This window comes from Anabrus simplex, chromosome 1 (assembly GCF_040414725.1).
Source record: "Anabrus simplex isolate iqAnaSimp1 chromosome 1, ASM4041472v1, whole genome shotgun sequence".
Taxonomy (NCBI): Eukaryota; Metazoa; Arthropoda; class Insecta; order Orthoptera; family Tettigoniidae; genus Anabrus; species Anabrus simplex.
In genome coordinates, this window is record NC_090265.1 from 808,479,550 (window position 1) to 808,588,364 (window position 108,815).

A 108,815-nucleotide genomic window follows, 5' to 3' on the forward strand; every position below is an offset into this window, starting at 1 on the left:
CTTGGATTTTGTATCGGTCAGGGTGGCTCTAATTAATGACAGCAGTTTCAAATCAACTCCAAAGATGTTTAGCAGGACTTCCCGGTCAATGGAGTCGTACGCTTTCTTAAAGTCCACAAAGACAGACACATACTGCTTGGACCTTAGTGTACAATATCTGATGATCGTTTTGAGATTTTGGATCTGTTCAGCTGTTGAGCGACCTTTTCTGAACCCTCCTTGGTATTCACCAATTTGATGTTCGACTTGTGCTTCCAAACGCTCCAGAATGGCAAGTGATAGAATTTTGTAAGTCACGGGTAGCAAAGATATTCCTCTGTAGTTGTTGATGTTCTTTATGCTGCCCTTTTTGTGTAATGGATGGATCAAAGCTATTTTCCAATCTTCGGGTAGGGTCTCCTTGTTCCAAATTTCTTCTATTTGCTTTTGCAAGATATCAAGTGATTCCTCTGGGGCATATTTCCACAGTTCTGCTACTACTGAGTCTTCCCCCGGCGCTTTGTTATTTTTGAGACGGTCAATGTGGCGCTTGATTTCATCTCTGTCGGGTGGTCTGGAATCTGGGTACCTGAGTAAGGGTTCCTTGGTCTCAATGGCGCTTTGCGGTTTAGAGCAATTAAGTAAGTTCTTGAAGTAATCTGCCAGAATGCTGCAATTTTCTTCATTTGACGTCGCCAGTGTGCTGTCCTTTCGCTCAAAGCCTCAAAGCATAGAGATGGTGGTTTATAGCCAGTGTGTTTGCGTTTGAAGGTTCTGTATTACTCTCTGCTTTCATTCTTCCTAAAGTTTTGTTCTATCTTTTCAATGAGAGATTTTTCGTATTTACGTTTCTCAGTTCTGAACACCCTAGCTGCTTGGGCACGTTGGGTTTTGTAGGTTTCCCAATCATTTTTTGATTTCGTAGAGTAGTACTGTTTCCACGCATTGAGTCTTTCTTGGAGGACTGATTCGCAGGTACTATTCCACCAGGCGTGCTTTTTGCTTCTCTTGATTTCTGCAACGCCTTTGGCGGCCTCAACAAGGAGACTTTTGGCGTTGTTAAAGTTACAGTCATTTGGTATAGCCTTCTCCTGGAACTCCTCGACCCTTTGCCGAAGTTTATCATTGTCGAAGTGTGTGATCTGTTTAGTTGTCTTCCTTGTGTTTGCGGGAATTGGTTTGAATTTGATAAGAGACATATAATGATCTGAGGCCACATTGATGTCTTTCTTTACCTTGACATTCATTATCTCAGGGCTGTTTCTCCTGGAGATTGCAACATGATCAATTTGGAACTCTCCGAGAGCTTGGACGGGAGAACGCCAAGTCATTTGCTTTCTGGGTAGATGGCGAAAGTGGGTCGACATGACCTGCAGGTTGTGATTTTCGCAAATGGACACCAGTTTTTGCCGTTGGGATTGGTTCTTTTGTGAGCAGGGTAATGTCCTATAACTTTCTTGTACTTCTGTTCACGACCTAGTTGGGCATTGAAGTCACCCAAAAGAAGCTTGACATGGTGTTTGGGAATTTTGTTTAATTTTTCATCCAGTAGGTCCCAGAAATTATCAACTTCGTCTGGATCAGACTTGTTCTTATCGTTTGTAGGAGCATGTGCGTTAACTAGGGCGTAGGTTTTGTTCGCGCATTTAATTGTGAGTATAGACAATCTGTCATTCACAGGTTCGAAATTTGCAACCGATTTAAGGATCTTGGTTCTAACAGCAAACGCGGTTCCAAGCATCACAGCTCCATTGAGAATTCCTCTTTGCGCTTTGCTATTGAAAAATCGGTAGTCTTCGGATTCAAAAATCTCTTCATCTGGGTACCTTGTTTCCTGCAGGGCCATTATGGATATCTGATTTTCGTAAAGAGCTTCGGTGAGGGTTTTCAGCTTGCCAGTTTGTGTAAGTGAATTTATGTTGAAAGTTGCTAGAAAGGTTTTAGATTTTGGCCTGAGTTTTTGACTCTTCGGGGTACACCGAGACGCTCCGACTCGTCTCTTGCATGATGTCGAGTCTCCCCCAGAATCCGAACGAGACTCGTGCGCCGTGGCGTTCACGATGAGGGATTTATCCGAATATCTACCCCCTGGGGTATGTTTCTTGAAATGTTGTGCCATCATGCTTTTTGACTTGACTTTGCTTTGGACGGGCACCCATCCTTTTACAACTAGGGTTGTTAGCCCTAGAGGTTGCCTCAAGATGTTTTCTGGCTTCTGGTCATTTACCAGTCTTCGCCGTAACCCTGGCAAGGGACCAGTTTTTTTCACGGTGGTATTTTATTTCCCTACTACCCTCTGACTCTGCTGGCGGCAGAGCCAGCGAGCTTCCCCAATTCCAACGGGACGCGCCCGATGGAGGTAACCGGTAAATCCCCACACGGGATTATTATTATTATTATTATTATTATTATTATTATTATTATTATTATTATTATTAGTATTATTATTGAAGACACTGTTATTTCTGCCAGACAATAATTATGTCAACAGGACACTTCAAATAAATATCAGTCACCACCTGTTACAATGGACAACCAGACATTGTGCCAAATTTTGAACAGTAAAACTTTTCCCGTTGCTGGCTAATATATTTTTAAATTGAGAAAATTACATTTCCCCTTCACATGAGGCCAGGGGGCTGTGTGTAAGAGCTGGGGTGAAACCTGGTGGTGGTGCTATGTTTTTCCCTTCGAGAACAACAGCAATGCCCATAGCATCATTCCAGCCGGGATTCCTCCTCATTATACTTGATTTTATCTCCTATCGCTCCATTAAGGTTAGCCATGATCACCTCCGCCTCACGAATAATCCCTATAGCCTCCTCACTTCCAGTTATTTTGGAAGGTAACTGTTCAAACTCGAAGAAATGTACGTGAGACCGCTGGAAATCTTGGAGTATGCCGGTGTAGGGTGCGGATTCAAGGCCAGCTCGCTCCAAGCAGAATCAGAGAACAGAAAGAACGCTATTGATCTGTAATCATATTTGAATGCCTGTGTTTGGTAGCTACCTGCAAAAATGCCTGCTCTCAGCAGCTTATTAAAAAACTAACAAAGCAGATATGGGTGGAAAAATACTATTTAAAAACTTAATATTCGTTTTAGGCACTTAACATGCAAATATCTTCCAGAGAGGCATTAATGCATGAAACAGGCATTTACCGGCACTACAAAACCCATGTATTTCCTCCACAAATCGACTGAAACAGATATTAGGCTTGTGAGCCTACAAATTTGGGTTAAGGATAAAAATAGGCATTTATGACGAAATCCTCACCTCCCCCCCCCCGATGGCGCTACAACTCGGAAGGGCCTTGGCCTACCAAGTGACCGCTGCTCAGCCCGAAGGTCTGCAGATTACAAGGTGTCGTGTGGTCAGCACGACGAATCCTCTCGGCCGTTGTTCTTGGCTTTCTAGACCGGGACCGCCATCTCAATGTCAGATAGCTCCTCAAATCTAATCACGTAGGTTGAGTGGACATAAAACCAGCCCGCAGATCCAGGTAAAAATCCCTGACATGGCCGGTAATCGAACCCGGGGCCTCCGTGTAAGAGGCAAACACGCTACCCCTATACCGTGGGGCCGGCTAAATCCTCGCCTTATTCATAACATATTGTGCTGATTCAGGGTGTGTACTAGCCCTTTAAATACATAGCATTCTCCATTCAAATGGTCGCTAAGGGCTTTAAAAATGGCAGAGCGACTTAATTGATACCATTATCTGATAGAGGATGGAATTAACTATATTTTTACGAATAAAACGAATACAATTTTCAAATCTGAGGTAAATCATGGCCCTCTACATTCTGAGCCTCTATACAGAAAGACTCTGCTTATATAAGCAGCAAAGCTAAGAGGTCATAAAGCTCCCAAAATATGCAACAAATACGCAGGCTTTGAACTTCTACCAGAAGCTGAGATCTTGTGAAGGTGTGCAGACTGAGGATGATGAAAAGCAAAACTTGCAATAATGTGGCGCTCCAATTCAGAAGAAACGAATATGCTCGATATGTTTAAAAATCAATGTTATTGAAGATCGTAGAACTTAAAAGATTAGTTTGAATAATATTGCAGGAAAGAAGATTATTTAAATTAGAGCCATAATTTGTTGTTTAGTGTTTCAGTTTTCTTAACATTATATTCCAGAAGAGGGGTTACCTGACCGAGGCGGTAGTGGCGTGCTCGGTTCACCGTCAGGAAGTCGTAAAATTTAAGAAACAGGATTTCTACTTTCAGAGGTGCACATGGCCCTGAGGTTCACTCGGCCTACACCAACAATGAGTACCAGGTTACTTTCTGGGGGCAAAGGCGGTCGGGCGTAGAGCTAACCACTCCATCCCGCCAAGTGCCGAGGTTACGGATGGTGGAAGCCCTTACCTTCCACCCTTCCAGGGGCCTTCAAGGCCTGTACAGAGATGACTTTGCTTTGATATTCCAGAAGAATCAGTTTATGAATATACTATGTAAGGATTCGATTTGCTTTCAGAATATATTCTGAACTGAATTTTCACTAAGGATTTGACTTAGTTGAAAAGTTGGATTGTAGACAAAGGGCCCAAATTTTTCATTTTAAAAATGTGATAGGTCCACTTTATAAAATGTAAGAAATATGAAAATAGTCTTAGTTCATCGGGAAAGTGCTATATTTCTAACTATAGTTAGTTTAATTTTGTATCACTGTTTGGTAATGATCTATTTTGTTTGTTTTTTTCTCTCCTGTAAACATATAAAACATCAACTTGGGCCCTTCTTTGAGTAACCGCTTCAATTGTTTTCGCTGTGATGCACCCGCGGGAGAGGGTTGCGATTAAGACCTAGTATATACTAGAATTTGTCCGCTTCTGTGGTGTAGTGGTTAGTGTGATTAGCTGCCATCCCCGAAGGCCCGGCTCTGTCACGAAATTTGAAACGTGGTATGAGGGCTGGAACGGAATTTACTCAGTCTCGGGAGGTCAACTGAGTAGAAAGAGTTTCGATTGCCTTCTCAGCCATCCTCAAAGTGGTTTTCCGTGGTTTCCCACTTCTCCTCCAGTAAAATGCTTGGATTGTACCTAAATTAAGGCCACGAACGTTTCCTTCTCTCTTCCCTGCCCATTCTTGCCAAACTCCCCAATCCTCGCAAGGTCCCTATTCGGCATAGGAGGTGAGGTTGCCTGGGCGAAGTACTGGTCCTCATACCCAGTTGTACCTCCCCGACCCAAAGTCTCACGCTCCAGGACACTGCCTTTGAGGCGGTAGAGGTGGGATCCCTCGCTGAGTCCGAATGAAAAACCAACCCTGGAAGATAAACAGATTAAGAAAGAAATATAGGTCTACTAGGATTTATGAGACACTTTTTTTTTTGTTTTGCTATTTACTTTACATCGCACCGACACAGATAGGTCTTATGGCGACGATGGGATAGGAAAGGCCTAGGAATTGGAAGGAAGCGGACGTGGCCTTAATTAAGGTACAGCCCCGGCATTTGCCTGGTGTGAAAATGGGAAACCACGGAAAACCATCTTCAGGGCTGCCGACAGTGGGACTCGAACCCACTATCTCCCGATTACTGGATACTGGCCGCACTTAAGCGACTGCAGCTATCGAGCTCGGTATATGAGACACGTACTGTAATTCATACCTGTTAAGCTCTTCATTCTTTCAATGCTAATTTTGAATAAATAAATAAACATATAAACTACCTGAAAAAGAAAACATATGGTAACAGAATTACATCTGAAAAATAAACAACTGAATTAAAAATAGAACAAAAGATTGAAATAGTATAGAAATTCAAATATCTCGGAGAATGGATTCGTTGGAAAGCTGTGGAATGCAAAGCAATGGAATCTAGGAGAAGTAAACTTGAACTGACCTTCCGAGTAACAAAAAAAAAATCATACAACAAGAAATCCCTTTCATGGGGGTCCAAAATTATAAAACGGTCATTAAACCAGAAGCACTATTCGCAACAGAAACATTAAACATTAATTTCAAAGGCCAATTAATTGAGAAACTCGAGCTGGAAGGAAGGAAAAATATAAGAAAGATCATAGGACCAAAATTTCAGAAAAATAAGAAAATTCACATCAAGAATGAAACACTGTACAAGAAAATTGAAAAACTCTCAGATACTATGCGAAATAGAAGGATACATTTTTACGGTCATCTTCTCAGAATGAACTCTAATAGATTAACCAAACAAATCTTTGACTTCTTCCGTAACCGCAAAACCAAACCCAACTGGTTTAAAGAAATTGAAAAAGACCTAGTAGAATTAAAAATTACAGAAAATTCACTATTCAATAGAACAGCTAAAGTAAAAATTAAAGACAAAAATATAATGTTCCAAGACAAATCTACATTAAAAGCCAAACATATTATCTCGGAAGACGAGAGAAAATGAAGATCAGAAAAAATGAAGAAATACTGGGCACTAAGAAAAGAGCAACACACAGAGAAGTTATTGATTGAAACGCTGGTAATTTCACGATTAAAAAAGCCTAAAAGAGCTTAAATGGCTTCTTTTTTACCATATGTTATCACGTAGTTTATAAATGTACAGGGACATTATTTTATCTATTCAGAGGATTTTCACTGCTGCTCGACGCCACAAGTTCCCCTCCTTTGCAGTCTGCTGAAAGCTTTGTCAGCATAAGGTTCAGTTTAGTCAAGTGTTCGCGTGTTTAGTGCTCAGTGTATTGTTCCAGTGTCATTTTCATTACGCGAGCGAGTGTATATACACAATACAGTATCTTCATAAAGTACAGGGAATCTTGTTTGAAAAAACTCAATGACTCAGTGCCAGGCGAGCGCTGACCGCATTACGGCAAAATGCTTGGCGGGAGATAGGCTCGCAGCGCAGGCGATCGGGAGAGTGACAATCTCCGTCATAGGTAAAATAATGTCCCTGTATTTAACAGAAGTTAGTTTTGTCAGACTGAAGAACCTAACAGTTATAAATAAGTCGAGTCGAAACTGAAAAGAGATGGCTTCAAAAACAAAAATGAAACAATTGCACACAAAAGACGTTAGTCACTCGAAAATTTCTGCTTGTCCTTACCAAGAATTATATTATTATAAACAATAAAAGATGGCACGAATATTGTTGTATTTAGTTTTAAAATTTGCAGACATTATAGGATGTTTGTACTGATGTCCCACACGTCCCTTATATTTTGCTGATTCTTTCTACTTAGCGTTTCACAGAGATGTACTTAGGCCACACCCGCACGTTCAAGCTGAGATCGATAGCGGGTTGTTAAATGGCACGAGTGTTGCTCTAATGAATGGCTAACGACTGGAATATATGACTTTTCCGATTTGACTCAAAGGCAGTTTTCACACCCTGATACGGCTACAGCCTTTGACGTTTCTTGTTTTGACCCCTTAATATTGCTCCGCCACTGTACCTTGTTTGGGATCACGGCTGTCTCTAAACCTACGAAGGGGTCTAAATAAAGTTGTGGCAACGTATTCCAGACCCTCGCAGGAGATCGGGCATGCGCAAATCATCAATCACTACTGATCTGCATTTAGCAGTCGCCCAGGTGGCAGATTCCCTATCTGTTGTTTTCCTAGCCTTTTCTTAAATGCAAAGAAATTGGAAATTTATTGAACATCTCCCTTGGTAAGTTATTCCAATCTCTAACTCTCCTTTCTACAAACGAATATTTGTCCAATTTGTCCTCTTGAATTCCAACTTTACCTTCATATTGCGATTTTTCCAACTTTTAAAGACATCGCTCAAACTTACAGTACCGTATTCGTCTGCTAATGCCATTCCACGCATCTCTCCACTGACAGCTCGGAACATACCACTTAGTCGAGCAGCTTCAAAAAAAGAAACAATTGTACACAAAAAACGTTAGTCACTCGAAAATTTTTGATTGTCCTTACCAAAAATCATATTATTATAAACAATAAAAGATGGCACGAATTTTGTATTTAGTTTTAAAGTTTGCAGAGATAATAGGATGTTTGTGTTGATGTCCCACACGTCTCTGATATTTTGCGTATTCTTTCTACTTCGCGGCCCTTTCTTCCAAGTATTCCCAGCCCAAACTTTGCAACATTTTTGTAACGATACTCCGTTGTCGGAAAACATCCAGAACAAATCGAGCTGCTTTCCTTTGGATTTTTTCTTTCCAGTTCTTGAATCAAGTAATCCTGGTGAGAGTCCCATACACAGGAACCATACTCTGGTTGGGGTGTTACCAGAGATTTATATGCCCTCTTCTCTACATCCTTACGAATGTATCCATATCCTTACGGATTTATCTATATGCATAGGATACGGCAGCGGTCAGGTAGCACTGTTGTCGATGTGTAGTAGCCTATGCATTTGACGCGCAGACACTTGGGAGTGTTGTATCTGTGTGGCGTTGAAGTGAAGAGTGTCGACATCACCGCTCTAAAGCATGTTTTTAAAAGGTGATCAGCGTTCGTGGATTAAAATGAAGGTTGCCCGTGACAAAAATGTATCAGAATGTGATCGAGCCTTGGCGAGAATGTATTACCGTATAGGACGGATGCACAATGGGTCAAGGCGTTTCGTGCGGTCGAAAAGAGGTCTTGGAACACACTCCGTACTCACCAGACATGAGTCCTTGTGACTTCGACATGTTTCCGAAGTTGAAAGAACCCGCCCGATGCCACCGATTTGCTGACGTAGCATTTGTATTCTGCACAGTAGAGCGCTCCGTCACTGTCATCAACAGAGAACGCCTTGCCAATGGTCCCCAACGGCTTCCCCACATTTAGCAAAATGTAATAGACCTTGCGAGTGACTACATTGAAGGAATGTAATGCAATTGTACTTGTTAGTTCATTAAATGTTGCGTTCCATCAGTATTGCCACTACATTACTTATAGCCCTCGTAAATACCGAAACCGACTTTCGAGGAATTATGTTAAGTCGTTTTCCCGTGATGTCGATACACAGACAGACAAAAATTGAAATGATCTTATTTTCAACTTGTGTGTATACAAAGCACAGCATGTGGCAATAGTTGGAATTGTAACAAAAAATTTAATTTATACCAAGAGACGGGACTAAGGGGTAGACAAATAATAATATCATTGATTTTACGTCCCGCTAACTACTTCTTTTACGGTCTTCGGAGACGCCGAAGTGTTGGAATTTTTGTCCCGGAGGGGTTCTTTTGCGCGCCAGTAAATCTAACGGCACGAGGCTAACGTACTTCAGCACCTTCAAATACCATAGAATAGGATCGAACCTGCAAAGTCGAGGTCAGCAGGCTAGCTCCTCAACCGTCTGAGCCACTCAACCCGACACAAAGAAAGAAAGAAAGAAAGAAAGAAACAGATCTATTCAATTCATTATGGCTTATCAAAAAGCCTCTCTGTCCACCTCTGTGGTACAGTGGTTAGTGTGATTAGCTGCCACCCCCGAAGGCCCGGGTTCGATTCCCGACACTGCCACGAAATTTGAAAAGTGGTATGAGGGCTGGAACGGGGTCCACTCAACCTCTGGAGGTCAACTAAGTAGAGGGGGGTTCGATTCCCTCCTCAGCCATCCTACAAGTGGTTTTCCGTGGTTTCCCTCTTCTCCTCCAGGCAAATGCCAGGATGGTACCTGACTTAAAACCACGGCCGCATCCTTCCTTCTTCCTTGTCCATTCCTTCCAATCTTCCCATCCTCCAACAAGGCTCCTGTTCAGCATAGCAGGTGAGGCCTCCTGGGCGAAGTACTGGTCATTCTCCCCAGTTGTATGCCAGACCCAAAGTCTCACGCTCCAGGACACTGCCCTTAAGACGATAGAGGTGGGATTCCTCGCTGAGTCGGAGGGAAAAACCAACCCTGGAGGGTAAACAGATTAAGGAGAAGAATAAAAAGCCTCTCTATTGGGATGAATAAATACCAAATATCAGTAAAAACTGCGATAATCTCTGCAGGACTGAAATAAATGTTAGATGTACTGCGATGACTAGTGAACAAGCCTCCCTGCAGGGTCAATGGAAACTAGCCCGCTAGGTTACCTCTCCCGCGGTCTGCCCCAACAAAGCCCACCGCTGTGTATTAGGGAGAACCTACACCGGTCGAGAAGAAAGAAGTACGTACCGCAGCTATTGAAAGCCAGCTGTTCTCAGGCTGGGCGTCTATTGTATCCTGGCATGCCATACACAGGGATAACAAGCAACCCTGCGTCTTTCTTAAGCTCCAAGGCCACAGGCTACTTGGGGTGAAGGGAACTTCATTTTTAGTGACCCGGGCTTGTTTTACAGCCTTCTATTTCCGCTGAAGCCCAGGCGTGTCCAGTGACAGAGCCTGCGTATTAAAATGCAGTTCATTGGTTCAAGTAACTGTTATTTCAAGAAGAGGAATGAGCTTCTAAATGTCTGCCTCCGTGGTGTAGTGGTTAGTGTGATTACCTGGCACCCTAGGAGAGCCAGGTTCGATTCCCGGCTTTGCCACGAAATTTGAAAAGTGGTACTAGGACTGGAACAAGGTCTACTGAGCCTCAGGAGGTCAACTGAGTAGAGGGCGGTTTCGATTCCCACCTCAGCCATCCTCGAAGTAGTTTTCCGTGGTTCTCCACTTCTCCTCCAGGCAAATGCTGGAATGGTACCTAACTTACGGCCACGGCCGCTTCCTTCCTCCTTGCCTATCCATTCAGATCATCTCATCACCCCCCCCCCCCACCACAAATCCCCTGTTCAGCATAGCAGGTGAGGCCACCTGAACGAGGTATTGGTCCTCCTACCCAGTTGTTCCTCCCCCCCCCCCCCCCCTTCCCAGATCCAAAGTCTCACGCTGCAGAACACTGCCCTTGAGGTGGTAGAGGTGGGATCCCTCGCAGAGTCGGAGAGAAAAACTAACCCTGGAAATAAATATATCTTTCTTTCCTTCTTTCTTTCTTTCTTTCTTAAACAAGTTGCTTTACGTCGCACCGACACAGATAGGTCTTATGCCAACTATGGAACAGGAAAGGGCTAGGAGTGGGAAGAAAGCGGTCCTGTCCTTAATTAAGGTACAGCCCTAGCATTTGCCTGGTGTGAAAATGGGAAACCACGTAAAACTATCTTTAAGGCTTCCGACAGTGGGGTTCGAACCCACTATCTCCTGAATACTGGATACTGGCCGCACTTTAGTGACTGCAGCTACCAAGCTCGGTTTTCCCATTTTTACACCAGGCAAATGTTTAGGCTGAACCTTAATTAAGGCCACGGCCGCCTCTTTCCCAATCCTAACACTTTTCTCTCCCATCGTCGCCATAAGATCTATCTGTGTCGGTGCGACGGAAGGCAAATGATAAAAAAGAATAAAAGCTCAGGTTGGCAAGTTCGATCCTGGCTCAGTCCGGTAGTATTTGAAGATGCTCAAATATGCCAGCTTCGTGTCGGTAAATGTGAAATAACTCTTGCGTGGCAAAAGTAGTTTGAGGGACGGCAAACTGATAATCTGAATCATCAAACGAGTGACAGTATCTGTACTCGCACGATGCCATTATTAATTGTGCAGGTATTTATTTAGAATTTTGTCCCAGAAGAGTCCTTTAAGATAGCCTACAGCACGGAATTGTCGGATTACCAAACCACACCGACCTCAGCTGGGATCGAACCTGCTATCTTGGGAACTGAAGGACAATGACTAAAAGACTTCGTCACTGAGGACGGTTCTTTCGAAAATCCTAGGATAAAGTTGATAGGTATTTTTATTTTAACAATTAGCTTGACGTCGCACCAACACAGATAGGTCTTATGGCGACGATGCGATAGGAAATGTCTAGGGGTGGGAAGGAAGTGGCCGTGTCCTTAATTAAGATACAGCCTCGGCATTTGCCTGGTGTGAAAATGGGAAAACACGGATAATCACCTTCAGGGCTGCCGACAGTGGGTTTCGAACCCACAATCTCCTGGATGCAAGCTCACAGCTAAGCGCTCCTAACAGCACGGTCAACTCGCCCGGTATTATTATTATTATTATTATTATTATTATTATTATTATTATTATTATTACCTTGAATATCACAATGCATTCTTTATCGTAAAATTTTGTCAAGAACAATAGAAAGTGGGTGGACAAATCAGACAACCCTGGTATTTATCACAGCTTCCCCCTTCTTTCACGTATTATATGCCTGAGATACAAGCCTGTTCACTTGGGAAGGTTTCCCAGCAGCAATCAGTAAAAAGAGAGGGCAATCACAAACATCTCACCTGAAACCACTAATCGAACTCATGAGCTGATTGCTGTGAATTAGACACGCGTTTAGTAGCATAATAGCCGAGCTCTCTTAAGAACTGGAGAGAGGAAAAAAGCTTAAAGAAGCAACAGACCAGAGAAGAGAGACGCTTTGAATAAAAACTGCGTGCAGTCTCTTCAAAAGGCCAAACGAATCGGAAAAGAGCAGTTCTGCTTCGTCCGTAGGCGAGGGACTGTAGTTAAAGAACCATTTAAGTCCCTCCAAAACTAAAGGACTGGCGTCAAAATTACTCCCGAGCTTAAGTATTCAGTCACGTCCTGGAAACCTGCTAGGTCCAGTGCAACACCTTGGCGAGACTGTAACGACCGTTCTGAAGATCGGTAGCTGCTGGCTCACACATGAAATAGAAAAGGAAAAACATGCAGTTTATTCTGTTGTTGCATGAAAGGGACTTGGTACATCTTGACAATAATTCCGTCTAACTAGCATGAGTGAAATTCCAATAATGATCTGCGGCTGTGTAGTGTCTAGACGAATAGGTTCGGAGACTTTCGTATCAGACACGTACTCTACTTTTAGTGTACCTGCCGAAATTGGATCTCGTTCCAACCCTCAGTCCAGGAATGAATTATCTGGACGAGTAAGGAATCAAGCTGATGATGTGGTGAATGGCAGACATTCAACCCCTACACTACCGATTGGCAATTTTAATTTTTCTAACTAGCTGCTGTAGCTGTCGTTGACAGGGTTAGTTTTTTTTATAAAATCGTAACAGTTTTGCCGTATGTTTCTCACCGGCTCGGCGATATTAGATACTAGGAAATACCCCCCCACCCCCCAACCTCAGTGCTTTAGCATTCCTCTTCCCTTCATTCTTCGAGTGCTCGTTCCCTCGTGTGCTTCTTCTCACGATAACAATTTTCATTATCTTTTCAATTAAAAGGGGCAGATGACCTGGCTGTTATGCATCTCCCAAATACAATCACGTCTACAACCACCAACGCTCTTCAAGACGACTTAGCAATATTTCTATGTCACCGTTGATGAAATCGTAATAAAACTTTGAATTAGAATATCTCCGTTAGGGATGGCTATAAAAATAAACAAATAAAAAACTGCCATAAAACAAAATGTTCAAAAATAAGATTTTTGAAACCTTTTTTAAATACATGTGACTGTTTTCAAAATATCAGCAAGAAACCACTTCAGTTCTTCTCCTCTGAAATTTTTAATGAGAGTTAGTCCACCATTTAAAGGTTGGTTCACACGAGGTCAGTATTTTTTTTTCTTTTTGCTTTACGTCGCACCGACACGGATAGGTCTTATGGCGACGATGAGGGAGGAATGGGCTAGGAGTGGGAAGGAAGCGGCCGTGGCCTTAATTAAGGTACAGCCCAAGCATTTGCCTGGTGTGAAAATGGGAAACCACGGAAAACCATCTTTAGGGCTGCCAACAATGGGGTTCAAACCCACGATCTCCCGAATACTGGATACTGACCGCACTTAAGCGACTGCAGCTATCGAGCTCGGTGGTCAGTAATTTAGTCCAGTGGTGAGTGATATAGTTACTAAACTTATTCACATAAAACTATTTACTCGAGTCTTCTTTATATCTTCAACCATACGTGGTTGGTGGGCAGGATTGCCATCTTCAAGATAAAGGTATTCTCTCCAGTGCTAATTTATTTACACCCGGTCGTCTATTCTTGATTTCTTCTTCTTCTACCGCTTTTCCCACACCTGTGGGTTCGCGGGTAGAAACTGTGTAGCACAAGTGGATTTGGCCCTGTTTTACGACCGGATGTCCTTCCTGACGCCAACCCTACATGGAGGGATGTAATCACTATTGCGTGTTTCTGTGGTATTTGGTAGTGTGGTTTGTTGTTTGAATATGAAGATGACCGTGTTGGGACACCCACAGTCACCAAGTCAGAATAATTAATCGGACGTGATTAAAATCTCCGGCCCGGCTAGGAATCGAACCCGGGACTCACTGAACCGAAGGCTTCAACGCTGTCCATTCAACCAGTGAGTCTTGTCAAGATGGCTTAGTAGGTGACCTACTTTCCAAACTTTTTACCAGCTGGTATGATTCGTTCAAACTTTTCAGCACTTCTTCACTGCTTACTCTACTGGTTTAGGGTATTTTTAGCGTGCGTCGCCACCACCATATATCGAAGGCGTAGATTTTGTTTCTATCCCTGTCCATGAGAGTCCAGCTTTCTGATCCGTACAGTCCAACACTCCGTGCAAATATTTTTTTTTTTTATGTATTTGTTGCGAATATCTACGCTAGTTGCCTTAGATGTCAGCAATGAACTGTTCATATAGAAGGCTTCCTTGGTTTGTGCTGTTTAGTAGAGTAGTTTAGTAAAATGGTTTAGTGGGCTCGATCCAGTATAATGGATAGTAGACGGACGAGTAGCATCTCCCACTCCACATCATTTACCAGTTGCCCGTTAATGGACAGGTTTGAACACCCTCTCTTTAATAGAGTTCATAAGTAGTTCGTTATCATCTACATCTCTCCGATCAGTAATCTGTGTTCCTTGTGCAGTGGCACGTTGGAGTGACGATACGATGGTTACGTGGAAAAGGAGTGTTTGTGGAATATTACATCTCTCCTGTACAAAAAATAAACCAGACAAGGCAGCTGCTATCTTTTTCTTAGTTTGTTTTACGTCACACCGACACATATAGGTCTTATGGCGACGATATAATAGAAAAGGATTAGTCGTGGTTGTAGTTGAGGACCAAAGATGGGAAAGTGTGAAAGTGTCAGACACATGTCTTCGAGTAAACGCCAATAATAGAGTTCCCGAGCACAATGGTACATTCATCCATCTCTACCAAAGGAGATCAGGAATTAATGATTACCCACGGCCTTTGAACTGCAAGTATACTACTTCATCCAATACATTTTATATAATTACATAACAATAGTTAGGTTCTATAAATATAATTTCCTTAATTAAGTGGCCCTGAAATGAGAAAATACATGAGTGATAGCACACTGAAACACAATGGACAGCACGGACGAATTGCAGTGCGAGACGCTGGCACATTCACCCTTCTGCACCAAACTCAGCTGGGCACATTGGATTGTGGCTCAACCTCTTGAACTTCCTACCAACTAAATTAATGACCTTAGGCACATGCACAAGTTACTACCATATGCGGCATTGCTAACAAGCCCCCTTATTATAAAAAAAAACCCACTTCTTTCATATTTCGACACTTTCACCCTTTTCCATCTTTGGTCCTCACCTGCAGAGTCCAGAGGGAAGAAATGGAAGGGGTCCAACCAGGGGCGTAAAAAGGGGGTTTACTGGCGGTTAGACCCCCCCCCCCACAACCATGCAACTTTTACAACAACAACAACAACAAAACTGACAATAAACAAGTGAAAGTGGACTCAGTGGGTTGGCTGTTTTGAATATTCATCTATAAATAAAATTGTAGGGGGTACGTTGTCTGTAATATCGTTTGTTTTGCCAATTTTTCAGATATTTATCCGTTTTAGGTCAATTCAAGACCGAATCGGTGGTTTTTATTTTTCGTGTCTGTTTGTTTGTTTGTTCCACCATCACGGCGAAACGGTCGGATAGATCTCGACTAAACGTCATATTTAGAGTATACTCATCCCGGGAAAGGTTTTGTTGTGCATATGATTTTAAAATCTTTGAACAGACAGGTGAACGTGAGGAGCCTGACACAAGTAAGTGGAAGCAATGTCAGGACTCAGCTAAAGGCTGACACACGCTCCCAAGTTAAGAGGTCTTGACCCCCCTTTTAGACCCCTCCTACGACAGGCAACAGATGCCGTGGATGTATTTAACCGTCCCCACACATAGGGGGTAGAAAAGGGCTAAGGCTATGAAGGAAGCGACCGTGGCCTTGAGGGCTGCCGATATTGAGGTTCGAACCCACAATCTCTCGAATGAAAGCTGACAACAACATGACCCAAACCACGCTCGGTGCAGCTACAATCGATGAGTTAGAAAAGGCAATGTGAATACGAAGGTTTCGTGCGAAAGTGATCAAACTACTTCTTCTTTATCTGTTTAACCTCCAGGGTCGGTTTTTCCCTCGGACTCAGCGAGGGATCCCACCTCTTCCACCTCAAGGGCAGTGTCTTGGAACTTCAGACTCTGGGTCGGGGGATACAACTGGGTAGGATGACCAGTACCTCACCCAGGTGGCCTCGCCTGCTATGCTGAACAGGGGCCTTGCGGGGAGATGGGAAGATTGGAAGGGATAGACAAGGAAGAGGGTAGGAAGCGGCCGTGGCCTTAAGTTAGATACCATCCCGGCATTTGCCTGCAGGAGAAGTAGGAAACCACAGAAAACCACTTCGAGGATTGCTGAGGTGGGAATCGAACCCACCTCTACTCAGTTGACCTCCCGAGGCCGAGTGGACCCCGTTCCAGCCCCCGTATCACTTTTCAAATTTTGTGGCAGAGCCGGGAATTGAAGCTGGGCCTCTGGGGGTGACTGCTAATCACGTTAACCACTACACCACAGAGGCGGACGAAAGTGATCAAACAAAAAACACACACACACACATCAGGTCAGTACTTTGTATTTCTTGTTACATTTGTAACATTTTAATAATTTTTCTTTTTTTCTCCACTTCTTCCAGGATAAACCAAATCAAACGAAACCCCATGGCGCAACAGCCCCGAAGGGCCATGGCCTACCAAGCGACTGCTGCTCAGCCCGAAGTCCTGCGGATAAAGAGGTGTCGTGTGGTCATCACGACGCATCCTCTCGGCCGTTATTCTTGGCTTTCTAGAGCGGGATCGCCATCTTGCCGACAGATAGCTCCTCAAAATTGTAATCTCGTAGGCTGAGTGGACCTCGAACCAGCCCTCAGATCCAGGTAAAAATCCCTGTCCTGGCCGGGAATTGAACCGGGGTCTCCAGTAAGAGGCAGGCACGTTACCCCTACACCGCGCGGCCGGCTTCCAGGATACGCATTCTGACGTTTATAGCTCGATTCGCCCTCGCTCTCCGTGTCATTTTGCAGTCCCCACTCCCACAGCAGGCACACTTGAACACTAACTAAACCTTGTCGGAATACACACTTCCCCACTTGCTGTTTTTTCGTTTAGTAGAGAATATAAATCACTCGCCACTGGACTAAATTACTGGCCTAGTGTGAACAGGCCTCAAGGCAGAGCTTCCTAAAGTGGGCGCTGCGAAACCCATGGGTGCCGTGTGGTAATGTCAAGAGTGCCATATGTGTGTATGTTTAGTCCTCAGCCCGAAGGCTGGTTGGATCCTCAACAGCTCCGCCATCAGCTGTCATAAATGGCCTAGGCATCACTGAAGAGGCGTACTAGGGAAATGGGGAGTGAGGTAGTTTCCCGTTGCTTTCCTCGCCGAGCAAGAAGTTGCTGTTACATATCAGTCTGCCAAGCCCACTGAAATGCATGCACCAACTGACCCTATGAGCAACATTTTCACACCATTCATAGCAGGGACTGGCTGCATAAGGAATGGCATTACTAGCATCACTCATACCTCAGTCACTTTCATCTTGTCAAAGCCAAGTATAAAGCTGAGACAGATCAATGAAAGTAACAATATTGCTCTAGCCAATACCAGAAGACATAGTGCACTGTAAACATTACGTCCTGCCAGCAAAGGCAAATAGTGTATGTAAAGCTAATAGCGATCTGCCTTGACTCTAGTAGTAGTATTCAAATGCAATCATTTTCTACCAATGAAAAATGAAATGGCGTATGGCTTTTAGTGCCGGGAATCTCCGAGGACATGTTCGGCCCGCCAGGTGCAGGTCTCTTCATTTGACCCCCGTACGCAACCTGCGCGTCGTGGTGAGGATGCAATTATGATGAAGACGACACATACACGCAGCCCCCGTGCCAGCAATATTAACCAAGGATGGTTAAAATTCCCAACCCTGCCGGGAATCGAACCCGGGACCCCTGCGACCAAAGGCCAATAAGCTAACCATTTAGCCACGGAGCTGGACATTTTCTACCAATAAATAGACTATACAGAGGGCGAGAAGATAGTCGTGTGTATGAACTCAAGGATGCAGTGTTGGAAATTTGAGTAAGAACATTTGCAGATACACTAAAAAGCGACCTATTGTGTTCAAAGCCAGCTTTTCTTGCGGATGTATTTGAAATCCTTAACATACCAAATACTAGTGTACAAAGTCACTGCGGAAAGCTTGTGACAGCTACAGTGAATATCAAAGCTTTTAACAGATAAAATAGACACATGGTTAAGAAGAGGGGAGGACAACAAATTATCGCTGTTTGAAAAAATGTCAAAATGTCCAATGAAAAACCGTATAAAATCGATTATTTGTGATCATTTAGCAAAGCAAAGTCATCTCCGTACAGTCCATGAAGGTAAAGACTTCCACAATCCGAAACCTCGGCACTTGATGGGGTAGAGTGGTTACCTCTACGCCAGGCCGCCTTTGCCCCCAGGAATTAACCCGGTACTCATTTCTTGGTGTAGACTGAGTGAGCCATTTGAGCCTTCGGAAGTGGAAATCTCGTTTCTTAAATTTTCGACTACTTGACGGGGAATCGACCCCTCGTCCTTCCGGGTGAACCGAGCACGCCTTTACGGCCTCGACCAGGCAGCCCTTTTGGTGATCCCACTGATCAGTTACTGCAATTGAAAGAGAAACCAAACCGATATTTTCCACAATTGAATAATGTCAATAGGAGTGGATAAGAAATAATGTCGCAACCTTCAACTTGCGAGCTTCAACTTATTTATGACCATCTGTACTATACAAGTGAAATTCCAAGAATTAGAATTAATCAGGTCCACCTCTGTGGTGTAGTAGTTAGTGTGATTAGCTGCCCCCCCCCCCTCCCCCAGAGGTGCCGTTTCGATTCCCGGCTCTGCCACAAAATTTGAAAAGTGGTACGAGGGCTGGAACGGGGTCCACTCAGCCTCTGGAGGTCAACTGAGTAGAGGTGGGTTCAATTCCCACTTCAGCCATCCTCGAAGTGGTTTTCCGTGGTTTCCCACATTTCCTCCAGGCAAATGCCAGGATAGTACCCAACTTAAGGCCAACTTAAGATTTGTCAGTTGGAGGAATTACGACTAGAGTTGTCTCCGTGTATTCACCATGTGAGGGTGCAGATGAAGATGAAGTTGGCAAGTTTTATGAAGAATAGTGCTAATGGGCGATTTCAATGCGAGATTTGGGAATAGAACTGAAGGATACGAAAGGGTGATTGGTAAATGTGGGGAAGATATGGAAGCTAATAGGAATGGGAAGCGTTTGCTAGACTTCCGTGCTAGTATTGGTTTAGCAGTTACGAATAGATTCTTCAAGCATAAGGCTATTCACCGCTACACATGCGAGGCTAGGGGTACCAGATCCATAATAGACTATATCTTAACCGACTTCGAATTCAAGAAATCTGTTAGGAATGTACGAGTTTTCCGGGGATTTTTCGATGATACAGACCACTATCTGATCTGTAGTGAACTAAGTATATCTAGGCCTAGGGTAGAGAAAGTGAAATCTGTCTGCAAACGAATAAGGGTAGAAAATCTCCAGGACGAGGAAATTAGACAGAAGTACATGGATATGATTAGTGAGAAGTTTCGAACAATAGACAGTAAGCAGGTTCAGGATATATAGAAAGTGAATGGGTGGCATACAGGGATGCTGTAGTCGAAACAGCAAGGGAATGCCTAAGAACAACTGTGTGTAAAGATGGGAAAAGGCGAACATCTTGGTGGAATGATGAAGTGAGAGCAGCTTGTAAACGTAAAAAGAAGGCTTATCAGAAATAGCTTCAAACAAGGGCCGAGGCAGACAGGGATATGTACGTAAATGAAAGAAACAGAGCGAAACAAACAGTTGTTGAATCCAAAAGGAAGTCGTGGGAAGATTTTGGTAATAACCTGGAAAGGCTAGGTCAAGCAGCAGGGAAACCTTTCTGGACTGTAATAAAGAATCTTAGGAAGGGAGGGAAAAAGGAAATGAACAGTGTTTTGAGTAATTCAGGTGAACTCATAATAGATCCCAGGGATTCATCGGAGAGGTGGAGGGAATATTTTGAACATCTTCTCAATGTAAAAGGAAATCATCCTGGTGGTGTTGCGAACGGCCAAGTAGGAAAACGTTGTTGGTGAAATTACGCTTGAGGAAGTGGAAAGGATGGTAAATAAACTCCGTTGTCATAAAGCAGCAGGAATAGATGAAATTAGACCTGAAATTGTGAAGTATGGTGGGAAGGCAGAGATGAAATGGCTTCACAGAGTAGTAAGATTAGCATGGAGTGTTGGTAAGGTACCATCATATTGGACAAACGCAGTAATTGCACCTATCTATAAGCAAGGGAACAGGAAGGATTGCAGCAACTATCGAGGTATCTCATTGATTAGTATACCAGGCAAAGTATTCACTGGCATTTTGGAAGGGAGGGTGCGATGAGTCGTTGAGAGGAAGTTGGATGAAAACCAGTTTGGTTTCAGACCACAAAGAGGCTGTCAGGATCAGATTTTCAGTATGCGACAGGTAATTGAAAAATGCTACGAGAGGAATAGGCAGTTGTGTTTATGTTTCGTAGATCTAGAGAAAGCATATGACAGGGTACCGAGGGAAAATATGTTCGCTATATTGGGGGACTATTGAATTAAAGGTAGATTATTAATATCAATCAAAGGCATTTATGATGACAATTGGGCCTCGGTGAGAATTTATGGTAGAATGAGTTCTTGGTTCAGGGTACTTACAGGGGTTAGACAAGGCTGTAATCTTTCACCTTTGCTGTTCGTAGTTTACATGGATCATCTGCTGAAAGGTATAGAATGGCAAGGAGGGATTCAGTTAGGTGGAAATGTAGTAAGCAGTCTGGCCCATGCTGACGACTTGGTCTTAATGGCAGATTGTGCCGAAAGCCTGCAGTCTAATATCTTGGAACTTGAAAATAGGTGCAATGAGTATGGTATGAGAATTAGCCTCTCGAAGACTAATGTCAGTAAAGCAAAGCAAAGTCACCTCCGTACAGGCCATGAAGGCCCTTCGAGGAGTGGAAGGTAAAGGCTTCCACCCTTGTTAACCTCGGCACGTGATGGGGTAGAGTGGTTAGCTCTACGCCCGGCCGCCTTTGCCCCCAGGAATTAGACTAATGTCAGTAGGTAAGAAATTCAACAGAATTGAATGTCAGATTGGTGATACAAAGCTAGAACAGGTCGATAATTTCAAGTATTTAGGTTGTGTGTTCTCCCAAGATGTTAATATAGTAATTGAGATTGAATCTAGATGTAGTAAAGCTAATGCAGTGAGCTCGCAGTTGCGATCAACGGTATTCTGTAAGAAGGAAGTCAGCCCCCAGACGAAACTATCTTTACATCGGTCTGTTTTCATACCAACTTTGCTTTACTGGAGCGAAAGCTGGGTGGACTCAGGATATCTTATTCATAAGTTAGAAGTAACAGACATGAAAGTAGCAAGAACGATTGCTGGTACAAACAGGTGGGAACAATGGCAAGAGGGTACTCGGAATGAGGAGATAAAAGGCTAATTTGGGAATGAACTCGATGGATGAAGCTGTACGCATAAACCGTTCGGTGGTGGGGTCATGTGAAGCGAATGGAGGAGGATAGGTTGCCTAGGAGAATAATGGACTCTGCTATGGAGGGTAAGAGAAGTAGAGGTAGACCAAGGTGACGATGGTTGGGCTCAGTTTCTAACGATTTAAAGATAAGAGGTATAGAACTAAATGAGGCCACAACAGACTGAAGAGGCTTACAGACTGAACGCTGAAAGGCATAACAGTCTATAATGGTAATGTATGTATACGGGTTAGGCGCTACCTCTATGCAAATTCTAATTTTTATGGAAAACCGTTCTGTTGAGCGTTCTGAAGGTATTTTCGGTTATCAAGTGTTCTGCGCCGTTATAGGTTAAGGGCCACCTGCATACCAACTTGTAGCTTTTTGTCCAGACAGAAGATAGAGAAACTGGCTATGAGATGATGATGATTATTATTATTATTAATATTATTCTATATGCTAATAAGCCCATTAGGACTACACAAAGTACTTACAGGCGTGAATTTGCCTTCCTTTGTGCCCATATTTCTTTCATTCTTTTGTTGTGGGTTTCTTTCTGTATTCAGACTAGGTCGTTCCAGTCTTCTTCTTTGGTCTTTCCTTTTGGTCAATTTGCCATTTGAGAAATTTTCACCTGCAGGTTACCCTGTTTTGGATCTGCTGGTGTAAGTCCTGCCGGTTTCAAATCGGTTTCGATTTCGCCAATTCATTTCATTGTGTCTGTTTTGGCTTCACTGCTGTTCTCGTAGAATTCAACAATTTCTTTTGTAAGTCTTTCTGCATGCATTCTTTTAGCATGTCCATAGAATCTTAACCTGCGTTTTCTAATGTCACTGTGAATAATTTGTATGTAGTTTTTTATTTCCTGTCTCACCGAGTGAGTTGGCCGTGCGGTTAGGGGAGCGCGGTTGTGAGTTTGCATTCGGGAGATATTGGGTTCGAACACCACTGTCGGCAGCCCTAAAGATGGTTTTCCGTGGTTTCCCCTTTTCACACCAGGCAAATGCTGGAGTTGTACCTTAATTAAGGTCACGACGGCTTCCTTCCCACTTCTAGCCCTTTCCTATTTCACCGTCGCCATTAGTCCTAGGTGTGTCGGTGCGTCGTAAAGCAACTTCAAAGAAGGAAAAAATCCTGTCTGCCTCTGAGTCGGTATTGTCTGACGGCGAGTTTATTATTATTATTATTATTATTATTATTATTATTATTATTATTATTATTATTATTATTATTATTATTATTATTATTATTAATTATTATTATTTCTTCGTTATGCCCAACTAAGGAGCGCGATTGAACTGTTTAGCTAATGTCGTTGCATTTTTCTTCTCACAAAATCTCTTCATCTTCTCGCTGTGGCTTTTCTTGCGATCTTCTGACCAGGTTTTGTTGGTTGTAATGCTTGGATGATGTTTAAAGCGGTGATTGTCGACTCATTTTCTGAACTTAGATCTAACACAACGTTATCTGTGATGCCTATTTCTGAAGATCTTTTCCAACTTCGAGCAGCCAATTGCTTTTTTTCTTTCATTGATAGTGCACGGTTCAGAATTCTTTTGGTCAGTCTCTGATTACTCATTCTGAGAATACTGTATGTCCATAAAATCTCAAACATCTTTTCCTAAATGTGTCTGAGATTTTCTCTAAGTGTTGATACAGTTCATGAGATTTCCTTATCATCCAAATTCCCCCTGTACAGTCTAGTCCAGAATTTTTCTTAAGATTTTTCTTTCTTGCTTTCTCCTTCTTCTTCCTCTTCTGCTGCCGCTTATTATTCATTCATTATCATTATAGACTGTTATGCCTTTCAGCGTTCAGTCTGCAAGCCTCTGTGTATTTACTAAACGTCGCCACAATCCTCGATTTGCAACTAGTGTTGTGGCCTCATTTAGTTCTATACCTCTTATCTTTAAATCGTTAGAAACCGAGTCTAACCATCGTCGTTTTGGTCTCACTCTACTTCTCTTACCCTTCATAGCAGAGTCCATTATTCTCCTAGGTAACCTGTCCTCCTCCATTCGCCTCACATGATCCCACCACCGAAGCCGGTTTATGAGTACAGCTTCATCCATCGAGTTCATTCCTAAATTAGCCTTTATTTCCTCATTCCGAGTACCCTCCTGCCATTGTTCCCACCTGTTTGTACCTGCAATAATTCTTGCTACTTTCATGTCTGTTACTTCTAACTTATGAATAAGATATCCTGAGTCCACCCAGCTTTCGCTCCCGTAAAGCAAAGTTGGTCTGAAAACAGACCGATGTAAAGATAGTTTCGTCTGGGAGCTGACTTCCTTCTTACAGAATACTGTTGATCGCAACTGCGAGCTCACTGCATTAGCTTTACGACACCTTGATTCAATCTCACTATATTACCATCCTGGGAGAACACACAACCTAAATAATTGAAATTATCGACCTGTTCTAGCTTTGTATCACCAATCTGACATTCAATTCTGTTGAATTTCTTACCTACTGACATCAATTTAGTCTTCGAGAGGCTAATTTTCATACCAGCTTATTATTATTATTATTATTATTATTATTATTATTATTATTATTATTATTATGCGATGGAACAAAGATCCATTAGGTGAATCGAAACGAGCCTCCCGTGTTATCTAATACTGTACAGCCCTAGCTGGTTCGGTCTTGAAGAAAGGAGAAGTTTGAAGCCCTGGCCCACGCCAGTGTTAATTTCCCCCACTGCCCTTTGTTCGCGGCGAGCCGACTCGGCTACATTCCGTCATGCGTGACAGCGCGAGTAGAGAGAACCTTGTCAGCCGGGCCGTGCCGAGCGAAGCCGCGCCGCTAGATGCTCACAACAAAACACAACCAGTGCCTGTTGGGACGCGGTGGGACGATGTTATCCCTGCTGCTCCTAGCAGTACTGGCCGGTGCCACATGGGGCCAGAAGTGCGAAAGGATTACAGTTCCAGTGTGCCATGACATCGGATATAACCTCACTTCTATGCCTAATCTTATGGGACATGAGGACCAGATACAAGCAGACAGAGGGGTAAGTGTATAAAGATAATAAACGAATATTGTCTGACTGTTCATAGGGTGGAAAGATGAACTGTGGTTATTTTGTTAATAAGGTGTGTATGTAGTTTTCAGCATATTCGATTTTTCGACAAGATTTCTGGTGTTTCTTATGGTGGTGTGATTAATAACAATATTAATAATGGGCAGAGCTCTGTTTGATTGTTATGGCGTGTTTGATAACAATGGTAAGTCCAGTACCGGTAAAGGCTTCAAAGTCTTTACAATTTGCTTTACGTCGCACAGACACATATACGTCTTATGGCAACGATGGGTTAGGAAAGGACTAGGAGTGGGAAGGAAGCGGCCGCGGTGTGAACATGGGAAACCACGGAAAACCGTCTTCAGGGCTGCCGACAGTGAAGTTCGAACCCACTATCTCGCGAATGCATGGAAGCTCTTGTTATAGACTTCTCGACGACGGTAATCTACGTTTGGCATTTGATTTGTGCGATCTTCTGTACTAAAATGTGATATATAATGCAAATTAGGACTAAGAATCTGAGCATTACCGCAGGATTCCGACATGTGCAGCGGGTGAGAGATAAAACTAATTAGAATGACGAAGTCTGCTATTCAGTCTGGATTTGAAGTACTGACATCGTTTACAGAGAACATAATTTATGCTGCGTTCTATAACCATTCCCGTGGTGTAGGGATAGCGTGCCTGCCACTTACCCGGATACATCGCTTTGGACTCCCGGCATGTCCAGGGATTTTAATTCTAGACTGAGGGCTGGAAAGGGATTCATTCATCCTCTGAAGACCAACTGAGAGTTGCCTGATACGAGAGACCCCGAAACGGGCCTAGAAATCCAAGCAATACGGCTGAGGATACCGTCACACTGTCCACCTGATTTAAGTCATCTTGCTGGGCAGCAGTCCTCTTGACAGCCAAGGTCTAATAGCACGTTGTGCCATGGTATTTCAATAGCTTCGATAACAGGCTTTCAATCTGACGCTTCCTCCCTGTATTATTATTATTATTATTATTCAGACGGTCTCGGGTTCGATTCCCGGCCGGGTTGGAGTTTTTAATCGTGTCTGATTAATTCTTCTGGCTCGGAGACTGGGTATTTGTGTTTGTCCCAGCACTCTCCTCTTCATATTCAGACAACACACCACACTACCAACCACCACAGAAATACGCAATAGTCAGTACATTCCTCCACATAGGGTTCGCGTCAGGAAGGGCATCTGGCAGTAAATGAGGGCCAAATCCACATGTGCAACGCAGTTCGCGCCCGCGATCCCACAGGTGTGGAAAAAGCGGCAGATTATTATTACTATTAAGTCTGCCTCCGTAACATAACGGTTAGTGCTATTAACTGCCATCCTCGAAGGCGCGGGTACGATTCCCGGTACTGCCAGAGATTTAAGAATAGTAGGAGGGTTGGCATGTGGTTGAGATGATGCATTCAGCTCACCTCCATTGGGGGATGTGCTCGAAAAAACCTGTGCCACCTCCGGATGAGGGCACGAGTTTGCTTTTATTATTATTATTATTATTATTATTATTATTATTATTATTATTATTATTATTATTACCGGTATTATAACAAATACAATGCGTTTGGGGGTGTTTGTCTAACTCCTTGGTTGAATGGTCAGCGTTGAGGCCTTCGGTTCAGAGGGTCTTGGGTTCGATTTCCGGACGGATCGGGGATTTTAATCGCGTCTGATTAATTCTTCTGGCTGCGGGACTGGGTGTTCGTGTTTGTCCCAACAATTTCCTCTTCATATTCAGACAACGCACTACACTATCAGCCATCACAGAAACACGCAGTAATGATTACATCCCTCCATATAGGGTTGGTGTCAGGAAGGGCATCTGGCCGTAAAACAGGACCAAATTCACAAGTACGACACGGTTCTAACCTGCGACTTCACAGGTGTAGGAAAGCTGCTAGAAGAAGAAGAAGAAGATTGCAGTTGGGAGGTTTCTCAATGGCAATGCCTGCTTACCGTGGTACGGCAGCGAAATTCCCTTTACCGCTGTGTCATGGCGGAGAGCATGTGGATAGGACAATAATAATAATAATAATAATAATAATAATAATAATAATAATAATAATAATAATAATAATAATAATACTTCAAATGATATAGATTTAAAGAGAAGCCGGATTGCTTGAATTTAGACACACAGGAGATCTTTGAGCTGTCAGAGGCTAACAACGCGGATTTGTTATTAATAAGTACCCTTAATTACTGCCGACCTCAGCCGGCGGGAATTCAACCCGGTATCACAGAAACAGGAGGACAACACCTAACCGACTGAACCACTAAGGTCTGTGGTAAGAAAAGACGACGGCTCTACATGAATAAATACAGAAGTGTCTTAGACTGTCATTTCATTTAGGAGTTTTACGGTCTAGGAAAGAGTTTTATGTGGTTCGTATTTCACGTAAAACCGGCCAAGCTATCTTGGTACAGTCCATACAATTCCTTGGAGATGTGGAAGACCGGACGAGTTGGCCGTGCGGTTAGAGGCGCGCGGCTGTGAGCTTGCATCCGGGAGATAGTGGGTTCGAATCCCACTGTCGGCAGCCCTGAAGATGGTTTTCCGTGGTTTCCCATTTTCACACCAGGCAAATGCTGAGGCTGTACCTTAATTAAGGCCACGGCCGCTTCCTTCCAACTCCTAGGCCTTTCCTATCCCATCGTCGCCATAAGACCTATCTGTGTCGGTGCGACGTAAAGCCACTAGCAAAAAAAAAAAAAAAAAAAAAAAGAGAGAGAGATGTGGAAGGTAAAGGCTTAAACCTCGACACTTGGTCAGTGGTTAGTTCTGTGTCCAGCCTTTGCCCCCTGGAATTTACTTCATACTCATTTTTGACATAGGATCGGTAAACCTCTGGACTATGTACTTCTGCAGAAGTGTAAATGACGTTCCTAAATTAATCAACTTCTCGAAGGAGAATCGAACTCACGTCCTTCCGAGTGAACCGAGCACGCCTTTACCGCCTATTATTGTATATCACAGCAGAATTTAAGCAGAATATAAGTAATGAACCTAGGTTTTCGTGGCCTTGCATTAAAATAAATAATGAAATATGATTATCTGTGGTGGTTGGGAGTGAAACACCGCCATAGCACAGCACGACGCACTCCGGAAACTATACACAGAGGGCAGTGAATCAGTAATGCACTACCACAGCACAGAGCGATAATACCTGAGTCCAGTTAGTGGGGGGGGGGGGGGGGGGGGGGGTGGATAATATGGTCGTGACTTCCACGTTCTTTGAAGAATTTCTATGGTCACTGTCAGAAGCAGACCTTCCATCCCCTGATGAAGGCGAATGTAATTTGGCGGAAAGCCCGGCTTTGTTTTAGTGGCCTTAATCCAGATAATCTTCTTTTCCTACCGCTTTTCCCACACGTGTGGGGTCACGGGTGCGAACTGAATTGCACATGTGGATTTGGCCGGATGCCCTTCCTGACACCAACCCTATATGGAGGGATGTAATCACTATTGTGTGTTCCTGTGGTGGTTGGTAGTGTAGTGTGTTGTGTGAATATGAAGAGGAGAATGTTGGGACGGACACAAACACCCAGCCCCAAAACCAGAAAAATCAGAAGCGATTAAAATTCCGACCCGGCCGAGAATCGAACCCGGGACCCTTTGAACCGAAGGCCAGTACACTGACCATTCAGCCAACGAGCCGGACTTAAACCAGATAATCATATTTAATTATTTATTATGAGTTCGTCTTCTTCAGCTGTTTACTCTCCAGGGTCGGTTTCTCCCTCGGACTCAGCGAGAGATCCCACATCTACCACCTCAAGGACAGTGTCCTGGAGGTTCAGACTCTGGGTCGGGGGATACAACTGGGGAGGATGGCCAATACCTCGCCCAGGCGGTCTCACCTGCTATGCTGAACGGGGTCTTTGTGGAGGGATGAGAAGATTGGAATGGATAGACAAGGAAGAGGGAAGGAAGCGGCCGTGGCCTTAAGCTAGGTACCATCTAGGCATTTGCCTGAAGGAGAAGTGGGAACCACGGAAAACCAATTCCAGGATGGCTGAGGAGGGAATCGAACCATCCTCTACTCATTTGACCTCTCGAGGCTGAGTGGACCCAGTTCCAGCCCTCGTACCACTTCTCAAATTTCGTGGCAGAGCCAGGAATCGAACACGAGCCTCCGGGGGTGGTAGCCAATCACTCTAACCACTACACCACAGAGGCGGACTATAATAAGTACTTTGAACGAAACACCGCGCTGTCTATCACTGTCATGGAACTGGGAGTGGTTATCCACAAGCTTGTACTTTTATTTGATTGTATTGTGTCCTCGAGTTTTGTATGGGATCCGAATCACAGGGATGTGATTCAAAAGTACTACGTGCATTGACTGACATTTGAAACACCCGCCTTGGTGAGAAGCCAACAACGACGTCGTTCGGCTAACACGCAACCCCCGGGATTTGGTCAATGAAACTCAGCAGGATTGTTTGCGAATAATGTTAAAATCACCGAAAGTAGGCAGACGATTTGTAGGATTTATAGGCAGTCACAATGGCACAATACTCCGGCTCTTTGGCTGAATTGTCAGCATAGTGGCCATCGGTTCAGATGACTCTGGGTTCGATTCCCGGCCGGAGCGGTGAATTTCACTGTGTATGGTTAATTCATTTGGCTCAGGAACTGGGTTCTTGTGTTTGTCTACATATGCATACAGCACACCCCACTACCAACCACTACAGGAGAATGCAGTAGTGCAAACGTTCCTTCACAAAGTGTTACGTCAGGAAGAGCATCCAGCCGCAAAACTGGGCTAATTTCTCACCAAGTATCAACCTCAATAAATTGGGGCAAAGGCGAGGAAGAAGAACGGCAATGTAGGTTAGCTGTCATCCTGCTGTTCCCAGTGTAGCGGCTTCGATTCCGGTTGAGGTCAGTGGCATTAGAAGTACACTAGCAGAAGAAAAATTATCCTAACAGCAAGACGGTGTTGTGCTAGATTAACGAACGTTGGTAGGCGTGTTTGAACATCTGGAAGATGACGTTGATTCAAATTTCCCGCAAATCGCATTAGCGTGGCGCTAGTAGCGGTCCCATAACCTTGCATATCAGGTTTGCATTAAATACGGGCTTACTGTGCGAGAGCGTTAGTTACCTGTGATATTGGACGGACTGGCTGTGAGTGGGTCAGGAATACCTTTACGACGACGAAGAGGCCAGTATCAACAGCTCACTGCGGTTGAACGAGGCCGTATAATAGGGCTACGTGAAGGTGGATTTTCCTTCCGCGCTATTGTAGACCGACTTGGCAGGAATGTCTCCACTGTGAATGCGTGCTGGCGGCAGTGGTCACGAGAAGGTACGATCGCAAGAAGACCGGGCTCCGGACCTCCCCGTGGCAACACCGGCAGTTGGCACCACAGAGACGCAACGAACTGTTCGAAATGGGTTACTTGAAGTACAGCTCCGAGCCAGACGCCCTGTGGCGTGCATTCCACTTACCCCAGACGACCGCCGTCTGTGATTTCAGTGGTATCAAGCGACAGCTCGTTGGAGGATGGATGTACAGTATACGTCCGTTGTGTTTTCCGATGAAAGCCTTGGTGCCAGTGATGGCCGTGTGTTGGTTAGAAGGAGGCCAGGTGAGCCTCTGCATTCCACCTGTCTGCGGCGTCGACACACTGGACTTACACCGGGAGTTCTGGTCTGGGGAGCAATTTCCTATGACAGCAGGAGCTCTCTCGTGGTTATCCCACGCACTCTGGCTACATATGTCGGTGGCAGATGTATAAGTCCGTCTGGTGATTCAACCTGTTGTGCTGCCATTCATGAACAGTATTCCCAGGGCGTTTTGCAACAGGATAACGCACGCCCCATGCCGCTGTTGTAACTCAACGTGCTCTACAGAGTGTCTACATGTTACCTTGGCCTTATCGATCCCCGATCTGTTCCCAGTCGAACAGGTGTGGGACATCATTAGACGACAACTCCAGCGCCATCCACAACCGGCATTAACCGTCCCTGTATTGACCGACCAAGTGTAACAAGCATGAAACTCCATCCCACAAGCTCACATCCGGTACCTCTACGACACAATGCATGCACGTTTGCACGCCTGCATTCAACAGTCAGGTGATTACACCGGTCATTAATGGACCAGCATGGCACATTGGCGATGGCTTTTCTTGCGCGGATATTAACCTGTAGTATTGTACCTTTAATCAATTAAATATGTTACCTCGACAAATATATTGCCAAAATTTCCGTATTCTATATTCCTTATTTCATGGTGTTTGGATATTTTTTCCCGCCAGTTTATATAAATCTGACAGTTAGGTGGCGTTAGATTCTGGCTAGTTAAATAATTCCTGGGGAACCACATCCTCACGTCTCGGCGTCATTTGGGACGTTGGTCAAATAACTTTATTATTATTATTATTATTATTATTATTATTATTATTATTATTATTATTATTATTATTATTATCATTATTATTATTATTTTGATTCTTTGGCTCAGGCGGCAGCGCGTTGACCTCATCCCGGTCACTCCATGTGAGATATAAGCTGGACAAGGCGGAGGAGGGACAGATTTTTCTCCGGGTACTCCGGTTTTCCCTGCCATCTATCATTCTCCTTTTTTGCTATTGGCTTTACGTCGCACCGATACAGGTATGTCTTATGGCGACGATGGGACAGGAAAGGGCTATGACTGGGAAGGAAGCGGCCGTGGCCTTAATTAAGGTACAGCCCCAGCATTTGCCTGGTGTGAACATGGGAAACCACGGAAAACCATCTTCAGGGCTACCGACAGTGGGGTTCGAACCTACTATCTCCCGAATACTGGATACTGGCTGCACTTAAGCGAATTTGTCATTCTAGCAACACGCTCGAATATAATTTCATTTCATCCGCCAGTCATTAATCATTGCCCCAGAGGAGTGCTTACAGGCTTCGGCAGTCGGGACAGTTCCTGTCCTCGCCGCTAGATGGGAGCTTCATTCATTCAATTCCTTACTCGGTTGAAACTGGAACCAGATTTGTATATTATTATTATTATTATTATTATTATTATTATTATTATTATTATTATTATTATTATTATTATTATTATTATTATTATTATTCATTCATTCATTCATTCAGCTTCGCTAATCGGCCAACTAGGGACCACGATAAGCCTCACTTTACATTCTGGCATTTGTTCATTTTTCGCTTGATCCACATCGTCTTTATTAGCTCACTGTGTTTAGCACGACATTCTTCTGTCCATTTCGCACCAGTTGCCTGTTTGTTTTTTTCGTCCCGGAAAGTCCCAAAAGTCTGATGGTATTTGACGGGGCTCAGATACGTCAGCCTCATGTCGGCAGATTTACTGACACGTAAAAGAACTCCTGCGGGACAAAATTCAGGCACCTCGGATCTCCGGAAACCAGACATGAAGTTAGTGGAACGTAAAACCATTATTATTATTATTATTATTATTATTATTATTATTATTATTATTATTATTATTATTGTTATTATTATTATTATTATTATTATTTTATGAATATACTTCCTGAAATGAGAAGTATTAATACCGAGCTCGATAGCTGCAGTCGCTTAAGTGCGGACAGTATCCAGTATTCGGGAGATCGTGGGTTCGAACCCCACTGTCGGCAGCCCTGAAGATGGTTTTCCATGGTTTCCCATTTTCACACCAGGCAACTGCTATAGCTGTACCTTAATTAAGGCCACGGCCGCTTTCTTTCAACTCCTAGCTCTTCCCTGTCCCATCGTCGCCATAAGATCTATCCGTGTCGGTGCGACGTAAAGCAACTAGCGAGAAGTATTGTTTGATTTTATTTATTTACTGATTGATTGATCGTTTTTATAGTTTAAAACGTTTAACTCCGACAAAAGACTGGATGAAAATTTTGTTTCTTCCGTTGATAAGCCGTTGTTTCATTTTAAGAGGTAGTCCCATCGTGGTTATCAGACATGCTCTTAGTGCTTATGGAGTCTGAGTGATAACTTGTGTGGATGTGGTGTTCAAAACTTGTGTCCAGTTTGTAATGGATTGGAGGTAGTTTGGTAAGAAAGCGTCAATGGCTTGTGCGTTCGGTTAACCATCTCACTATTCACCTAGAGTTATACTAGGAAACGGCTGAGACGAGGATTCGAACCAACTTCTCAGTTGTCTTCATAAGGTCGCATACACCGCATTCAAAGCGAGTTTTTGCCCAACCCCCAACGTAATTAAAAAATCGGACCCTAGTGAAGGGAGCATGAAGCTTCTGTGTACCGCGTTAAACCATTAGCAAAATTTTAAAAATATTTGGTGGGGACAAAATTCCTTCGCACTGAACAGCAATATGCAGCCTGGGAAGCCACAACCCGCTCTACACCAGCGATCACACAGATGTCCTTGCACTGGAATCGCTAGGAGTTAGGCCGGCAACTTGTCCGACCACTCTGTTAAGTGGCTATGGATATCATCCAGGCGTTCTAAATGGCGATACGAACGGACTTGATTATGATGATGATGATGATGATGATTACAACGACGACGATGATTATTATTATTATATTGTTTTATGTCCCACTAATTACTTTACGGTTTCGAAGACTAGTGCTAAAATTTTAACCCACAGGATTTATTTTATATGCCGGCAGATCTACCCACACGAGGCTATCGTATTTGAGCACCTGCAAATACCATTGCACTGAACGGGGATCGAATCCGATAACGCCGTGCGGTTAGAAGTGCGCAGCTGTTATCTTGCATTCGGGAGATAGTGGGTTCGAAACCCTGAAGATGGTTTTTCGTGCGTTTCCCATTTTCACATCAGGCAAATGCTGGGGCTGTACCTTAATTAAGGCCACGGCCGCTTCCTTCCCACTCCTACTCCTTTCCTATACTAACGTCGCCATAAGACCTATCTATGTTGGTGCGACGTAAATCAAATTTTAAAAGAAAAAGGAACCGATAACCTGGGCTCAGAAAACCAGCGTACCACTGTCTGAGTCACTCAGCTCGGAGGGAAAGAGTAAATAAAATAAATCATTCCTAGTAATGCCAGTCTGCACAGCCAAGGATTCAGTATGAATGTCCAAGCTTCATCATTTCTCAGTACTGAAGTTATGAAAGAGAGAGTGGAGATCCTAGTATGAGTAAACAGAAGGAGGTATTGCAACGTCCATCTGCGAGTCATGTGGTTTCCACCAGTTGTTTGGTTCCGCGACAAAGTGTGAAGACTCACAAGAAGCCAACCTTTGATATCAGATACCATTAGGTATTTTAATTCGTTTGTGATGCTCCATTGGGAGATGGTAAACATTACAATACCCAGAAGTACTGGCTCTAAAATTTCTCAGAAACTCGTAAGACCTAGAGCTATTTATTTTTGTAACCGGTCTGTGAAGAACATCCCCCGTACAATTTATTTGAATAACATTCGTTTATAAAGATTTTAATTTACGACTTATCTTCTTCGGTAGTAAAACGTCAACGATCGTGAGGCCATAGATTACGTTCAGGGTTCATAGAAATCAGTGCAAAGCAAAGCAAAGTCATTTCCTTACAGGCCGTGAAGGCCCTTGGAAGGATGGAAGGTAAAGGCTTCCACTATTCGTAACCTCGGCACGTGATGGGGTAGAGTGGTTAGCTCTACGCCCGGCCGCCTTTGCCCCCAGGAATTAACCTCGTACTTATTTTTAGTGTAGGCTGAGTGAACCGCAGGGCCATATGCATCTCCGGAAGTGAAAATCTCGTTTCTTAAATTTTACGACTTCGTGACGGGGAATCGAACCCACGTCCTTCCGCGCGAACCGACCACGCATTTACTGCCTCGGCTAGGCACATCGAAATCAGTACCGGTTTAAAATAATAATAATAATAATAATAATAATAATAATAATAATAATAATAATAATAATATCTTTGGGGCATCAATCTGAGACTTATTTGATGCAGTTCTGTTCTCTGCTAACCTTTTCCTTTCTACGTAACTGCTATATCCTGCATATACTTTTGTCTATTGGTCATGCCTTGGTCTACCCCGTGCACTTCTCCAGAAAACTAATTAACAAGGACTCAAGATTTCCCCCATCGATTTATCTCTTATTCTGGTAAAATGTTGACAAATCTTCTCCTCCCACCAAATGGATTCATTATCACCTCCTTTGTGGAACAACCACACCCTTCTCAGCATTCTTTTGCAACACCACATTTCAAAAGCTTCTATTCTGTTTCTGTCCGCATTATTTATTATCCATTTCACTTACATATAGGCCAAATAGAGCCTCTGTGGCTCAGACGGCAGCGCGTTGGCCTCTCACCGCTGGATACCGTGGTTCAAATCCAAATCACTCCATGTGTGATTTGTGCTGGACAAAGCGAAGGCGGGACAGTATTTTCTCCGGGTACTCCGGTTTTCCATGTCATCTTTCATTCTAGAAACACTCTCCATTCTCATTTCATGGCATCTATCAGTCATTAATAAATCACTTTGGGGAGTGGCTACCCCATCGTACTAATAGCCTATATATAATTCATTCATCACATCCCTGACCCGGCCAAAGACTGGAAAACAGGTTGTAGGTTTTCATTTTTCATAGGCCAACACAGAAGCATTTTTTTAATACACACATCTTTTTTTCTTTATTTTTACGATCTGCTTTACGTCGCACCGGCACAGATAGGATAGGAAAAGAAGTGGCCGTGGCGATAATGAAGGTACATTCCCAGTATTTGCCTGGGTGAAAATGGGAAACCACGGAAAATCATCTTCAGGGCCGCCGACAGTGGGATTCGAACCCACTATTTCCCGAATACAAGCTCACAGCTGCGCGGCCCCAACCGCATGGCCAACTCGCTCGGTCTACACTTGAAGTGGGCCATGGTTAGTTATTCTGCTACTCAAGTAACATTATTCATCTTCTGCTTTTAGGACTTAATTTTCCATAATAATAATAATAATAATAATAATAATAATAATAATAATAATAATAATAATAATAATCCTCTTATCCGGAGGCCCCGGGTTCGATTACCGGCCGGGTCAGGGTTTTCTACCTGGACTTGAGGGCTGGTTCGAGGTCCACTCAGCCTACATGATTAGAATTGAGGAGCTATCTGGGTGTGAGATAGCGGCCCCCATTTACAAAGCCAAGAATAATGGCCGAGAGGATTCGTTGTGCTGACCACGTGACACCTCGTAATCTGCAGGCTTTCAGATTGAGCAGCGGTCGCTTGGTAGGCCAAGGCCCTCAAGGGCTGTAGTGCCATGTGGTTTGGTTTTTTGGAATAATAATTGTTACCGTGTTTTAGCGGTAGGTAGAGGTGAAAGAAGGTGCGGGCGTGAACGGGTCTCAAACTACGGAATCAGAGTTAATGTAAAATTTAACAAGGTTATATTTTCTTTTCAAAAACAAAGAAATAACAAGCATGGCAGGTACAAAGTAGCAAGTCCAAAGGGTAGTTACAATATTTACAGGATTTGGGCTTCACGCCCTGACTTCAGCTCAGTTTTACCCCAAACACAAGTTTTAACGGAGGGGCAGAAAACCCCATTCATACCTAGGAGTCCTTGCTCCAAATTACACTGAAAAGCCTCCACGAGGCATACAACACTCAATTTTCAAAAGAGCCACACGCTCTCAACTTTAAGCCTCTCAAAGGCCACACCAAACTCCACCTTCGAGTTGTCCTCACTGGACATAGACACAGGGGTAAAATACCCAACCTACTGAGGTCTATTAAATGAAAAGGGGCAATTACATGACCTCTAAAATAACAATTTGAGAGGAGGCGATCTGCACTCCTAATACACTTGTTTTTAAAACCTAATCTGGCTCTGGGCCACTAATGCAAGGGCTAATTCCATACTACAGAGGTGACTTTAGAAAAGAGCGATTTGTTTTACATTAACGAAGAATAGGTTGAGAAAATAAGTTCACCTCAAAACAATGTGAGTGGGAGCTCGAGAGGGTTAGCACTCTCTATCCCAATATGCAGCTTTAAAAGAGAATAGATGAAAAGATTGGTTACATTTTAGGAAAAGGTTACATGGTGGAAACGCTTCGAACCCGCTCCGAGAGTTAAACTGCCGACCTAGCAAGAAAAGAAGTTATTAAGAGGCCATTACCTGGTGTTGAACAGCTGGAGAAGAAAGAGGCGCTTCCCGCCCCCTGCTATGTACTTTACACACTGAAAGATGGAACAGAAGTGGCCCGGAGACCCAAAAATCAGCAGTTTAAATACTCTCGCGGAAGGTTCTAGGCGTTTTAGGGAAGAGAACACCCGCCCACAATCACTTTATTGGCTAGGGTACAGAAACGTATCCAAGTTGGGGAAAGATACATCGGATTGGTCGGAAATTACTAAAAGAAATTCGGGATTGGATAAATCTAAAACAAGGGGAAAAAGAGGGGTATACAGCCAACTTAAACAATAACAGAAAGAAATTTAACAAGAAACAAACTTTTGAAATAAGAACTTCTCCAAAAAAAATAGTTCTTTCACTCCGCACTAGGGTGCACTATTGTTGATCTTCAGTAGTGTCCTCTAGAAGAGAAAGTTCACACTTCTTACTACAAGCAAAACAAAAATACGTCGAAAATGACACAGTTCAAAAACTCCAAAATTTCCAGGTAGAGACATCTTCTGAGAAACTTGAAAATTAATACTGTCCATAAAGTTCAGACTTCCTCCAGCAGAGGAGTTTCAACAGGCGCACATTTTAAATTAGCGGTGTGGAGGTGTACCGCCCGGTACAATAATAATACTAATACTACTACTACTAATAATAATGTGTTGATGTTTGCGTCGTCAGTCCATAGACTGGTTTGATGCAGTTTCCATCTCACCCTATCCTCTGCTAACCTTTTTCATTTCTACGTAACTACTACATCCTACAATTGCTCTAATCTGTTTATCACATACCTTGGTCTACCCCTACCGTTCTTGCTACCTATACTTCCCTAAAAATGTAACTGAACATATCCTGGGTGTCTTAAGAAGTGTTCTGTCATTCTCTGTCCTCTGGTCAAATTTTGCCAAATTATTCCCCTTTCGCCAGTTCTACTGAGTCTACGATGTGACAAGAAAGGGCTATTAGTGGGAAGGAAGCGGCCGTGGCGTTAATTAAGGTACATCCCCAGCATTTGCCTGATGTGGAAATAGGAAACCACGGAAAACCATCTTCAGTGCTACCGACAGTGGGGTTCGAACCCACTATCTCCCGAATACTAGATATTGGCCGCACTTAAGCATCTGCAGCTATCAAGCTCGGTCAATTTGGGTTTTGACCAGAGGTTTTGAGGCCGTGTGTTCCCGCAGACGCAGCGAGATTTTTCAGGATCCATGGGATTCGAACCAAGCCTGTCTGGATGGAGAAATATCTGCTAAGCCACTGCACAATTTACGTCTCTTGCTATGAAGTTTAAGAGGCACTGCAGTTTCAGAACCATTGTTTCACAGCAGTTCTTTTGTGCTGGTGGTGATTATTGTTTTAAGAGGAAGTACAACTGGGCAACCATCCTCTATTAACATTAATCAGAGGGGAAAAAGGTAGGGATCCAACACATCGATAAATGAAGGTATCGGCCAAAGAAAGACAAGGATCACGAAGGGCGTGAACATGAAAGACTCCTTATGACTCGCAACCTAATACCGTCGGACAAGAGTTGGACATAGGCCTAAATACATACCCCGACGAGGGTCTTTTCATTTTCACGTCAATCGTGACCCTTCCCTTCATTTTTTGAAGGGTCAGAAAAAAAAGCACCTCCATACAAGCCACGAAGGCCCTAGGAGGGGTGGAAGGTCAAGGCTTCCACTGTCCGTAACCTCGGCACTTGATGGAGTAGAGTGGCTAGCTCTACGGCCGGCCGCATTTGCCCCCAATAATTAACCTGGTACTCATTTTTTACGAAGGCTGAGTGAACCTCAGAGCAATTTGCACCTGTGGAATTGTAAATATCGCTTCTTAAATTTTACGATGGGGATTCAAATCCGTGTCCTTCCGGGTAAACTGGGCACACCTTTACCGCCTCGGCCAGGCAGCCCCTGATTACAGTTAACAAGCACTGCTCATTAACAGAATAGTCACCGAACCCCATTGCACTACAGCCCAGGTGGGCCTTGGCGAGGGCCTAACAAATGACTGCTGCTCATCCCGAAGCCCTGCAGATTCCGAGGTGATATGTGGTCAGCGCGACAAATCATCTCGGTCTTTAAGGCCATCATACACAGAAGGCTACGTTAGGCTGCGCGATGCCAAGCTATGTTGTGCTATGTCACGATAAAAAGTTAGGCTAAACTATGGTGGGTAGCCGCTTAAATTAGCCAAGCTATGTTGTGCTATGCCACGATAAAAAGTTAGGTTAAACTATGGTGGGTAGCCGCTTAAATTAGCCAAGCTGTATTGTGCCATGTCACGATAAAAAGTTTATTTAAACTATGGTGGGTAGTCGCTTAAATTAGCCAAGCTATATTGTGCCATGTCACGATAAAAAGTTAGGCTAAACTATGGTAGGTAGCGGCTTAAATTAGCCAAGCTATGTTGTGCTATGCCACGATAAAAAGTTAGGCTAAACTATGGTAGGTAGCCGCTTAAATATGGTGGATTAATTGAAGAGGAGGCTTTTTTATTGGCCCCTGTCTGGCTCCATGGCTAAACGGTTAGCGTGCTGGCCTTTGGTCACAGGAAGTCCCGGGTTCGAATCCTGGCAGGGTCGGGAATTTTGATCTTAATTGGTTAATTCCCCTGGCACGGGGGCTGAGTGCATGTGCCGTCTTCATCATCATTTCATCCTCATCGCGACGCGCAGGTCGCCTACGGGAGTCAAATCAAAATACCTGCACCAGGCCTCTCCAGAGGCCACATGCCATTATTATTGTTATTATTCTGGGGATTCTGTGGAACGCAGAGTTGTAAGAAGGTGCGGGCATAAATGGGCAGATGGAGAACAATTTTAATTTTAATTTAAAACTCTGAAATTTGAAATGTTATTTTTTCCTTTTCTCTCTCTCTTTACAGATTTTAAACTTTGTTAAACAACAATACATAATCAGGTACAATAAAGAGGGGAGTTAGGCAGCTGAAACGTTACACTGTTACCGAGAGCACTACTGCTCCAGTCAGTCACAAGTAAGGAGACGAGACTCCAACATTTATATGAGAAAGAGCGTCCTTGTTTCATACGACGACTTAGGAGACAATTCTCCAAAACTTACAACATACAAGCCTCTCAAGGGCACAGTTTAACTTTTACATTAGACAAAAGTACAACCAGATTCCACTGTCTTACTCGCTCGACAGTCTACATTACATTTATATAGCAAATTAAATGAGAATAGTTAACAGAGGCAGTAAGTGCCCATTCTACCCGGCCTAGTGAAAAAGAAAAAGGTTAAAGTTATTGGCCTGAAATCAAAATGTTAGTTGGCGAACACTTTCGCCTCTTTGAAATTCACATGAAAATATTTAAAGCCCTATGTAGGCTAATGAGCCGAAGTTACAGAGGCTAAGCCTATATTACGGAGGTGACTGGATGGGGAGAAAATTTTAAATTACAAAAGGAAGAGGTAAATTTTAAAGTTTACGAGCATAGTCACCTCAATACCAAGTAGAAGAGGAATACAAGAGGGTTCACACTCTTTATTCTCTTAGACTTGGTTGAAAATTTACATAGAAGATAGAATTTTACATTACGAAAGAATTTGAAACCTACACCTCAATTCAGCTTTCTGAGGCTATTACATGATTAAAACATGTCTGCCATTACCTTGAGCTGGCGAGCCTTCCGGAGATGGGCCAGGCTATCCCCCTGCCTCCTCTGCGAACACACTCTATTTCTTGACTAGACGGGAGCGATCGAAAAGCCAGCATGGCCCAAAAGGTCCCAGATATTTTAGCAGAGAGGAAGATTCCAGAACTCTCTGGAACGAAGCCCTGTCCACGCCCACAATTTTGATTGGTTACAAAATTAAATCCTGAAATTCCTTACTGGTCGAACATTTTGAAGAAGAAGGAAGGGGTAGCAATGCTAGCAACCTAAGAACACAAAACAAATTTACAACACTTCAGTTCCAAAAACCTCGAAGTTACAAATTTCTTTGAAAATTAATTGTTCATCTTCCCACCAGAGGAGGCACATGAGTAGACAGTAGAGACATCTGACGATAAATGTTCAAACTTCTAGTGCAAGAAAGTTCACTGGGTGTAATGCAGATGGCCTTCTAAAAGGCGCTCACTTTAAATGAACAGGATTGATGTACCTCCGGTACAATTATTATTGGCCGCTGATGTGGAAAATGAACGAAGAGAAAGAAACAGAAAGAGGAAAAGACTCTGTATGCATGAAATTTGAAAGAGAATAATTCACGACCAGGCGAGTTGGCCGTGAGGTTAGGAGCGCGCACCTGTGAGCTTGCATCCGGGAGATAGTGGGTTCGAACCCCACTGTCGGCAGCCCTGAAGATGGTTTTTACGTGGTTTCCCATTTTCACACCAGGCAAATGCTGGGGCTGTACCTTAATTAAGGCCGCGGCCGCTTCCTTCCCACTCCTAGCCCTTTCCTATACCATCGTCGCCATAAGACTTATATGTGTCGGTGCGACGTAAAGCAACTAGCAAAAAAAAAAAAAAAAAGAAAGAAAAAAAAAGAATTCGCGGTGAATTCCATCAAGCACTGCGTGAAAAATAATGGAGAATTAAAACATGCTTTCTTCCAAATCAGGAACAGTTTCATGAACTTCCCTCTATTACTGAGGATAATATTAAGAAAAAATGAATATGAAATACCCAAATGATAGCAGTAGGTAAAAATGTACGTAAAAGTAATAAATGCTACGTACAATCAGTTTTCATGGTTGCATTAATTTCTTGCCAACAGTTGTCTTTCATGGTTATCTTTAATAATATGACAGGCAAGTATATCTTCCATCAGTCTTTCTACCTTCAGTCTGCCTCCCATGGTAATTAACAAACACAAAAACAATCAAGTCCGCCTCTGTGGTGTAGTGGTTAGCGTGATTAGCTGCCACCCCCGGAGGCCCGGGTTCGATTCCCGGCTCTGCCACGAAATGTGAAAGTGGTACGAGGGCTGGAACGGAGTCCATTCAACCTCGGGAGGTCAGCTGAGTAGAGGCGGGTTCGATTCCCAACTCAGCCATCCTGGAAGTGGTTTTCCGTGGTTTCCCACTTCTCTTCCAGGCAATTGCCGGGATGGTACCTAACTTATGGCCACGGCCCCTTCCTTCCCTCTTCTTTGTATATCCCTTCCAATCTTCCCTTCCCCAAACAAGGCCCCTGCTCAGCATAGCAGGTGAGATCGCCTGGGCGAGATACTGGTCCTCCTTCCCAGTTGTATCCTCGACTCAGAAGTCTCACGCTCCAGGACACTGCCCTTGAAGCGATAGAGGTGGGATCCCCCGCTGAATCCGAGGGAAAAACCAACCCTGGTGGGTGAACAGTTTAAGGAAGAAAGAAAGAAAGAAAGAAAGAAAGAAAGAAAGAAAGAAAGAAAGAAAGAAAGAAAGAAAGAAAGAATTAAGCAGTAAAATAGCTAGTGTGTTGAGGTAATTCACGAAAGCCACACACATGCTAGATGCTGAGAAAAAAAACGGGGGGGGGGGATTGTCGCCTGCTTGGCATTGCTTAGGTAAAGTTAGGGGAACGTAACTTTTTTTTTTCCATTAGGTTGCGTACCGTAGCGCGGCCTTTATTCTTCTCTTCCTACACCGGGGCTGTTGTCTCACTGTAGCACGAAGATTGAGTGGACCTCGAACCAGCCTTCAGATCCAGGTAAAAATCCCTGTCCTGGCCGGGTCGATCGGGTCAGAGGCAGACACACTGCCACTAGATGGCATGGCCCGCACCTTAACCCCCACCACCACCGTAACCCTGAGCTCAGAGGACCGGCACCTGAGCAAGTGGTCGTAAAAGCTGTTGATTTTTATTCCGACAGTGGGTTTCAAACCCATCATCTCCCGAATGAATCCCGAATCGTGTAGCCAACTCGCTAGGTATACATGCTTTTGAGATCATAGGTAGAGGTAGGCCTGCTGTTGCCATTGTTCTCCAGAACAACCGTATTATTAGCCACCCTAACCCAGCCGCAGTGAGCGGCAGCTTTTGTTAAGGGACTCTGGAACTGTAATTACGAACTAAATGTTGGTTCACTATTTACCGCCGTTTCAACCCAGAAATCAGTCTTGGGTTGATAATGACATAGAGGTTCGTTGATAGGAATTCTTCATTTATGTAATAACATGGTGGTGTGACGAATACAGGCATCGATCTAGCCCCTGCACTGGCTGGCTATTGAAAAATGGGACAGAATAAAATTAAACGTGTTAAAGTAAGCCAACAGAATACGCTTAGGAGAGGAGTGTTATAGGCTACTTCACGCGATTCTGGTTATAATAATAATAATAATAATAATAATAATAATAATAATAATAATAATAATAATAATTCGTGTGGCTATTTCTAGACGAATGCAGCCCTTGTAAGGCAGGCCCTCTGATGAGGGTGGGCGCCATCTGCCATGTGTAGCTAACTGCATGTTATTGTGGAGGAGGATAGTGTTATGTGTGGTGTGTGAGTTGCAGGGATGTTGGGGACAGCACAAACACCTAGCCCCCGGGCCACTGGAATCAACCAATGAAGGTTAAAATCCCCGACACTGCCGGGAATCGAACCCGAGACCCTCTGAACCGAAGGCCAGTACGCTGACCATTCAGCCAACATGTCGGACAGTTCTGGTTTAAAATGCCTCTTTACAGCTTCCTTGGTAAAACTGGAAGATGAAGCACATACAGGGTAGTCGGAAACAACATGAACGGGACATATGAGAGTTAGAGGGTTGGTCATACTGATAAATAATTTGAAAAAGTTAATTAGATATCTCACATCGTTGTCATGTTATCAGCTGCTGAAGTTAGCCAATCAGAGCGCTCGCGGTCGAAATCAAACTCCAAGGTTAATAAACAATGTTAATGAAAACATTTCTCAACATGTTAATTAACTTTTGTTAAAAAAACTTCTTCAACATTGTGTCCACACAAAAATAGTCGTTTGTGAGGTTAATTTTAATTTCGTGTGGCTATTTCTAGCCGAGTGCAGCCTTTGTAAGGCAGACCCTCCGATGAGGGTGGGTGGCATCTGCCATGTGTAGGTAGCTGCGTGTTGTTATAGTGGTGAATAGTGTTATGTGTGGTGTGTGAGTTGCAGGGATGTTGGGGATAGCACAAACACCCAGTCCCCGGGCCATTGGAATTAACCAATGAAGATTTAAATCCCCGACCCGGCCGGGAATCGAATCCGGGACCCTCTGAACCGAAGGCCAGTACGCTGACCATTCAGCTAGCGAGTCGGACGTTTGTGAGTTTACAGTGGATAGAGTCAGGAAGAAGAACATACTTACAACTGCAGTTTCCATTATTTTAGCGAGTACAATTAGAGAAAGCGCAGACGTAAAGTGTGCCAAAAAAAAATATCGGAAAGGATTCTGTCAGAACTTTTAATTCATGATGCAGCAGGCTTTCAAAATTTTCTTGAGAACGCCCCTACGTAATTTTCATTTCTTGTTGATAGAAATTGGGCCTGAAATTGCAAGAAATTTTATAGATTATCGGATTATCGGGAAGCCGGCTCCACTAATGGCAGGCTATTTTTTATAGGTAACACTTTTAAGATTCCTAGAACTGGTGACATTTTACTTATATTCCTATTTGTCTAGAGTATCAAAACAAGCTGATTGTGTCTGAGGTGTTTGAAGCTTTATACAACAACCTCAAGGAATTTATAAAGGTAAGAGATAAAGGAAATCTTCATTTAACCTAGTTAAGGATATATTCTGCCCGAGGACAGGTCGAACCTCCGCAGAGGTGTTCCTGAGCCGGCGTTTACGTACGGTAGGGTGGCCAGTTCCTTTCCGCTCCTCCATTCCCTTACCCACCATCAACAGCGCGTGGCAACCCATCCAAATCTTGACCACGCCCAATGTTGCATAACTTCGGAGATCTCACGGGATCCGGTGTTTCAACACGGCTACGGCCATTGGCTAACCTAGTTAGGATAGTATTATTTTGATGATATACAAGGTGATTATGGTAGGTTAGGTTATTCAGCGAGGAGCGAAGCTGCAAATGAAACTACATAAGAACACAGCTAAAAGAATATCATACAGAATTAAAGGTACTGCACATTAGAACTTTCGCTTGCGATTTGATAGTCAATTTGTAAAAGAAATAAGAAGTCATCTTATTCCGCGCTACGAATTTGCATGCTCTAAATGCGTCCTTGAGCATGTGCAAATCGAAAAGTTAATGAACACGCTATTTTGTTTATTAACATCCAAAAGTCTGCCTCTGTGGTGTAGTGGTTAGTGTGATTAGCTGCCACCCCCGAAGGCTCGGGTTCGATCCCCGGCTCTGCCATGAAATTTGAAAAGTGGTACGAGGGCTGGAACGGGCTCCACTCAGTCTCGGGAGGTCAACTGATTAGAGGTGGGTTCGATTCCCACCTCAGCTATCCTGGAAGTGGTTTTCCGTAGTTTCCCACTTCTTCTCCAGGTAAATGCCGGGATGGTACCTAACTTATGGCCACGGCCGCTTCCTTCCCTCTTCCATGTCTATCCTTTCCAATCTTCCCATCCCACCGCAAGGCCCCTGTTCAGCATAGCAGGTGAGGCCGCCTGGGCGAGGTACTGGTCATCCTCCCCAGTTGTATCCCCAGACCTAGAGTCTGAAGCCCCAGGACACTGCCCTTGAGGCGGTAGAGGTGGGATCCCTCGCTCAGTCCGAGGGAAAAGCCGACCCTGCAGGATAAACGGATAACGAACGAACATCTAAAAACGTTCATGAACGTTGTTTAATAACAGTGTGTATTAAGAAAGTTAACGAAAACATCTTGGTGTGGACGCAGCTTAAGGCGATGTTGTTAAATCTGCATGTAGCTTAATACCAGCTTTTGAACACGGAGCTCCGAGTTGACAGGATCGCGCCGTAACAAGGACGGTAACATACCCATACTCACTTTTCTTTACAATTGGCTTCACGTCGCACCGACAGAGATAAGTGTTATGGCGACGATGGGGCAGGAAACCGCTTGGTGTGGGACGTAAGCGGTCGTGGCCTTAAGTGAGGTACAGCCCCAGCCTTTGCCTGGTGTGAAAATGGGAAGCCACGGAAAATCATCTTAAGGGCTGCCAGACTCACTAGTCATGCTCTAAATGTCATTATTCAGCACCACCCGAACCTTAGGAGCTTCAGTACTGTTGTAGCCATAAATGAGACCGAGACTTCACCGCTACGGTAACACCGGCTGAAACCCACGTGCGATTCTGTTTGATACTGATTCCTGGGCATGGCTCTCTGCACAAGTTGAACGGTGGTTTCCTTGAGAGTCTAATTTGGTGGTCTCACCTTGAAACCGCTCTACTCCAAAGGGTTCATTTACGCAAAACTTGTGACCCTGTTCCCTCTAGAATATGGAGTTTTTCTTGTTTTTGTAACCTGCCTCTATGGATCAGTGGCAGAGTGTCGGCCTCCGGATCCGAAGATAGCGGGTTCAAACCCAGCAGAGGTAGTCGGAATTTGGAGGGGCGGAAAAAAGTCCATTCGACACTCCATGTCGTACGATGTCGACATGTAAAAGATCTCTGCTGGCAAATTTGATGTTCACCCGAGAAAATTCATGAAAACTCAGCCAAGACGCCCAAGAAAGTTTCAGTTTACTCTGTCTGCCATCTAGTAGGCCCAGGGTCGAAATTGACGAGCAGACAGCCATATCGCACACGGTAGCTGAGGACATACGATTTCTTTTTAATGCATAGCTTGTCCTGAATCTTTCATTTACACCTGTCCACCTGTCTGTCTGTCTGTCTGTCTGTCTGTCTGTCATTAGGTGATCAGTTCGTAGGCTCGTTGGATTCTCAGCAAAGGTTATGAAGTTTTTGCAAAAGCACAGATGCTGACGGCAGCGCTATAATGGCTCGTAATGGGCAAATCGAGGAGTGAGGTAGTTTGTCATTGCTTTCCTCACCAACCAGAAAGTGTTATTGCAGCACGACTGACCCTATGAGTAACATCTTGCGCTGCACCCATACTCACTTTTCTTTACAATTGGCTTCACGTCGTACCGACAGAGATAAGTGTTATGGCGACGATGGGGCAGGAAACCGCTTGGTGTGGGACGTAAGCGGTCGTGGCCTTAAGTGAGGTACAGCCCCAGCATTTGCCTGGTGTGAAAATGGGAAAACACCGAAAATCATCTTGAGGGCTGCCAGACTCACTAGTCATGCTCTAAATGTCATTACTCAGCACCACTCGAACCTTAGGAGCTTCAGTACTGTCGTAGCCATAAACGAGACCGAGACTTCAGTGGAAGCTACATTTTTCTTGCTTGTGGCAAGAGATAGACGCAAAATTAGCAACAGACGGATCATAAATCTTTCTCTTCAGGAACTGATGTTCGAGTTCCTCCGAATTTACCGAGCGAGTTGTCTACGTGGGTCGTATGGCTGTTAACTTGCACTCGGGACATGCTGGGTTCAATCATGAATCATCAATGATCTGCATTTAGAGCTATCACCCAGGTGGTAGATTCCCTATCAATTGTGTACCCACCTTTATCAAATAATGTTATTTGCTTTACGTCCCACTAACTACTTTTACGGTTTTCGGAGACGCCGAGGTGCCAGAATTTCGTTCTGTGGGAGTTCTTTTACGTGCCAGTAAATCTACCGACACGAGGCTGACGTTTTTGAACCCCTTCAAATACCACCGGACTGAGCCAGGATCGAACCTGCCAAGTTGGGGTCAGAAGGCCAGCGCCTCAACCGTCTGAGCCACTCAGCCCGGCCTTAGCTTTATTTCAAACGTTTTCAAAAAACTTTGAAATTTTTCGAACATGTCCCTTTATAAATTATTCCAATCCCTTACTCCTCGTCCTATAAAATAAATATTTGCCCCAATTTGTGCTCTTGAATTCCAGCTTTATCTTCATACTATGATCTTCCCTACTTCTAAAAGCTCCGCACAATGTTACTAATCTACTAATGGCATTTCACACCATCTCTCCACTGGCAGCTCGGAACATACCACATAATCGAGCAGCTCGTCTCCTTAAAGTCTTCCCAGCCCAAAGTTTGCAACATTTACGTAACACTACTGCTTTATCGGAAATCACCCAGAACAAATCGTGCTGCTTTCCTTTGGATCTTTCCCAGTTCTCGTTTCAAGTTGTCCTGGTGAGGGTCCCATACACTGGAAGCATACTCTAATTGTGGTCGTACCTGAGACTTATACGCTCTCTCCTTTATATCCTTACTGAAAACGAAAACCTACAACCTGTTTTCCAGTCATTGACCGGGTCAGGGATGTAATGAATGAAGCAGATATAGGCTATTAGTACGATGGGGTCGCCACTCCCAAACTGATTTATTAATGACTGATAGATGCTATGAAATGAGAATGGAGATTGTTGCTGGTATGAATGATGACAGGGAAAACCGGAGTACCCGGAGAAAAACCTGTCCCGCCTCCGCTTTGTCCAGCACAAATCTCACATGGAGTGACCGGGATTTGAACCATGGTGTCCAGCGGTGAGAGGTCGACGCGCTGCCGCCTGAGCCACGGAGGCTCTTATATCCTTACTACAGCCCCTAAACACTCTCATAACCATGTGAAGAGATCTGTAGTCTTTCTTAACAACCTCGTTAATATGATTACCCCAACGAGTATAATTCCTTATACTGTATTAACATGTGGATACAGTGTTCCCTATGAGGTACTGTCACCCCTTCCCTGTCGATGAAACTTACATCTGGCTTTTCATCCCGATTATCATCATACCACTGTCCGCTGTCCATCTCACAATACAATCCTGGAACTCACTTACTACTCTGTACAGCAGGGCCTCTCAAACGCCCAAAATCTCACGCGTGCAAACAGCGGCGCAGAGTTCCTGTGCACAGTGCATCGGTCCCGCTCGTTTCAGCTGGGACCAACGCTTCATCTCTGGGCTACTCGGCTAAGCTCGGCACAACTCAGCTCGGATTTGGAGCGCTACGGAGCAAGTGAGGAAGAGGGAGACAGGGGGAGCGAGCGAGACAGGCGTGGGGAAAGAGAGAGACAGCGCTATTGCTCCAAATCGAGGAGTGGGGCTCTGCACTCTGGTCAACCAAGCCAAGTCGTCTTTTGCACCGTGCACAGTGCATGCACCAGGCGCATGCACCCTGAGAGGCCCTGCTATACAGTATAACATCATCCTCAAATAGTCTTACCTGTTATTTCATTCCTTTACTCATTTACCTCACTATCTACAGCCCTGGTAATGCTTTTACGTGGGTTCCAATTTTCACACCTGAATTAAGGATATGTTCGCCTTCTTCCCGGTCCTAGCCCTTTCCTAGTAAAATCCAAACTTGTATTCAGTATTATTCCCGGATCAGTCCGCTGGTATTTGAAGGTGAACAAATACGTCAGCCTCGCGTCCGTAAAATTTACTGGCACGTTAAAGAACTTGTGCGGGACAAAATTCTGAAACCTTGGTGTCTCCAAAAACAGTAGTTAGGTGTGATGGTTATCATTGCTTTAAGAGGAAGTACAGCTGGGCAACCATCCTCTACTAACACCAATCAGAGTGAAAGAAAATGGAAGGGATCAAACACTTCGAAAAATATAGTTATCCGCCTAAGAAAGAAAAAAGGCTACCAAGGGCATGAACATGAGACTCCCTTGGCTAGCTGAAAGAGAGGAGGCTGGCGCAAGTAAGTGGAAGCAATCCAGGACTCAGCTAAGGGCCCCGTGTTTACCAACCCACGCTCCAGAGTTAGGAGCCCCTGGGGCCACTTTTAGTCGCCTCTTACGAAAGGCAGAGGAGAGTGTGGGTGTTATTCTACCACCCCCATCCACAAGAGGTAAAAGCAGTTAGTGGGACGTTACAAAATCAATAACATGATTATGTACGTAGTATAGACTAAGCACTGTCTTGAAGCCTCTGCTGCTGAGCTGAGTGGCTCAGAGGGTTGAGGCGTTGGCCTTCTGACTAGGTATTTGAAGGTGATCAAATACGTCATCCTCTGAAAATCGTAAAAGTAGTTCGTGGGTCGTAAAGCAAATATTATTATTATTATTATTATTATTATTATTATTATTATTATTATTATTATTATTATTATTATTATTATTATTAAGACACTGTTACAGTATACGCAGCTAATGAATGTGACTGGAACCCTCCTTTTCCCCTAGGTTATGAAACTAAATGGACTCCTCTTCTCTCTGACCTTTTTCCCAATTTCTTGAAGTTTGGCCAAGTTTTACGACCGAATGCGCTTCCTGACGCCAGCTCTATGTAAGGGAATGTAATCACTGTTGCGCGTTTCTTATGTGGTTAGTAGTGTGATGTGAGTAGCTGGAGATGTGTATTGAGATGAACACAAACCCGCAGTCCCCGAGCCATAAGAATTACCATTACAGAAAATCTCCGACCCGGCCCGGAATCGAATCGAGAACCGTCTGAACCGAAGGCCACTACGCTGACCATTCGGCCCACGAGCCGATCTATTCTTTGCAAACAAAACTCGCAATGATCATTGGAAGGGTCCAAGCGTATTCATCTGCCTACTAAATTCTTCTTTCTTAATCTGTTGACCATCCAGGGTTGGTTTTTCCCTAGGACTGTGCGAGGGATCCCGCCTCTACCGCCTCAAGAGCAATATTCTGGAGCGTGAGACTTTGGGTCGGAGGATATAACTGGGGCGGAGGACCAGTACCTCGCCCAGGCGGGCTCACCTGCTATGCTGAACAGGGGCCTTGTGGGAGGATGGGAAGTTTGGAAGGGATAGAGAAGGAAGAGGGAAGGAAACGCCCGTGGCCTTTGACTGGAGGAGAAGTGGGAAACCACAGAAAACTACTTCGAGGATGGCTGAGGAGGGAATCGAACCCCCTCTACTCAGTTGAACTCCCGAGGCTGCGTGGATCCCGTTCCAGCCCTCGTACCACTTTTGAAATTGCGTGGCAGAGTCGGGAATCGAACCAGGGCCTCCGGGAGTGGCAGCTAATCGCACTAACCACTACACCACAGAGGCGGTCTGCCTACTAAAATTCTTTTTTTACGTTGGTAGTCAAATGTGGAAGAACGTGTTCTTTCCCAGCTTTCATTAGGAATAACCGCCACTAGTGTGCTTTTCACGCTCTGTTAGCATGTGCGGCCGGGCATGCGAGGCAGCTTGCGTTAGACACGGCATGCCTCTAGTGAACGCACAGAAGATCAAAGGCTCTTGACAGGAATTATGGATGGGGGCGAAAGACCATATCTGGTGAGACATAGCGTTTACAGTGCTTCTGGTATGGGCTTGAGCAAATCTGTTTCTTTCATTGACTTGTCTCAGTCTCATCCTTAGCTTTGACAAAGTGAAAGTGACTAAGATGTGAGGGATGTTAGAAACACCATTCTCTTCGCAGCCAGTCTCTATGAATAATGGTGTGAAGGTGTAACTTCATGCGCGCCGACTTCGGGTAATTATTGGGGATGGGGACATGATTAACATGAACACAGGAATGTGAAATGAGGAACAAGAATTAATGCAAACATTCCTGTACAGTAACAGTATTCAGAAATAAACAGAAAAAACAGAACAATAATAGAACTTGTTTCTCATACATAATTGAGCGAGTCTTATGTACCGAGTTTTCAATTATATTCACAAGTAAACCGAAAATAGAACATGATTCATAAATACAGTGAATAATTTGAAGGAATGTTTTATGTACGAAGCTATAAAAAATAATCACAAGTAAAGAAATTAGAACTTGCTTCATAATTACATTTTCTTAATAAATATCCTATTACCGAACCTTATATCAAGTTTCTGCATTTTATGATACGAAATGTGAAAAGCTCTACCACCAGAACAGTCTCCATAAGGAAATGTAGTTCTCCGAAGGAATTTCCGCTTTCTAATCTCATTTCTTGATATAAAACCACCCACCACCTCCAGATTTAACACCTTAGCAGACTCCGAAGACTAAATAGCTCCACATTTTAAGGGGACTTAACATCTAGGAGGAGAATTTTTGGCTGGGGGGTAGCAAAATGGCACTCCGCTCCCTAAGATCATTTTGGGGGGCAGAAACCACCTTGCCCCCCCCCCCCCCCCCCTCCAAAGTCGGCGCCACTGTGTAACTTTGTTTTGGTTGCCAGGAGTGGTTCGTGCTTACATTTCAGAGGGCTTGGTTGACAGTGATCTTGTGGCTCAAGGAAAATAATAAACAACGGGAAACTACACCACTCCTCATTTCCTCAGTACGCCTCCTCAGTGACGCTAAGGCTATCTGAGACAGTTGATGATTGAGCTGATTCGATCTACCCATCTCCCTTTCAGAATTCTTCTCTTCTTTCTGAGCTTTTTAGCGTTCATGTTTCACTTACATACAGTGCCGTGGTCCAAATGAAAGTCGTCAAAAAATCTTTCTAATTCCTATATCAGTGTTCGAAATTAGCAAATTTATTTTCTTAATAAAGACCTTCTTTGCTTGTGTTAGTCTGCATTTTATGTCCTCCTTACTTCTGGCATAGTTATTTTAGCAACCAAGTAACAATATTCATCTACTTCCTTTAATATTTTCTGAATCACCTGACTTCGTTCGACTGCACTCCATTACTTTTGTTTTGGAGTTACTTATTTTAATCTTCTACTCCTTCCGTCTCCCCTGATCTTGTGTTGATTCAGATAAAATAACAATATCATCGGCAAATTTCAGGGGTTTGATTTCCTCTCCTTGGATTGTGATTCCCTTTCCAAATTCCTCTTTGGTTTCTTTTACCGCCTGTTCTATATACACATTGAACAGGAGGGTTGAAAAACTGAAGCCTTGCCTCACTCCTTTCTGGATTACTGCTTCTTTTCCAAACCTTCAATTTTCATACAGATTGAAAATAATCCTTCTTTCTCGGTATCTGATCCCGATCACCTTCAGAATCTCAAATAGCTTGGTCCCAATCAACATTATCGAATGCCTCTTTTTTTATATCTACGAACGCCGTGGACGTGAGCTTGTCCTTCTTAAGTCGATCCTCTAAGATCAGACGTAAAGTCAAGAAACTTCATATTTTATCTGTATTGGCACAGTATTCAGGAGAACAGGAGAGGAATTATCCATCTTTCAACACAAAACTAAATGGAATAACTAAAAATGACACCATTTCATATATATGGGACCTGTTTCGACCCTTGTGTAGGATCTTCTTCAACAATGGTTTTTTCCCCTTTACGTCGCACCGATACAGATAGGTTTTATGGTGATGGTGGGACAGGAAAGGCCTAGGAGTGGGAAGGAAGCGGCCGTGGTCTTAATTAAGATACAGCCCCAGCATTTGCCCTGTGTGAAAATGGGAAACCACGGAAAACCATCTTCAGGGCTGTCGAAGACATGGGGTTCGAACCCACTATCCACCTGATGCAATCTCATAGCTGCGCGACCCTAATCGCACGGCCAGCTCGCCCGGTCAAACCATGTAATTTAAAATCGGCAAGTGGCCGGGCTGAGTGGCTCAGATGGTTGAGGCGCTGGCCTTCTGACCCCAACTTGGCTGGGTCGATCCTGGCTCAGTCCAGTGGTCTTTGAAGGTGCTCAAATACGTCAGCCTCGTGTCGGTAGATTTACTGGCACGTAAAATAACTCCTGCGGGACTAAATTCCTGCACCTCGGCGTCTCTGGAAACCGTACAAGTAGTTAGTGGGACGTAAAGAAAATATTATTATTATTATTATTATTATTATTATTATTATTATTATTATTATTATTATTATTATTATTATTATTATTAAAATCGGCAAGTTAACGAAAGTATACAAAACATTTAAAACCTAGAAAACATCTAAAATATGAAAACACGTTAAAATACTAAATGCACAGAACTTAAAAACACTTTAAATTACTATATGTCAGCCGATAAAAGCTTTGTCAAATTTTCTGATCTGATTCTCATTGCGGGTCGGGGATTTCCCTACGAATGATGTGATGCAAGGTGTGTAAGTTTCGAGTTCATCAGGAGGGGCGAGATGACCTAATCCGAACGTACAACCTCCACTGATTGCGGGGAAGTACCTCAGGAGAGCCGACGTGGCAACACTGAGTGACTATCAGGTCCACGGTGTTGATATTTCTGCGCTTGTGCGTGCATGTCACATCCCTGCCATTTAATATAGTACACAACTGGGAGATTCATCAAACTGCATCGACCCTGTGTCGCATCAGTACACGCACGTTCTAACGGAGTGTTGATTATTATGTTCAACGTGAATCACATCTATAGGTGGGTGATATTTAGATGTTACATCAGTACAAAAAAACAAGAAAATATTTTTTGCATTTTATAATTTAATTTGGCATAGAATATGCTCGTCGGTTCACTTTCAAATATCGACAAAATTACGTATTCAGGTATAATGCAATATCGAATGGCTTGTAGCCCCCCCCCCCCCCGCACAGTGGGGCCTACGGGCCCGTTAATTAGACCCCTGCGTAGAGCTAGCCATTCTATCCCACTAAGTACCGAGGTTACTGATAGTGGTAGCCTTTAACTTCCACCCCTCCAAGGGCCTGCTTGGCCTATACGGAGATGACTTTGCTTTGCTACTTTACACGATGGTGCCTATTTACGTGCCTGTATGTCTGCCTATTTAACTGTTTTCAGTGCCTTTAAATATTGACCCTACTAGTAAGATTCCATCGGGCGAGTTGGTCGTGCCTTAGGGGCGCGCCGCTGCGAGGTTGCATCCGGGAGATAGTGGGTTCGAACCCCACTGTCGGCAGCCCTGAAGATGGTTTTCCATCGTTTCCCCATTCTCACACCAGGCAAATGCTTGGGCTATACCTTAATTAAGGCCACAGCCCTTTCCTACCCCATCATCATCATAGGATCTTTCTGTGCCGGTGGGACGTAAAGCAAATTGTAAAATAAAAAATAAAAAAAATAAAAAATCTAGTTGTGAACTTCCTTTTAGGACACTGTACCTCGGACGCGGCAATCAGAGCGGTGATAAGCGGGGGCGATGGGGGGCAGTAGCCACCCACTTTGTGGAGAAAACATTTTATTTTATTCCATTTTAGCCGGCTGAAACAAGAAATTATAGGAATCATAAAAAAAAAAGTTCGTACATGCCCTGTTGTCTTCTCACCTCATTCTTTCCTTTATTATCTTTAATTATTTTAAGAATATATTACTGATAATAAGCACAAAATGTCGTTCGTCGCGCCACAACAAATAGTGGAGACTTTGTATGTGCTGTGAGGAAGGATAGCAGGGGTATACATTTTTGCCAAGGTCATGGACACTCGTCAGTCTGGCGGTCTCTTTAGTGTCTGTTAGTTTCTTAGTGTGTAGTCAAATACTAAATCTATGTAATTGTATAATCTCCTTTGCTGAAAGTTTAATTGTATAGTATTGAATCAAAGTCAGAAAAGTTATTATTACCGCACTTAAGTTGGTAAACTGTCAAACTTTACCTCGCTGTCGAAATTCGCTTAGAGAACATTAAAAATTGTGTACCTTTATATTTTCATGTATATACTCCCCCTCCCCCTAGCCCCGCTATATACCGCAAACCCGGATACGTTTTATTTTCTGTACATTTTTGCCCCCCCTACTTCTAATTCCCAATCGCCGCTGTTGACGACAATGAAGTCTGAATTATCATAACCTGTGGTACGAACTACGAGGCGATCCTATAACACTGGCATTGATAGCTGGAGTGTAATGATGAAAGATGAATGGTCGACCTTTCTGAGAGCCGTACATAACGAGGAGGGATACCTGGGACAACCGTGACCATAGAGTAAGGTTTATGGTTTATGGGTCTACTTCCCTCCCGCGCGCAGATAAGGAACCAGAGGCACGCCTTCTACTACCATAAAGTTGTCTGATAACAGCAGGGCGTAGGCGGCTTGTATTCTGTCTAGAATACAAACCCAGGAAGAGATGAAAGCAGTATTTCTTGCTAATATGATCTACGTTCATACTGCTTGGAGTATTTTTCTGTGCTACCTTTATAAGAGCTCCGTGCAGTCCACGGAGGCATTGTAGGAAAGGTAGACACTTCCACTATCCCTCGACACTAGCTTTAAACGCTTCAATAATACACATGTAAATACAGTACTCAAATGAAGAAAATTACGGTGCAAGTCTGATAGGTTTTAAAAACAATCTATTCCTTATCATCAGCTACTCTCATATAATTGGAATATTAATCGAATTCGGCGGAATAAATCAAACCAATATAGAATAACCACAACCTGTATGCAGTCATTCGACCGCATCAGGAATAGGATGAATGTAACGGCGAGGATAGCAATTGTGCCGATTGCCGAAGCCTGTCGGACTCCTCTCTGGGGCGATGATTAATGGCTGAGAGATGAAATGAAATGATACTGGAGAGTGTTGCCAAAAGGAAAGATGACAGAGAAAACCGGAGTGCCCGAAAGAATTCCTGTCCCGCCTCCGCTTTGCCCAGCACAAATCTCACATGGAGTGACCGGGATTTGAACCATATAATGAATGCAAGAAAAAAAGAGTGTGTTCACGTAGAAATGACTGATTACGAACATTTAGAGAAACTTCTTTAATGGTTTTCGGGTTCCACACAACATGTCCGAGAAAACTCCCAACGATTCTCACCTAACAAGTATGAACCTTCCATCGTCTTTATTTTCACTTCTTCGGACCACCATAAATATTCCTAGGAGATCAACACTTTGGTTCAGATGAAGATGTAAAATCGGCTGTGCGCAGGTGGCTAACCTCCCAGCGAACGGAGTTGTATGAATGAGGCATATTCGATTTGGTGTCACGATGGGAGAAGTGTCTGGAGATTGGTTCACATGTTGAAAAACTGGGAAAACCTCTAGTTTTATGTGCATATTTTCAACTTCCTTTTTTCTTTCGAATTAACAATTTTTGAGTTGCAGGATTGTGAGCGACTGCAGGGAGACTTGATATTGTGAAATGGACAGAAGCCAGTGGTATGACCGAGCTCGATAGCTGCAGTCGTTTAAGTGCGGCCAATATCCAGTATTCCGGAGATAGTGGTTCGAACCCCACTGTCGACAGTCCTGAAGATGGTTTTCGGTGGTTTTCCATTTTCACACCAGACAAATGTTGGGGCTGAACCTTAATTAAGGCCACGGCTGCTTCCTTCCTACACCTAGCCGTTTCCTGTACCATGGGATGAAAAGTCAAGTTTTTACCAAAATGGAAAGTCCTCTCCTTTCTAATTATTGTGTTGATAATACCTCATGGAGAACAATGTAAGTAAAAGCAAAGCCATCTCCGTACAGGCTATGAAGGGCTTTGGAGGGGTGGAAGATAAAGGCTTCCACTATGCGTAACCTCGGCACTTGGTGGAGTAGAGTGGTTATCTCTATCCCCGGCCACCTTCGCCCCCAAGAAATAACGTGGTACTCATTTTTGGTGTAGACTGAGCAAACCTCAGGGCCACGTGCACTGCCGGAAGTGAACACTTTAAGTACCTAGGTGTTAATATAAGGAATGATCTTCATTGGGGAAATCATATTAACGATGTTGTTGAAAGGTTATGTTAGTATTTAGGGGTTGTGTTAAGGATGTAAAGGAGAGGGCGTATAAGTCTCTGGTAAGACCGCAGTTAGAAAATGGCTCCAGTGTATGTAACCCTCACCAGGACAACTTACTACGAGAACTGGAAAACATTCAAAGGAAAGCAGCATGGTTTGTTCTGGGGATTTCCGACAAAGGAATAGTGTTACGAAAATGTTGCAAATTTTGTGCTGGGAAGACTTGGGAGTAAGACGAAAAGACTGTGTGGTATGTTTCGAGCTGTCAGCGGAGAAGTGGCGTGGAATGACATAAGTAGAAGATGAAGCTTGAGTAGAGCTTTTAAAAGCAGGGGAAAAAATGAAATGGCTCATGGCTCTTAGTACCGGGAGTGTCCGAGGACATGTTCGGCTCGCCAAGTGCAGGTCTTTTGATTTGACGCCAGTAGGCGACCTTCGCGTCATGATGGGAATGCAATTATGATGAAGACGACACGACACATACACCCAGCCCCCGTGCCAGCAAAATTAACGAATGATGGTTAGAATTCCAGACCCTGGCGGTAATCGAACCCGGGACCCCTATGACTGAAGGCAGCATGCTAATCATTTAGCTGTGGAGCATTTAAAAGTAGGAAAGAGGATAATATGAAGATAAAGTTGTAATTCAAGAGGACAAATTGGTAAATATTCATTTTCAGGACGAGGAGTAAGGGATTGGAATAAATTATCAAAGGAAATGTTCGATAAATTTATTTCTTTGAAAATGTTTAAGAAAAAGCCAGGTAAACAATTGATAGGGAATCATCCACCTGGGGGACAGTCTTAAATGCAGACTATTAATGACTGATTGTCCGACTCGGTGGCTGAACGGTCAGCGTACTGGCCTTCGTTTCAGAGGGTCCCGGATTCGATTCCCGGCCGAGTCGGGGATTTTAACCTTAATTGGTTAATTCGTATGGCACGGAGGCTGGGTGTATGTGTTGTCTTCATCATCATTTCATACCCATCACGGCACGCAGGTCGCCTACGGGAGTCAAATAGAAAGACCTGCACCTGGCGAGCCGAACCCGAGCCATACGACATTTCATTCGATGACTGATTGATTGTATGATTGATTGATTAGTGTGCGTTACTTTTTGATCCGCCCTAATATTTATACATTAACACATATTGAAGGCAGATATTGAATATCGAGTTATTACACTGTAGGTTAAAATTGGGTCACCTCACGTTTTCTTATAGTTAGAGCCCTACACGGATGCGGATATCCGCGAAGGTAGTGTCTTGGCGGATGCAAACTGTATGGCAGTGCAGATAATTTTGCTCATAATTTCTAAATAATGAAGTTTATTATTTTTCACTGAGGTATACTCTCACTTTTGCTTGTGGTTAGGCGACCCTTGACATTGATGTGGGAGAATGGAGATATATAAAGAGCCTTGAGACCATAAACTCGTAAATCTGGCCGTAACCTAATTGGCTCCGGCCCGCAATTAATGGATTTTTTTTTTTTTTGCTAGGGGCTTTACGTCGCACCGACACAGATAGGTCTTATGGCGACGATGGGGTAGGAAAGGCATAGGAAGTGGAAGGAAGCGGCCGTGGCCTTAGTTAAGGTACAGCCCCAGCATTTGCCTGGTGTGAAAATGGGAAACCACGGAAAACCATCTTCAGGGCTGCCGATAGTGGGATTCGAACCTACTATCTCCCGGATGCAAGCTCACAGCCGCGCGCCTCTACGCGCACGGCCAACTCGCCCGGTACAATTAATGGAAGGAAAGAACTAACGTGAATACGTCGGTATTTGTTGTAAGAGCAAAATCCCTCATAAACCTGTGATTGGCTGGGGGAGGGGGGGTCTGGTGCTAGATATCAGGCCTATTATGTTGTGTTAAAAGATATATCCGTTTCAATACCTTGGGTGTAATATACTGAGTTAAATATTTATAATATCCGCGGATAACAATTCGCGGATGCGGATAATATTTTGTATATCTCTACGCTAGTCTCCTACAAGCCGTGTTATGACCACAGTGCCCACTGGTGAAACACACTGTGTCGGCCTGGTCGGCGCCCTGCTCTTTGAATTTAATGTTAACAATAGTTATATCTGACTGCACTAAGTAATGTAATTGAGCGCAATTAGAGCTCTCGGTTCCCAACATTGTTAAAGGCAAAGTGCCTCTAGTTGTAAGAAGTCTGGGCACTGCAGCCGCATTTAGAACACCGTAATGTGATATTTTACGTCATGATGTGGCCGAAAGTCGAGAACAAAAAGTGTTGCTTCATCATTGTCGACAGTCAAAGAAAACAAGTAAGCAAGGTCGTAGCTTTACGTGACTGCTGATATCATCCTCATAGCCTCGGGACCTCAAGATTTACGTGAAATTCGAATCTTAGGACAGACTTTTCAATGGAAAAACCCACATGCATTGACCGAGTTTCGAACAGTGGCCATCTTAGTGAGAAGTCAATGACTGTGCTACTCGGCTACCACGCCCCTTAGTTTAGGTTTTATCCAGGGGTTTACAGCCGTATGTTCATCTTAAAGATACGTGAATTTTTCAGTGAAAATTCCCCTCCAAGATCAATCGGGATTCAATTTTGGCCATCCGGAGGGAAAGCCAGCAGGTAAATCACTACGCTATTCACGACCCTCGTCTTCATATCACGTCAGCACTCCAGAACTGGGTTATTGTTCCATACCTAAAATGTCTAACAAAGGGAAGAAGGAACATATTAATTTTTTTCGGGTTTGCCGTTAATTCCAGTAAGCTCCATTAGCATCCACTTTAAATACACCCTGTTTCCACTGAAGATGGAGACTGTTATCCAAAATATAATTTGATTCGTAATATTAACTATCTATCTTTCTTTCTTAAACTGTTTCCCCTCCAGAGTTGGTTTTTCCCTCGGACCCAGTAAGGGACCCACCTCTACCGCCTCAAGGGCAGTGTCCTGGAGCGTGAGACATTGGGTCGGTGGTACAGCTGGGAAGAATGACCAGTACCTCGCCCAGGCGGCCTCACCTGCTATGCTTGACAGGGGCCTTGTGTAGGAATGAGAAAATTCGAAGGAATGGACAAGGAAGAGGGAAGGAAGCGGCCGTGGCCTTAGGTTAGGTACCATCCCGGCATTTGCTTGGAGGAAAAGTGGGAAACCATGGAAAACCACTTATAGAATGGCTGAGGTGGGAATCGAACCCCTCTCTGCTCAGTTGACCGTCCGAAGCTGAGTGGACGCCGTTCCAGCCCTCGTACCACTTTTCAAATTTCGTGACAGAGCCGGGAATCGAACCCGGGCCTCCGGGGAGTAGCAGCTAATCACACTAACCACTGCACCACAGATGCCGACCATAATATTTGAGATAAATGTGTCATATTTTTATGTGGATCATAGCTGAAATCAAATGACGACATTTATGATCCGTATAAAAACAAAGCATAATAGTCATCAATTCATTTTCTGAAGAAAAGGTAGGTTTGAATGTTCAAATAATTAAGAGTGCTACTAAGGATATGAAAAGACAGGGAAAACTAGTATAATTGAGGAGTGTCTGCTCAAAAGGTGCTATTTCCACCTTAAGAAAGTTGTGGGAAAAGCGAAAGAAACATAAAATAAAAGTTAGCCTACATGGAACGGAACCATTATGTCTCTGTCGGGTACACCATGATGGGGTGTGGTACACCTGTCAAGGAATTGCATCTTCCTGCTGTGGATTGCTCATAACAACCGATAATATTCAACTACTGTAATCAATGTGAACGAAATACTGATTTATTTTTTTGGAGGTGGAGCGCCTTTGGAAGAGTGGTGATTATTGTTTTAAGAAGAAGTACAACTAGGCAACCATCCTGTATATAACACTAATCAGAGAGAAAAATAGAGGGAATCCGACACGTGGAAAAATTAAGTTGTCGGCCAAACAAAGACAAGGGCCACGAAGGGCGTGAAAATGAAAGACTAACTGGGCCTCGATACCTAATACCGTCGGGGTCAGAAAAGAACAAGAGTTGACCAAGGGAGGTCGGATAGGATAGATGAAAGTGAGGAACCTGGCACAAGTAAGTTGAAGCAATGGCAGGACTCACCTAAGGGCCGCATGGTCGCCAACCCACGCTCCCAAGTTCAGAGCCCCTGGCGCCCCTTTTAGTAGCCTCTTACGACAGGCAGGGGATACCGTGAGTGTTATTCTACCACCCCCACCCACAGTGGGATTTTTGGAAAACACAACCCTCAATTAACAATGTACTCCTGCGTCTTAATACAAGTACTTTTTTCTGCCGGTACGCAACGGTACGCCGTACCGGCTCTTTATTTTCTCTATATTTTTTTAAAAAGAACTGCGATTTATTGACAGAGAAATTTACTATAAATATTCAGACAGATGGTAGTCCGACTCATTGGCTGAATGGTCAGCGTTGAGGCCTTTGGTTCAGAGGGTCCCGGGTTCGATTCCCGATCGGTTCGGAATTTTAATCGCGTCTGATTAATTATTCTGGCTCGGGGACTGGGTGTTTGTGTTTGTCCCAACACTTTCCTCTTCATATTTAGACAGCACACTACACTACCAACCACCACAGAAACACGCAATAGAGATTACATCCATCCATAGAGGGTTGGCGTCAGGAAGGGCATCCGACCGTAAAACAGGGCCAAATCAATACATGCTATACAGTTCGCACCCGCGACCTCACATATGTGGGAAAAGCGGTGGAAGAAGAAGATCCCAGCAGATGGTACTGTGTTCACGAACTGAATTTTCAGTTTTGATTCTCGCAAGTTGGTACCATGCATACGTACTTCATAGGCTTCATAGGTTGGTAACGCAGTCGTTATCCAGACGTTGTGTTCACTCGCAAGTGTTTCAAGTGTCAGATAATCGGTTCTGTATCTGCTCTGCAACATGCAGGTGTTCAAGTGAGATTTGAATGAATCTCCTCTAAGTTAAATGAGTGCAATCATTGTTCAAAATGAAGAAAATTGTCAATGAGTAAAATAAGATCCCACCTCTATGGTGTAGTGGTTAATAAAATGAAATGGAAATGGCGTATGTCTTTTAGTGCCGGGAGTGTCCGAGGACATGTTCGGCTCGCCAGGTGCAGGTCTTTTGATTTGACGCCCGTACGTGACCAGCGCGTCGTGATGAGGATGAAATTATGATGAAGACGACACATACACACAGCCCCGTGCCAGCGAAATTCCCGACCTTGCCGGGAATCGAACCCGGGACCCCTGTGGCCAAAGGCCAGCACGTTAACCATGTAGCTCTGAAGCCGGACTTACTGGTTAGGTAGCTATCACCCCCGGAGGCACGGGTTCGACTCCCGGCTCTGGCATGAAATTTGGAAAGTGGTACTAGGGCTGCAAAGGGGTCCACTCACCCTCTGTAGGTCAACTGAGTAGAGGGGGGTTCGATCCTCACCTGAGCCAACCTGGGGGTGGTTTTCCGAGGTTCCCACTTCTCTTCCGTGCCAATGCCGGGATGATACCTAACTTAAGGCCACGGCCGCTTCCTTCCCTTTTCCTTGCCTATCCTTTCCGATCTTTACATCCACCCACCCCTGTTCAGCATGCAGGTGAGGCCACCTGGGCGAGGAACTGGTCCTCCTTCCCAGTTGTATGCTCCGACCCAAAGTCTCACGCTCCAGGACACTGCCCTCGAGGCGGTAGAGTGGGATCCCTCGCTGAGGCCGAGAGAAAAACCAACCATGAAGTGTAAAGGATTAAGAAAAAGAAAGAAAGACAGAAAGAAAGAAAAAGTTTAAAATAAGGGAGGCTGAAGAAACAGAGAACTAGCACGCAAAAGAGGATGATGAAGACTGTACGTTCACGCGGTCGAAAGAAAGCAAAGTTGATAATGACTGGCCAGAACGCTGGACAGTTTCGCAAAAAATAACAAATGAAAAAAAAACCTTCTGCGAGTGGTTGATGACGCCGAGGGTATATCGGAGTTTATGTTAGAAGTGTGGAAGTTGCTGTAATAGCAACTACATGTTGAGTGCCGGCGCCTTTCCTCCCAGCACTGCTTAATGCCATCGAAGCCGGAAGAAACGAAGTGTTGATCCAGGAAGAAAGATAACATCCTGAAACTATACTAGAATTGGATAGATTCTCTGGTAATGATCGTTTCCTGTCGTAAGGAATAGACTTACAGAAAGGGGAATCCCCAAGTCTCTGTGGGTTGGTAACAACGGGACCACTAGCTGAATCTTGGATTGCTTCCGTTTAGTTGAGCCAAGTTGCTCACTTCCATCTCTGTTCGACTTCCCTTGGCCAACCCATATCCTCTTCCGGCACCGACGGTATTTATTATGTTTGCGGGGCACAGGGAGTAGATCCGTGCTTTGAACGAGTCTGAGGTCATTCTGTCTCCACTTCGACTACCCAGCTCGTTTGGTCAGAGAACGAGCCTGTTGCTAGAACGAGCAGAGCCAGGCTTATAAATGAACGACTCTGGACAGACTCGAGCTATACTCATTGTTGCTCAGTTGAAATGTACGATATTTGAACAGTGAGCAGTGTGAGTCAACCTAAAGTCCATAACAGGCTCAGTTGTTCAATCACTCAGTGGATGCTCAAACTGCGAGTTGTTTCCATGTTTCTGTTTACACGCGTGTGCGTTAAGCCGGGGCCGCACGTGTATCAGATCACCGTGTCTGTATCATGATCTTCCTTGTGAAAACAGAGTTCGTATCACTATCGTGTATCAAATATGATACAATGGTCGGATCGGGTCCTTTGCCGTCGCATCAAAGGGAAGATGCGTGATACAGATATGGACAGTGTGGACAGAGCGTTTTCCCGATCAGCACTCCGTATCATCGTCTCGTGTGACGCGCATGCTCAGAGACCCGTCACTGTTCCCTTCGCCCATACCCTATTCCCCGTCCTTCCGACTTCCTTTAGTTTTGCATCAACCTTTGTGGATTTTTCGATTTGAAGAGAAATGGTTTTGTTGTCGTGCATGGAAAAAGTTCAACACTTGATAAGTTATTATTAACAAAAGACCGTTTTATGGGACACAAAGGATCTGCACCATTGTAATCGGTTAAAAAAAGAATGAGGCATGGGAGGAAATCGCGAGGAAATCGCGAAAAGACATTTGGAGTCCTATAGAATCGTGCAATATATATACAGTGGCTCAAAAAAGTATTGGTCTGCCCATAGCCGTGGTATGAACGGAACAGTATAGTACAAATAATGGTACATATAATGAAATTACACGTATGTAGGTATGTAGGACAGTTAAGTACATCAGTAGGTTGAATATGGAGCCAAGAAGATTCATGCTGTTTGCAAATGGACCAGTAATACAACGGCGTGCAGCATTACACGCCAAACAAGTATTGGTCTAGTAAACAATATCATCGTGATATCGTGCTGTCTGCCGCAACTCGGGCTCATTGTGTCTGTGCTGACACGTTGGAAGGTAATATTCAGCATTGTTTCCGCATTCAGCTAGCAATGGGAAGAACAATGAAAGAAACAACCGTGGAAGAAAGGAGGATTGCAGTGCGACTATTTCAGAAAGGTAAATCTTTCAAAGACATAAGTGAACTTACTGGATGAGCTGTTACAACTGTTAAAAATATTGCGTACAGGTAAAAAAAGAACAAAAACAATGGAAAATAGACCAAGAAGTGGTCGCCCTCAAAGTTATCAGTACAAGACAAACGGCAAATTGTGCGTGAAGTGGCACAAAATCCTCAACTAAATGCGCCGAAGGTAGCAACTGCGTTACAACAAGATGTAGAAGTGCAAGCGTCATCTGAAACCATCCGAAATGTGCTACGCGAAAGAGGATATGCGGGCAGAATAGCCCGTAGAAAACCGTACAGCAGTAAGACTAACAGGAAGAAGAGATTTGCGTACGCTAAAGAGCTACGAGGATTGGAAGGCAGTCGTTTTTACCGATGAGAGTAAATTTACCCTCTTCAGGTCAGATGAGTGACTGTGTGGAGGAAAACGATTTCTGAACTTGAACAGAAGAATCTGGCAGCTACTGTGAAACATGGAGGTGGTTCTCTGATGGTGTGGGGTTGTATGAGTGCGAATAGTGTAGGTGAATTAGCCTTTATTTAAGGTACTATGGATCACAAAGCATACATGAACATCCTTAAGACACATCTTCCATCAAGTGTACAAAAAAATGGGACTCTCCGCAAAGTATACGTTTACGCAAGATAACGACCCCAAACACACAGCCCTGAACACGAAGCCATGGCTGTTATATAATACACCGCGTTGGGTGGAAACTCTACCACAATCTCCCGACATCAACTTCATCGAGAAATTGTGGCACTATTTGAAGCAAAACTTGAGAAAGCATGCAATATTAAACAAAACTGACTTGAAAGAAGCCTTACTCACCGAATGGAATAACATACCAAAAGAAATTACGGAAATCATGGTACGATCTATGCCAAATATGTTAGCTGAGATTATAAAGCGGAAGGGAGGACCTGCCAAGTACTGAAACGTTCAAGAAGGATCAAGAAACTGCGTTAAGTTAATTCAGACCAATACTTTTTTGATGGCAAGTGAAAATGATTGTTTTAAGTTATGGTTCTTTAGTTATATGGACATGGAAGAATTATGTTTTTATACAATGCACATGTTGCACAAGATGATAAGCAATCAAGGATTCTAGTATATGTCAATTTTATCATCATTCCATTCGATTCCTCGTCCTCACATGTAGCATAATCTCGACAGACCAATACTTTTTTGAGCCACTGTATATATAGAGAGAGAGAGACAATTCTTGGCCACAGTTGTTCTCTAATTATTGTGGGTCAATCGCTGGCCAGTGCAGTTGAACAATAACCCGTTTACACGAGGAAGCTATTGCCACGGCAGTAGACAACGAGAAATGGCTTGAGTACGCAGCTTCTGTTGTGTCTCGTGAGAAATTAAATTTATTTTGTAATGATACGTACCGGTAATTCATTGCTGAGTCATGCAAAGTCTTGACCTCAATCACACTGAATCATTGAGTGATCGGTAATCTCAGGAAGTGCCGCTTGACGAGATTTTTTGTTTTCGTACAGGTCTTCATGCTGGTTCCACAAACGTCATCGTTCCCTATGCAGCTCAACGAATTTTGTGTTAGTATCGTCACTCCACCTCGGAGCCATAATTACGCGAACAGCTTAAAAATAATTTAAAAATTGAAGTATTTAAATTTTCAATACCACGCAGTCGGCTGCAACTTTTGGTTGACACAACTGAACTGGCATAGAACAACTTCCGTCAGCTTGCCGGCAACTTCTAATCCCCACCGCATATTTTGCGTTTCGGTTTGAATCTGGTCCATGGACGCGAACGTTATCCTTGGGATTTATATTCTTACGAAAAGAAGGTTGAGGTGAAAGAAGAGTTTTCCCATTTTCACACCAGGCAAATGCTCGGGCTGTACCTTATTTAAGGCCACGGCCGCCTCCTTCTCCTATCCCGTCGTCGCCATAAGACCTATCTGTGTCGGTGCGATGTAAAGCAATTAGCAAAAAACAAACAAACAAAAAAAAAAACCTCTCTTTGGAGTTGTCTAGTTCGGCAAAATTTGGAATCACTTCATGGGAAACCTCATTCCACATTTGAAACCTTTAATTTTACTTGAGATAGTAGGTTCGAATCCCACAGACAAGGGCGATTTTGTATTTCTATTAATAACTTTTCAGTATCTATGAATGGAACCGACATTTTCAAACGAAATCTTCGAACTTGTGGCTCATATGTTGACCGTCTCAACAAGCTAATCTCAGTGAGCTTCCGGTCGCTCAGAGTGGAAGACACTTCAGGCCGGTTGATAGCAGCTTGCTGTTGACAAGCGTGGACGGAGGTTGCGCCACACGAAGTGTCTCGTGTGAATGCTACCGGCCTTTTTCTACACCTATGGTGGAATGGAGTGGAGTGGCGTGGAAAGCAGTGGATCGTATGAAAGGGTCCGGTTTAGGCCGGTTGACAGCAGCCTGCTGTTGACAAAAGTGGACGGAGGTTGCGCCACACGAAGTGTTTCGTGTGAATGCTGCCGGCCTTTTTCTACACCTCTAGTGGAGTGGAGTGGAGTGGAGTGGAGTGGAGTGGCGTGGCGTGGCGTGGAAAGCCGTGGATCGTGTGAAAGGGCCCGGTTTAGGCCGGTTAACAGCAGCCTGCTGTTGACAAAAGTGGATGGAGGTTGCGTCACACGAAGTGTCTCGTGTGAATGCTACTGGCCTTTTTCTACACCTCTAGTGGAGTGGAGTGGCGTGGAAAGCAGTGGATCGTGTGAAAGGGCCCTTAATTGTAAGCCAGTCAACGGACAATTGTCTCATCAACTGGCATCGAGTAAACTAGGCATTTAGAAGGGCTGGCAGCAGCTGGAGAGACAACACTCATCAAATGATACAAGACTGATGTGTGGAAAACTAACAGATGCACATAGATGCTAGAGATGCGTGATACAGATCGGACAGTTTTGTCAAAAGAGGGCTGTATCATGATCGCGTATCAATTCTTGATGCAGACACGCTCATCTGATACAATTCTGGACCCGCCTTTACGAGTGTTATATGCAATGGCTGTACAAGAAAGATATTCGGGGAACCAATGCATGCAGCAGCAGTGTATCAGTGAGTGAGTCACTTGAACTTCCGAGTTTCCGAGCTGCTCGATCTGCCCAGACTTGTTTCTACTCATTGTGATGGACAGTTCGGTACTCATTTGTTGAGTGAAGTTGATCACCTTTTCCAGTTTGGTCCTTCCGAACATTCCTGGAAGCTTTGAACGAGTTTTTGCACAGCTCTAATCAGGGAGTCATTCTATTTCACCTTTCCTTTTTTTTTTTTTTTTTTTGCCGACAACCTTATTCTTCAAAGGGTCAGAGCTCTTCCATTTTGTACTTTGATTAGTGTTAAGAGACGGAGCAAGTTTGGCTGTGCCAAGCTGTAAGTTTGCGTTCGGGAAATAGTGTGTTCGAATTTCACCGTCGGCAGCCCTGAAGACGGTTGTCCGTACTTCCCCATTTTCACAGCAGGGAAATGCTGCGGCTGTTTCCTTCCAATCCAAGCCCTTTCCAATCCTTCCGTAGCCAAAAGCCGACGTTAAACAAGTAGCAAAAAGGAGTAGTGGTAGTAGTAGCTGTTTCTCTTTGACAGTCTTCGTTTTTCTGTCTTGAGGCTCATTATCTCGGAGTCCCTTAAAATGTTTTTTTTTGCTATTTTGTTTTGCGTCGCACCGACATACATAGGTCTTATGGCGACGATGGGATAGGAAAGGCCTAGGAATGGGAAGGACGCGGCCGTGGCCTTAATTAAGGTACAGCCTGGTGTGAAAATGGGAAACCACGGAAAACCATCTTCAGGGCTGTCGACAGTGGGGTACGAACCCACTATCTCCCGGATGCGAGCTCACAGCTGCACGCTCTTAACTGCACGGCCAACTCGCCCAGTCCCTTAAAATGACTAGCTATTTTGGATTAGGCCTATACGTAAGCTATTGTTTGCTATTATTATTTACATTACAAATTCTACTTCCTACTGAGACACGAGTATGAACAAAGCAATAAAGTTCTTTGTTTCATGGCTGACCGCAATACGTGCTTACTGTGCAGGTGCCGCTGTTAGTGAATAGGATACATCATTTCTCTTTAATGAGCGACAGGAGACGGTGCTGCTTTTTATGGACCACCGAGACACGAACCTACATTAAGTTGGTAATGAGGTGTGGAGAATTGTAATTGATGATCACCCAACATCATCGTAGAACAAAAGAAGAAGAACAATAAACTAAAAACAGGAGGTAGAAGGTTCTTTCTTGCTGTACGGCTGCGTGTTCAGCAACAACTTGCTTCTGGACATCATGAGGAACGTAAGAACACCATCATAGGATCATAGTTTGAAAATAGGAAACCACAGAAATCCATCTGCCGATGGCTCAGACGTTTGAGGCGCTGGCTTTCAGACCCCAACTTGGCAGGTTCGATCCTGGCTCAGTCTGGTGGTATTCGAAGGTGCTCAAATATGTCAGCCTCGTGTTGGTAGATTTACTGGCAGGTAAAAGAACTCCTGTGAGACTACATTCCGGCACCTCCGCGTCTCCGAAAACCGTAAAAGTAGTTAGTAGGACGTAGAGCAAATACCATTATTGTTATTAATTACGTATGGGGTTGGCGTCAGGGAGGGCATGCGCCGTAAAACAGGACGAAATACAGATGCGCGACACAGCTTGCTCCGGCGACCCCACAGGAGTGTGGAGACATTGGAGTGACTTTTGGTCAGAGTAACGACAGCTTTAGCATATTCCTTGGCTTTCAAAACCGCGTACGCTACCTCACGGATTAGACAACACGTCAGTTGGTCTCACAGACTGGCAGAAAATCGAACCCCGGTTTAGCCGCGCTACCCCAATACCACTGGGCTGACAACTAATAACAATTTTTTCTTTCTTTCTTTCTTTCTTTCTTTTTTTCTTTCTTTCTTTTCTTTTCTTAATCTATTTACCCCCCAAAGTTGGTTTATCCCTCGGACTCTGCGAGGAAACCCACATCTACTGCCTCAAGGGCAGTGTCCTGGAGCGTGAAGCATTGGGTCTGGGTATACAACAGGGGAGAGGACCAGTACCTCACCCAGGCGGCCTCACCTGCTATGCTGAACAGGGGCTTTGTAGCGGGATATAAAGATTGGAAGTGATAGACAAGGAAGAGTGAAGGAAGCGGCCGTGGCCTTACGTTAGGTACCATCCCAGCATTTGCCTGGAGAAGTGGGAAAACCACTTCGAGGATGGCTAAGGTGGGAATCGAAGCCCCCCTCCCCCTACCTCTACTCACTTGACTTCCCGAGACTGAGCGGACCCCGTTCCAGCCCTCGTTCCACTTTTCAAATTTCGTGGCAGAGCCGGAAATCAAACCCGGGCCTCCGGGGCTGGCAGCTAATCACGCTAACTACTACACCACAGAAGAGGACTAATAATGATAACGTAGCAAAGCACGGTCTTTTAAGATCCTTTGAAAGACAGGGGCATCCACTATCCGCAACCTTGGCACTGAGTGTCTCGCGTTACGCCCGGTCACCTTTTCCCACCAGTGGCGGTGCGTGCATGAAGGGCTTTTGGGCGCCGCCCCACCGCCTTTTCAAAAAACACTTAATATTATTATTATTATTATTATTATTATTATTATTATTATTATTATTATTATGGTTTTGCATTCCACTAAATACTTTTACGGTTTTCGGAGACGTTGAGGTGCCAAACATTTCGTCCCGCTGGGTTTCCTTTACGTACTGGTAAATCTGAATCTATTGACACTAGGCTGATGTATTTGAGCACTTTCGAATACCAACGGACTGAGCTGAGATCGAATCCGCGTCCAGGCTCAGAGATCCAGCACTCTTCGATATGAACCACTCAGCCCGATGTAAAAATAAGAAGGAATTTATTCGTTTAATATTACTTCGGTATACACTGTAGATTTTGAGAGACGTCGGAGTGTTGTAATTTGGTCCCGTAGAAGAAAGCCAATGAGAGGGAAGTCTGTAGGACTTAGACACCCTGAAATGTCACCAACTGAACTGGAATCGAAGAGAAGCTACTATTTGGGAAACAGAGTGATAACAATTAATCGACTGCGCCATCGAGATCGTCCCATGAACACGAAAAAGAAGAAGAAGAAGACCTACTAACGTAGCAAAGCATGGTCTATTAATATCCTTTGAAAGACAGGGGCATCCACTATCCGTAACCTTGGCACTGAGTATCTCGCTTTACGCCCGGTCACCTTTTGCCACCGCTGGCGGTGCGTGCACGAAGGGCTTTTGGGCGCCGCCCCACCGCCTTCTCAAAAACACTTAACATAATTTCACTCTGTAACTGATTGCATAAAGAAATCGAACTTACGGTGGTGTGCTATTCAGCTCTGGCAGGAAATCCCCTAGTAGGTTCCGAGAGTTTAGCAAGAGAAGGAAGAGTGCAGGCGGGTGTATGGTCTGTTCGACAAAGCCCGCAGCAACATTGCCAACCACTTTACGTTGTAGCCTACCTAGGCCTTTTCCCCCCACGTCTTACATGAACCTGTGTTACAGATTAATTCCAAAACATTTTACAAAACAATGAATTCCATTATACTGACTATTTAAACAATTCAGTTCTATAAAGAAGCTAAAATATTCAAAATGTAACCATTAGGTGACGGCACTATTTGTAGGGTGGTCAATTTTTTAATACCGTACGTCTTTATACTTTGATATTTGGGCAAGACGAGAGCAATTAGGGCGCGCACTGTCTATTTGTTTTCGTGATTGTCGTTATTGTCCCTTGTGACTGTGGTCAGAGAAATAATGCAGTGCCATAGCAGTCGCGATTGCAGTAGCTGTTAAACTGTTAATGTGTGTGTATAAATGTCATTGTAGCGTAGTTAATTAATTATTTAGTGTTGAACTGCAACAAACAGATTTCTAATCAGCCAGTGTCATCGCGTTATTATTATTATTATTATTATTATTATTATTATTATTATTATTATTATTATTATTATTATTATTTTTTGCTAGGGGCTTTACGTCGCACCGACACAGATAGGTCTTATGGCGACGATGGGATAGGAAAGGCCTAGGAGTTGGAAGGAAGCGGCCGTGGCCTTAATTAAGGTACAGCCCCAGCATTTGCCTGGTGTGAAAATGGGAAACCACGGAAAACCATCTTCAGGGCTGCCGATAGTGGGATTCGAACCTACTATCTCCCGGATGCAAGCTCACAGCCGCGCGCCTCTACGCGCACGGCCAACTCGCCCGGTGTTTATTATTATTATTATTATTATTATTATTATTATTATTATTATTATTATTATTATTATTCACACACCACACTTAACACTATCCTCCACCACAACAACACGCAGTTACCCACACATGGCAGATGCCGCCCACCCTCATCGGAGGGTCTGCCTTACAAGGGCTGCACTCGGCTAGAAATAGCCACACGAAATTAATTTTAATTATTATTATTATTATTATACATTTAAAAATATCGTGATGGTGGTCAGTGAAAAGTGGACCGATTGAGAGGGGGAAGAAATGACGGCATAGCCCCGCCAGAGTAAAATATCACGAACCGCTACTGTATTCCCACATGCATTACGCTAGTCGATTATCCGCGCTGATCACCGGACATGTTCGCACGGATACCAAAAAACACGGATAATACGATTTTGTAACTTTTAATAAGTTAATACAGAACATACAATACTGTTTCAAAGTGCAATAATGACGAACACTTACACATTCAATAACCATTTGTGTCAGTAAAGTACCAAACCAAAAAAACCAAACCCCATGGCACTACAGCCCTTGAAGTGCCTTGGCCTACCAAGCGACCGCTGCTCAGCCCGAAGGCCTGCAGATTACGAGGTATCGTGTGGTCAGCTCGACGAATCCTCTCGGCCGTTATTCTTGGCTTTCTAGACCGGGGCCGCTACCTCACCGTCAGATAGCTCCTCAATTCTAATCACGTAGGCTGAGTGGACCTCGAACCAGCCCTCAGGTCCAGGTAAAAATCCCTGACCTGGCCGGGAATCGAACCCGGGGCCTCCGGGTAAGAGGCAGGCACGCTACCCCTACACCGCGGGGCCGGCGTCAGTAAAATAGGTTAATATAAAATCTGCTTACAACGTATATTGTTGGTAAAGTACTTGAGGTACCGGTACAAAATATACAAAATCCCAATCCAGTATTCATTTGCTAATTTCTTTACTGATTCTTCTTTCTGGAACTTTTCAATTAATTCAAGCTCTCGTTTTAAAATTAAAACCACTTTATTTCGCGTCGTAGCCATGATTGGTATCACAGAACACGAACAAAGAACCGTTATACAGTACACTGTTTAGTTCTCGAACATAGCATCCCTTCAGCAAACTTACAGTCGAGAGCGCCGTTCGCACGTATGCAAAATGCCGTGACAGAAACAAAGGAAATAAAATAAAATTTAGTAATCCAACAAACCTCGGGTCTGCACGGATAACCCGAAAACCGGATAATCGGGAGTTTGCTGTACTCATTTCTGTTGTAGGCTGAGCCCTCAGGACAGTGTGCCTTTCCAGATGTGAAATTCTTGTTTTTTGATAGTTCGACTTCCAGACGAACACAGATTCGGCAGAAGAAGCTGCCCCGCAAGGCGCCAACTGAAGAGACAACTCACGGGGGCTAGAATAACCGCTGTGCATGACAAATCTCGGATGACAGAACTCCCTGGCTTTGAAACTGAGTCGGTTACAACTAATTATAACAAACTTTCCTCAAGTTGGCATCTATCAGGCACAAAGAAAACATTTTATGATGACAAAGAAGAAATCCATTATTTTAATGCACCTGTCTGAAAAATCTTAACTTGCTTACTCAGAAGATTTCTGCTGGACTTCCTTCCAGCCGTTTATTAAAATACGATCCAAGGTGCCTCTTTTCATTTGCGAATGCACTTGCCACTGGAACAAACGCTTGAATTGGTGTATGCTGTAGTACGGTGCTTTTGCGGCCACGTCGTAGATATTTAAGTTCATCTTCAGAAGAATATTTTCCTCCAGTCATATAACAACGGATAGTTATTATATTTATGATAAGCTAGTAGCTGTACCGTTGTTGACGGGATAGTGTTTGCACAGTCACCGAAAATATGTCTTCATAAACACTCAGGTTTAAATCGGTCAACTGGTGAGGCATTTGAATGTATAACAATAAGGCTGGAGACGTAAACAACGAACAGTGATGACCTTAAATAAGTGATGGCTGATAATGTTATTCATCAAGCTGAACCTTCTATGTTCACGTTTACGAGCGTAACTGTAGAGTCAAAACTCATTGACAGAATGGCGAAGTTACACAGAAAGGAATAATAATATTACTATTGGCTCTACGTCCCACTACCTACAGTGAGTTTCTCTCATCGGTTGGCCGGCAGACGCGCCCAGCTTATCTGCCTCCCGTTGACTCATCACTTCCCGCTCCGCGGCATGGCGACAGCACGGGAATGCCCGCACTTCGCAGTTCAGGTCCGTGCTTAGAACGTGTATTAAGTGTTGATCTGTCGCTCCAACTGTTCTAGAACTGTGAAGTGTTACTTCGGGGTACACGGTAGATGAAAGGGTATTTATGTACGATAATTATGTGAAAACAGAGTCTTGCAGGTAAGTCGTCAGGCGATTTGTAACACAATTTCCAAGTGTACTTCCTCCACATAGAGAGACCGTGCGAAAACTCGTAAACAAATTGAGAGGAACTGGTTCTTTATTCGATAAGAAGCGAAGTGTTAAAAACGTGTACGTAACGAGGAAAAAGTAAATGAAATCGCAGAAATATTAGAACATACGCCTACAAAATCCCTAAGACGACTTGTACAAGAAGCCGGGGTTTCGAAAAGCTCAGCATGGCGGGCTAGAAAAATGTTAAAATTGAACCCATACAAGATAAATGTAGTACAAGAACTGCATCCACGTGATCGTGATAAGCGGGTACGCGAAAACGTTCATGAAGAAATAATTGATCCACGCTTAACATTTTTCTCTGGCGAAGCGTGCGTGGTTCCATTTACACTGGTATGTTTCGACGCAGAATAACAGATATTGGAGTACAGAAGAAACCCATCGCATATACAAAATTTCTCTACATGACGAACGGATCGGAGTATGGTGTGCAGTGAATGGATACAGAATTATAGGACCTGCCTTTGCTGGCGGGACCTAGTGTTTACAGTGCACTATGTCTTCTGGTATGGGCTAGAGCAATTTTGTTACTTTCATTGATCTGTCTCAGCTTTATCCTTGGCTTTGACAAAATGAAAGTGACTGAGGTATGAGTGATGCTAGTAATGCCATTCCTTATGCAGCCAGTCCCTGCTATGAATGGTGTGAAAATATTGCTCATAGGGTCGGTGGTGCATGCATTTCAATGGGCTTGGCAGACTGATGTGCAATAGCAACTTCTGGCTCGGTGAGGAAAGCAACGGGAAACTACCTCACTCCTCATTTCCCTAGTACGCCTCTTCAGTGATGCCTAGGCCATCTATGACAGCTGATGGCGGAACTGTTGAGGATCCAACCAGCCTTTGGGCTGAGGACTAAACATACACATACATACATCATTTTTTCAGGGCACAGTCAATGCACAAAGCTACAGGGATAATATACTCAAACAATTTTTTGACGAAGTGATGGACACTGACTGTCCAGATATATTTTCAGCAAGGCTCTGCTATCGCACATACCGGTTGCAATAAAGTATATGCAAGAAACCCTCACACGTTGGACGAACTGAAAGAACATATCCGGAGAGAATAGTCTCAACTACGGAAGACGAACTTATGCGTGTGAATCGAAGTTTCCTGAGACGATGCCAGAAATGTGTAGATGCAGGAGGAGAACATTTCCAACATCTCCTGTCATAAGGTATGAGCTTAGTTTCTTAATTCTTAATTACTAATTTTGATCATTCTTATTTTCTTAATTTTAATTGTTATCTCATGTCATGCGTCCGCCTCTGTGGTGTAGTGGTTAGCGTGATTAGCTGCCACTCCCGGAGGCCCGGGTTCGATTCCCGGCTCTGCCACGAAATTTGAAAAGTGGTACGAGGGCTGGAACGGGGTCCACTCAGCCTCGGGAGGTCAACTGAGTAGAGGTGGGTTCGATTCCCACCTCAGCCATCTTGGAAGTGGTTTTCCGTGGTTTCCCACTTCTCCTCCAGGCGAATGCCGGGATGGTACCTAACTTAAGGCCACGGCCGCTTCCTTCCCTCTTCCTTGCCTATCCCTTCCAATCTTCCGATCCCTCCACAAGGCCCCTGTTCAGCATAGCAGGTGAGGCAGCCTGGGCGAGGTACTGGTCATACTCCCCAGTTGTATCCCCCGACCGAGAGTTTGCAGCTCCAGGACACTGCCCTTGAGGCGGTAGAGGTGGGATCCCTCGGTGAGTCCGAGGGAAAAACCGACCCTGGAGGATAAACAGATGATGATGATGATGATGATGATGATGATCTCATGTCATGCACGGGCAAAGTGAACAATGTGCTGTCCTTGTTGCTATGTCACGGAGCGGGATGTGATGAGTCAGCGGAAGGTAGATAAGTTTGGCGCGCCTGCCGGCCAACCGACGAGACAAACTGACTGTACTTTTACGGTTTTTAGGAGTCACCGAGGTTCCGGAATTTAGTCCCGCAGGAGTTATTTTACGTGCCAATAAATTCACCGACACGAATCTGAAAGAAAAGGAAGAAAATAAACGAAAGTATAAGGTATACGCAATAAATCAGAAGGCATACTCCAATCAGTAGAGTTAAGCAGAGGACACATGGAGTACACCCACGTTTACCCTCGACTGCAGCCCTGGCTAGAATCAACCTGTATCGTAGGGAGAAGAAGCTAACCACAGGCACCGACTGAAGCCACAGTCATTACTAACGTCGGAGTTTCAACATAATCATATTCATCTTTAACACTTTACCGCGTTGCAGCAGGATTGCGTGATAGAGCGCGCTGATGTCTTGAGGTGGTGCCAGTTCCACAGCTTGAACACAAAATCTGTGCAGTAAGGAGGCTAACAGTTTATCTTGTATCTTGTATCTTGTAAAGCAGCAAATGGACACAGGGTTTTGCACAGTATGTTATTACAGAGAGCTCCGCTGTGCTGCTTTGTGCCGGCTGTTGTTTATCTGCGAGAAGATCCGAGCGGCGCGGCGCGGCGCGGCGACTCGCCTTTGATCCTCACAAAACTGTGTCGCAGGTTGTTAGCCTGACTGCGAGGTACCGGCAAGCAGAACGACTTCCTGCCTTCTCCAGACCATCATTTCTGTCCCGACACCAATAAAAAAATGCCCTCGCTTTGACACTCAAGGACATGCGTCGAATTACTGTATTCTTTCATTCGCTGTCTAAGCCAGACTAAGTTTGTAAGCGGAGAGAAGTGTTTCTTTTGCAGATCGGAGCTTTGCCCCCTAGCCAATACTGTGTTAAGTTTACCTGCGAGTTTTTTCTCTTTCACCCTAGGTAAATGTTGCTTGCTTGATTTTATATTCTATTTTGGAGAAATAATAATAATAATAATAATAATAATAATAATAATAATAATAATAATAATAATAATAATAATAACAACGGACGAGTTGGCCATGCGCTTAGGGGCGCGCAGCTATGACCTTGCATCCGGGAGATAGTGGGTTCGAACCCCACTGTCGGCACCCCTGAATATGGTTTTCCGTGGTTTCCTATTTTCACACCAGGCAAATGCTCGGGCTGTAAGGCCATGGCCGCTTCCTTCCCACTCCTAGGGCTTTCCTATCCCATAGTCGCCATAAGACCTATCTGTGTCGGTGCGACATAAAACAAATTGTAATAATAATAATAATAATAATAATAATAATAATAATAATAATAATAATAATAATAATAATAATAATAATAATAATAAATAAGGTTCGGATGTTAAGGAAAAGTCATATTTATTTAAAAATCACAGGAATAGAACCAGCTTTGCACGGGCTCATCAGTTGGATTGGCACGCTCCTCCAAGACTCTGCTTAGCTGTGGCAGACCAGCTGCGTGGTCCCACCATGTTAGCAAATAGGTAAAGGAGAATTCTCCGTTTTCAAAAATATGTACTCCCCATGGAGATACAATTCCAAAAATGGCTTTCACGGCCGCAGTTTAATAATGTGCATCTGTCTCTGAGAGATCGCATTGTCTATCAAGACTAATGTTTGTGGCTAACAGTGAAGTACCGGTACTTGTTACACGTGCCGTAATTACAAGCTGCCGGAACTTCTCGTCAGACGCAGATAGTATATGCAGCAGTCTTTAAAAGTCTTGAAAGTGAATTAGAACATGTTCTAATCGATCAAATTAATAATTGACAAGTCTTTGACAGATTTGACCAATGGAATTCGAGTATTAACTGCGCGCGCTAGGCCGCTAAGCATGCTGGGATTGCCGGAAATCAAAACAACAAACATGGCTTCTTCTTCTTCTTCTTCTTCACGACCGAGACGTGTGTTGTGTGTGTGTATATTAAATGTTGGTAAGTCTGAGGCACATCCCATGCCTATATTCAATGGACTCCGTAGAACACCACAGTAAAATGAATGAAACGGCAGCATGCGAGGAGACTGCAAGAGAAATATATCAAGGAAGTGGACAGCTTTTATGTTTAATACCGTGCAATAACCTGTAAGTAAACACTATCAGCAATGCTCGATTTATGAATATCAATTAATATTATGCTTTCATGTAATAAGATATGAATTTCTGTTGCATTGCCATCATTTTTATTCAGTTAATGTGAGTAAATGCAGTTCCTATAACATAACATCTGCAGATGATGTTATGGCAGTAAGATACGGTTACGAATAAAACTCCATCTGTTTTATTACCATACTCTTAATTTATTTCAAGATGGCCCAATAAATGTACACACATATACGCACGTACAATTCTAATCACCTATGAATGGCCACACTCACTAATTACTGTCTATTTACAAGTCTCTCTTCCTTATGACACAGTAGGTAGTCCGGCCCGTTTGCAATTACCGGTGTACGGCTAATCCTTACTTTCACTTCCCCAAGTCCAGTCACCTTATACAGCAGCTGTGTGTTGACCGCTGTATTTGAACACAGGGCTACACAACGCACGGTGACTATTCCTTGGTTCGACTCCACAGGCAGTCCAGTAATTGACACAGTCACATGCAGTGAGCAACTAAACAGCAACAGCTCAACAGTATTCAACAGCAGGACGATACTCACAACAGCTAATATTAACACAGGTCTAATTACCCTCACACTCACGATAGCGGCTTCCCGCATTGACCCACGGCGAGTCTCAATCCACAGAACTACACAAACACACCGTACTCTCAGGTAGTACACAGGTTTCCGTTCCGCACGCCGTTTTCAATGCAGCTACTCTCCGGACACTCCGATACCAACAACCACAGCTCCTCGTTCAGATCTCGGTGGGACACTAGCAACAGCCAACACCTCTGTCACCCTCAGCCCGGCCACCAAACCCGAACACACTGAGTCTCACACTGGGTCCACCACGGTGTCCAACACTGTCTGACTGTCCGCGGCTAACCTCCCTTTTTATAGCTCGGGTGATGTGAACCAGAACATTTGCGTGGTGGCTAGAGACGGATCATTCCCGTTCAGAAACACACCGGTAAGGCAGCCGACAAGAACAATGCACGGGAAGGCTGGCCATGCCCTCCAGACCGGTTAGGAGCTCCTCAGGCGGCTGACTCACCAGTCTCTTCCAAGGAGTACCGAAAGGGGCTACGACAGGGCTGGCTTGTAACAATACATTGCAAAAATTATGTTGAAAATAATCACATTAATATTTTCCCTACGTAAATTATGGTTTATTGCACGTTTCTCTTCTTGCTTTTTTAAAGAATATGTTCAACTGCTGGTCCAAGAACCACAACTGCTGTTTGCCTTTCCTCCATGTTAGAATAAAATGCTATCGAAACTTACCAAATAGTTTCAAACCTTGTCAAACCTTCAGCAACCTTGAATAAACTTTCACGAGATCTGACAATTTTTCTTGTGAAGTACTGAACTGAAAGAAAAATTTGATTGTGTACAACAGGCATAAAATACATATTTATCTACAACACAACCCCAAGCACCACAGTAACACGCAGTAGTGAATACATCCCTCCACATAGCTTTGGCGTCAAGAGGGGTATCCGGCGTAAAATTGGGCCAAATCCACATGAAGTGTTAATCTCATTAAATTTTAGAAAGGGCCAAAAATGAATTTGTTTGTTTTTAATTCAAGGAAAAAAATAACCTGATTTATGAGCTTAGTTTAAAAAAAAGTCAAATCAAGTATTTACCCCGAAAGACAATTCCAGTAATCCTGAAATTAAAATAATACCAAACCTGATAACACGATTGCAATGAGCTGGATGGAGCTGAAGATTAATACCGCAGTTATTTCCTTTTCGTCCCACTAACTAATTTTACGGCTTTCGGAGACGCCCAGGAGCCGAAATTCAGTCCCGCGTGTGTTCTTTTACGTGTCAGTAAATCTACCCACACGAGGCTGTCGTACGTGAGCACCTTGAAATACCACTGCACTGTGCCGGGATCGAACCTGCCAGGCTGGGGTTAGAAGGCCAGCGCCTCAATAGTCTGAGCCACTGAGCCCAGCACGTTTTATTAATAATCCGATGAAAGTTAGATGTAAGACTGGAGCTAACATATATCCTACGTGACTGTATAAAAAAAAGAATCAAGGATAGGAGACAGACACAACACACACGCTTCATTAAAATTTCTTGGCTGTTCCACGCAAAGCCACAAGTGTGAAGCCGTCGGTTTCACTTCGTCACGAATGTCTGGCAAGCACGCAACAGAACAACTTCATCTCTTGATTGGGACTGCCTTAGCTGCCATTGTTGTCTCGAAGAGAGCAAGAAAAAACCAAAATACTTCACGCAGACTGAAAGGAAGAGGCAGATCATAGCGGTGGGGATATTTAAAGTCAAAGCGCAAGGAAGTTCTCTCGGATGTTTTGTATTTCTTGCCATCGTCCTCTAGGATACCTCATTTGAGATGAGCGTTAAAAGCAAACACGGGAAGTGTCTAATCATTACTTAGTGAGTTTTAACAAATGCTTTAACATGCGAAATTACACGTACATTTGGGCATTTTGCTCTCGAAAACCTGATAACTTTCTAATGCTAAACTATCATCGCATTGGGCACTACCTAGGTATACAGAGTGTTAAAAAACCTCTGGGCAGACATAGATTCTTCGATGTATTGTACTCGGCACGTAAGACAAATATCGCCGCGCTATTCTCTTATTTTCATCGCTCATCACTGCTGCTAACTTGACTAGAAATCACGATACATAACCATCAACAAACTAAGCTCAGTATAAGTAACGGTAACGGAGGTTACGTTACCCAAGTAAATGATCAATCAAGATATTCATAATTAAGTCGGTTTTCAAGCTCAATGAAGAATTAAGGAAATAAACACACACACTCTCTCTCTCACCCCCACTTAATTTAATGATGTAATAATTATGTCTGCCTTTATTTTGACATACACGTTATTATAACCGTATTCTTCGGTGTTTGACTGGTGTATTTATTTATTTATCTATCGTATGGCAAGTATACAAAAGAAAAAGAACATTTACACTATATACAAGGACAAGAATGTTGGTAGCGTTCACATTTACAAATCAATGTGCAGTTGTTGTAGCCATTCCAAGAAGGGGGTGTAGCACCGAAGACATCTTGGGGTGGTCCACCATACTTCCTCAGAGGGCACTCCTCAATAATGTGCTGCACTGACTGGAAAGGGGCTTCGCAATCACAGGCAGGGGATTGTCGAAGTCCCCACTTACGTAGCATGGCATTACATCTAGCGTGGCCTGTTCTTAAACTGTTGAGTTTAGACCATTGGTGTCTCTCTAGGTGAAATCCTGGGAGTCCAGTTGTGGAGTCTTAGATGCCTTGGTGTTTCACACACGCAGAGCTCCAGCTTTGACGCCATTTTTCCTGGATATTGAAGCCAGTTATATCATGCCATATTGGATTCCTTGATTTAAGACGAGAAGGAGGTAGGTCAGTAAGGACCTCATGGATTGGGAGATTCTGTGGATGATCAGGATGGTGTAACTTTTTCCACTCGCGTATGGTTGCTTCCTATCGTCTCATTTCCGGAGGTGGTATGTTACTGATAGTATATAGCCACGGGATTGGGGTGGATTTTAGTGTGCCTGTTATGGTTCTCATACATTCGTTCAAATGGACGTCGATCTTCCTAGTATGAGCGCTACGTTCTCACACCGGGGCACAATATTCAGCCACTGGATAAACCATGGTGAGGGCAGTGGATGTATCAGCTCCCCAAGTCGTACCAGCTACTTCATGATGTTTTTGACTGGTAATACAGTAATTCAGGTCCATTCTTTAATGCTGTTATTTTGTCGGACTGAAGTGAAACCACGCTGTAATAATACACACAAGCAAATGTATTACATGCACATATGTCGTAAGTCAATAAGAATACAGAAAGGCTACGTCTGCAAAACGCACCAAAGTCGTGGCAATACAAGACAAGGTTAGGTTAGGTTAGGTCAGGTTAGGTTACGTTGATAATGAAATTTCCTTCCATTTTAACTGAACTGATGTTTATAGCGGAGGTAACGTTGCTTTCCTTTTCGGAGGAGTTCTTTCAGATTTTTCTTGCTGCTCATACATCCTAATTGAATTTTATACATGCGAATTGGACGAAACAAGACCGTATTATTAAAATTCTGCATTCGTAATTTAACACCAACTGCGTTATTAAATGCATTATTCGAATATGTCCCAATTCTGCTTGCGTGATATTACCCAAACAAACTTATAACCCTACATATAAAAAAATATACCCACAAATGTAATACTAGTGATTTTTACAACACGGCAGTGGTAGTACTTATAATCCTAATCCAAGAGTTAGAAATTAACTATACCGGTAAATCACTACCTTCGGTATTAACCAGGGGGGGGGGGGGAGGGAGGGTAAGATTGTACTCTTAATGTATGCGCTTACATGGCATCCCTCCTGGTGCACCAACAGAGCGACGGCTACTCGACATGGGATGAGTCAGGTAACGCTATTACTAAAGACAGGCACAGTATTATGAAGAAAATTATGCAAGAATATGAAATGTATTTAGGATAAATATGAAACCATGAAAAAATATTTAATTATATTATGAAATACAATAAACCACAATAATGTTATCATTTTAAATTTTTATTGGGTTTAAATCAACACCTAAATGGATAACTATTCTATTTACGGTGAGAGAACAAAATAAAACACTAGTTATTAGTTAATAATTACTGTAATTACAATATTATTTCTACCTTCCCAGTGTATTCAGCTATTAGGTCTTCAACGAGAATTACAATATGATTCAAGCAGCTTTTCAGTAATTTCTGGCAAAAGGTTGCACCTTCTTTCAATAAATATTGTTTTGTACAATAAAGAATAGATCGCTCCAATCGCATGATGTATTGGGAGTATGCTTGTATCGCGCTATATTACGTAGCTTAATATTTGCTGGTATTTCACTGTTCTTATCTTGAAGAACCTTACTAATTTGAGGATTATTTTTCAGCGGTAAAGAACATTTTGTAGTAACTGCTTTTCCACGTCCCCCCTGTAACTTAAGCCAATTATTCTGTAAGGCACTGAACGTACTGGACTAATGTCAGCAGTTGCAACTTCTTTGTTTTCAACTTCTCCATCATAGTAGGTACTCTGGAAAAATGTGACTGTATGTTCGCTAGGTCTCTTTACATGTTTTTACTTGCGAAATTCCTCCTTTGCAAGTTGTATAGAGTTATTTGACTGAGAGTCAAAGCTCACAACAAATATAACAAAATACTTCAAGTTCCCATCATTTAGCTGTCTATAAATGTAGGAAAAGTGGCAATAAAGAAAATTTTTTATTGAGGATATTACCTTACAAATATGACGCATTATGGAGATTTTCACGGAATACTTTTTTTGACAGGCATTATCATCTAAACCTCGCCATTCGTAAATATCCTACTTTCCAGAGCGCTAGCAGCAGTGGTTTAGAATATGAAATTTCATATTATGCCTGCCTGCTCCTAGCTATTCCCAATACTTCTCTTACAAAGTTTGAAAGTCTGTAACTCGTAAAAGATCGCTTGTAAGGCATATGTCCATAGGGAACTTTTGTATTGTTTCGTGGTGTGCCGTCCTCCCCTTACTCCTGATTAATTTCCATATGTTTGGGAACACTCGGTGTAACCAAACACGTGACATTACCGGCTAAAAACCTGTGAATAATATTTGAAGAACGGCTAAAACTATTATTCTACTACAGTCAAGAAGGTCGTGGACTGGCGCCTACAGTGCAGGCAGCACGACACACACTCACCACTCATGTACTACAGTCAATAACTTCTTGAACTGGTGCCTGCAGTGTAGGCAACACAGCAACACTCATTTACTACAGCCAATAAGTTCCAGGACCGGCGCCTACAGTGGAGGCAACACGGTATACACTCATGTACTACAGTCAGTAACTTCTTGGACTGGCGCTTACTGTGTAGGCAACACGACATACACTCATGTACTACAGCCAAGAAGTTCTAGGACTGGCGCCTACACTGTAGGCAACACAGGGTACACCTCTATACTTAACTACAGCCAATATGTTCGTGGACTGGCGCTTACAGTTAAAGGATCACATGGTCTTTTGACCTGGCTCTTCGCGTCTTTTCCCCGTCGTGATGATCCGGGCGATTTCGACTACATCATCCCAAACGTTTCGCTAGTGGTTTTGCCTAATTTTTTGGCAGAAATTGAAATTGCCCGTTGCTCAAACTGCGACATTCTCTAGTTCCGTCGGCGGACATTCAACTATCCTTCACATCACAGACCGTAGTTCTGCTTATACTGTATGCACACAACTGCCTCCTGCTGGGACTAGCGAAGAACAGTCATGACAAAAGCCTGTGGTGCAAACTCTCCGCTGTAGTGGACCACAGAGACACTAGAAGGCCAGTCCATGAGCTTAATGACTCTACTACGTATGGCCAAATATATATGATGTTATACCATTGGTGGTTAAACACGACTCAATGATAAAATGTAGTAAGATACTCAGTTATACGACCTATAAAGACCATGTCACCGTGACCACAACAGTCATAAATATGGTTAATTTAACTTGCTTGCAAAAGGAGACCACAATAAAAATATGACGTTCTTGTTGTTTGGGTCATCAGTTCATAGACTGATCTGATGCAGCTCTCATGCCACTGCCACCCTGTCCTTTGCTAACCTTTTCATTTCATTCTATGTACACGTGGAGAACAGTAATGACTTTAGTAAAATAAGTTCCAAAATTCAAGTTTTTAAAGATTTAAATAGAAATAAATGTTTATACACTTCTAAATAGAATTTAGTGCGATTTGATAGAATCTGATGATGTTATTTCAAGAACGAAACGTGTCATTCTATTTTAATTCAGTTGTTTCGTTTTCAATTATAATTACGTTACCATATGTTTTCCTCTTCAGATAATTTATATATTTATTTGTTCAAAATTAGTTTTGACGGACTGAAGAACCTGAGAGTTATAAATTAGCTGAGTCGAAACTGAAAAGAGATATAAAAGAAACAGAAAATAAATATCTTTAGCAGCTATAGTCTTGGTAAAACTCCAAATACATTCCAAAGCTGCTTGGACAAACTGGGCACCGGAGCTTAAGCTAAAAACCAAGAGCGTTTGCAGGCAGTTCAAAGCGGTACAAATTTCTCGTTCCTGGTTTTATCGGAAGAATTATAAACAAAAAAAAATATTTTATTTGAAAAATCTTCCCTTTTATATTTAGGATCGCATTACTATACATTTGGCATTTTATAGCCTTTTAGAAATGCATTAAAAAGTGGTCTACAGGTCGCGAAAAATGAAAAGACGGAAGTACAAGCCTTTATAAGCATTTCACATAATATCACTATTGCGAAAAATAACATTATTATTATTATTATTATTATTATTATGCAGTAGGCCACGAAGATCATGTGCACTGGAGGTGAATTCCTTTTAACATCTTTATTAGGGATGTCATTTGTGTTTGTGGTTTCCAGAGAACATCTGTTATTTGTTTTATATGGTGGTAGTGTTATTTCCGTAATCTGCGATCTCTTTTTTTATTTTTAGGGTTTATATTGGCTTAAATTACCCTAAGTTCCTCCATATTGGATTATATATAATGGGTCCATAGATTACTCTGCTAAGTGCTTAATTTTTTGGTTTGGAAATTTTGCCCTAACTATCACCATATTGAATTTTCTCAATACCATCGAAACCATTATATAGATTTCCACTCCACTAGTTCTTTGCGGTGCCGTACTTACGAGAGTCACTTGTCGAACGGGCAATCTCTATCAATTGCCCTATCGGGGTTGTGGTTGCTGCAAGTCCGTAAGTATAACTTTAAACATACACTGTACACAATACTGGGTACTTCCATATTCTCCCGTACTAATATGAGAGACATGTTGACAGTGGCGCACCTGACAGCCGGACTTTAAACATCAGGTGGCAAGATTGAAACTACAAAAGTTACATGTTAAAATTGATAGAAATAATGAAACTAAATAATTATTTCTGCTTTGTTCTACTACGAAAGTTAAATGTTAATACCGATAGAAATAGTGAAATTCAATAATGATTTCGTTTTGTCCGAATCTTTGGCCGAATGGGCAGCGTTGGGCCTTCGGTTCAGAAGGTCCCGGATTTAATTTCCAGCCGGATCGGGGATTTTAATCGCGTCAAATTAATTCTTCTCGTTCGAGGACTGGTTGTTTGTGTTTGTTCCAACACTTTTCTCTCCATATTCAGACAACACACTACACTTCCAACCACCACAAAAACATGCAATAGTGATTCCTAGACCACGGATTTTGTGGTGCTTAAATGTTATTTTAGCTGCCTAAAACAGATTTTCAAATAGGTTCTAAAATATTTTAACAGCTTCAGTTTTATGTTTTAATAGGCATTAATGAAATTACCATGTTTATTTTACTAAATTAATAATAACTCGTTAGGGGGAAATATAAAACAAGTTTCACTCAACTCTTCGCTGCAAACGTCACAGAATTCAATTTTACCATCCTATGTGAAGCGGGGGAAACTCCTGTAACTACTTTTTACTTAAAGACGACTTGGAACCTGACACTTTAGGCATAATGCGTAGTGTATAGTCCATACTACACTCCGTTTTAAGGCCGTCCAGCTAGGTGCGCTGGCAATCAATGTCTTGCAATATCTCGCAAAGTGGCACGTATTCTCCACAGTGTATTTGCTTTAAATTGCCTTATACGTGACCCCTCGATGGTGCCAAGACAGTAACTACCTTGGCTGCTGGACCTAAGGCTATGCTTTATGGATATCCCAGCAATCAGAGGATACTCCAATACGAGGAAAATGAGTAGAACTAGAATTGGCTCTTTTCAGATCTCCACTGAAGATCTTGATCTCACAGCTCAACATTGAAGGAGTATATACTGTATATTACAATTTGCTTTACGTCGCACCGACACATATAGATCTTATGGCGACGATGGGACAGGAAAGGGTTAGGAGTGAAAAGAAAGCGGCCGTGGCCTTAATTAAGGTACATCCCCAGCATTTGCCTGGTAAGAAAATGAGAAACCACGCAAAACCATATTCAGGACTGCCGACGGTGGGGTTCGAACCCACTATCTCCCGAATACTAAATACTGGCCGCACTTAAGCGACTGCAGCTATCGAACTCGGTGGGAGTATATTTAAGCCTATTACTTTGTACATATTTGTACTATCGTAACAGTGTATCTTCTTGACAAACGAAATAAATTGTTATTATTATTATTATTATTATTATTATTGTTGTTGTTGTTGTTGTTATTACAGCAAACTCTCGATTATCCGGGCTAATCACCAGACAAATTCGCACGGATAACTGAGAACACGGATAATACCATTTTGTGCATTTTAATACATAACGAAAATTTTAATAACACAGAACGTACAATACTGTTTGAAAATGAAATAATGTCAAACAATGAACACATCCAATAATCTCTTTTATCAGTAAAGTAGGCCAATATAAACGTTACTTACGTCTAGTGCTGGTAAAACACTTGGGGTACAAAAATATTATACAAAACGTCAGTTTTTGTCAATTGGTAATTAATTAATTTCGTGTGGCTATTTCTAGCCGAGTGCAGCCCTTGTAAGGCAGAGCCTCCGATGAGGGTGGGCGGCATCTGCCATTTGTAGGTAACTGCGTGTTATTGTGGTGGAGGATAGTGTTATGTGTGGTGTGTGAGTTGCAGGAATGTTCGGGACAGCACAAACACCCAGCCCCCGGGCCACTGGAATTAACCAATTAAGGTTAAAATCCACGATCCGGCCGGGAATCGAACCCGGGACCCTCTGGACCGAAGGCCAGTACGCTGACCATTCAGCCAACGAGTCGGACTGTCAATTGGTGAAAAATAATCAGTAATGTTCTTTTGCTTTCGAAATACATTTAAGTTCTTTGGTTTACAGGTACGAACGTTCTAAAGTGCAAAAGCACTATAGCTAGTCTTTTGTTTTCAGCATAATAGGGCTATAAGACAGTTTCCACACTTTCCTAGGCTGAAGCACGTCACCCACGTTCACCAAATCCACAATCATTTGCTAATTTCTTTACTGATTCTTCTTTCTCGAATTTTTCAATTAATTCAAGCGTTTTTAAAACTTAAAAGCTTTCTACATTATTTAGTCTTTCGTTCTCGAACAAAGCATGCCGTCAGCACACTTTCAGTCGAGAGCGCGCTCGAATTTTTAACGCGCTGTTCACACGTATTCAAAATTACGTGACAAAAATAAAAAGAGTAATACAATAAACCTCGGGAACGCACGGATAACCCACAAACTGGATAATCCGCAGGCGGATAAGCGGAAATTTGCTGTACTATTATCATGACTGGACCAAGGGCATGCATGCATTCTCCGACAAAGAACGATGCCATATCGTTACGCAAACTTAACCTAGACGTGCCTTTACTTTTCAAGGAATTCTTTCAAGTTTGCATTCAGTTGTATATCTGTGCGGTAATTGCAGAGGAAAGCAAACCTCCATCAAAAAGAGGGACTGTTGTAGCAAAGCAGCCGACTTTTGATTTCTGTCGCGCTCTATGTCCCCGTCGTTCGTCACTGTCAGCTATGGAGACAGACAACCAAGGCTAGCTACGTGGATGGAGTAACTGATGGCCGCCGACTGAGCGAACCAGTTTAACAGCAACTAATGTAACAGGCTGCTATTTTTTTTTTGCTGTCATTCCTATTCTTCAAATGGAAGAAAAGTCTACGTCGTCTGTCTTTCTTCGCTCACGAATTCCAATTCGTTCTCCTTCTCATTCATATCGTGAATATAGGCAGTTTGCTGTTTCAAATAAACCAGATTATAAAGATGAAGACAATTTTTATTTTTAATAAAACGACACAGTTAGAGATGGAATGGAGAATGAGTCGTTTGGCCTCGAATTATTATTGTGAAAACGACTCTACTTGCTTTGCCAAACGCTCAAGGAAAGTATAACTGCAGCCTTAAATATTGTACAACCAAGAACCGCCAGTATAACCATGTCGTTACATTGATGAAAAACACGGGTAGTAGCTAAGTAGTTCCTGATTAGTAAGTCGTTGGCTTACAGTTAGTAATTCCCCAATAACTAGCCTACGGAAGGGAGTGTTGTTAACTTAGTGTAAGGTAAGGTTTTTTTCATTATGGCAGTATCGTGCCACGATTGCCATTATTATTGACTCACAGAATGCCGGGGGCGTAACGTTAGGGCCAACATGGCGTGCAGTGTAGCCGGGCCCGGCCTTTAAGAGGCCCCGTAGACTCATCGCAAAGAAAAATGACATGCAAGGTGATTGGAAATAACGTGAACCGAGTATATGAGCGTTGGTCATACTGATAAGTAATTTGAAAACATTACGTCGATATCTCGCACCGTTGTCATTTTATAAGCTGCTGAATTTAGCCAATCAGATCGCTTCGCGCGCGAATTCAAATGGGCTTTACGAGGCGGTGTTGCTAAATCTGCACGTGGCTTGGTCGGGCTTGAGAGTCATGCCGAAAAATGAGCATCAAACACTAACACGCCGTGGGTTTCAACCAATGCCACAGCAGCGTGTTTGCTATAGGGCGAGCCTATCAGCAGGGGGTTCCTTGTTCAGGTCCCTCCCCTGGAGAAGTTTATTTCTTCTATTGGCACTCTCAAGCCGGCCATAAACCACGTGCAGATTAGTAACACTGCTTCGCAAAGCCAACTGAAGTCGCCCGCGAAGCGATCTGATTGGCTGTTAAAATAATAACGGTGCGAGTTATCGATTTTTTTGTTTCCAATTATTTATCAGTATGACTAACCTGCTAACGCTCACATATCCGGTTCACTTTGTTTCCGACCACTCTGAATATCTGGCATAATGCCACTCTGCACAGAAATGATCAGGGTCAAAATAGTTGTTTGTGTTTTACAATTTGTACGTAGAGGAATATCCACTTGGTTGCATATAGCAGCAGTTTATTGCGTGAGTAACACAGTACAGCTGTAAACAGTGCTTACCCCCTCGCAACACCGCACTCGTTCCTCACAAAAGACCTGTACCAAATTGTTGAAAAATAATTACAGCAAAGAAAATTGATACCAAAATATATTTTAGTTAGGAAATGATACTTTTTTGATTTGTAATGCACCTGAGATCGTATTATGCACACATTTTGCTGAACATTTAATTCTGACACACATTTACCAGGTGTATGCATAAGTCTTTCCCGGTTTCATTAACAGATGGCGCCAGCGAACAGTACGAAGCGGTATGAATTTGACACATACGTCATTTTGTTCGTCTGACATTAACCTACCAATACACAAAAGTTGAGTCCCCCAAACACTAGCGTCTGTGTTGTATCGTTCAGTGATCATGTCGACGTTTGCGCCTGAAAAAGAACATATGCGGCGCGCATTGCTTTTCTTATTTAATAAAAAAAGGGCTGTGGAAAATCATCGTTTGCTGGTGGAAACATATGGTGAACACGCTTCATCGATTAGAACATGCGAGACATGGTTTCGACAATTTCGATAATAATAATAATAATAATAATAATAATAATAATAATAATAATAATAATAATAATAATAATAATAATAATAATAATAATAATAATAATAAAGTTGAGTCCCCCAAACACTAGCGTCTGTGTTGTATCGTTCAGTGATCATGTCGACGTTTGCGCCTGAAAAAGAACATATGCGGCGCGCATTGCTTTTCTTATTTAATAAAAAAAGGGCTGTGGAAAATCATCGTTTGCTGGTGGAAACATACGGTGAACACGCTTCATCGATTAGAACATGCAAGACATGGTTTCGACAATTTCGATAATAATAATAATAATAATAATAATAATAATAATAATAATAATAATAATAATAATAATAATAATATATAATTCGCTGGGGCCATCAAGGACCACGTTAAGTCTTGTTACATTTGACACTGAACTTGGCCTTCTTTAGAGCCCAAATTTCCCTCATTCTTTGTGAGTGGGCCTGCTTACGCTCCTCTGTCCAAGGGGCACCGTGTCTTCTCTTCGGTTGCTCGTCTCGGTTTAGCCCGTTCGTCAATATTTTCTTGCGGAAGAGATCTCTGTTAAGGGTGTCTTCAGATGAGATATGTAGCATTTGCAGGTCTTCTTTGGTATTTCTAAACCAGGGAATTGTGGTTTTGGAGTTTGCATAAAAAAGTGAAAGATTTCTTTAGTTAACTTTCTTCCGTCCATTCTTTTCAGATGACCGTAAAATCGTGCCCGTCTTCTTCTGATTGTGTCGGTAATTTTCTCTATTTTGCTGTAGACTTCCTTGTTGGATCTCTTTTGATGGATTCCATTTTTGTACTTTGATCCCAAGATTCCTCTCACAATTTTGCGTTCTCTTTTCTCCAGTTCTTCAAGGAGTCCTTTGTTGGCATTTAGAGACAGGGTTTCGGCTGCATATAGAACTACTGGCTTCAGAACTGTTTCATAGTGACGTATCTTGGTGTTTTGGGAAAGGCATTTTTTGTTGTAGATTGTGCGGGATGTTTGGTAGGCTATTTCCAGTTTGCGTACTCGCTCCTGAAGTGCTTCTTTGTCCAGTCCATTTTTCATGATGATCTCACCCAGGTATTTGAATTTGTCTACTCGGGTGATGTCCCCGTATTTTGTATGGAGTTTTGGTGAAGCCTCTTTGATGTTAGTCATTACTTCTGTTTTCTCAAACGATATCTGCAAACCAGTTTGTTCGGCAATTTCCTTTAAAATTTCAACTTGAGCTCTAGCGGTTTCTATGTCGTTTGAGAGAACAGCAATATCATCGGCAAATGCTAAGCAGTCTGTTGCGATCCCCTTGGATTTGGTTCCTATTCTCAATGGACTGTAGTTGGTTTCCTGTAATCTCACCCGCCAGGTTCTGATGATCTTTTCAAGAACACAGTTGAAGAGTATCGGGGATAGCCCATCACCTTGTCGGACTCCTGTTTTGATGTCAAAGGAATGCGAGAGACATCCGTGGAACTTCACCTTGGGTTTTGTATCGGTCAGGGTGGCTCTAATTAATGCCAGCAGTTTCAAATCAACTCCAAATTCATTTAAGATGTTTAGCAGGACTTCCCGGTCAATGGACTCGTACGCTTTCTTAAAGTCCACAAAGACAGACACATACTGCTTGGACCTTAGTGTACAAATAATAATAATAATAATAATAATAATAATAATAATAATAATAATAATAATAATAATAATAATAATAATAATAATAATAATGTTACGGATTATCGTGGATTTGCAGAGGTGAAAGAAGGTGCGGGGGTGAACAGATCTCAAAATACGAAATTAAAGTTAAGGTAAAATTTAACAAGGTTATATTTTCTTTTCAAGAATAAGAAATAAATTGAACAGGTACTCAGTAGCCGAAATACAATTCGAAAAGGTACAATTACAGTGATTACAGGATTTGGGCTCCGAGAGCCAGACACCCAATTCTTGAGCTATAAGCCCAACTTTACGATATACAGAATTCAACAAAGGGGCAGAAGACCCCAATCATGCCTAGGAGCACTTGCTCCTCTTTACACGGTAAAGCCTCCTCGAGGCATACAACAACTCAATTTTTCAAGAAAGAGCAACTCGCTCTTAAAATTTAAGCCTATCAAAGGCCACACCAAACTCCACCTTCAAGTTGTCCTCTAAGGACATAAACACAGGGGTAAAATACCAAACCTACTGAGGCCTATTAAGTAAAGAAACATGAAAATTACATGGCCTCTAAAATACCAACTTGAGAGGAGGCGTTCTTGCACTCCTAATACACTTTATATAAAACCTACTTGGCACTAGGCCGTTACTGCAAGGGCTAGTCCCATACTAAAGAGGTGACTTTCAGAAGGAAACAATTTACATTGCGTTAAGGAAGAAACGGTTGTGAAAATAAGTTCACCTCAATGCAATATGAGTGGGAGCTCGAGAGGGTTAAGCACTCTCTATCCCAATTTGTAGTTTAAAAAGATAGAATAGATACCAAGTGTTTTTACATTTTAGGGGGAAGTTACATAGTAAAACGCTTCGGACCTGCCCCGAGAGTTAAACTGCTGAGCTAGCAAGAAAATAAGTTATTAGACGGCCATTACCTGGTGGTTGAACTGCTGCCCGACGAAAGAGGCGCTTCCCGCCCCCTGCTACGTACTTTACACACGGAAAGATGTTACTGAAGTGGCGCAGAGACCCGAAAATCAGCAGTTTATAAACCCTCGCGAAAAGTTCGAGGCGTTTCAGGAATGAGGACACCCTCCCACAAGAATTTTATTGGCTAGGGTTAAGCAACATATCCAAGTTGAGGAAGATACACCTGATTGGTCATAAATTAATTAAAGAAATTCGGGATTGGCTAATTCAAAACAAGGGGAAAGGGCAGGGTTATACAGCCAACTTAAACAATAACAGAAAGAAATTTAACAAGAAACAAACTTTTGAAATCAAAATTTCTCCAAAAAAAAACAGTTCCTTCACTTCGCACTAGGGTGCACCATTGTAGTTCTTCAGTAGTGTCCTCTAGAAGAGAATGTTCACACTTCTTACTACAGGCAAAACAAAAATACGTCGAAAACGACCCAGTTCAGAAACTTCAAAATTTCCAAGTAGTGACATCTTCTGAGAAACTTGAAAATCAACACATTAGATAAAGTTCAGACTTCCTCCAGTAGAGGAGTTTCAACAGGCGCAAAGTTTGAATTAGCGGCGTGGAGGTGTGCTGCCCGGTACAATAATAATAATAATAATAATAATAATAATAATAATAATAATACGATCTTCGTGGACCTGATGGGACGCTTCAGTTCAACAACAAGGATTGTACCAATACTCTTGCAGGGTATTTCAAACAGCTCCTCAATGCAGAGGAACCTAAAGAGAGACTCGCATTCTCTGAGCCTCTTTCCAGAAACCGAGACTCCACACCGCCAACCTTTGAAGAAATAAGGGAGATTATCAAGAGCCTAAAGAACAACAAAGCCTCAGGTGAAGAACGAAAGATATGATTGGTTCAATGAGAAAAAATGTTGAAGAAATGAGATGTCAAATTTAATGTGCACTCATAACTTTGCTCAGAATGAACCAATTTGAATAGTTAAGAGCTGAAATGAAAGAACCTGATCCACTGAGCGTTCTTAGGCCAAAATGAACTCCGTACCTCGATTAGAACCAAAGATATGATTCCTTCAAAGATACAAAAAATTGAAAAACTGAAATAATTTGAGGAAGTTGGAAGTTAAGTGATGTATAGTACCTGATGACAAATTTGTGCATGAATACCTTTAAGTTAAAAAAAAATGAAGGAAATCGACCGGATAGAATGGCCGGACTGACAGACTTTAGTTTTCATAATTTTTTTAAATATATAGATAATAATGATGATGATGATGAATCGAAAAGGACTATTCAATAAACTACAGTACTTAAAAGAGAACGCAGGCACTACGGAAGATCTTAGGCAACAGACGGCTTGACGGGCAGGTTCGACAGAAATGCAATAAAGAAGTGTACAACATGGAACCGATAACAACAGGAATTAGAAAGAGAAGATCGCTGTTTTATGGTCACATCTTCCGTATGAATAATGACCGGCTCACAAAGAAAATTTGGAATTTTCTAAAACTAAAGGCATCTAAATTGAAATGGTTGGAAGAGTGTGAGAATGATCTGAGAGAGTTGGAGATTACGGAGGATGAAATCAATGGCGGAAGTAGTTTCAGAAGGATGGTGAAAGGCTATCATGTTTTCATGGTGGAGACAGAACCCAGAAGATGGAGAGGCCCTTTAACAGAGGAGCAGAAGAAAGCGCTGATCGACGAGCTCAAGAGATACTGGCAGGATGTCAAAGCCGGCAGACGAAGAAGACACAGACAGTGAAAATGAGATTGGTTGTTAACACGCAGTCCATAGAGGCTCAGTTCGAAAAACTAAATAATAATAATAATAATATTAATAATAATAATATGCGTTCAACATCCCTTCAATTGCTTTAGATTTGAAAAGATGCCGGTGAGTCGGAAGTCTGTCCTGAAAAGGGGTTCTCTAACCAGCCAGTAACTCTACTGATATGGCTCTTGAACACTCTTAAATGCCAACCAACTGCACCAGGATTCGATCCTGCATAGAAGTCGAATGTCTAGAGAGCTACGCTTTGAGACGGTCGCCACAACAAATAAAATCAATCACCGAGCTCGATAGCTGCAGTCATTTAAATGCGGCCAGTATCCAGTATTCGGTATTCGGGAGATAGTAGGTTCGAACCCCACTGTCGGCAGCCCTGAAGATGGTTTTCCGTGGTTTCCCATTTTCACACCAGGCAAATGCTGGAGCTGTGCCTTAATTAAGGCCACGGCCGCTTCCTTCCCACTCCTAGCCCTTTCCTGTCCCATCGTCGCCATAAAACCTATCAGTGTCAGTGCGACGTAAAACAACTAGCAAAAAAAAAAAAAAAAAAAAAAAAAATCAATCAAAATGAAATGACTGGGAATATACACTATGTGATCAAAAGTATCCGGACACCTGGTTGAACATGACGTACAAGTTCGTGGCGCCCTCCATCGGTAATGCTTGAATTCAATATGGTGTTGGCCCACCCTTAGCCTTGATGACAGCTTCCACTCTCGCTGGCGTACGTTCAATCAGGTGCTGGAAGGTTGCTTGGGGAATGGCAGCCCATTCTTCACGGAGTGCTGCACTGAGGAGAGGTAGCGATGTCGGTCGGTGAGGCCTGGCACGAAGTCGCCGTTCCGAAACATCCCAAAGGTGTTCTATAGGATTCAGGTCGGTACTCTGTGCAGGCCAGTCGATGACAGGGATGTTATTGTCGTGTAACCACTCCGCCACAGGCCGTGCATTAAATGAACAGTTGCTCGATCGTGTTGAAAGATGCAATCGCCATCCCCGAAGTGCTCTTCAGCAGTGGGAAGCAATAAGGTGCTTAAAACATCTTGTAGGCTTCTGCTGTGATAGTGCCACGCAAAACAACAGGGGGTGCAAGCCCCCTCCCGACCACACCATAACACCACCGCCTCCGAATTCTACTGTTGACACTACACACGCTGGCAGATGACGTTCACCGGCATTCGCCATACCCACACGCTGCCTATAGATCGCCATATTGTGTACCGTGATTCGTCACTCCACACAACGTATTTCCACTGTTCAATCGTCCAATGTTTACGCTCCTTACACCAAGCGAGGCGTCGTTTGGCATTGACCTGCGTGATGTGTGGCTTACGGGCAGCCGCTCGACCATGAAATCCATGTTTTCTCACCTCCCGCCGAACTGTCATAGTACATAGAGTGGATCCTGATGCAGATTCGAATTCCTGTGGATGGTTTGGACAAATGCCTGCCTATTACATTGACGACCCTCTTCAACTGTCGGCGGTCTCAGTCAGTCAACAGACGAGGTCGGCCTGTACGCTTTCGTGTTGTACGTGTCCCTTCACGTTTCCACTTCACTATCACGTCAGAAACAGTGAACCTAGGGATGTTTAGGAGTGTGGAAATCTCGCGTACAGACTTCTGACACAAGTGATACCCAATCACCCGACCACGTTCGAAGTCCGTGAGTCCGCGGAGCGCCCCATTCTGCTCTCTCTCGATATCTAATGACTACTGAGTAGAGGTGGGGACGGAGCGAGTAATACCGATGAGTAATCCGGTTGTAGCGGTAGAGCGCACCACCGATCCTCTCCGCTTACAACTGCGAGTACTCGCGGAGGACCTGAGCACAGTGTAGCGCACAACACACGTACGAAAGTACCTGTATTCAATCTGTGTGTTTCGAATGTACGTATATATTTCCTACGCTTGTTATGTTTTGTAGATAATGTAAAGTCTGTTAGATTATATTTGTGGCGTTAGTGTGATATTTAAACATATTCGTAGATAGTAGTTATATTTTTAGAACATTTAAAGGAATTTATTTTTGCAGAACGTTGTTCCACAAATGCTACGAAAACCGTCGGATGCCTGGCAGTTTTTTGACATCACTGATAATAGGAAACACGCAAAATGCAAATTTTGTGGCCGCACATACGCGACGGGTGGTGGCACATCAAATATAATATAATATAATATAATATAATATAATATAATATAATATAATATAATATTAATAACTGTATTTATAGAAGCATTCTACTGATAGCTGTTTGGCATTGGGACGTGTAGTAGTATGTTGTCAGATATGTTTTGTAATCACATTTGCAAAGAAGGACATTCCAGTCAACTTTCATTTACGTAATTACTTTTGTCATCCTGTAGATGAAATTATGTCAGTGTTTTTCGTTATATTCTGATAACATTCTTTATATTCAGGTCATTCTTCTCATTAACAGTGTACCGCATCAAATGAACTTACGAGATAAATGTTAATACATCATTTTTCTGTTAACTTCCAATCCCCTTGTATACAAACCCTTTCGGTAGGTATGCGCCATACTTTGTTTCAATATTCGAATGAGTTAACTATAGAAGTTACTAACATTTATTCCACATACTACCTTCTACTCCCTATCAGTTACGTATATAACAATTATAGTGAATATACATGCAGTTATTTACAATTGTTACGTTGTGAGAGAAGGGTATTAATAGGGGGATGCAATACCTTCGCAGTGCCATACCTATAACGTGTTTAAACGTCCCGCGTCAGGACATTCACTCGGTAGTTCACTCGGTACTACCGGGTGATGACGTCACAACAACTGCTCCGCTCCGCTCTGTCCCTAGCACTACTACTGAGGTCGCTGATATGGAGTATCTAGAAGTAGGTGGCAGCACAATCCACTAAGATGAAAAACGTACCGGTATGTTTTTGGGGGTGTCCGGATACTTTTGATCACATAGTGTATACCATTTGGTACACTAACTCCACCGAGTGAGTTTCTTACACGGTGCGAGTCGTGTAGCCGTAAGTTTGCATTAGCGAAGTGGTGTGGTCGATCCCCACGGTCAGTAATCCTGAAGTTGTATTCTTGCATTATAATGGAGGAGCTACTTCGATGTGTGCGTTAATTTTAAAATTACTGACATCCTTCGAAGAAGATAGTGTTGTATTCTTCTGTTTACCAACTCTAGTTATTAATAATTTAGTCGAATGCAATCCACTAAGGGAGCTAGAGTAACGAGAAGAACCCGCCAAGTGTAGTAAAATCCGATTTTAAAAAAAATTTGCTTTACGTCGCACCGACACAGATAGGTCTATGGTGGTCTATGGTGTGAAGGAAACGGCCGTGGCCTCAATTATGGTACAGCCCCAACATTTGCCTGGTGTGAAAATGGGAAACTACACAAAATCATCTTCAGGGCTGTCGACAGGGGGTTTGAACCTACTATCTCCCGAATGCAAGCTCACAGCTGCACGACCCTAACCGCATGGCCAACTCGCTACTTTTCTGTTCGTTCGTTCGTAATCTGTTTTCCCTGCAGGGTCGGTTCTTCCCTCGGACCTCTACCTCCTCAAGGGCAGTGTCCTGGAGCTTCAGACCCTGGGTCTGGGGATACAACTGGGGCGGATGACCAGTACCTCGCCCAGGCGGCCTCACCTGCTATGCTGAACAGGGGCCTTGTGGAGGGATGGGAAGTGTGGAAGGGATAGACAAGGAAGAAGGAAGGAAACGGCCGTGGTCTTAAGTTAGGTACCATCCCGGCATTTGCCTGGAGGAGAAGTGGGAAACCACGGAAAACCACTTCCAGGATGGCTGAGGAGGGAATCGAACCCCCCCCCCCCCCCCCCCCCTTACGCAGTTGACCTCCCGAGGCCGAGTAGACCCCGTTCCAGCCCTCGTACCACTTTTCAAATTTCGTGGCAGAGTCGGGAATCGAACCCGGGCCTCTGGGGGTGGCAGCTAATCACACTAACCACTACACCACTGAGGTGGACTCTACTTTTTTGTACAAGAACAATGTATCTGTTTTGTTTTATATTGAATAGAGCATGCATCAAAAAGGAAGAAAATATTTTTTCCTGAAAAACTGCTAGAGTTTGGAGGCAAAAGCATGTGAACTTTTTGTAGAAAATTGAATTTGAAGTATACTTGGTGGGCTCCATTCTTCTGATAAGACTAGCTGTTCAGGCAGTGTACCATATTAACTTTTAAGGGTCCCAAACACACTTTTTCTAATTTGCTGTATTTTTTAAAAACTACCTGCTCCCTGGGTAAGCTAGCATAATTATATACTGTATAGCCTGCAATAATAACCTTTAAGAAAATCTTTCTAATGGTGAAACAAGTACTGAAATGGCTTAGTGCAGTCTAAGATTACCCTCAATTACTAATTAGTGTATAAAGGTCCATAGAAAGAACATGCTAAGTCCATTTTATCTGATATTACTGCCGTCTTGTGGCTCTTAGAATGTAGTTTCAGTCCTCTGTCCAATAAAGAGAAGGAACCTGTTAAGTTCCTAGACGTGAGCAATTTTAAAAACCATTCAAAGGGGAAGGGGCTGCCTGGCCGAGGCGGTAAAGACGTGCTCGGTTCGCTCGGAAGGACGTGGGTTCGAATCCCCGTCAGGAAGTCGTAAAATTTAAGAAACGAGATTTCCACTTCCGGAAGTGCATATGGCCCTGAGGTTCACTCAGCCTACACAAAAAATGAGTACCAGGTTTATTCCTGGGGGCAAAGGCAGTCGGGCATAGAGCTAACCACTCTACCCCATCACGTGCCGAGGTTAACAATGGTTTTACCTTCCACTCCTCCAAGGGCCTTCATGGCCTGTACGGAGATGACTTTGCTTTGCTTTGGTATTCAAAGGGGAAAGATCATGGTGTTACAAAGTTTTAATAATGCTCTCCTGTAAAATTAGTAAAATATGACTTAGCATGTTCTTACTCTTGACCTTTTGATTATGATGAGTTTCTTTTTAAAATGTTTGCTATATTTTTCTTTGTAATTGAAACAACAGCATTATTAATTTGTGTAAAATTCTTCTTTCAGTTGAAGGCATTCATCCCACTGGTGCATTACAACTGCTCTCGCCATCTGCTACTGTTCCTCTGCTCAGTATTCACTCCCCTATGTACGGAGCACGTGACGGGTCCAGTACCAGTATGCCGAGGTCTCTGCGAGGAAGTGCAAGCGGACTGCCTCCCCATCATGGGCACTTTCAACTTTCCCTGGCCTGCCATGCTGAACTGTTCCCGTTTCCCAGAGAAGTCTTTGGCATTGTGCATGCAAGCGCCATCAGACACCAACACTGGTCAAGTTCCTGCTCCAGTGTTACCACCAGCGTGGGCACCAGCAGTTGCCACAATTGCGAATACCCACCAGTGTCCGCCCAATTTTGCTCGAGCCAGACAACCTCTCACCTGCAGTCCTCGATGTGGGAGAGATGCTTACTATAGTACTGAAGATAAACAGTTTGCAGAGAAGTGGATGACCGGATGGGCTTGGTTGTGCTTCCTCTCAACACTTTTTACCCTACTTACCTTCTGGGTCGAGCCTGCTCGCTTCCGCTATCCTGAGAGACCTGTTGTATTTTTAGCCCTCAGTTATAACCTCTTGGCATTAGGCTATATCATACGAGGAGCTTTGGGTGCTTCAGCCATAGCCTGTGTGGCTCCCTCAGATGGTGGTGTTCCATACGTAGCAGTGGATGGACTGGAAAGTGGGCCCTGCACCCTTAGTTTCCTAGCACTCTACTATTTCAGTCTTGCATCAGGCGTATGGTGGGTGGTTTTAGCAGCATCGTGGTTCCTGTCTGCAGCCAAGAAGTGGTCCTGTGAAGCACTCCATGGACTCTCCACCTACTTCCACATTGCTGCATGGGCTGGACCGGCTGTCCTCGGCATCGTAGCTCTTGCCATGAGACATGTGGCAGCAGATGAACTCACAGGACTCTGTCAGGTAATATATCAACTCTGTCCCCAAGAACAGAAATTAAATTGCTGCAAAAGTGTAATGTGACTATCAACCAAGGATGAGAAGGTCCACGTATTCAATACTATATATATTTAATATTATTTATTACATCGGGACTAGTTTCGACACTTGTAGTGGGTCATCTTCTGTCTTAAATTATAAATGGAAAAGAACATTAAAAGCAACGTGAAAACACAAACACCTAATATACCACTAAGAAAAAGCGACACAAAGTGTTGGACATATGTGCAAGAGACATCAATTTTAATGGACTCATGCATAACCTCAACATATTTGATCAATGTTTCAAGACATTTAATGTTCTTTTCCATTCATAATTTAAGGCTGAAGATGACCCAAAACAAGGGTCAAAACTAGTCCCAATGTAATAAATAATATTAACATATTACATATAGTATTGAATGTGGACCTTCTCGTCCTTGTTGATAGTGATATTAATCATCAATATGGACCAAAATGAAATTCATTTCATATGAAGGTGTGTGTAGTGTACACTTTAAGTGAAGCACTGAAACAAAAGAAAAAAAAGTGCTAAGTGCCAAACATTCAAACTGAAATAATCGTAAAAAGAAACTGTCTTGTTATAAGAGAGTCATCCCAAGCAAGAGAGTACAGTACAATTAATATTTCTAAATATTTTTATAACATTTTTTACACAAGACACTATGTTTTTCATTATGTACTTAATTTTTCCACAGAATCCCCATGGCAACTGAGGTACAGTATTTGCCTAACCATGGAACAAATTTATCAATACCATTCTCGCAAAATGTGGCTGAGGGTACTGGAGTATGCAAAACTCACAGTCGCATGTCCGCTGTGTGTGTCAAACACTGTATGTCAATGACGAGTGTGCACGAGTGGCGTAGGAGACACCAGGAAGGGCTAACATCACTGCAAGACAATGCACACCCAGGACAGGCTCATCAAGCCATTACTCCAGATGTGATAGGTTGGACTGATGGCCTTATCCAGGAAAACTGTCAAATTACAGAGGAAGAAATTCATGTTCAGGTTGGCATTAGCCTGGCTCTGTGCATCCTGTTATCAAAGATCACTTGCATTTCCACAGAATTTGCACGCAGTGGGTTCCGCATCCAATTTGGTTGGGAAACACTTCAACATCCTCCATACAGCCCAGATCTTTCACCTTGTGATTCTCACATTTTTGACGACCTGAAGAAAGACATGTGGACCTTTTCTGCATCAGTGTTTAAATGATGTGTACAACTCAATAAAACCTGGAATAGTAAATGCCTATACTTTTATAAACAGTTGTATTAATTGTTCATTTAACAGGGTAAAAATGGGGTACAGGGTTTACTAAGAAGGAAAAGTGAAGATAAACAAAACTAAAGTCAAAGATTTTCAAAAACTGATGAAGTAGATTCAAGGAGAAGACATACAGCTCCTTTTACGAGGAGGTAATGAAGTGGCCAACCACAAGTAGTGATGATTCAGTTGTGTTGTGATGTGATCTGAACATGTTTTGAAACAAGACTTTTCTTTTGAAAAACACTCAGCATCATAACAATATTTAGATTTTTTTCCTATAGGAAAAAATTGGGTGATTATCATGTAATAAAGTAATTGATTTAGTTTACCCCATGTTAATTTTCACTTATTTGTTCAATAAATAATCATTTTGTGGTAAAAATACATGCTTTTCATGAGTAAGTTACTTGAAATATGTTGAATTCTGACAGTAACAAGAGAAAGAAACTATGTTTCGTTTTTAAAAGTAATTATATTTCTAACATACATACATACATACATACATACATACATACATGCATACATTATCATTATAGACCGTTATACCTTTCAGAGTTCGGTCTGCAAGCCTCTGTGAATTTATTAAATGTTGCATCAATCCCCTATTTGCAACTAGTGCTGTGGCCTCATTTAGTTCTATACCTCTTATCTTTAAATCATTAGAAACTGAGTCTAACCATCATCATCTTGGTCTCCGTCTACTTCTCTTACCCTCTATCACAGAGTCTATTATTCTCCTAGGTAACCTATCCTCCTTGATTCGGCTCACATGACCTGACCACCGAAGCTGGTTTATGCGTACAGCTTCATCCATAAAGTTAATTCCTAACTTAGCCTTTACATCCTCATTCCGAGCACCCACGTGCCATTGTTCCCACCTGCTTGTACCAGCAATCAATCTTGCAACTTTCATGTCTGTTACTTCTAACTTATGAATAAGATATCCTGAGTCCACCCAGCTTTCGCTCCCGTAAAGCAAAGTTGGTCTGAAAACAGACCGATGTGAAGATAGTTTTGTCTGGGAGCTGACTTCCTTCTTACAGAATACTGTTGATCGGAACTGTGAGCTCACTGCATTAGCTTTACGACACCTTATTCAATCTCACTATATTACCATCCTGGGAGAACACACAACCTAAATACTTGAAATTATCGACCTATTCCAGCTTTGTATCACCAATCTGACATTCAATTCCGTTGAATTTCTTACCTACTGACATCAATGTAGTCTTCGAAAGGCTAATTTTCATACCATACTCATTGCACCAATTTTCAAGTTCCAAGATATTAGACTGCAGTCTTTTGGCACAATCTGCCATTAAGACCAAGTCGTCAGCATGGGCCAGACTGCTTACTACATTCCCACCTAACTGAATCCCTCCTTGCCACTTTATACCTTTCAGCAGATGATCCATGTAAACTACAAACAACAAAGGTGAAAGATTACAGCCTCGTCTAACCCCTATAAGTACCCTGAACCAGGAACTCATTTCACCATCAATTCGCACTGGAGTCCAATTGTCAACATAAATGCCTTTGATTGATTTTAATAATCTACTTTTAATTCCATAGTCCCCCAGAATGGCGAACATCTTTTCCCACAATACCCTGTCATATGCTTTCTCTAGATCTACGAAACATAAACACAGCTGTCCATTCCTCTCGTAGCATTTTTCAATTACCTGGCGCATACTAAAAATCTGATCCTGATAGCCCCTCTGTGGTCTGAAACCACACTGGTTTTCATCCAACTTCCTCTCAACCACTGATTGCACCCTCCCTTACAAGATACCAGTGAATACTTTGCCTGGTATACTAATCAATGAGATACCTCGATAGCTGTTGAAATCCTTCCTTATAGGTATTTCTAAACCCTCATTAAATACATTGGTTCTCTTAAGTCCATAATACATGGTAGGCTATAAAATTATTTTTAAAAATGAATTTGTTCATTGAAGTATTTTATTCACAATTCAGATTTTTGTTAACTTAGAAATAATTACTAAGTTCCCTTCTCCACCTATCGATTCAATTCTCAATAATATTAATCATTTCATAAGCTATATCATAAAGCCTCCATGGCTCAGGCGGCAGCGCGTCAACCTCTCACCGCTGGGTTATGTGGTTCAAATGTGAGATTTGTGCTGGACAAAGCAGAGGGGGGACAGGGTTTTCTCGGGGTACTCTGGTTTTCCCTATCATCTTTCATTCCAGCAACACTCACCAATATAATTTCACTTTATATGTCAGTCATTAATCATTGTTCCAGAGGAGTGTGACAGGCTTCAGTAGCCAGCAGTGTTCCTATCCTCACCACTAGATGGGGCTTCATTCATTCCATTCCTGATCTGGTCAAATGATTGGAAATAGGCTGAGGATTTTCGAGTTATATTATAAAAATAAGTGTGTGATTTGATAGAATATGATGACATGTCATTCAGTTTTAATGAAGTTGCTTCTTTTTCAGGTATAACTTGTTATTATGTGTTTTATTTTCCAGGTATTTTCTAAAAGAAATTTTACTCATAAATTACTTTTGACAGATTGAAGAACCTGAGTTATAAAATAAATGGCTTTCATTATAACAAATTAATATGATGTTTTCCTTATGGCAGGTCACGGAAGGTGCAGCCTTGCTGTTCGTGGTTCTTCCTCATGGTGCCTTGTTACTGGTGGGCTGCTTGCTGGCAGCACTGGGTGGAGCTGCACTTGTCCGAGTGAGAAGGACAGTACATGCTGCTGGACGGAGCACAGCCAAGCTGGAGAGGCTGACGACACGACTTGGAGTGTTCGCCGCGCTCTATGTCCTGCCAGTGCTAGGGGCCCTCGCCTGCTTGGTGTACGAAGCTTGGCATCGCCCACGATGGCGCAGTCTGGCTCTCCTTGCCGCACTCGACTGTCGAGTGAGACCAGATTGTATACCCGGACCTACATACGGTGCAGCTGGAGTAGAGGTCGCGTTACTCAGACTCTTTCTGTCGTTAGTGGTTGGTGTCACATCTGGCATGTGGGTGTGGTCAGGAAAGACATGTCGAGCTTGGAGTAAGTTAATTGTTGCCCCAAGGAAGCCACGCTTAATCCCAATTGGTAATGGCTCGCTGAATGTGTCCCGAGTGTGACAGATCGTACAAAACTTGTGACTGACAATAAGTACTTTAGTAAAGTAGTGCCTGATTTAATACTATAGTAGATCTAGCAAATAAGTTTCAAGACTTAAGTTTTAATATTAGCCAAGCAATCTGTTAAAACTACTGCTCAGTGTTAAGGTACATCTCCATCGATTAATATTACAATATCTTAGGTTACCAAATGCTTTAGTTTACTCTCAATACATCATTTATCATGTTATCATTCTGTACCATTCTTGGGGTAAGTTGCATACAAAAACTGCCATGAATTCTGATAGAGATGCTTTTTAACATTTTCATTGCTTCCGTCTTAGCTTGTGTCCTTGAGGCATAAGGAGAATGTGGGAGCAAAAATATCATACTAAAATGCATACTGAAACACAAAATACATGCTGGATGAGTTTACTGTTAAAGGTGATTTTAAAACTTTAGGTAAATATCAGAGCTCGATGTTAATATAGGGCCGAAAAAATTACAACCTACACTATTCGAGGAGTTAAGAGTAGTCCTTGTGCTTCATCTGGAATTGGGAATCACTAGCACTTCCACATTACAACAGATGCTTATACAAGTAATATTTACTTACAATACAAGTATAACAAATCTCAAGAAACATAGCAATCATATCAATTTTACTGCAAATTATAATCCTGTGGCCTAAACTGTCAAGTGTGTAGGCATTTTGATACCATATAGGCGTGCTGTGTGTCACTTTCAATGTTACATTTTACTTTGCCGGATGATAGAGTAATGTATAGGTCTCTCTTATAAACCCAGATCAAACGCACGGTGTTTGTACTCTGGGCTACGGCAACTGCAGTGTGGGAGGCGTGCGCATACTTCTTGACCTTGCAAGCATCCTGCACATGTCTGACCTGGCAAGCATGAGTTGCCAGTCTGAATTTCAGCTGTTAACATGCTGAGACAGTTATCATTGCATCACATTATTTTCATATGCAAAAGTTCTGGTTCCATCTTAATGGTCGTGTAAGCAGTCATAACTCTCGCTATTGGTGTGCAGAAAATCCTTATGAAGACCCTTATTAAGATAAGAAGAATGGTGTTTGGTGTGCTGTTAGTGCAACACGAATAATTGGGCCTATTTTTTTCAAGACGACAGTAAATGCAGAGAGGTACCAAGATGATATTTTGACGCCGTTCTTCCATCTGTTAACAGAAGAAGAAAAATCGCCTGGATGGTTTCAGTAATATTCAGCTGCTGTTCATACGGCAGGAGATTCCCTTCTTACAATCTTGGAAGTGTTTATAGATAGAGTGATCAGTGCTGGTTTATTTCCCCCTCATACTCCAGATCTAACAGCATGTGATTTTTACTTGTGGGGTAAACTGAAAGAAAAAGTGTATCGAACAAATCCTCACACATTGGAGGAACTGAAGGAAAATATTATGACTGAAATCAGAAACATTACAGTGGCAGAACTCACTCACGTCAGCAAGGATGTGGTCACAAAATAAACACCTCTCTAACCCAGGAAGGACGACACTTGCAGCATCTTTTATAAGGTAAGAAGAAGAAGAAGAAGAAGAAGAAGAAGTCAGTTGTTGAAGTTAGGAGACGAAAAAATAGGGAGAGTTAAGAGCTTTAAGTATTTGGGAGAAACATTACGAGAGAATGGGTCGGAAAAGAACGGCGTTAAGGAGTGGGGAAGAAAAATGGACATGGCATTTCAACTGATGAGGAATACCTACAACCAAAAGGTTCTATATTAAGGGGCTAAATTGAGGCATCTAGACACTGTTGTTAAACCTGAGTTGGGAATGATTGGAAAAGGTGGGCTTGAAGATACCTGGAAAAGAGAAAGAAAGAAAAATGCTAAGATTACATCATGGACAGAAATTTAATTATTTATTTATTTATTTATTTGTGTCTTTATAAAGTGGCAAAGTTAGGGCTCTTGACCCTCTCTTACACTTGACCACATACAATTTTTAGAATTTTACAGCATAAATTTAAAATATTGTGATAATCAATTACAGTTTACGAGATAAGATGAGTAACAATTTACAGTTAATTAAAATTACTATTGAGGAAAATATTATGGGATAAATAGAGAGTGGATAATAACAGAAATATATCAAACTAATACATAAATAATATATATACTAAAAAGCTTAAAGGAAAACTTAATCTAATATGAGGCAAAAATAAATTAACTGAAAATTACTATGTTACAATCTGAGTTCACTAAAAACCATGTTACTATGTTATCTATTTCTAGGAACAGTGCATAGTCTTTGGAATAAAAACATAAATGGGATAGCCTAAGATACTTAAATTTAATATGTAATTTTTCATTTCAGTCACATGTCATTGATTTGAGTCAACTGTATGTACTCTAGAGGAATTTAGACAACTTGTCTAAAAGTTCTGCATTTTCCAGGAGACTGGGAAAACACTAGTGAGCCAAGTGAGATCCTATGCAGAAGTACAGAAGGAGGAAGTAGGAGAAAGAATGAAAAGATACTGGCAGAGTGTGAAGGCAGAGAAGACTAAAAGTACTGTAAAGATTGTCAAGTGTGATCCATAGAAGGCCGAAACAAAGGAGAAAAAAATAAGAAGAATAAGCCAATGATCATTATATTAATCCAGTAATAATTGGATGTAGTTGAAGATAACTTTGCTCTAACACTTGATTCTAAAAAAATGTCTTTGAATACCGTATTGAATTTGTTTCCCTTATCACCAGATCATTTGTCGTAACTAAGGTTCGGATGTTAAGGAAAAGTCATATTTCCTTCCCAAGGTCATTTGCGCTCATTTTGAAGATAAGAGGTCATATTTTGAGCATTTTTGTTTAAATTAAGGTGTTTTTTTTTTACACGGTATGTGTTATCTGCATTGAGTTTCAAACACAGCACTTCAGAGTAATGTAGTAGGTATATTCTCCTTTCTTTTCCCGAAACATATGGATAGCAGGTTTAAAGGACATGATTCTGAGAAAGAGATGCTGTACATACACATGCCAACAGATACCCAAAAGCATGCTAATACTCCATTTTCTTGGTTCCTTTTTAGGAAAACAGAGTGAAAATCAGTGCTATGATACT

General features: G+C 42.9%; 1 protein-coding gene across 1 annotated transcript; it reads left to right on the plus strand.

The window, feature by feature from the left end:
* Positions 1-24,554: 24,554 nt before the first annotated feature.
* LOC136873705 (frizzled-10) lies at positions 24,555-105,847 on the plus strand. Its single transcript, XM_067146843.2, has 3 exons — positions 24,555-24,710; positions 100,399-101,307; positions 105,234-105,847. Exons 1-3 carry the CDS (start codon positions 24,555-24,557, stop codon positions 105,735-105,737), a joined length of 1,569 nt encoding a protein of 522 aa, XP_067002944.2. The 3' UTR covers positions 105,738-105,847.
* Positions 105,848-108,815: the final 2,968 nt, after the last annotated feature.

Bases quoted from the DNA above. Each gene is read 5' to 3' on its own strand.
- LOC136873705 (XM_067146843.2), top strand. From the start codon at position 24,555: ATGTTATCCCTGCTGCTCCTAGCAGTACTGGCCGGTGCCACATGGGGC. The intron at 24,711-100,398 runs GTAAGTGTATAA...TTCTTCTTTCAG, and splicing joins AGATACAAGCAGACAGAGGG to TTGAAGGCATTCATCCCACT. The intron at 101,308-105,233 runs GTAATATATCAA...TCCTTATGGCAG, and splicing joins AACTCACAGGACTCTGTCAG to GTCACGGAAGGTGCAGCCTT.